Consider the following 125,820-nt stretch of genomic DNA (forward strand, 5'->3'; position numbering starts at 1 on the left):
TGACTGTCTCTCATTGGCCGAGTTGTGACTGCCTCTCATTGGCCGAGATGTGACTGCCTCTCATTGGCCAAGTTGTGACTGTCTCTCATTGGCCGAGTTGTGACCGCCTCTCATTGGCTGAGTTGTGACTGTCTCTCATTGGCTGGGCTGTTTCTGGGCAAGGAGAATATCTTGCTTCCTGCTGGTGGAGTAGCAAAGTATAGGTCTCTTCCCGCTCGGAATGCAAGGTACTGTCTCCTCCCCTTGGGGTCTGCAAGTGGTAGGGCCCCAGAGCTCTCCTTTCTGGCTTCCCAACTCCATTTTATTTTATTTTATCTTATTTTTAATTTTTTTAAGTTTTATTAATTTTAGAGAGAGAGCATGCGGGGGGAGGGGCAGAGGGTGCGGGAGAGAGAGAATCCCAAGCAGAGCCCCCAGCGAGGCCCTGTCTCTGGACCCTGAGATCACAACCTGAGCCAAAATCAAGAGTTGGTCGCTTAACTGTGCCATGCTGGTGTTCCCCCATCTCCATCTTAAATGAGGTTTCCCTTTCCTAGTTTTCACAGCACACTTGTCCATGATAAGCCTGGGACCCAGAAACATCCCACCTCTCTGTTCCCACAACCCACTTGTTCCCCCGCTGCTTTATGAGGGACAACGGATGAGCAGCTGGATCTTTCTTAACGTGGTCAAGAATGTGAGCCTGGGTGCATCTCCTGACATTCTCCTTTTTTTAGATTGGGCAAGCCACTTAACCTCCATGGACGTCAGATTCCTCATTTATAATGTGGAGGTAAACAGGACCTATGTCAGAAGCCCTTGTGAGAATTCAGTGAATTAACAGAGAAAGCACTTGTATCTGCGCTGGACCTGAGGAAAGCTCTATGCAAATTTTGTTAATTGTTGCTTAACTTCTCTCCACTTTCTTCGTGTCTGGAGTAGATCCTAGGCTTGCATGCATTTGTACTTTTATCCTCCTTTTGGGCTGAAAGAGTCTTGCCCTCCCTGCCTGCTTGGCATGACTCCTCTCCTCCCCAGGCTTGATACAGTTCCTTAGTACGTATCCAGCCAAACACTTTATTTATGTGACTGTCTTCCCTGGTAATCCTGAGCTCTGGCAAGAAAGGGTCTATGTCGTATTCCTCCTTTAAGCCACCAGCCAGGAGGGGCCTGGCGGGAGGGAGGGAAACTGAGGGGCAAAGACAGGTCCATCATTTTAGACCAAGCCTGCTGTCCACAAAAGACTTTGAATGCACCTCCAAATGTGTTATCCCATTTTGCAATGTTGTCTTAAAAAAGAAAAATCATACTGGGAACCTCAACAACAAATGGAAGTCCATAGCAGGGATTCACACTCTTTTTAGGTAACAGGACCAGATAGAAAATATTTTAAGCCTTGTGAGCCATACAGCCTCTGTTGCAGCTCCTGGGCCCTGCCCTCCTATCTCCAAAGCAGCTATCGAGAGCACATAAAGGAGTGGGTGTAATTGTGTTCCTATAAAACTTTATAGGCACCAAAATTTGAATTTCATATAATTTCCTGTGTCACAAAAATTCTACTTTTCATTTTCTTCCAGCCATTTAAAAACGTAGAACCCGGGCGCCTGGGTGTCTCAGTCAGTTAAGCGTCTGCTTTCGGCTCAGGTCATGATCCCAGGGTCCTGGGATTGAGCCCCACATCGGGTTCCCTGCTCAGTGGGGAGCCTGCTTCTCCCTCTGCCTGCCGCCCCCCCGCCTGTGCTCGCTCTGTCAAATAAATAAATAAAGTATTAAAAAAATAAAAAAAAAAAACAAAAACGTAGAACCCATTGCTCTAGCAAACATACGGTCATCTGAATCTGGCCTACAGAGATATAGCTGGAGGACCCCAATCCAAAAGTGGTTTTTTGGGGGGGGTGCCAGGGTGGCTCAGTTGGTTAAGTGTCTGCCTTTGGCTTAGGTCATGATCTTGGGGTCCTGGGATCGAGCCCCACATCTGGCTCCCTGCTCAGCAGGGAGTGTTCGTGCTCTCTCTCTCTCTCAAATAAGTAAATAAAATCTTAAAAAAAAAAAAAAATGCTTTTTTTTTTTTTTTTTTATTTCCTATTCCTAAGAGGACTTGGGGAAATGGTGTTTCCCAGGACTTATAAAATTAGGGTTGCCATATTTGGCAAATAAAAGATAGAACACCCAGTGGCATTTTAATTTCAGATCAACAAGGAGAAATAGTTTTTAGTGTACGTATGTGCCATGCAATATTTATGTATTTTATCTGGTACCCCTACTTCAGAGCGTATCAGTAGTGTTCACTGAGTATAAGGCTACCAATCCCACCCTCTACTCCTACCACCCACCACCTCCAACACCACTGTGCTAGTATCTATAGCAGTTGATTATGCATATTCTCTGGCAGAGACCCCTTTGAGTTCACAGTGTGTGGGGGTGGGTGGGGGGAAACAGACACTACCTGCCTTCTGGGCAGGAAGTAGGGCCTGAAAGGGAGCAGGGAGAAGCTTCTTTGCGCCGCCCAGGACCCCCTCCACACCAGTGCACGGGTACAAGATGGCAGTCACATAGGGCAAACATACTAGCTGGCAGGAGCCCTGCATAAAGATGGTGCCCGCCTTGTGGTGGCAAATCTGGCTGTGGGCTGGCAGAGCCCCAACCAAGGACTCTCTCCTTGGAGTCCCAGGGAAGAGGGACTATTCACTGATAGTAGTATAGAAATATATAAATAATTATTTCTTGTCATTTTATAGTTGCAGGTAGTTTTTTTTTTTAAGATTTTATTTATTTATTTAGAGGTGGGGGAAGGGCAGAGGGAGAGAGAGACTCTGAAGCCGACTCTGTACTGAGAGCAGAGCCCGACGCGGGACTTGATCCTATGACCCCGAGATCACGACCTGAGCTGAAATCAAGAGTCAGCCACAATGGACTGAGCCACCCAGGCGTCCCTGCAGGTAATTTTTAAATAATTTGTGCCAATAATTATAATGATTAGGGTTAGTCTAACCTAATCTTGGCATCAAATGCCATAGTCATCCTCCCTGTCTAGCTTCTTGACCCATCATTCTTCTGGGATTAGATGATTTTTTCTTTTTATAATGTATCTCTAAACCTTAGTATAGTTTTCTTCTATTTGTTGGGAAAGTGGAAACCTGACAAGGTCTTCTTTGGGGTGGGGGGGAAGCTTGCTAAAGCACATAATAACTGATATATGTGTCTACTAAAGGTTTCAATTTTTTTTTTTTAAGATTTTATTTATTTGAGAGAGAGAGAGAGTGAGCACGAGAGGGGGGACCGGGAGAGGGAGAAGCAGACTCCCTGCTGAGCAGGGAGCCCGATGCGGCACTCGATCCCGCGACTCCAGGATCATGACCTGAGCTGAAGGCAGTCGCCCAACCAACCGAGCCACCCAGGCGCCCAAGTTTCAATTTTTAAACTTTGAATCAGCCACAAAATATTCATTTTACTATTCTCAGTGCCTCTGCCTCCTGTGAAAGGCCTATGGTGAAAATCCAGGCATACTTACATTGTTATTTATTTGGCAGTATTAGCATTGTGAATCTATCTGTCTTCTTTTTATTTTGTTAGCAAACTGAGAAATCAGCAAGATAGTGGCTATTGAACCCAATGGGAGATGTATCTGAGCACCTTTGTTCATATACATTTTAACTTCCAATTCATTTGAAACTCTTAAATGAAATGTTATTTCAGGATTTGTGTTCACTGTTTCCTCTGGTCTTTTAAAACTATCACAGCAGAAGGCACAGGAAAACCTTGCAAGAGCCTCAATTTACCAGAACATTAGCTGTATGAGAAAGTACTTAAATAAATAGACAGTAATTTCAGGGGGATTGTTAAAATTAAAAAGTAGACACCTTTGTTTTTAAATGGTCAATTGAAAGAAGGCATTTGTAAGTTAAAACCTAAAATAGCAATTTGAATGTGTTTGCTCTTTACAAATCTCAAACATTAAAGGTATATTGTTATTCTTTCTCCACCAAATTAAACTTTGTAAAACAAATTTTTTTGAACCTAACATTTTACTTTTTTTAATAAGGTTTTTTTGTGGGTTTTTTGTTGTTGTTGTTGTTGTTACTGTTTTTGGTTTTCATTTAAATTCCGGTTAGTTAACACACAGTGTAATATTACCTTTGGGGGTAGAATTTAGTGATTCAGCAATTCTATACATTACTCTGTGCTCATCATGGTAAGTGTGCTCTTTAATCACCATCTAAAATACATATATTTTTTAAAGATTTATTTATTAGGATGCCTGGGTGGCTCAGTCCGTTAAGCATCTGCCTTCAGGGCTCAGGTCATGATCCCAAGGTCCTGGGGTAGAGTCCCACATCGGGCTCCTTGCTCAGCGGGAAGCCTGCTTCTCCCTCTGCCTGTCACTGCCCCTGCTTGTGCTCTTTATTTTTAAAAGATTTTATTTATTTATTCCAGAGAGAGAGAGAGCACGTGGGCGAGTGGGAGGAGGGGCAGAGGGAGAGACTGTCCAGCAGACTCCCCACTGAATGGGAGTCCAGGGAGGAGAGCCTCCACCCAAGGACCCTGAGATCATACCCTGAGCAGAAACCAAGAGTTCACACCTAAGCAACTGAGCCACCCAGGTGTCCCTAAAATAAATATTTTTAACCAAATTTCTTCTTGTAATTTTAAGCAATTGATCCCACAAGAAAAGCTTAAGATGGCAAGCCATTTCTTTTCCTTTAGGTTAATATAAAAGGGTCAGTATGCTGCTGACAATCTCAGAACAGCAGTTAATACTGAAAAGTCATCTACAGTTATCTTCAGAATACATTTTTTACTTTCTCTGGAGGCTGAGTGCATTTTCTGTGGATCACTTCGTTTAACTTTCAAGTTGAGTGATTCTTCTTTTTTCTAGATAACTTAAGCTTTCCCTTTAAATGTCATAACATTTACATTTTAACAATTCTTCCATGGGAAAAATTATAAAATATTTACATTCTTTTCTTAAAGGTAAGGAATAGAACATGATTTAAACTTCTGTTGCTAACTCACGGGGGCATTACTTGTGAAAATCAATCATTGCACAGTCTTAGAAAACAGGGATGCCCCGAGGCGGGTGGGGGGGTCCCCTGCAGGCAGTAAGCCTCAGCCCTGAGTAACACAGAGCCCTCCTCCCTGGGTGCTGACTCCTCCCTCCCATGGGCTCCCACCCATGCTCTTCGGCCTGCTTTTGATGTGCCACCTTGTTGCCTCCTTCAGTCTTAGGGCCTGAGACGGGCCCCAGATGCTCAGATAATGTGTGGACAGTGTGCTTTGTGACAGATGCTTGCTACTCAGAGTTTCTGCCCCTCATCTCCAAGTTCCAGGCTGGGCTCCTAATTACTGACCTTGTTGGGAACAGTTTACTCGGGAAGAACTAGCCAACTGCTCAGATCCTAGAAGCCGCCTCCTAGTTCCCCCCACCTTCTGCTGGTGGTTCAAGCTTCCTGCTGTGGTATTCTGAATCAACTGCTCACACTAAGATTGTGCCCAGTCTCTTGCACACATTGACCCAAGCCCTTTACATATGTTAGTCATTGCATTATGATAATTCTCAGGTCCTTTCCAATTTCCAGATGAAGAAAGGGAGGCTCGGAGAGGGTGAGGGACTTCCCTGGTAAGCGGCAAAGCCAGGACTCAAACACAGGCAGCCACGCTTTCCAGGACGCTCGCTGACTGCCATCCTCTATCCTCCGTCTGTGTGTGCCAGGCATGGTCCTGGGCATCTTGCAAATAACTCTGAACCCTCCGATATTGTCATCTCCTCATAGCGACCAGAGAGGTTAAGTGGCTTGTTCACATCACCCAGCAATTGGCAGACCGGCCACTTTTATTTCTCAAACACCTCAAGGACAAAAACCTTTATTCTTCTCCATTTGCCTATAGGATAGAAGCCAAATTCCTCACTGGCAGGCAAGGTGCCACCCTATCTTTCCACCCTTATCTCCTGCTGGGCTCCAGCTTGACTCCTCTGTTCCAGACTCGCATGCCTGGGCCCTCTCCCCCAACCCACAGGCTCACTCCCAGTGTCCAGCCTCCCATCCGTTGTTCCCATGACCTAGAAGGTCCTGTTTTCCGCTTGGTGCCTGCTCAGATCCTGCGGGACCACATCCCTGGGGCTGTCTTTCTCCCGCATGCAGTGCCTGGGGCTCTACCGTGCTCACTCCTGCCTAGATTCCTACTGCTCGTCCCGCGGGGCATTGCCCCCAAACAGCTGTACACCGAGTCCTTAGTTCAGGTCAGCGGACTCAGGGCTCCACACTCGACCCTCGAGCTGAATAATTTGACTCATATAGTATCTAGCTTCGTATATAGGGTCAGAAGCACCACAGAGAATTTTCCCTGTGACCTGTTGCACCAAGACCAGGGGCTAGGACTGCTTTCCATGGACAAAATGCAAAGTAGATGAAATTTATCATTGATGCTTTCTTTTTTTTTTTTTTTTAAAGATTTTATTTATTTATTTGAGAGAGAGAATGAGATAGAGAGAGCATGAGAGGGGGGAGGGTCAGAGGGAGAAGCAGACTCCCTGCCGAGCAGAGAGCCCGATGCGGGACTCGATCCTGAGACTCCAGGATCATGACCTGAGCCGAAGGCAGCCGCTCAACCAACTGAGCCACCCAGGCGCCCTCATTGATGCTTTCTAATACAGCTCCCCACTCCCCGCTAAATTATACTAACATGTGGAAGGTTATATGTATAAGTACCCTGCTTTCTCTCACCCTTTTTTTCTTTCCAATATGGAAATAATAATAATAACAACAACAACAACAACAACAGACTTATTACTGGGTGCTAGATACTTTTCTAAGCACTTCATGAGTATTCACTAATTTAACTTTCTAACAATCCTTTGAGGCAGATATTATTATTATCCTTCTACTGCAAATAAGCAGACTGAGTCACAGAGAGGTTAAGAAACTTGTCTAAGGTCACACAGCTGGGATTCAAAGCTAGGCATTTAAATATGATGCTATACTCCCTCACTAATAAATTAAGGTATTTGGTGTCTTTTGATGGTGAAAGTAATGCCTGCCGGGCACCTGGGTGGCTCAGTTGGTTAAGCAACTGCCTTCGGCTCAGGTCATGATCCCGGAGTCCTGGGATCGAGTCCCACATTGGGCTCTCGGCTCAGCGGGGAGCCTGCTTCTCCCTCTGACCCTCTCCTCTCTCATGCTGTTTCTCTGTCTCTCTCTCTCTTTCTCTCAAATAAATAAATAAAATCTTAAAAAAAAAAAAAAGAAAGTAATGCCTGCCAAGTGTTTTTAAAAATCAGATAGTAAAGTGTAAGCACCCCAGAACTATGATTACAAGAAAGCACAACATGTAATAATTTTTTGTGCAATGAGCTTGGTTTCCGAATTCTAATGCTAAGAATGCTGGCCAGCTGAGGTTGACCACAGGGCTGAGGCTGGGCCGACTCCGCCCCAACCCAGATGTCAGCCCTCACCACACAGCAATGGGGGGAGAGGCAGAATGGAGGGTGCCAGAACCTGGATCGACTTTGCAAAAACATAAAAACAAAACAAAGTATAAGGAGATTATCCCCCATAATCCGGTAACCCAGGGAGAGCTAAACAGCCTATCAAGCAGATATAAATTCACATTAGTTCTTATGTCAGAAATGGAACCACATTGTATATCATGGTGTTTTTTGCTTGTTTGTTGAGGCATAGTTTTTAAAAATTTTATTCATTAGAGAGAGAGAGAGAGAGCGTGAGCAGAGAGATGGGCAGAGGGAGAGGGAGAAGCAGGCTCCCCACTGAGCAGGGAGCCCAACACAAGGCTCAATCCCAGGACCCCGGGATCATGACCTGAGCCGAAGGCAGCTGCTTCACCAAGCTACCCAGGTGCCCCAAGGCATAATTTATATGCCATAAAATTCTCTTATTTTAGTCAGACCAATAATTTTAATAAATTTGCAGAATTTTGCAACCATGACCACAATACAATTTTAGACCATTGCATCACCCCCAGAAAGACCCCATATACCCATCTGCACTTCCTCTCCATTCCCAGCCAGCTCCTGGTGATCTTCTCTATATTGATCTGCCTCTTCTGGACATTTGATATAAATGGGAACATACAATATTTTGAATCTGGCTTCTTTTCCTTAGTGTACCATTTTCAAGTTTCATTCTTGCTATAGACTATAGCACTGCCTCATCCCTTATGATGACTAGATAATAGTCCATGGGATGTATATACCATATTTTGTTTATTCATTCAAGCATTGATGGATTTGGATTGTTTCAAGTGGGTGATGCTGCTATGGATATTCATGTCCAAGTGTTTGTGGGACATATGTTTTCATTTTTCTGCGGTAGGTATCTAGGAGTGAAATTATTTGGTTAAGTTTTCCAAGATGGCTGTGCTGTTTTTATATTCACACTGGCAATATCTGAGAATTCTAATCTCTCTACATCCTAGCCAATACTTGCTGCTTGTCTGTGTTTTCGATCATAGCCATCCTAGGGGGTGTGCAGTGATTCTTCACTGTTGTTTTTATTTGCATTTCCCTAATGATTGACGATATCAAGCATCTTTCCATGTGCTTATTGGCCATTCGAATATTTTCTTTGGTGAAATGTCCATTCAAAATGTTGCCCATTTTTTTGATTGGTTTGTCTATTTTTTATTAAATCACAAGAGGTTTAATATATTCTAGATACAAGTCCTTTATCAGATATATGATTTCCAAATATTTTTCTCCCAGTCTGTGGCTTTTCAGTTTCTTAGTGCTGTCTTTAGAAGTACAAAGGTTTTGAATTTTGGGTGCCTGGGTGGCTCGGTCGCTAAGCGCCTGCCTTCGGCTCAGCTCATGATCCCAGGGTCCTGGGATCGAGTCCCACGTCAGGCTCCCTGCTCGGCAGGATGCCTGCTTCTCCCTCTCCCACTCCCCCTGCTTGTGTTCCTGCTCTCGCTATCTCTCTCTCTCTGTCAAATAAATAAATAAAATCTTAAAAAAAAAAAGTTACACTTAAAAAAAAGGTTTTGAATTTTGATAAAGTCAGTTTTTTTTTTTTAAGATTTTATTTATTTATATGAGAGAGAGAGAGAGAGAGCCCATGAGAGGGGGGAGGGAAGAGGGAGAAGCAGACTCCCTGATAAGCAGGGAGCCTGATGCGGGACTCGATCCCGGGACTCCAGGATCATGACCTGAGCCGAAGGCAGTCGCTTAACCAACTGAACCACCCAGGCGCCCCTTGATAAAGTCAGTTTATAATTTTTTTTCTTTTTGCTCTTATCGCTTGTGCTTTGGTGTCATATCTAAGAGGTCTTTGCCTAACCCTAAGTTTTGGAAAGGACCCTCCCCACACACTCATCAGCATGTCTTGGCCTTCTGTCTACTTCAGTGCATACAGATCTGCATCATCAGCCTTCAAAGATCTGGTTTCTGGAAAGAGCAGAGGGAAGAAAGGAGACAACAGGGCCAGACCACTCAAAATATCCAGAACCACTCTGCTCATCCCTAAGGGCTCCCTACTTCTCTTTTGGATCATCTTGTGCCTGATACCTCCTCTGTGGTTTATGAATAAAAACTTTATTAGGCTACTAACTTCATCACATTCTACATTTTCATACCTTGGTCACACAGGTTCCTAGCCCCAAATTGTCTGTAGCCTTAAATCCCTCCATCACAGATTCTAGTGATAAGAGGCTCCTAAGAAACGCGTGCTCCCCTGTAATTTGGGACTCGACAGTCACTGTTTCCAGCATTTTCTTCATTCTCTTAAATTGGATTGGGTCTTGGGAATAATTCAGCACTAACTAATGTATTAAAGTATAAATATATGGAAAAGGATAAGTGGCAGCTAATCGCAATTGGCATGTGTGTTTTAATGGAAGATTTAGGAGTATTCCTCAACAAAATAATGGTTATCATTTGACAGGTTCCATTTCGAGATAAATTGTTGCATCCTGGTAGAGCTTCACTGGCTTGATGGTAAGGATATGAGGTATTGTGTAAAGCTAGAAGCTTCTTTAGGAAATAATTTTCAGCCAGAGAACACTAATGGAGAAAATGCAGGCTCAGGGAAAGAGCCTGTGAGGGGGGGCTTCAGAATAAGAATGGGAAAAGTAGGTTGGAGGATTTCAGAGCTCAGTGCTGAAAATGCTCATCTGCTAAGGGAGGGTAACCAGATAACCACCTTGATGAGAACCCAAGTGGGGTGGCCTCCATCCTTTGCAGACTGAACCCCCCTTGGATGGGGGCGTGGAATTTGGAACCTGAGAACCAATACTGGGGAAAAGCAAGGAGAGTGGGGGAGAGATGTTAGCGCAGCCCCCTGGCTGGACAAGGGCCATTGTGAGATTAGGGAAGTGGCACTGAGCAAAACAGATAAAGGGCCAACAATGACCTCTTCCAAGCTTGTTGGAAACTCTGTGAGGCTGAGAAAGGCAGAGAGAGATCACTGAAGTCCTTTAAAACACAGTCTTAGGTCTTTAACTTTTGCTTTTCACAAGGCAAACAATACCAAGCCACTGCAAGGGGCCAGCTGCTGTTTTTGTGGAATATACTGGAAGACTAAGAAATAGGGAATCCAGTTGGAAGCTACTGCAGATCCAGACAAGGGAAGGGCTGGTGTTGTAGGGACATTGTGGGTGTGTGGAAAGAAAAATGATCTGATCAGCAGGCCTTAGGGATGGATTTGCTGTGTAAGTGAACAGAGAGGAGGCACACAGGGGTGGGGTCGGGGTGTGGTCGGGGTGTGTGGGGGGAGGGTGGGGGGGGGAAGGCTATAAGACCACTCAGGGTTTTTAGAGGTATAATTACACACAATGAATGCACAGATCTTAAGTGTGGGATGAATTTTTGATAAATGTCTACATCTGTTAAGTACACCCCCTGTCCCACCCCAATGAGGTTTTTTAAAGGCTGAGTGTCACGTGCCTGCAGATTCTATGTGAAGCTGCCTCAAGACAAGAAACTTTATGTACCTGCAGCGAGAAGCAACAGGGGCTGGAACTATGCATTTGAGTTACCTGGAGCCAGCAGCAGAACTCTTGTGAACGAATGAACACAAAGGGCAGGAAGGAATAACTGGAGAACAGAGAGACCCAGTTTTTGGAGCGCTTGAGGGTCTTATTTGTGGATTAAGTGCGGAGATTTCTGTTTTCTCAGGCCTTCAGTGTCCTACTTAGGTGAGAAAGAGCCCGCTTTCCGAGTTGGCTTCTGCCAACCTCTGCCCTACCGAGCTAACGTGGAGTATGGGGGAAGGGAGCTAGAGGACCCCACAGGGTGGTCTGCACCTCTTCCAAGCAGCGTGCACCACTAGGATGCACAACTGCATTCCTGACCTGGGAGCTCAGCTCCCTCCGTGCGCCCTGGCGCCTGGGAGAGCGCGGAGATCGCACTAGCGCCGGCCGCTCTGCACCTCAAGGCGCGTCTGCAGCCCCCTGCAGCCACGCCCTCGGTGTTTGCAGCCAGCGCAAGCTGGCTCCCAGCGGGAACCCGGTGGCTGGAGTTGGGGGGCGTGGCTGCATTCCCTCGCGCCCTCTCCCGCCCAGGCAGTCCCGGGAACGTTCTGAAAAGTATCCAAAAGTTCTGCGCCGCGCGCGCCAAAAGAAAAAAAAAGGCACAACCCCCCACCAGTCTAGGCGTTGTGTGTCCAGACCTCGCCACTCGGGCTGCACCTCGGGTTGCAGCGCACACGCCTCCTGCGCCTTGCCCTCGGGAGCCTCGCGGTTGGCAGTGCTGGTCCCTTGCAGCCACTCCAGAGCCGAGAGCGCCCCGGAGGGTCCTCTCACTTCTCGCTGGGGCAGCATGCCCAACGACGACGCCTTCAGCAAGCCCTCTGCATCTTCGGAGGCCCCGCACGCCGCCGGGGCACCCCCGCAGGGCAAGGCCGGGGGCTTTGGCAAAGCGGCTGGGGCGCTGCTTGGGAATAGCGGTGGCGCGGGCGCCGGGGGCGGCGGCGGCGGCGGCGGCTCAGGCTCGGGGGCGTCGGGCATGGGCTCCGGGAGCAAGAAGTCCCCGCGGCTGCCCAAGTGCGCGCGATGCAGGAACCACGGCTACGCGTCGCCGCTCAAGGGCCACAAGCGCTTCTGCATGTGGCGGGACTGCCAGTGCAAGAAGTGCAACCTGATCGCTGAGAGACAGCGCGTGATGGCCGCGCAGGTGAGTGCGGGCGTCCGGACACCAACTTAAAGTCCCCCGGGCCGGGCGGGAGCCACGCGGTGCCGGGGTTCCGGGGAGAGGCGGTGGAGCTCGCCGACGGCCGCGGCGCGCGGGGCCCGGGGCTCCCAGATTCGCGCCACGCCGGGCTCGCAGAGCCGGCAGTCCTCCGGGATCCGGGCCGCGGGGCAGGGAGGTTGCGGGGTTTGCTCGGCCTCCGAGGGATCCCTGACCCCGACCTTGAGCAGAGTTGCGGGGTCGGCCCATTGGGTTTCCCCAGGACCTCCGATCCCTCTTTCAGAGCAGAGGGTTGCGGCGTTCGCTCCGTTGAGAGTCCCGGGATCCCTGACCCCGCCCTCCCCCAGAGTTAGGGGGTTCACCCCGTCGGAGGTCCCAAGGATCCATCCCCAGGGTCTCCGATCCTGCTCCGGGAACAGCAAGTTGCGGGGTTCGCTCTGTTCGGGAGTCCCTGATCCCGCCCTCCTGCAGAGTCGCGGGGTTCGCGCCCTCGGAGGTCCCCAGAATTCCTAGGATCTCCGCTCCTTTTCTCAGAGCACAGAGTCGCGGGGTTCGCGCCCTCGGAGCTCCCCAGGATCTCTGCTCCGGCTTTCCGAGCAGGGAGTTGCCGGGGTCGCCCCGCCGCGGGGCGGGGGGGGGGGGTCCCGCGGATCTCCGATCCCGCGGTCGGAGCAGAGAGTTGGGGAGCGCGCCCGCCTCGGGAGGCCCTAGGACCCCCGCCCCCGAGCAGGGACTAGCGTTCACCCTGCAGAGGGTGCGGAGGGCGCCCACTCGGGCGACTCTCGGGGACGGCGGCCGCCGCTCTTCCGGGTGCCGTGCGCGTCGCGTGGTTCTGGAAAAGTCGCGGCAGCGCGCGCCGGCGCCGCGTGGTCCCCGCCGAGCTCCGGGCGCCCTCTCCGAGCTCGCCGTCCGCGGGCCCGCGCCGCGCGCCCCAGCCATTTTGAGCGCCGCGGAGGTAGTGTTAGCTTTCGGCTTTGTCCCCTCGACCGGGCTCAGGTACGAGTTCCCCTGCGTCGGTTTTCAAACACACCCAAGAGTTTTTAGAAGGAAGCGCAGGGGGGGAAATGGCACGGCTTTGAGGGTTCGTCCGTCTGTAGTTCTTTTTAAAACGCCCGAAGCAGGGCAGGAGTTGAGCATCTTAACCCGAAGTTGTCCGCGTCGTTTGGTGTCCTTCTGAACGGATTTTTTAGGAGAGAGTAATACACGTTCTTTCCAGCTAAAATTTGTTTCCTCCTTTTAAGACAGTTGATTTAAGATGAAAAGATACCAAAAGAAATGTTTACTAACGATGCGCTACTTTTCACTGGGAACGTGTGAATATCCTCCGTGGAAAAGAATTCGTGTAGGAGTGTTTCACAAAGACTGTGTAAATGCCTAAAGATCATGGTTTTTATGGACATCTCGGTTTTTAAAAATGTGTTTTTAAGCTGGATATATGAAGTGCAATCATGGGCATACAGGTTTTCCTTAGCTGCTTTTTTATGGGTTTTTAGCGTCATCCATAGTGGGTGAAAAGATTATCCTGATGTAGCGTTAAAATGCATCACAGTGAGTTTACTGAAAAAGACTTAGGGACGTTGAAGTTGGATTTGTACGTAGAAAAATCGTCTCAACATGAGTTGTTGGCTTAAATATCGAGTGCGGAGAGTATGCTTGGGAGGAGGCTTGTCCTCAGAATGTAATAAAAACATGTATTTAAGTAGGGCCATTCGTGTTGAGTAAGTTTTATTAATAGGCGCACCAACTTGCAAAAAGGCTGTTTGCTATGTTAAAAAATAAAAGCGACCCAGGATTACTTCTATAATATGAAACTTCAACATTTTCCACCCTGGAAGGCTTGTGCTGTGCTAGATGAAATCCTGTGAAATTCCACCTACCAGCCATTCTTTTCGAAATAGTGTGAATTTGATCTTAAGTATGACCGTAAAATAATTGGATTTTAATCACTTGCCCCCCCCACCTTCCCTTATTAAATAGCTTTTCCTTAAAATCTTTGAGAGACCTTTATAAAAGTGTCCTTAGTTTATGGCATGTAAAATAAATACCCTGTGCATTTTGTGCACGGATGGGATTTGTGTAAATCGGGATATAAGCATGCATTGACATATTTCAGAGATTTGTAGGTATTTTTTTGTTGCTATTTTTTGGTCAAATCCTTAATATTCTGTTTCTAAACTTGGTTAATAACAGGAAAATTCAAGACTGAAGCTTAATCATGTAATGTTAATTGATTATTTAAGGATGTTTTTGTAAGCTGAAGACTCTTGTTATGAGTAAAATTATTTGTAAGTTTATCAGCTTGCTAAGTTTGGACTACCATTTTCCTAAAACAAATAGTAGTTGTGTTTCTGGTTTACCATTTTGATTTCAACTTTTGGCTTCTGTTTTGGCCTCTGAGGTACAGCTGTTTTACTTTCCCCGTTTCACTATCACCAATAGTCAAGTTTCAACAGAAAGTCTCTTTTTTTGTTACTTGTAGTAGGCAAAAGTACAATTTATTTTCTTTACACTTTTTTTTTTGCAAACTTTAACAATGTTATTTAAAAGCAGATAAGTTGAAGAGGGACCATGAGGAGTCTCTTAGGTAATTTAGGTCCCTTACATCCTCACTTCCCGCTCCTTCCATAGAGGATCTGTCCTCTGCCTTTCTTTCTACCTGCAGCCTCTTCCTTCTCCAGGGACTTCAACACCCTCTTCCAGCCCCTTTCTGCTATTACAGCTCTGTATGCGTCCTCCCTAGTGGGGGGGGGGGGGGTGCTCTGGGGTTTCCTAAGCAGCCCCTACCTTTCCTGCCCACCCTGCTTCCTTGCTTTGGATTGTTCTGTCCCTTCCTTCATTCTTGCCTGTGCAAGTGTTACTCATTCTGTTCTTCAAGGCCCTCTTCTAGTACCTCTTCCGGCAGATTCTTACCCTTAAAGCCATTTCTGCCACCAGAGTCCTGCTGTGGGCTTGATGTGTCCTTCTCCCGTGGTTTTTGCCACATTTGGTGTTGAGTTGCCTTTGCATGTTTGCCTGCCTCCTTTTTCTGCTTTTAAACAGTGAGTACCTTGGGATCTAATCTAATCTTACTGTATCTTGCTGGTCGCTGGCCCCAGTACAGTGGCCTTTTACAAATGTGTGGTGTGAAGGAGTGAGCGATCCCATTCTCCTTCCTTCCTAATCTATCAATGCTGACTTCTCTTCAGATGGAACTCCTCTGCTTGGCTGACTCTACAGTTTTTCCTGATCCTCCCTAGCCAACCTTAGTTTCTGCTCTACGTACTCATTTGTGTTAACAGACATTTTTTGACCTACTGTGGGCTAGACGCCATTTCTCAGCTCTGGCTGCACATCCTGGTTACCTGGGTAGCATTCAAAAAGAATGAGAGAATCTCAGCCTGTATAGTCCTGGAGCTCATGAATCATGATATCTGGGATGACCGGGGCTCCGGGGGGGTTTGGCAAAGCTGTGCAAGTGATTCTGGATCGCGGGAGGCTGACGGGCTGCCCTGTGCTTCCAGGTGGCCCTGAGAAGGCAGCAGGCCCAGGAGGAAGAACTGGGGATAAGCCACCCCATCCCGTTGCCCAGCGCTGCCGAGCTGCTTGTCAAGAGAGAGAGCAATGGCAGCAACCCGTGCCTGATGACCGAAAGCAGCAGCCCCTCGCAGCCCGCGCCGGCCAGCACCCCCACCACTGCAGCATCAGGTAAGGGGGTGCCTGGGGCTCACATGGTCGCTGACCAGGCCTTGGCTTCAGAAATCATCTCAGGACTGCCCTGAGCCATGCATCACATCCAGAACTTAGAGAGTTTTCTTAAAACATTCTCCCTCTATAGTCTGTTTTTGGCTGTTTCCCAGAGGAGATGGCCAGGAATTCTAGAATTGGAAGTTTGGTAGCTTCACTTTCCTGTTGGTTATTAGCTAAGTCTGAATCTGGACAGAGTCAGACTCATCGATTATCAGAGGGCTGAGATTTCAGATTTCATCTCCGTCCACCCTCCGTTTGGGGGTTCTCTTTGTGGGAGCTAACGATCCTTCTTTCCTAGAACTGAAAGTCCATTTCTCTGGCAAGGACTGCAATGCACTTGGGGAAAGTGTCTGAAAAGGTCAACTCCTAGGTGTCCAGTTTCGGTGGGCATTGGGAAAGGAGGGGAGGCATGCCCCATTGGCTTCGATTCTCCACCGTGTGCTAAGACTGTACCCTGGGGGCGGTATACATGCTGGTTCATTTTATTTCATTCTTAGATAAAGTAATCTGGTTGTACTAACTCTGTTTTACACATGTAAAGACTGCGGTGTGGGAAGTGTGACTGGCTAAGTCCACAGAACTAGAAAGTATCTGAATTGGTCCATCTGCCTCCAGAGCTCCTTGTGCTTACTGCCCTGGGTCTCCAAATTACCCCGGGAATCGCTGTGGTCTAGAGGTGCACTGTCCAGTGGGCAGCCCCGAGCCACATACGGCCACTTAAGTTTAATCTAATTACAATGAGATCAAATGAAAACATTGAACCAAAGAAGGTCTATAGTTAGCATTACTGATCACTAGGGAAATGCAAATCAAAACTACAGTGAAATACCGCTTCACACCCATTAGGATGGCTTCCATCAAAAAAACAAAAAACAAACCCACAGAAAATAACAGTATTGGCAAGGATGGGGAGAAATCAGAACGTTTGCGTATTCTTGGGGGAAATGTAAAATGGTGCAGCTGCTAGAGAAAACAGTATGGTGCTTCCTCAAAACTTAAATACAGAATTACCAGATGACTCAGCAGTCCCACTTCTGGTGTTTTCCGAAAAGAATTGAAAGCAGGGCCTCAGAGAGATCCTTGTATACCAGCGTTGATAGTAACATTCACGGTAGCTAAAATGTGGGAGCCCCCCGAGTGTCCATTGACTGCTGAATGGATAAGCAAAATGTGGTCTCTACACACAGTGGAATGTTAGTCAGTCTTCAAAAGGAAGGAAATCCTGCCACATGCTACAACTTGGGTCACCTTGAGGGTATTACGCTGAGCGAAATAAGCCGGTCACAAAGAGACAAATACTGTACGGTTGTACTTACTTAAAGTCATCAAAATCATGGGGACAGAAAGTAGAATGGTGATTGCCAGGGGCTGGGGGTGGGGGGATAGAGGGAATGGAGAGTTAACTGTTTCATGGGGATAGAGTCTCAGTTTACAAGATGAAAAGAGCTGTGGAGATGGATGGATGGTGTGGCGACGGTCACATGACATTGTGAATGTGTTCAATATCGCTGAAGTGTGCATTTAAAGATGGGTAAGATGGTAAATTTTATGTTATATGTATTTTACCACTGTAAAAAACGTTGAAAAACTTAAAACCTTCAGCTCCTCAGTTGCATGAGCCACATTTCAAGTGCCCTGTAGGCACATCTAGCTCAGGTTCTAATTACTTAAATTGTTGGGAAGTGTGCATTTCCTTTTTTCACAGAGTTCCATTTAATGGCACTGGTCTAGAACGCAGGATTTCTAAGAAATCCACCAAAGATCTGTGAAATCCTGTTGGCAAATAAATACGCATACCGTTAACCCTGAACAACACCCCCACCCTGCGCAGTCAGAAATGCACCTGTTAACTTCTGACTCTCCAAAAACTTAACTGCCAATAGCCTACTGTTGACTAGAAGCCTTAGGAATAACAGGAAATAGTCGATTAATGGATATTTTGTATGTTATATGTATTATACACTGTATTCTTATAACCAGGTAAGCTAGAGAGAAGAAAATACTATGAAGACAATCATAAGGGGGAGAAAATACATTAACACTACTGCCATATTTATTGAAAAAATCAGCATAGAAGTGGACCCTTGCAGTTCAGATCCTGTGTTGTTCAATAGTCCATTGTATTACACACTAAAAACATATGCTGAGATTCACAACATCTTCTGAGTCTGCTGAGGCTCCCTGAAATACAGCCTCGCAATGTGGTTTCTAACAGCTTTTCATGCGTTACTCAGTTTGCTGTGCCCACCAGCTGGACTAAAGTTACTCAGCTTTCTGCCACTTACTCGCTGTACAACTTTGAACAGGTCACTTAAGCTCTCTGGGCCTTTTGTTTTCTCTATCAAAAATGAGGGAAGAGGTCTTTGAAGACTGAGTCTTGACCATTATAATGAAGGTAAAGGTCAGCAGGCATCGAAGAAAGCCAGTGAGGGATGGAAAGCTCGAGTCTACGCAGCAAGTAGGTATGTCTGAGTACCTGTCACTCTGTGTCGCTGGGGATGTAGGTTCTGTAGTTATCAAGGAGAATCATATTTTCTTTTTTTGATTTGGTTGCTCATAACATATGTTTAACAGGCTTTCCAAACTTCCCCTTTGATAAAAAGGGTGGAGTATATCTATCAGAAATAGGATCTTTACACTTCGAGGTCAGGGCTGGTCTGGTGGAGTTAGCTGGAGGGCTGAAATGAGAAAGGGGTGTGTCAGAGGAATAAAGAGGAGAGTGACTCATTGGATTTTTACAAACAGGTAGGAACTATTCCCATTTGCTGATAAGGAAGCCAGTGGTAAGGAAGGTGCCCCAGAATAAAGCTGAGTTGAGCTGGGATTCATTCCAGAGCTGTCTGGTCCCAAAGCGCATGGATTTTCCATTTTACCTGCCTGTGAAGAGAGACTGTGGGAGCAGTTGCCATGTTTCCTTAGGAAATGGACAATTACAATCAGAGGCTGTGGTTTAATCCTCAGAAGGGATTTAGGGCTGCCCGGCAAATAAGAACAACATTAGGGGCAAAAGTCCCTGCCATTTACCGTTGTCATAGAAGGCTGTGGCCACTGAGCTTTATGGGATGAATACAGTGATGGATAAACGCCCAAGCTGGGCAGTTTCTGGGGCACCAGAAGTGAACCTGGTTTCACCTGCTGTCCTGCATTCCACCTCCGGGGCAGGGATGCCACAGTTGGATTGTCTACCCAAAGATAGGAGCTTTGGAGAAGGATCTCAGGCTAGATGGAGTTCAGCATGACAAAGGCTTCTCACAAGCAGAGTATTTCAGAGTGGCAACAGGGAAAGTTACAAAGAGAAGCAGCAGGGGAGCAAGATAGAAGGTTCAGGGTCAAGGAGGAGGTGACCAGATTCCCTTCTTTGCCTCTGGAGCTGGTAGACCTTGGAGTCATTTTGGAGTCTTAAATTGACCCTCAGAGGGAGGGGAACTCGCAAGCCAGCCGTGTGCTGTGCTTCTGGGCTCTGGAAGCATCGTTCTGGAGGCTCTGCCTGCCTTGGGCAGGGGGCTGTCCCCTTGCCAGCCCACTTCCACGGGGTAGGGGCCACAGATACGTGGTCTCACACCCAGGACTTGCACCAGGGCTCTTGAGTTGAGATCGAGAATTCCAGACTGGGCCAGTAGAAGTAAACTACATAAATAGAGAGAGGAAGAGGGAGGAAAAGAAAGGGAGGCGGGGAAGTGGAGGAGAGGGAGAAAAGACTGACTGACTGAAGAGTGTCCTTCAAGTTTCATGCAGCACATGGGGCCCAACTTCTGGAAATAGTTTGCTGCTAACAGGTGGAGCTTATATTACATTTCCAGAGAGTGGGATTTATTAAAAATAGTGCTTCGTGTAAGTGGGAAGCAGCGTAGAAAAGCATGTTCAGTGAAATGGGATTGTCCTTCCAATCCCAGCCTGCAGGTCACTTCTGTTTGGCATTTCAGGATTACTCGCTGCCCATACAGGCCCATGTGTCTGTAGCTTTCGTAGATATATCTATTATTTATGTATTTAACATAATGGCAGTGTATTATTCCCACTGGTGTGTAATTAGGGTTTTTCCCTTCACTTAACAACAGCTTGAAATTTTATAATGGGCTAGCAGCCCATTACGTGGATGTGAAAGGCTGGGACTTGAAGTTATTCAGGAGGGGTGAAAGCCTTCGGTGGGGTCAGACGGTGGGGGCCCTACTGACCTGGCTCACACGGGGGCGAGCTGTTCCCCTTCTCTTTCTAATCCCTAATGTTAAGTGTCTGCAAGGGCCGTAGCTTAGCGAAATTCAGTAGATTTTTGTGTCCTTGAAGTTCCTTAGTTATCTCCTTTTGGCTCCCAAAAGTGCCCAAATGAAAGTGGAGAACGCCCAAGAATTATTGCTGAGATTATTGGCTGAACTCAAAGGACACCGTGAAGGAAATTGGGTTTATTACCAAGCCGTCGTTGCATTTATTGGAGAACGGACTTCCTCTGAGTAGGGTCACGTACCTAAGGGCTCTACCATCCTTAACCAGAGATTGGCTAGAATCAGCCAAAACACTGACCAGAGATTCCTGGAACGATGGGTGTGAATGATTCTTACTGTTACTGTCATCTATGATGGTGGGTGTCAGCGTGGAAGAAAGAGCCTTCCGAAGCAGCGACCCGTTCGTTGCTATTTCTTATGCTAGCAGGAGCCAAAAAAAAAAAAAAGTGAGCATTTCTGATTATGAATAACAATGAATTAAAGCAATGTCAGCAGTATCTCCATGGCTTTACAGTTTGAATTTTAGCATAAAATCGATAGATCTTAATTTTCACAGGTGTCCGCTGACTTTAAACAGACCCCCACAGACATTCTCCCGCTTTGAAATCTGGGTTCGTCTCTGTGTTGTTTGCTCTATTCCCCTTCCCCTTCAGCCTGAGCAGCGGGCCGGAGGCTGTTTCACCCACTGCTCCCGCTGAGGGCGGTGTGGCTCCTGGCCTCTCCTTTTCTGTACGCCCCTGGCAGATGAAGGGTTGCATTGTAGAGCATTTGGTTCTGCCTGTGTGTCCTTTGTAAGTAAGGACCTGAATGTTATCGCCCTTGGGGCCCTCCCTTCTGGAGCACCCTGCACTTCCACACACACTCACATTCACACTCCCTCACATCAAACCACCTCCTACCGTCTCTGGCCTTCCCCCTGCAGCCCGGCCTCCTGGGGCCGCTGGCTGCTCTCCCTCGCCTGTCCCCTGTTGGAAGGGTCAGTCGGGCCTGTGCCTGATAGTGATGGGACCCTCCCGCCGCGCGTCTCCCCTTTGGTGGTAATTCCTGCTTCAGCACGCAGACAGAGAGAGCACATATGGTAGGCGAACACATATCGTTGTGTCTTCCACATGCTTAAGTGCTTTATAGGCGTGAACGGGGCAGTTTGAAAATTTATGGAGTCCTGTGCCCACGCAGTTTTTACCGGTAAGAAATGTGCCTAATGAACGAACAATTGAAGATCCTGAGTTCATAGATTTTTTTTAAAAAGATTTTATTTATTTATTTATTTGAGAGAAAGGGAAAGGGAGAGAGCACGAGGAGGGGGGCAGAGGGAGAGAGAGAAGCAGACTCCCTGCTGAGCAGAGAGCCTGATGAGGGGCTCGATCCCAGGACCCTGAGATCATGATCTGAGCTGAAGGCAGACGCTTAACTGACTGAGCCACCCAGGCGCTCTGAGTTTATAGATTTAAAAAAAATAAATAAACTTTATTCGGGGCGCCTGGGTGGCTCAGTCAGCTAAGTGTCTGACTCTTGATTTCGGCTCAGGTCATGATCTCGGGGGTGTGGGATCAAGCCCCACATGGGGCTCTGCGCTCAGCATGGAGTCTACTTGAGGATTCTCTCCTCTCTCCCTCTCCCTCTGCCCCCCCTCAAATAAATAAATAAATCTTTAAAAAAATAAACTTTATTCTTTAGAGTGGTTCTAGGTTCACATCAGAATGTAGAGGAGGGTACAGAGATTTCCCATATGCCCCCTCCCCCACACAGGTACAATTTCCCCTACTATCCACATCCCCCACCAGAGTGGGACGTCTGGTGCAGTTGAACCTGTGTTGACAGTCATCACCACCTGATGGCAGTCGTTCCCAGGACGGTGCGTTCTTTGGGTTTGGACAGATCTATGACAACATACATCCACTGTCATCATATTCTACAGAGTTGTTTCACTGACCTAAAAATCCTGGGTGGAGTTAGGTAAGTTTAAAATAATATTTCAGTTTTTATCTTTGCAGTTTTCCAATATTGTACAAAAAGAAGCACTTCATTTAAATGAACACCCAAAGAATTTTATCTAAATCGCTTTGAGAATTCACTTTTGAAGGATTCTGGCCACTTATATAGGATGAGCTCCATTGATTTTAGATAGCGCTTTAGATAGAAAATGTAGGTATTTGTTTTTAAGAAGACTTTTGATACAAGTATTCCCCAGTTTTACTTTGAGTCAAGGAAATTTCCAGGATGTCTTAACAAAGCAAAACTCCTTACACTGAAGCAACAGGTGGAGGCTTGAATTAAAAAGCAAACACTGAAGAGTCATGCTACTGATCATTTGATATCTGTTGTTTTAGATAGTATCTCAGTCAGTTTTATTGATTTTAAGGGCGGTCTTCACTTACATGTCAGATACGGCAATTAATTGGCGTAGAAATTCTCGGTAGACAGTATTTACGTACAGCAGTTAAAGCAACAGAATACACAGGAAGTAACCTTCTGGTCTAACTTCGGCTAAGAAGAAAATTTGGAAAACATCTAGAGCCACAAAGAGATAAATACAGGGGGCTCCTGGGTGGCTCAGTCAGTTAGGGGTCCGACTCTTGATTTAGGCTCAGGTCATGATCTCAGGGTCGTGGGATCAAGCCCCATGTTGGGCTCTGAGCTCAGTGTGGAGTCTGCCTGAGATTCTCTCTCCCTCTCCTGCCACTCCCCCTGCTCACATTTTCTTTCTCTTTCTCAAATTAAATAAATAAATAAAATCTTTAAAAAAAATAAATACAGGGTTTAAAATTTTTTTCTTAAGATTTTATTTATTTGCGAGAGAGACAATGAGAGACAGAGAACATGAGAGGGAGGAGGGTCAGAGGGAGAAGCAGACTCTCTGCCGAGCAGGGAGCCCGATGTGGGACTCGATCCCGGGACTCCAGGATCATGACCTGAGCCGAAGGCAGTCGCTTAACCAACTGAGCCACCCAGGCGCCCCTAAATACAGGGTTTAAACCACAAATTAGTTGGGTAACAGCATTTGCAAAAGACATGAAAACATTTGATAGGTTTACATCTGTATCTCCTTTGTGGAAATGTAATCTTAGGGACAGGGAGTGCATTTTGTTCATCACTGTTGATGTGCACAGCCCAGAACAGTACCTGGCTTTATGATAAATGGTCAATAAACCTTTGCTAAGTGAGTGAACAGTGATGGTTAATTGGAAGTTGTTTTAAAACGTTAGACCTGTGGTCATGAACCCATCTGCAGATGTCAGAGGGTAAGTTCATCGATGTTCAAGGTGCAGTTTTTAGTTTTGTCTTGTGATTTTTTTTTTAAATGTATTTTGGAATTTTTGAAATGCTAAGAACTCAAACATAACTGAATAGTTCAACGTGTAATCCGCGTGCTATACAATTCATCTATTCAAAATGGGCGGCTCATTGTTTTTTAATAAATTCACAGAGTTGTGCAACTATCATCAGGCTCTAATTGTAGAACATTTTTGTCTCCTCCTAGAGAGAAACTGTGCCCATTAGCAGTCACTCCCCACCTACTCCCCATACCAGCCCTAGGCAACCTCTAATATATTTTCTGTTGCCATAGATTTGCCTACTCTGGACGTTTCGTATATTTGGACCCCTCATATAAATGGAATCATATGTGTGACCTTTTGTGTCTGGCTTCTTTTGCTTCTTCTGATGTTAGTGAGGTTTATCCATGTTGTAATGTGCATTTATTACTCATTTTAAAAATTAATATTCAATAGAGGTATCTGGGTGGCTCAGTCAGTTGGCATCTGACTTCTGATTTTGGCTCAGGTCATGATCTCAGGTTCATGGGATCAAGCCCCCGAATAAGGCTCCATGCTCAGTGCAGAGTCTACTTGAGATTCTCTCTCTCCTTCTGCCCCCCGCCGCTCACATGCTCTCTCTCTCTTTCTCCTGCCCCGCTAAATAAATAAATAAATAAAATCTTTTAAAAATTAATATTCCATTATATGCAGGGGCTCCTAGGTGGCTCAGTTAGTTGAGTGTCCAACTCTTGATCTCATCTCAGGTCTTGATCTGGGGATCATGAGTTCAGGCCTTGCATTGGGCTCCACACTGGGAGTGGAGCCTACTTAAATTAAAAAAAGAAATTCATTATATGTATACATGCTATTTTTTTTTCTTCATCAGCTGATGGACATTTGGGTTGCTTACACTTTTTGACTGTTAAGAGTATCTATCACATTTTTGTACCTTTTTTTTTTTTAAGATTTTACTTATTTATTTTAGAGGGGAGGGAGGGGCAAAGGGAGAGGGAGAGTCTTTTTTTTTTTTTTTAAGATTTTTATTTATTTAAGAGAGAGAGAGCATGAGAGGAGAGAGGGTCAGAGGGAGAAGCAGACTCCCTGCTGAGCAGGGAGCCCGACGGGGGACTTGATCCTGGGACTCCAGGATCATGACCTGAGCTGAAGGCAGTCGCTTAACCAACTGAGCCACCCAGGCGCTCGGCAGAGGGAGAGTCTTAAGCAGACTCCACGCTGAGTGCAGAGCCTGACTCGGGGCTCGATCTCAAGACCCTGAGATCACAACCTGAACTGAAACTGAGTCAGATGCTCAACCAACAGCACCACCCAGGTGCCCCTGTACCCCTTCTTTGTATGAACATATGTTTCATTTTCTTGGGTATATTCCAAGGAGTCCCAATTGCTGAATCATATGGTAACTCTATGTTTTTTAACCTTTTGAGGAACTTTTGAGAATGTTTTCTAAAGAGGCTGCACTATTTACATTCCCATAAGCAAGGTATAAGGGTTCCAGAAAATTCAAACTTAAGTTTTTTTAAAATGAAAAGGTAAGATGCTTTCATCCTAGTAAACACTGCAGATACTAATACCCAGTGAGAGTCTCTTTGAAGTTCAGAAGTTTAGATCATGAAGTGTTTTTTAGGTTTGTATTTTGTTATCCCTGGAAATAAGTTAATATTCAGTCTTAGGGAGCCTGGGGGGCTCAGTTGGTTAAGCGTCTGCCTTCAGCTCAGGCCATGGTCCCAGGGTCTTGGGATCAAGTCCCGCATCGGGCTCCCTGCTCAGCGGGGAGTCTGCTTCTCCCTCTGCCCCTCCCCCCCCTCGTGCGTGCTCGTGCTCACTCTCAAATAAATCTTAAAAAAAAAAAGTAATCTCTTTTACCTCATGATCACATGCAGTTTTTAGTGAAAGGAACAATGAGGAGGCAAAGCATAGAGGGACCTGGTGATGGGCTTTCTTTGTTGTTTTTTGGCTAAAGCAACTCTTCAGACCTTGGGTGACAAGCATTTCTTCAGGACAAGGGAGGCAGAGTTCTATTGCCTTGAAACTTGGCAAGAGTAATTTTTATCACTGCGTTTCTGAAAATGAAAAACCACCATGGCTTTGGTGGAAAACAAAAGAGAGAAGCTGAGGGTTGGTGACCATGGACTTCTGTCGTCCACATGACCAGTGGGAAGACGGTGGTCCATCGACGGACTGTCTTAGAATCTCCTGCCAACAGCTGGCTGCAGCAGCAGGTACTGTCATAGTGCGACACGGCCTTGCATTTGCTGTCGTGGGAAACTCTTGCAGGGGCCAAAAGCTCATCTGTGTCACCTGTTTCACTTGCCTGCTCCGCAGCGTCCCCCTGGAGTCCTTGAACCACGGATTCCCGGTTATCTGCTGATTCAAGGATCCTGTCCATTGACCACCCCCTCACCACTCAGCTGTTCTTTGGGTCTTGCGGATGCCTTCCTGTCCCATCTGTTGTTTTATTAACTAACTAACTTTTTAAGATTTTTACTGCTTCAGGGCGCCTGGGTGGCTCATTCAGTTGAGCTTCTGGCTCTTGATCTCAGCTCAGGTCTTGATTTCAGGATCGTGAGCTCGAGCCCCATGCTGGGCTCCACGCTGGGCATGGAGCCTCCTAAAAAATAAATAAATAAATAAAATTTTTATTGTGTCAAAACATACATAACATAAAACTGGCCATTTTAACATTTGTTAGTATGCCGTCCCGTGGCATGAAACACGTTCATGCCATTGTGCATCCATCACCACTGTCCCACGCCAGAGCTGTTTTTCATCTTCCCCAGCGGAAAGCCTGTCCCCATCAAGTGGTAACTCCCCATTCTCTCCCTCTCGTTAACTGGCTTTGGACTCAGAACTCCCTGTTTTGCTAGCAGAACTTTCTTCAAAGCTTCTTGGCCTCTGAAGTCACCTGTTGACTCCCAGGAGATAAGATGATCCCTTTAATCTCCGTCAGCATCCTACTTTCCTCTCTTCTTCTCCCAGCCCCTAAAGTTCTGCCTTATTGCTGACTTCTGTGTTGTATATGCTGGCCTGATCTCTAGCTCTGGGGTAATGAGGACTGAAGTTTCTCAAAGGACTGAGGTTTATAGAGAAAGGGGCACAGGGGAGTGCCCGCTAACACCTCCTGCAGGACGCTGTCGGTTCTGTACCTCGGCCAGGTGATGCCAGGTGATCTCTGATCCTCGGAGTGCCGCTCCGTGTGGTGCCGCGATGCAAGGGAAGCAGGGTGGGGGTGCCTGTGGGAGCCGCGGCTCCAGCCACCGTCCTGTGGGGTCTTGACTTGTCATGGTCCTTTTTGTCATCGTCACACGCAACTACGTAAGTGCAGATCTGTGTTTCTGTCTCAGCCTCTGTCTCTTATTTTTCAGCTTAGACAAAATTCAGTGTGACAACCTTTTTGACTCCCCGAAGAAAATTCACATAAGTACTGATCCCTGTGGCTGAACCAAACTACATTTCAAACCCAGTTTAGTCTCTTACGTCTGCTGGCAGACTTCACAATCATGAATCTGGTCTTATTGTACAGTCCCACTGAACATGCTTTTCAGAAGAAAATGCACAAGAAACTCTTAAAGTACAGTATCAGTAGCTGGTTGTCAAAAGAAAATATCGATTCAGTATTATGGAAGATTCTTCTTTCATTTTTTTTTTTAAGATTTTACTTATTTATTTGAGAGAGTGAGTGAATGAGAGAGCACAAGCAGGGGGAGCGGCAGAGGGTGAGGCAGACTCCTCGTTGAGCAGGAAGCCCGACGTGGGGCTCGGTCCCAGGGCCCTGAGATCATGACCCGAGCCGAAGGCAGACGCTTAAAGACTGAGCCCCCCAGGGGCCCCTCAGTATTACAGCACATTTTTCTGATGTTTATTGGCAGTAAGAATTCTTCGGTATTGCTTCAACCATCCAATGTCAGTTCATTGTATAATAACAGATGACTCTCTGTTGATTTCAGCAGTTATAAAACTACTATTTTTACAATACCCCTTAACTCTGGTCCTGAGGTTTTGGAGTTTATCTTAAACATAGCGTACGAATACATTCAGGGAAGCAGATTGGGTTTATCAAACACCAGTGTTTGCTGAACTGAATTGAATTCATCTTGGTTAGGGAGTCTGCCTTCTGAACGAGATTCCCTTCCTCCCTTCTTGCCTTTCTTCCTTCTGCATTTCTATCTTATTTTCGTTCATTCAGCAAATGTTCATCATGGGACTGCATTGAGTCAGACCCTTTTCCAGGCCTGGGGTGTACAGTGGCACATAAAACATGTGCCTCGTGGGTCTTACGAATCCAGCAGGGGAGACCATTGATTAACAGGTATACCAGCGAATACAAGATATTTTCAGAATGTGGTCAGAGCTATGAGGAAAGACAGAATGATAAGATGGATGTGTCCAAAGGGTCAGCGGCTGTTTGATAGGATAGGTAAGGAAAGGGAGCCTCTCTGAGCAGAGTCCTGAGTGATAGTGAGCCCTCGCGGTCAAGGTCTGGGGCTTCCAGGCCGAATGCACAGTGGAGGGAGACCTCGCCTGGAATAGGGAGGAGGCCAGTGTGCTGAGGGCAGGGGCTGACATCACTGGCGATGCATCTCAGGGGGCCTTGTAGGACGGGAGAGAGTTGGGGTTTTAATGTGAGCACAATGGGAAGTCAGTGGAGTGTTGAAGCAGTGAATGGCGTGATCTGATTTACTTTCTCGAAAGGTCTCTCTGCTGCGGCCTGGAGTGTAGACTGAAGGCGAGGAGTGGGTGAGAGATGGAAGGGAAGACTGCAGGGGCCCAGGCAGAGGGAGTGCTGCTTGCCCTGGGGTGCTGGGAGTGGAGCTGGAAAGAAATGGTGGGACAGGAGGTCTCTCTGGGACGTAAATTTACGTGTCACTTTGGGGAATCTCGTCGATGGCACTCCCTGCAGAGAGCGCCTGCCACAGCATTGCCAGGATGAGGCTGTCATTGGCGCCTCCTGGCTTGAAAGGTGAAGCGTTGTATGTTGGGGTGGTCATTAGAATAACGGCCCCCCAAGAGATGTCCACACCCCAGTCCCTGGGACCTGCGAAGATGTCCCCATCCATGGCACATGTGATGAAGCATCAAGGACCTTGAGATGGGGAGGCGGTCCTGGGTTTTCCAGGTGGGTCTTTTCTTACGGCGTGAATCCGTAAAACTGAAGAACCCTTCCTGGCTACCCCCAGAGATGCCAAGTGGAAGGAGCCGCAGGAGGGTTTTGAGGCAGGAGCCTTGACCCGTTGCTGCTGGCTTTGAAGGTAGAGGAAGGGGCCCCGAGCCAAAGAGTGAGGGAGGCCTCGAGGAGCTTGGGACAGCCCCCTGCTGACAGCCAGCAGGGACACAGGACCTCGGTCCTTCGATTGCAAGAAACTGAACTCTGCCTGCACCCAGACTGAGCAAGGACTGGGACGCTCCCCCAGAGCCCCCAGAAAGGAATGCAGCCCTGTTGGCGCCTTGCCTTTTAGAGACTTGTATTAGACTTTAGGCCCACAGAGCTGTAAGATAATAAATTTGTGTTTTTTTAAGCTGCTAACTTTGTAGTAATTGTTATATAACAGTAGAAAATAAATACGGTTTGGAATCACTTTTTTTTGTTGTTAGTGAAATTTAACATCTTTTCATATGTTTGAGGGCCGTTTGTAATTTTTTCTCTATTGAATCCCCCAACCCTCATTTATAATGGAGATGGTCCGATGTGCTATGAGGTGCAGCCCCCACCTCCCCGTCTGCGTGGGGTTTCGAGCCATGAGAGGAGGGGACAGACGAGTGGGGGACAGGCGGCAGAGAGGAGAGGCCCGAGGACTGAGCCCTGGTCACTGCACTCTCTGGAGCTCAGGCCGAGGAATGGAAGCCTGTGGCTCTTCTGGTTTCCCATTAGCAGACCGTTAGCCAAGTGAAAACGGCCATGGCAGAGAGCTAAATCTGCTGTGTTCTTCCTATTCTCCCAGCTTCTACTCCTCATTTCAGTTTAACTTTGGGCAGATCTCGAGCTAAGCCAGTGGCCCCAGTGGATTAAACCATTTCACAGTCCTGTCCAGTGTTGTGGGCTGGCAGGTTCAGTATGACTGTTTGGTGGGTAATAAACTGGTATGGCCATGACTGGGGAATGGGATTGTACCGTCTAGTCAGATATTCTGCTTACTGGAGACTAATCTTATTCTTACCAGCGTTACTTATGTGAAATTACAATGCACGTTACCCATCACATACTTACTGCTTTCTCTGATTGGTGCGGAACATGCCCAGGGTCCTGCTTTCCCCGGGGTGAGTTGTTACCACCACATGGCAATGCTGGGTTCCTCCCTAGGACAGGGGTATGTGGCAGCAGAAGCTCGATCAGAGGTCTCAGAGATTGAAGACATCTGGGAAAAGAGTTTTGCTGGTATGTCCTAACTTCATACCTGGGGAGGAAGCTCCATGTCCTCGAAAGAACCTAAGACCCAGAGTCCAAGGTCTGGCTCGGGTACCTGCCACATGTCTGATGTTGAGCTGTTCACTTGGCTTTGTTTGCTCATTTATGAAATGGAGAAAGTAGTAATGCTTGCCCAATTTACAGTGCTTGACTAGAAACATATGTGAAAGGTCTTTGTCAACCCTGAGGAAGGCAGAAACATGCTTAGCACTCAAGGCTCAGGTACTGATGTCAGGGCAGAGGGGTGAGCCTGGGTACCATCCGCCCTAGAGCCGTGAGCTGGTTTCTTGTGCACATGAAGCCATGTGGACGGACAGGACAAGGATTATGTCTCTGGGTGAAGATTATGTAGCCCCTTACCTTTCCCTCCACCCCACCTGTACCCCAGATGCCAGGAATCTCAGGAGTACATCTTTAAGAAAAGTTATTTTTAATGTTTATGCAAGTGTAATTAATATAGAATGTTATATTAGTCTCAGGTATAGAGTATAATGATTCAGCAATTCTGTATATTACTCAGTGTTCATCACCCTGAGTGTACTCTTCATCCCCTTTACCTATTTCTCCCATCCCCCCACCCACCTTCCCTCTGGCAACCACCAGTGTGTTCTCTATAGTTAAGAGTCTGTTTCTTGGTTTGCCTCTCTCTTCCCCCCCCCCCTTTGCTCCTTTTTTTTCTTAAATTACACATATGAGTGAGACTGTCTGACTGACTTATTTCACTTAGCATTATACTTTCTAGATGCATCCATGTTGTTGCAGGTGGCAAGATTTCATTCTTTTTTATGGCTGAGTAATATATACACACACATGCACAATAGAATATTACTCATGGCATATATATATACACACATACCATGTCTTCTTTATCCATTTATCTATAAATAGACACTTGGGTTTTTTCCAGATCTTGGCTACTGTAAATAATGCTGCTATAAACAAAGGGGTGCATATATCTTTTTGAATTAGTGTATTTGTTTTGGGGGGTAAATATCCAGGAGTGGAATTACTGGATCATATGGTAATTCTATTTTTAATTTTTTTTGGAACCTCCATACTGTTTTCCAGAGTGGCTGCACCAGTTTGCATTCCCACCAACAGTGCACAAGGCTTCATGTTTCTGCATATCCTCGCCAACACTTGTGTATTGGGTTGTTGATTTTAGCCATTTTGACAGGTGTGAGGTGATATCTCATGTGAGTTTGATTTACATTTCCCTCATGATGAGTGATGTTGAGTATAAATTTCATGTGTGTGTTGTCATCTGGATGTCTTCTTTGGAAAAAATGTCTATTGAAGTCTTCCACCCATTCTTTTTTTTTTTTTTAATGTTTTATTTATTTATTCATGAGAGTCAGAGAGACAGAGAGAGAGAGAGAGAGGCAGAGGCAGAGGGAGAAGCAGGCTCCCCGCCTAGCAGGGAGTCTGATGCGGGACTCGATCCCAGGACCCTGGGATCATGACCTGAGCCGAAGGCAGATGCTTAACCATCTGAGCCACCCAGGCGCCCTTCCACCCATTCTTAAATAAGATTATTTGGGTTTTTTGGTGTTGAGCTGTGTATGTTCTTTATATAGTTTGAATATCAACCCCTTAAGGATAATATCATTTGCAAATATTTTCTCCCATTCAGTGGGTTGGGTTTTTGTTTTGTTGATGGTTTCTTTTGCTGTGCGTAATTTTTTATTTTGGTGTGGTGCCAATAGTTTATTTTTGCTTTTGTTTCCCTTGTCTAAGAAGACATCTCCATAAATATATTGCTATAAGGCTGAGTTCAGGAAGATTACTGCCATGATTTTTATGGTTTCAGGTCTCACATTTAGATCTTTAATCCATTTTGAGTTTTTGTGTATGGTGTAAGGAAGTGGTCCAGTTTTCCCAGCACCATTTTTTGAAGGCACTGTCTTTTCCCATTGCATATTCTTTCCTGCTCTGTTGAAGATTGACAGTATAATCATGGGTATATTTCTGGGTTCTCTATTCTGTTCCATTGATCTGTGTCCATTTTTGTGCCAGTACCATGCTGTTTTGATTACTGCAGCTTTGTAGTATATCTTTTTTTTTTTTTTAAGATTTTATTTATTTATTTGAGAGAGAATGAGAGGCAGAGAGCACGAGAGGGAAGAGGGTCAGAGGGAGAAGCAGACTCCCTGCTGAGCAGGGAGCCCGATGTGGGACTCAGTCGTGGGACTCCAGGATCATGACCTGAGCCGAAGGCAGTCGCTTAACCAACTGAGCCACCCAGGCGCCCCCAGCTTTGTAGTATATCTTGAAGTTTGGGATTGCGATACCTCCAGTTATGTTCTTTTTTTTTTTTTTTTTTTCCAAGATTGTTTTGGCTATTTGGGGTCTTCTGTGGTTCCACAAATTTTAGGATTATTCTAGTTATGTGAAAAATGCTGTTGGTATTCTGAGAGGGATTACATTGAATTTGTAGATTTCTTTAGGTAGTATGGACATCTTAACAATATTGGTTCTTCCAATTGAGGGGTACATCTTAATGCTCACACACAGTAAATATATTGTGTCTTCACATTAAAATATGAGTAAGCTGCCACCTTCTTTTCTTGGCCTTACTTTTCTTTGTTTTATTACTTTTACTGATCTAGGTCTTTAGTGTTAGCCTCTCTTACCCTTCCTAAGGGTGTGGGAATGTTGTGTAGCCACGTAAATACTCAGGAGTCAGAGACAAGGAACTTACTGCCAGCGAAATAGGGAAAGCTCCATCAGTATCTTGCTGCCCTTCATGGTTTGGACAGAAGGCACACATTTTTGAAATCTTCGGCTATGCGTTGTGCGTGTTGGCATAAGAAGCAGAGGGTAAGGGCGCCTGGGTGGCTCAGTCAGTTAAGCATTTCGGCTCAGGTCATGATCTCAGGGTCTTGGGACAGAGCCCCACCTCGGGCTCTGCGCTGAGCTTGGGAGTCTGCTTATCCCTCTCCCTCTGCTCCTCCCCCTACCAGGTGCACTCTCTCTCTCTGTAAAATAAATAAATAATTTTTTAAAAGCAAACTGCATTACAATATATAAGGAATATTTTTTTTAAAACACACATTATAGGGCGCCTGGGTGGCTCAGTTGGTTAAGCGACTGCCTTCGGCTCAGGTCATGATCCTGGAGTCCCGGGATCGAGCCCCGCATCGGGCTCCCTGCTCAGCGGGGAGCCTGCTTCTCCCTCTCCCACTCCCCCTGCTTGTGTTCCCTCTCTCGCTGTCTCTCTCTCTCTGTCAAATAAAATCTTTAAAAAAAAAAAAAAAGAAGCAGAGGGTACCAGCACAAGCCTGCTGGGGGCAGGGGGAGGACACTCTGATGTCACCACCATTGTCCAGGCAAAGTGTGAGAAAGCTGAGCTAGGCTGAGTCTCAGTTACCCACCGAAGTGGAGTCTACCTGGTGATGAGGATAGTATTTATGTTCAGTTCTAGAAGTTTTTATTATTTTATTATTTTTTTAAAGATTTTGTTTATTTTATTACTTTAAAGAGAGAGAGCACATGTGCACGAGTGAGCAGGTGGGGCGGGGGAGGGGGGCAGAGGGAGAGGCAGAGAATCTCAGGCAGACTTGGTGCTCAGCACAAAGCCCCACACAGGGTTCAAGCTCACGACCCTGAGACCATGACCTGAGCAGAAACCAAGAGTCGGATGCTCAGCCGACTGAGCCACCCTAGTCACCCTTAGAAATTTTCAGTTTTAAAAACACTCCTAAACTTGTGTTGAACATAAACAGTTTTTGAGAACAAAATAAACTGTTTGGAAGTACCCAGTGTCAGATGGTTTTGTTAGGGGTAGAACAAAGAAAGCCTCGAGGGAGCCTCAAGGACACTGTTCTGATGCACGCGTGTGGAAGGCAGTGGATGGGGCAGCGTGAGCGAGTAGAAGCAGAAGCACACAGTCCCTCATTAGTGAGTTTGAGCCTGGCTGAGACGGCCCCTCGGCATCCCAGCCCGGGAGCTGCTACCTCTTAGAGCCCCAGCCACCCTCTTGATGAGGGTGGTGGTCATTTCCCTTATCACGCGGTGCCTCGGTTTTTATCTGAAAGATGGAGTTATGAGTTATAGGAGAAAAGGAGTAAGAAGCACATCAAAGAATTTTCTTGTGGCTTTGGAAGAAGAGGCCTTACTGGTTTAGGGCTGTTCGCTGTGGGTGTGCTATTTTCATCATGGAGCACCTGGCGTTTGTTTTTCTCTAAAAGATGTAGATAAACTCGAGAGAATCCAGGGGAAGGACAACAAAAATGATGTATGGCTTGGAGAGGAGGAGAATAACAGTCTATAAATATTTGAAAGGTAATACAAAAGCGGGAGAGAGATTATTTGCTGCAGTGGGGAGGAGTTTGACAGGGACACACACTTGCATCTAGGAGCAGGGGGAATCGGGTAGACCCGAAAAGACCACGCGTTACTAGGGTGATTAAGCAAAGAAATGTCATTCTCCCATTAGTCCGTGTTGCCAGGAGCCCGAATGGCAGGAATAAGTGAGGTTTCTGAAACGGAGAATCCACGCACGACCGTGAATAATGTTTTTCTGATTCTTCCATGAGAAGGGAGGACATTGCTTTTGTTCTTTGCCTTCTGGCACGTGGTTTAATTCCCAGCTCTTTGGCTTTGTGTGTTCAGAGGTGGTGATAATCCTTACAGTACCGCTAGCTCTCAATTACCCTGATCAGCTCACGCTGGGTGTGGTCCGGGCTGCTTTGTTACTTATCTTCTCATTTAATCTCTACGGTAGCTCTGTAAAATAGGAACTGTTTTTCCACTTAGAGGGAAACTGAGTCCAATAATGTGCTCAGGATCACACGTGTATTAAGTGGTAGGGTCGGGATTCCCTCCCAGGTCTGGGACTCACAGCCCAGGCTCGTTGTGCTTGGTGGTGACAGGCGTCATTTGAGACCCACTGGGGAGCTAGGGTGCTCAGCCAGGTAAACAGGTTGTATCCAGGTGTGGGGTGAATAAAGGAATTGATGTCCAGAACTCTCTTTTCTCTTTTTCTTCTCTCCTTGTTTTCTTGAGCTATATTTTCTCTTATTTTACATTTTCTCATATTATGAATTCAGTTATACATGAGCTTTTAGTCATCCTCATAGTTCTACAGTGACCTGTACAATTCCACGTAAGAAAGAAATTTTATAAGACAGGTGTTATGCTCGATCTTATGTGCTTACTGTCCTGGGGATTCCTAGGCCGTATTCTGTGCTTCCTTTGGCTTTCTGGCTCTGATACTTCGTAGTATCCGGTGTATTGATGGAACAAGGGTGAAGAACTGGGTGTCGGGATTTTTCCTGTCATCTTGGGGGTGTGGGGGTCGAAACCTAGAATCAGAAGGCCCGTGTTGCATCCGGACTCCAGGTGCTCCTGTATTCCCTGGTGTACAGGACACCTGCTAAGCCACGGCCGGCTCCTCTCCCAGGGGGCATCCTCGTTCCTGCTCTCTCAGCGCTCCCAGAGTCCTTGCAGAGCTCTTGCGGGTAGCAACTGCAAGATTGTATGTAAATTAGTAAATTGGAGGGTATTCCAGAAATGAAAGCTGATATTAAAGTTAAAAGTTAGCATCATTCATATTAGTGGCTCTTTTCTTAGTTCTGCTTCTCTAGTTAAAGTCTAGGAGAGTTAGTAAGGGTTGAGACTTTTCCAGGCAATTGACATTATTCAAAGGGGGCAGTGTCAGGTTTTATTGGGGGGGACACAGCAAGTGTCAGATGAGTTTCAAGGATGCTCCCCTGCGGAGACTACAGCATTGCCTCTTCCCTTTGTTCGGGCAGGCAGGTGGTGAAGACCGCACCCAAGTTCCTCGCCAGATGTCGATGCTATAGAAACCCAAAATGTGGCTCATGGCCCGGACATTTTTTATTCCTACTTTCCGTGTTGCCCATCCTATCTGTTGTTCTACAGAGGAAGTACCTTCCCTCTGGAGTCCTGTGCCTTTTTAAAATAAAGAGCTTGTTGATTCTGTCCCCATGCTGTTCACACTGTAGTGGTCTCCAGTGAATTTCTCTCTGAAGTCCTCCCTAGATTACTTTCACTGTAAACTGTATTGATTTTACCCTGGTCATATTTCTCCCAAGGTCTCCTATCGCGGTTACTTGTAAGGCTACTCCTCCTCTCTCATGTTCTCTTTGATCTTTTATAATTGGCTTAAAACTCACCGTATTTAATCTGCAGTGACTTTGTTTCTCCTCCCTACTTTCGCTTTTCCAGTCCCTGAGAATTTAATAATCTGTTGCTTATTACTCTCTTAGTTTTACTTTTACCTGAGGCGTCATATTTTCTGTCACACTGTTTAATCGTCTCTGCTCCTGGTCTACAACGCTTGTTTCAGGGGTTAAGGCAGGTCTGCACTGTCTGTGTTTTGGCTTGCAGTAAACGAAGCCCTACACCTTCTGTGGAGTTGGTGGGCTCCCTAGTTTCTGGCTGAACCTGAAAGCACCTGCAGGTTACATATGGTAATGTCATGATTAAGTGACCCTTCCTACGTTGGAGATAAGCAGGTGAGCGCCTAGCTGGTAATGAATGAGTGAATTTGAGTTGTGTTTTTCTTTTTAAGAGAGAATGCAGGGGTGGGCGGAGGGGAGGGGCTGGGGCAGAGGGAGAGAGAATCCCAAACAGGCTCCACACCCAGTGCGGAGCCCAACACGGAGCTCGGTCTCACAACCCTGAGATCATGACTTGAGCTGAAATCAAGAGTCAGACGCCTAACTGACTGAGCCACTCAGGCGCCCCAAATGAATTTGAGTTTTGAGAGCTTTTTCTCACAAGTTGACTTTTGTGGGGCAGATGGCCGGGACTGCTCAGCTCGTACGAAAGAACAGTTCTTACGGCCTCTGTGGCCGACTTCTTGGCGAATCCTTCCTGTGACAGCATCCGGTCCCAGCACTGCAGTCTCTACTCATGAGAACAGCCTTCCCGCTGCTCTTCTGGTCTGTGTCTAGTCCAGGATGAAGGAGCACCCCCGTGGGGCTCGAGGCTCTCTGCCTGTTCCGTCGTTTCTTTCCTGGGGCGGGGGGACAACTTACTCTTACAACGTGTGTGTTTCTAGGAGTGTGTGCTTTTCTGTTCAGATACTTACCCTTGTCTCGTTGAATTCAACAACAACAACATCTTCTCTTGGCAGGCCAGTATTGTTTCTGTGTCAGAATAAACTGGAGAAGCCCGGTGAGGCGGGTGGGTGACGCGGCCACAGGTGACAGCTGGTGTGGCCCACAGAGTCTGCCGACTCCTTTGCCTCACACACGGCTCCCTGTCTGCAGGCCCCTGGGCTAGAGTTGGTGCTCCCCTCGCGCTGTGCCACGGGCCGTACCCCCTACAGACACGTCCCTGGGGCTAAGTGTGCTCTGTGCTGTCCAGCACCTCTGCATAGCGGAGACCTTTCTGTGAAGCGGAATTTCTGGAAGCACGTTCGATTTCCAGTGCTCCAGATGTGCGCACGTCCATACAACACGGGTCACCAGGCGAGGAAGGTCCGGGGGGATGGGACGCGGCTGTGCCCGTGGGCGCGCAAAGCTGGCCGTTGCGCAGCTCCCGTCCCGCTCGTCTTAGCTGCCGGAGAGCACTCTAGCTGACTCTGGGGAAGGATTTCTCGCAGCTAAGATTTGCCTTTCTTTGCTGTTAGGATGCTGATTGATACCTAGATACAGATGCAGGTATGGGTATAGATCTGTGTGTGCGCTTGCGTGTGTCTGAATACACGTGTCCATATCCCAGGTGGTCAGAGTCTTAAGGGCTTTGCAGATGCTGTGTCTGCCATTATTACTAAAAGCCAGAAACCTCTGGCTCCAGCCAGAAAGAAAGAAGGAAAGAAAGGGCACTGTCACAGTGGGAGTCTCACTGGGGCGAGGTGACTGGCTGAGCTCGCTTCCTGTGTGTGCCGAGGCCCGGACCGCACCGAGGCTGGGGAGGGGGTCCTGGCCCCCACACTGGAGAGGCGGGCGTCGCCACAACTACGCCACCTTTCACCGTGCCCGCCTGTCCCTGTGGTTCGGGACACGTTTGGCGGAGCACCTAGCTGCGGGGAGCCCACTCAGGGTCTGGGGGGCTGGTGGGCACACGTGGAGAACAGCTGGGAAAGGAGGCTGGAGAGCCGTCTCAGGGCTGAGTCAGAAGAGCCACAAGTGAGGGGCTTCGGGCTGGTGTGGCGCCCTCGGCCGGTCTTCCCCAGCATGGTAAGATGAGGTTCGGACAGCCAGGCCTCTGTCTTTGGAATCCGAGACCTCTCTCGACTCCGTGTCTGATGACCGCTGAGCCAGCATTTAAACCCTTAGCAGTCATTTACATGCTTCCCTGGGCAGTCGTCAGGCTTGACTCCGTCAGTAGCGACAGATGTTTCTTAGACTCAGCACGTTCGTTGGCCATGTTTGCACAGCTTCCTTCTCTAGAAATGACACGGCCCATGGCCAAGCACGGGAGCCCCAGCCTTGTCCGCTGCCATTGCGCACATGTGCTCGGACTCAGCCCTCTTACCTCTCCAGACATCAAAACAAGGGGCAGAAGGACGTCGTAGGCCTTCCCTGGCGTCGGACTCCGTGAAAAGCCGTTAGGCTTCATTCTGTCCAGCCTTGGTAAAGGTGACCGTTGAAAGGATGCGCCGGGGTTTGTACTTGGAACTGACTTCCGTTAATTGTAGAGGAGCTTTGTTGAAAAGGAAGGAAAGACCGAAGGAAAATAAAGATGGCAAACGCCAATAGGCCGTGCATCCTGGAGATGCGGTGGACTGCGTGAGGGCAGTGGCAGCGAGTGGCCACGCGACAGTTGAGTGGTCTCAGTCCTGACAGTGCATGCTCTTTCAGACCTTGATGTGAACCGGATGTGTGTTTAGCGGCGTGTCTCACACCGTCAGGCCAGCGCTGCGCAGTGGGGCTCTGGAAGGGGGCCGTAGTGGGGACGCCGCGGAAGTGCCAGGGGATGGCCAAGCCCCCCGGCATCCACACCATGTGCAGCCAGCATCCTGTCCCTTCCGCCCATCCCTGCTAACGCTGAAAAGTGGGATGGCTGTAGAGTGACTCGCCTCGGGGACCGAATGTCAGTTCTAGAATTAATATCGTAAGTGCACATGGAATCCCCAAATTCCATTTTCATCACTGATTGGAACATAGCACCTCTTCCCACTCGATAAAAACAACAACAACAACAACAACAACAAAAAAAACACTAAATGTGGGAGCGTATATATTGAATTTAAGATTTAAAATTTCACCCTCCCTTACCTCCATCTTCTCCCAGTAGCAATATTTAAAAAGCGTGATACAATTAAATAGTCAAATTCAAAGAAAAGGGAGTACAAAGGGCTGCAGATAATTCCCAGTTTGGGTTACCAGCTCCCACACAATGGAGAGTTGATTATGCTTTGTTTTCCTGTTGTTTGGGGGGAGGGAAGACTCCATGGAGGTGGGAAAGGTACATCGGGAAGAAATGTGAAATGTCGCTGATTTGAGGTAAGTGCGCCTGCAGAAGCTTCTGGTGTCGGCTCCGGAACAGCCCCTTGCAAGTGCTAAAGGTCAGAAGCCCTTCCTTCACAAATTTGGTAAGACGGAGCAGTTAGCTGTTACAGTGTGCAACCCTGGAGGTCACAGACCAGGCTAGGAGAAATAATTATGCATGGTAATGGGCAATTACAGATAATGGGCTTCTGGGGGTGGCAGAAAATGCACAGCCCCACAGTCTTGCCTGGAATGAACACTGACTAGCACATTAACTTTATAGCAAGCTAAAAGTTCAGCCCTGGAACAGTAGCGGTCCCCCCAAATAAATAAAATCCCTGACTGACATAAGGGAAGCAGCACCATAATAACTATGCTTCTCAGAAGTAGAACTGAGTACCCGAGGCAGTGGGGCTGGAGGGGAGAGAGTTTGGGGAGAGGAAGCAGGGGTCAGCTCTTCTCCCCTCTCCCCGCCCCCCGCTGTATTTGCCTCACTAAGTCGGGATGGGTTCAGGCCCGCGGCAGGCACGCAGGGAAGAGGTCGTTTGCTTTCCTGGCTCTGGGTTCGTGTTTGACGTTTAAAATAGCCCTGTCATGATTGCCTTGTGGGAGAAACAGATTGTTCCCGCATTTCCTGATTATGACTTTAGGGAGTGATATCACACCGACTGTACTCAAGGCTACTGTCTGACCTCAGAGAAGGCCAGGCGCGGAGGATTCTGTTCCTTTCCAAGTTCAGTTGCGCTCGGGAAGCCTCTGCCAGGTGCAGCCCAGCCCTCCTGCGGTACCCCAAAGATGAGCATGTGGAGCAGGGATTTTTTTTCAGAATTATTTGGTGGCTCTCTTGCTCGATGCAGAGAAGGCCACCACTCTGTTGTGACAGTGATGAGAATAATAGCTAACCTCTCTCGAGCATTTACCGTGCGTCGGAGCCTGCTGCACCCTCTGTGGTGTCCGTAGCATCATCATCCCCACGTTACCTGGAGATGCTGGGGCGCAGAACACGAAGTCCCTGGATCCAGGGTCGTGGGGCACTAGATCCCAATCTGATGGAGCAGCTCAGCGTTGGGAGCTAATGTTCTCACCCGGAAGTTCTGTGCACTGGTTGGCGTCTGTCCCACTGAAAGAAATGTTTCCGGCTTAAGCTCAGAGCCAGGGTGCCCAGCTGGGACTTTGCTGCTGACTGCTAACCACCTATGCGGCGAGCTCAGGATGACACCCTGGACTCCAGTTGCTCTGAAATCGGTCCTCCTGGAAAGAAGCGCTCATAGGACAGGTTTGCAAACTTTTCAGTGGCCAGGATCCCTTTATGCTCTTAAAAATCATCAAGGACCTCAAGGAGCTTGTATGTTGTATATATGTGGATTCTGTCAACATTTATTGAATTAAAGCCCCAAACTGAGAAATTAAAAACATATTTGTTAATTCCTTTAATAAATGTGTCACTTGTTAGCAGAAGTAACGTATTTTAATGAAAAATAAAAAAAGGTATATTTTTCCAAAACAAAACTTAGTGAGGAGAGTGGCTTGTTTTAACGTTTTTGCAAACTTGTAAGTCTGACTTAGACTGAGTTCCCATTATTTACTTCTTTAGTCTGTTGTTTTGATTGAAATACATGAAAATTCAGTTTTACATAGATAAATTTTTGGAAAAGGGAGAGAAGTATTTGAATAGCCTCTTGAGACCCTTGTGCCTGTTTTCTGATACTGGACCAAAACTTGAAAGGTGATTTATTTGTTTATTTATTTGTTTATTTTTAAAGATCTTACATATTTATTTGAGAGAGAGAGGGCAAGAGGGCATGAGCGAGAGGGAGAGAGAACCTGAAGCTGACTCTGCCCTGAGCTCAGAGCTCGATGCGGGGCTGAATCTCACAACCCAAGATCATGACCTGAGCTAAAACCAGGAGTCTGAGCCAACTGAGCCAGCCAGGTGCCCCAATGATAATTTCTTAAAAGATTAGTTGCAGGGTGGAGTCTGAAACCGTGTTAATGAGCTTTTTGTTCTCTGCCAAATTAAAATCCACTGGTCTGTCTTGCACTTTATTTATTTATTTTAAGATTTATTTATTTTGAGAGAGAGCACGCATGCGGGCAGGTTAGGGGAGGGGCAGAGGAAGAGGGACAGAAGAGAGAGAAAATCCCAAGCAGACTCCCCGCTGAACAAGGAGCCCAACCCAGGACTCCTCCTCATGACCCTGAGATCATGACCTGAGCCGAAATCAAGGGTCGGATGCTGAACAGACTGAGCCACCTAGGCACCTGCCATCATGCACTTTAAATGGACCTTTCACCCGTGCATTATTTTATAACGTCATTCATTTGTTATTTGGAAAATATTAACTCCCTGAGTTGTGTAGATCTTCCAAAGGTCCTATTTCATGGCAAAATATCAGAAAAACCCCATTTGTTATATCACTACTGATCTTGTCAAAACAGTCTTCAATTTGAGCAGCTGTCAAGTGCATGGTGGCAGATGTAAATTTCCAAAAATTCTGATTCGAATTTTGGGCAATAAATACCGTCAGTTGTTTTCCTTGAAATGACTGGCTCGCTTTGTTCCTTTTCAAGATAATGCCAAGTGCCCAAGTCCCAGTAGCCAGAGTTTGTCATCATTCTTTCAAGTATATGTGGTATTCCATAAAAAAAGCCGAGCATATAGCTCTTTATTCAGACATTTGCAGGAAGCCCCTCATTGGAGGAAACCATTGCCCTCGGGGTGCAGCAGAGAACTGCTTTATGCGTCCCTCCCACTTTGTCTTGGGATATTAAAAAGGCGCGGGCAAAGGTAGAGAGTTAATCAAGCTTTTTTTTTTTTTTTCCCTTGCTTCCTCAAGGGCATCTTAAGCAAGATTGACATAAAAATTTTTAAATTCTTTAATATTTTATGAAGTATAATATTACAAATGAGGACTGCAGTGAGGAATCCAGTGAGCACCGGCGCGGTTTGGTGGGACTGCCTCGCTGTCCCCACCACGGCTTCCGCGTCACCATTGCACCCGGCAGAAGGCGACTAACATCCTTGTGTTACTGTGGAAACCCGTTGGACTTCGTGGACCCTTGTGGGGTGGAGCCGTGGGTGGGGGCCTCCACCACATTTGGAACTGCTGCAGTCAGATGTAAGGTGTGACTTCTCGCCAGTCTGGTGGGTTTAAAGCTGGCCTCAGACGGCTGGTCCTGGCGTCACCCCAGGTCCCCGGGATGGGTCCTCTCGCTGGAGGCTGCTGTGTGCAGTGGCTGGGGTGTGGCCTGGCCCCGAGGCACTCTCCCCCCAGGCCACCCCCTGCAGCCAAGGGTGACCGCTGGCTGAGAGTCAGGCTGTTGGGGGTGGCCCAGGCCCACTCAGCGACCATTCCTGAAGACCTGAGGCACACTGCAGGACAGATAACTCACGGAAATGACACCTGAACCAGGTCGAATCTCAAGCTGAGCAAAAGCCATGTGAAACGATATGATGAGATGTAATTTGGTTTTTTATTTCTTCACGTTTACTTAAGCATCCATGCGCAAACTTCCCATCACCACCTGAGACCTGCAGGAGCAAAGACAAACACCTGTGATCTCATTTTTCTTTCTTTTTTTCCGTAATTTTTTAAATTTAAATCCTAGTTAACATACAGCGCAACACGGGTTTCTGGAGTAGATTCCAGCATTTCATCACTTCCGTACGACACCCAGTGCTCATCACAACAAGTACCCTCTTTAGGACCCGTCATCCGTCCCACCCATCCCTCACCCACCTCCCTCTGCGATCTTATTTTTATTTTTATTTTAAGATTTTATTTATTTATTTGACAGAGAGACCACGAGAGAGGGAACACGAGCAGGGGGAGTGGGAGAGGGAGAAGCAGGCTTCCTGCTGAGCGGGGAGCCGGATGTGAGGCTCCATCCCAGGACCTTGGGATCATGACCTGAGGCGAAGGCAGATGCTTAACGACTGAGATACCCAGGCGCCCCGCGATCGTATTTTTAAAAGAAAGTTATGGAAGAATCTAGATCCCAGCTCTGAAGGATGCTAGCCAGGAGCAGACTTGCAAACGCACCCCCCTGTGCCCAGCGCCATTCGTGGCCCGAGCAGAAGAGCCTGAGGAGGCCTCTGCGTTTGAAGTCATCTGAACACGATCCGGAGCAGACACACATCTGTGTTCACAGTCTGTCACAGGTGCTCCTAACTTGAAGTTTTCCCAGTGCAAGGGATACGAGAAAGCGTGGGGAAGGGATTCCCCGTAAGGTCTCTTTGGGAACAGAGCACCGAACGTCCGCCTCTCTTCCCCATCCCCTCCCAAACCCGGGCCCGGCTGCTGGCCTGTTGGTGGCACTGCCATTCGTCCCATCCGCTCATGGTGTCGACAGAGTTGCACACTGTCTCTGGCGTCTTGCCAGTAATAGGCAATTCTGAGCTGGCCTAAAGCGAGAAAACTTCCGTGGCCATGAGACATTTTCTAGCAAAGTCAGAGAAATGGCATCTTCTTCATATCCGCCACCCTCTGCAGGCCAGCAGTTCTGCTGGGTGGCCCCGGGGAGTTCTGAGGCACACACGGAGGGGATGTGGAAGGGGGAACACGCAGGGAGCAGGGAACGGAGAGCAGAAACCCAGGAATAGGCATGCAGGTAGGTGCACGCGTGTGGGAGGGGAGGGTTGTGCAATGCCGTCAGCTGCTCTCTGGGACCACACGGTGAGGTCTGCACTGTGGGTGCCAGTCTTCAGATCCACTTACGATTTTCTCCTTGGAGGAGAGCCTGATCTCCATCCTTCTGTGCCGACAGCAGCCTCATTCTCCTCCTGCTGGGGGGAGATCTATATATGTGTATGTGTATATGTGTGTGTGTATTTTGAAAGACTCTTTTATGGAACCCTTTTATGATCCCTTAATTTCTCCTTGGTGCTCTTTGTCACCACAGAGAGAAGCTCCTTGAGGGCAGGGGTTGACTGGCCAGCACTTGGGCTTGTAGCCAGGGCAGGGGGTGCAGGAGCACCCAGCTCCGGGGGCCCCAAACAGACCAGCTGCAACCACTTGTTGCTGTCAAAAGTCCTAAGGCAGAGAGACGAGCGGAAGGGAGACAAGAAAGGGATTTATTTCAGTGAGGCCAGCACCTGGAAGACAGCAGACGAACGTCTCAAAGACTGTCTCTGAAGTGCCGAAAATGCTTCCAGGGTTAAATAAGGAAGATGCGGGGCATCGGTAGATGGGTCCACGCAGGTGGGTGGTGAAGGTCAAGTCGAGCATTGTCTTGCGGTCCGGCCCGCGGGGTCTGCTGGCTCAGGGCAGTCCTGGTTGCTTGAGGGGCAGCTTCAGTTCCCATCCCGGGGAAGCTTTGCCCACAGGGTCTTTTGCCTGAGTTAAGAGGTCAGCTAGAAGAAAGTTTGAGGTCAGCATGGAGGTCAGTGAAGCCCAAGTTCAGGGATTGCCGCACACAATGGATGTGTTACTCCTGGGGCTTTTCAGTGGCCCCGGGGTGGCCTGTTTCACATCGTGGCCAGCTCCCTTGGAAGGCTTTTCCACTCTTCATGTTTCTCCATTTCCCCTGAAGTTCTTGCTTGGTTTCTTTGATGGGGTCATGCTCAACAATCAGGATCTTCCTTTCTCTGTCTCTCCCTTTCTCTGTCTCTCCCTCTCTCTGTCCTCTCTGTCCCTCCCTCTCTCTGTCCTTCTCTCTCTCTCTCTCCCTCCCTCAGTCTCTCTCTCCAGACCCCTTTGCATCCCACATTGATATTTTACACACTTTGAATCAGACCTGCTCCTGGCTTGAAAGACCAACTTCAAATTCGTTTTGTTTTGAAAAGCCTTCAGAACCCTAAGAACACTGAACTTGGCAAATTCCTCCAGGACCAGATTACATTAAAAAAAAAAAAAAAAAACCCTTGGGAAAAAGGAGATATTGGCTCAAACACATTCCCTGCTTTGTGTACAGGAGTGACGTGAGCGAGCCAGCGGCAGCAGAACGTGTACTTGGAAGGCTGGACTTCATCTCGCCCTCCCGTCGCACAGGTTTTTTGTTTTCCCACAGCCTTGGCCAGTCTCTCCTGGGCTTGTCTCGGACTGTCCCTGTGAGTCCTGCAGCAACAAGGACTGCAGCCTTTGTGCCCTGAGGTCCCAGACGGGTTGCCTTGTGCACAGTAGGTTCTTGTGTGGAACAGGATGTGTCTTCCCCAGGGGAAGGTACCAGTGCAGGTGATGGTCCCTCATTCGTCATCACGGACACCAGTTAGGGGACAGCAGGCACATGCCCCCTCCGTGATCAGGCCTCTCGCTGGACCAGCTCTGCTCTCCCTCTGGAGACCCATGCATTCCCTTGTTAGGGCGGCAAGCTCGTCTCAGAATTGTGTGCGTGCTTAGGGGCTCCAGCGGTCAGCTCACAGGACATCTGTTCTCCCCATGTCTCTCTCCAGGTTCTCCCCCTTGGAGGGGGGAGACTTGAAGCTTCTCTCTGGGTCACTCCGTTATTACTAAGTCTAGAAAATGCCAGGAGCTGTTAATCTGGACATAAGAGTTGCCCTGCAGAAAGAAAGCTAAAAAAAAAAAAAAAGCCAAGTTGCTGAGCAAGACTTCTTGTTCCAGGCAGGTACCCCTGTCATCCTCCTGATTCTCTGACAGGTCATCATTGAACACAGTCTTAAGACCTTAATTTTCCTTAAAAAATAAAAAGAAATAGAGAAAATGACACTCTTTCTGTATCCTCCTAATACTCAGCACAACATGTTAGATAGGTAATTAGAGATCTCAGACTTAGCAAGTGAACAATTGTGCCTGGTGGGTAACTCTTAAAACCAGAAGCTAAGTAGGACAGGGACCATGCAAGGCATGGGATCACAAAGAAAAATAAAACCTGCTATATGTAAATTAACCATTCACCTGAGATCACTGAATGATAAGTAGTCTTTACTGTTTGTAAACTGTTAATTCTGGTTTTCTGTGCAATCTTTCGTATAGGAGACTGGGGTTTGGTTTTGTCATTGAAAATGGGAGTCCGGCTCTTGGTTTAAATGTAAAGGACTCAAAGTGCAACAACTCTGGGAATCTTGACACTAGAGAAGAGTAGGGAAAAAAGCCTTCACATACCTTAAAATGAATTACTGGTTAACTACCATTAATATGCCATGGGCCCGGAGACCAGCATATAACACTGCAAGATCAATACGGGTATTTATCATGTGTGGGTATTGATCTCTCATGAAGGAGTGAATCATATTTCACGCTGCATATGTTAGTGCAAAAAGAAGTAGCAGAAGGATTGGGAAGCCTTATTAAAGAACTGGGTGTGTGGAAGGTAAATGTACTGAGCCACAAATAAGAGCACTGGAATAAAAAGAGATCAAGTCTGTAGACAATATCTCTGCCCACGTCTCTGCCAGACGAATGCTGTGGGTCATTTTTCCAGATACATGCTCCTCTGGTCCTCCTTGCTTTCTTAGTTGTGGAGTCCAGCCCTGCTGACCTTTTCTTCCTTCTGGCACAAATTAATCCTGTACCAGTAATAAATACCAGCACTGAAAACGTCTGACTTCATTCTTCCATTGGCATCTTGAGGACCTAGAGGTTGATAATTTTTACGAGGGACTGCTGGTTAAGAAAACTGCCACATTCTCTTGGGAAAGCACAAGCTGTTGTGTTTTCTGTTATTTCTAATATCATTTTTAAGTCATCTTGGCCTGTATTTATTCTAGAAAAATAAACAGTGAGATCCAGCTTAAGAATTTTTAGCAAACTCATTAAGGTGTTTCTACTTTTGGGGCACCTGGGTGGCTCAGTCGTTAAGTATCTGCCTTCGGCTCAGGTCATGATCCCAGGGTCCTGGGATCGAGCCCCGCATCGGGCTCCCTGCTCTGCGGGAAGCCTGCTTCTCCCTCTCCCACTCCCCCTGCTTGTGTTCCCTTTCTTGCTGTCTCTCTGTCAAATAAGTAAATAAAATCTTTTAAAAAAAAAAAGTGTTTCCACTCTCTTTGTGCTTCCTCACCCTGGCCGTACAGTTACAATGTCCCCGTCACAGTGCGTGTCAGGCACGGGGGGCAGGAAGTAGATCCAGCTGTCAGTATTTACTTTTTCCCCCCCCCATGACTCAGAAAAGGGTTAGGAATAGCCTATTAAGACTTTGTTCATGAGGAACCACTTTTTGAATACATACATACATGTACATTTCAAATTGTATATCCTTATATATTTTGTGGTTTCTGAGTTTTAAGTCTGCCTTTGGGTTTATTGCCAATCAGTAGTGACACTTGGCTCGACGGGCCATCCTTGGCGATGTCCCAGCGTTCAAGAGAACGTCTCTAGTTACCCTTTTGGGGATTAGGCTGGAGCAGAGGTTGGGGAGGTGGCATGTTCTGCTTCTGTTCTTTCTTCCTTGGTCTGGCTGAGAGCTGTGTTCTTCACAGGCTGGAGTGTCGCATGATCACTCAGCAGGGGAACAAGGGTCTGATCGGGGAGCTGGAGGGCTTCCCTGGGTGCCAGGTGTCAGCAGCGGAACTTGGTTGTTTGGAGGAAATGTCCACAGCACAGACGTGCCCCGGATTTCCGTGCATTGCTGCAGCCTCGCTGTCCAGGCCCATCATTACATCTGCAGGCCTGGAGTATTTAAAGAGCCTTGTATAGACTAACTTAGAGACCATATATGCGTATACAGAATAAACTGTTTCAGTGTAGTCTATTCTCCTGCCTCCTTATTCTCCTAGATCTATCTTTTGTGCTTGGATCACTTTTCCTAAGACATTTTTATTTTACTCCCTCACTCTGAAAACCTTCACTAACTCCCTGTAGCTTGAGAAAAAAACCGCAGGTCCTTGGCTGGCCTCCACATTCAAGGCCTTCCACAGTTTGAGCCAACGCAGCGTCCCAGAAATTCTCATCACCGGTGGGCCCTTGACCTGAACTCTGGACTCCCTCCAGGCTCATTGGCTCACTGTCCTGCAGCACTGCTGTGCTTCCCTCCTCATGACCCTGTTGCTGTCATTCTCTTTTGAGTGTGTCTCCACGCCATCATGTCTAAATCCCCTCCATCCTCGCTCCCGTCTCGTCCTTTTGCTGAGGGGGACATCTGCCTATACCGTCCTTGTGGCAGTGAGTTGAATGCTTTGTAGGTTTCTCTGTGCCTGTTTTCCCACATAGATGGCATGCTCTTTTTTTTTTTTTTAAGATTTTATTTATTTATTTGAGAGACAGAGCGCAAGAGTGAGAGAGAGAGCGTGAGCAGGGGGAGGGAGGAGCAGAGGGGGAGGGAGAAGCAGACTCCCCGCCGAGCAGGGAGCCCAATCCCAGGCTCCATCCCAGGACCCTGGGATCCTGACCTGAGCTGAAGGCACTTAACCGACTGAGCCACCCAGGAATCCCTAGATGGCAGACTCTTAAGAAGAAATGAAACGTTTTGAATATTTCTTTATGCCTTTTACAGCTAAAGCAAAGCTTTGGACATAGTTGTTCTAGGGTAACCAATGAATGAATCAAATATAAATACAAAAATACAATTTAAGGTTAAGAATAAATGATTTTTATATTACCTGCTCCTCTTGATTTTCCAGAAGCCCTATGTAGAATAGTAAAATTTTTCAAAGGGAATAGGTGCTCAAACAGTTGAATTAAGCTTTTGTGGTTAGAATACATGAAGAAAGCCTGGGTGTAGGCCGCGAGGATCGGAACCATTTGGCAGCAGGAAACACACAGCTTGCGATTGGAGCTCTGCAGAGATTTTGGTTGAAGTGGTATTGATTTGCGTGCTCTTATTTGGTAGCCATTGAGGAGTGTCACATTAATGCAGTCGGGGGTCACATTTTTAGGGATAACATACGGAACGGTTGCTTTGAATCTTTAAAGTAGACCAGTGATTCTCGATCTTTGAGTGCATCGGAGCCTTCTGAGGGCTTTGTTAAAACTCAAGACTGCTGGGCCCAACCCTCAGAGTTTCTGATTCAGTGGGTCTGTGATGGGGTCCGAGAGTGTGCTTTTCTGCAAGTTGCCTGGTGGTGCTGATGCTAGTGATGCAAGGACCACATTCTGAGCACCACTGGATGAGACACCTGCCGTTTGATGGATGTTTATTTCAACCTTAGGAAATTTCCATGTACTAGTAGCATGCACATAGAGGCTGAGAGTCATAAAGCTGTTTTTAACATTGACCAAGAGTTTTGATGTCAACTTGAAAATGAAATTTGTGATTTATAAGATATTTTGGTAGTTCCACATGTCCCTAGACCTTTTTAAAATGTCACTTTTTCTTTTTTCCTTTAAGAGAGGGAGAGAGAGAGTGGTGGGTGAGGGGCAGAGAGAGAGGAAGAGAGAGAATCCTAAGCAGTCTCCATGCCCAGCTCTCTCACAACCCTGAGATCATGACCTGAGCTGCAGTTAAGAGTTGGACGCTTAACCAGTTGAGCCACCCAGGTACCCTTAAAATGTCATTTAAGAGTGCTTAAACATTTTAGGATTAGAAAATATTTAGGTATCTATTCTTAAAGAGCTCAAATGATTTTTATTATTTAAATACTGGTATGAAATGAAACTTTCCCAACATGTATCTTTATTTATTCTTAAACATCAATATAATTTGAAAGAAGAAATTAAATATGGCTAAGTGGGAAAGTTATGGCATCATTAGCTAATTGCAGTCTGCTGTAGCAAAACAAATCCCTGCTCTGACCTGACACAGCATTTCATTTGAGGTTCACTGTGGAGTTTGTTCAAGCCATCCTCTTGTTACCTTGAGAATTATTACGGACATCATTTTGTTGCTGGATAAAGCTGAGACCTGATAAAAGGTTCTGACTAAGGTTGTGATGCAGAAATTCATGAACCTGTGTCCTAATCTTAGAATGCCTGTGTTCTTGGGGTTCTATTTAACTCTTAAGTAATGTATTTTTTTTTTTTTTTTTTTTACTGAGAACCTTGCTTTTGAAGGGCAGGTCGTAGGGGGTATCCAGTTTTTCCCACTGCAGGGACATGGATAAACATCTAAAATGCCTTCCTAAATGTCTGTGGGATTGTATATGGATGTCCCACCAATGCTTGTGACTGAGTGGTTAAGAATATGTCATTCATGGGACGCCTGAGTGGCTCAGTCGTTAAGCGTCTGCCTTCGGCTCAGGTCATGATCCCAGGGTCCTGGGATCGAGTCCCGCATCGGGCTCCCTGCTCCACGGGAAGCCTGCTTCTCCCTCTCCCACTCCCCCTGCTTGTGTTCCCTCTCTCGCTGTGTCTCTTTCTGTCAAATAAATAAATAAATAAATCTTTAAAAGAAATGTATCATTCATGATATATCAGATAAAGGGCTAATATCCAAAATCTGTATAGAACTTATCAAACTCAACACCCCAAAAGCAAAAATCCAGTCAAGAAATGGGTAGAAGACATGAATAGACATTTTTCCAAAGAAGACATCCAAATGGCCAACAGATGCATGAAAAAATGCTCAACATCACTCGGCATCAGGGAAATACATATCAAAGCCACAATGAGACATCATCTCACATCAATCAGAATGGCTAAAATGAACAACTCAGGAAACAACAGATGTTGGTGAGGATGAGGAGAAAGGAGAACCCTCCTACACTGTTGGTGGGAATGCAAGCTGGTGCAGCCACTCTGGAAAACAGTGTGGAGGTTCCTCAGAAAGTTAAAAATAAAACTACCCTAGGATCCAGCCATTGCACTACTAGGTATTTACCTAAAGGATACAAACATAGTGATTCAGAGGGGCACCTACATCCCAATGTTTATGGCAACAATGTCCACAAGAGGCAAACTATGGAAAGAGCCCAGATGTCCCATCCACAGATGAATGGATAAAGAAGATGTGGTACATATATACAATGGAATATTACTCAGCAGTCAGAAAGAATGAAATCTTGCCATTTGTAAAAACGTGGATGGAACTACTACAGGGTATTATGCTACACAAAATAAGTCAGCAGAGAAAGACCTACTGTATGATTAAACTCATGTGGAATTTAATAAACAAAACAGATGAACATGGGGAAGGGAAGGAAAAATAAAATAAGATAAAAACAGAAGGAGGCGAACTATAAGAGACTCCTAACTCTAGGAAACACACTGAGGGTTGCTGGAGGGGAGGTAGGTAGGGGGGTGGGGTACCTGGGTGATGGGCATTAAGGGCACGTGATGTAATGTGCATTGGGTGTTATATGCAACTGATGAATCGCTAAGTTCTACCTCTGAAACTAACAATACACTGTATGCTAACTAAATTGAATTTAAATAAAAAATTTTAAAAAGCATATGTCATTCCTTCTCTGATTTATATATCCATATAATTTGTCATTTTTGCAAAATTTATATTGCTTATGTAATCTGGAAAACATGAAGACATGACATTAAACACAAAAGAATCAGCTACTGAAAACCACCTGTTAGGCCATGAAATTGGTGTTTAAAATAAGAAAAAGTAGGGCAGTTCAGGAGGAGGGAATGGGCATGTGCCTTCTCCGAATGCAGTGTAGAATAACAAAATTGGAATTTCTCATCTCATTAGTTGGGAAGAGAAGAGAAGAAAAAGAAGTATAATAAAATAGTGGCTTGATGGAACACTGGCAGGAGGTTAAGGTGGGTGGATTTGGTGTTCTTTCAGAGAAAAGAGACTTCAGCACTGACTTTAAAATGAGATTGTAAAGATACCTTCCAGAGCTTGCACCTTTTTTATATTTTCTCTTTCTCCTTCCACATACAGCCAGTGGACAGTCTGAGTACCTGCTCTGGGCCATGCGTTGGCTGGGGAATTTCTGTCCACTGGCTTCTCTCCACTTACCTGTGGTTTTAAAATGAAATAACATCTTATTATTCCTTGGAGCTTCTATGTCTTCCTCACATTTATTTTGATGTCTGGCTACTTGGAAAACCATTACACATTGATCCCTCCTGCAAATACTGACCACTGCATGTCCCGCACTGAGCTAGGTATGGGGATGCACAGGTGAGCCCGGAGGCGTGCTGCCTGCCTGCTGGACTGACTTTCTGGTGAAGAGAAAGCTCTTGGCTGTGCTCATCTGGTCTGTTTCCTCATTGCTTACTTGCTCCTCCATCTCTTGCAAGCTTCCACTCCTTCCATTGTGCAAGAACCACAGGGCCCTGAAGACCTGGCCCTCAGTTGGTCTTTCCCAGAACCGATTTGCCTGATCTCTTGGCATCAGTTGACAAGGCATCCTGGTCCCTCCAGGATCCACATCAACTTTGGCCTGCGTGACAGTGTGTTCTCTCCTCCGTTCTCCCGGTTCCACCACCGGCTCCCTTTGCTTTTCCCAGAACATACTCTTGTAGCAGTGACTCCCTCCTCCTCTCCTCAGAGGCAGCCAGCACCTCCTGGGCTCCTGGCTCTCAGAGCCTCTGCTCTGCCCACCCTCATTGGTAGCCTGCGTGGGCCTCCGGGGTCGCCTCCATTCAGCAGAGCACCCTGCCTCCCTCTCCCCTACCACACCAGCTTCCCCTCTCCCCCTCGTCTGTCCAGCCAAGCCCTCCAGGTCTGCTGAGTTGTCTCCCGGCGCATGGAACAGGCCCCTCACTTCTGTTTGCACACTTCAGGTCTCTCTTCCCTTCGGTTGTCGTAAGATTGCCATCAGGTCAAGCACTCCAGAACACAGATCTGACCATCTGCTCCTGGCTCAGAGATCCTCCCAGGTCCTGCCACACCCTGCAGGGTCCAGAGGGCTGGGTGGAGGCTTCCCCACCCCTTGCTGCAGCTCCATCTCTCCTTCCCTTTCCCGCCACCCAGTTCTTCGACCCCACTGCCCTGTCCAGCACTCCAAACCCTCCCACTTTCCTGCTCCCATTCCTTTGTCTCAGGACGCTTGTTCTCATTTTCCACCTCCACCTCGTTCTGCTCCTCCATTAAAGTGCAGCTGGGATGCAGTTTTTTTCCCCCCAAGAGCTCTGTAATCCTTTCTAGGCTACAAGTCATCTTTCCAGCCTTTAGATTTCCCATAAAAGCTTATGGTTCTTCCTGTGTGATAATCCTTGCTGTTATTTGTAATCCCATCACATTTTGCCCGAGACTGTAGACTCCCTAGGGAGGGGCATCCTGACACCTTGCAGCCCTTTCAGGCACGTGGACCCACTCGTTGAACATTGTTTAATGGACGTCCATTGGAGAGATGACTTAGAAGTCTGCTTGTCACAGTTTAAAATCTAGAGCCAGGGTTGAGAAACTACAGCCCTTGGGCTGCTTCGGCCCGCTGCCTGCGCTTGTGAATAAAGTTTTACTGCAACACAACCACTCAGCAACCTGGACATTCTTCAGTTGAATGGCTCACAAAGCCTGAAATAGTTACTGACCTTTTACAGAAGTTTGTCTACCCCTGGTATATACCATTGTCCAGACTCCTGAAGGATACAGTATCAGCCGTGGAAGGAAGTGAAGGAAACAATGTTTGCTTCAACTCTTAGCCTTTCACTTTGGCTCTTTGACATAACTACGTGACTACCATAGTTACGGCACTGGGATTTTTCTATTTATTTAAAGTGAAGTACAGTTAATTTTGTTGTAAAAATGATGCAGACAGCCAAGTTAACTAGATTTGATCTCTAATTTCTTAACATTAGGATAGGATTATCTGGGTAGAAGTTAGACCTGGTCAAGCTTAATGTTACTAAAATGTTTTGGGTATTCTCAGTAAAAAGAACTAACCAGCAGGGGTTGACCAGCTGTGTCACTAGTTGGGCCAGCCTTACAGACTTGTCCTTCGTTTCGGCCCCAGGAGGAAGCAGCATGTCCCAGAGCCTTGCTCTGCCCCTTTGCAGATGAGGAAGGCCGTAGGTCGCCAGGGTTTCGAGCGAAAGCTTTGTGGACCCCCACATTAATACCATGTGGTCTTTCTTTCTTTCTAGAGGGACGCATGGTCATCCAGGATATTCCTGCTGTCACCAGCAGAGGGCACGTGGAGAACACACCTGACCTGGTGTCTGACCCCACCTACTACAGTAGCTTTTACCAGCCGTCTCTGTTTCCGTACTACAACAATCTGTACAACTACCCGCAGTACTCCATGGCCTTGGCTGCTGATTCCTCTTCTGGGGACGTGGGAAGCCCCCTCGGGGGGTCCCCCGTGAAGAACAGCCTCCGGAGCCTCCCCGCACCTTATGTGCCTGGGCAGGCAGGAAACCAGTGGCAGGTAAGGCGTTACCCAGAGCGGCTGGATCTGCCGAGAGCACACAGTACGCGCACAGGACCAGCTCAGCACACGTGTGTGCACTTCGTGCCAACGGCGCAAAAAGGCGTTCACGCTCCCGTGACGTCATGTGACCCCGAGGTTGGCCGCAGGGATTGTAAACGAGTATGCATGTATTCGCTTGCGTTCTGAGGTTTTACTGTTCTCCTTTTTCACTGTCATTTTGCATAAAGACCCTGTTGGCTGGAGTCAGCATCACAAGGGGCTCACGGTGTGAGGTCTCACCTCCTCCAGGCTCATCCCCACTTCCTTTGAGCGGCTTAGAACGTGCTGGGTGCAGCCTTCTGGTTGGCAGTAATGCTAGTGATGCATTTGCACCCAGGGAGGGAGAAGTGTTATCATCTGTATGTCTGCGTGGAAGCAAGGCAAGAAAAGGAATTAAGTCACTGTCATTCTGGGCCAAATTGGGTTTTTTTTAGCTGAAAATGAAGGGCATCATTCATACTCTTAGTGTACAACCAGTAACTTTTAAATTAACATCTGGGGTAAAACAAAGCATTTTGCACTGTCAGGGAAGGAGTGTTGTTCTAGAGCTGTCGTGCTCCCTCAGCTTTAACCATTTCGGTCCTGGAGTGTGTGAGCGGCAGATGGAGGCGGGGAAAGCGTTCCCAGGCTGGGTCCCCATGCTGCGGGAGTGCAGACACACAAGTGCTGACTCTCATCACTGCCAAGCCCCCTCCGACCATCAGTGTTACGATTCTGGGACAACTGTTCGTATTTTGGGTACGTTTACCATGCTCAGGCTTTGTCAGCTGGGCATTGATTCCAACACAATGGGACAGACATATTTGGGAGTTTAGGGCAAATCTTTGACCTTCTTATGCCCACTTCTAGAAAAATGTGAGTTGAAAATTGTCCTCCGAGCAAGTCTATTCCATTTTGCATTTTTTAGGTGTGGGGAAGTTCTTAATATTCACACTACCCCACTTTTTGGATTTTCTCACTACCCTTCGGGATCAGACTTCTTCAGCCCATTAGTATGTCCACTGTAATCCACTGGGCTACGCAGTTTTGTAAGTTTTCCACACAATTTATTTTGAGAATCTTACTTTTTTTTTTTGAAAGATTTTATTTATTTATTTGAGAGAGAAAGCACGAGCAGGGGGAGAAGCAGGCTCCCGCTGAGCAGGGAGCCCCGATGTGGGAGTCCATCCCAGGACCCTGGGATCATGACCTGAGCCGAAAGCAGACGCTTAACCGACTGAGCCACCCGGGTGCCCGAGAATCATCCTTTTTAAAAGAGACCTTAAAGCGTATATGTGTGAGAACTCAGAATAATATGAGTGTAAAGAAAATGCAGTGGTTTACGGATCTTCTCCCTGGACCCCTACAAGCGTCTCAAAGTGCCATTTGGATTTTATTATTGGGGGCAGGTTTTAGGTTGATTTCTATCAGAGACTCTCTTCTCTGAAAGGAGAAAGAAGTATTTGTAATTCTGAAAAAAATCAGCTCATCCTGTAGATTCCCAGGAAGCAGGGACTACTATTGAAGTGTCCTGGTTTTCTGGCTACTTCCAGGCTTTAAGGATAAAGTAGGAAGGCGAACCTGTTGGCTTATGAGAAAAGGGGTGAGAAAAAACATCTTAAGTGTTTGCTGAGAGAAAGCCAGCGAGCTCATGATCAGCTTTACAGCAAAGTCAAACATCTGCTTTGTCAGACTCTTTCAGCGGGCGTATGATGCTTGACACACTGATGTTTTCCACACATAAGTTTTCCACACAATTTATTGAGAATCTTACTTTTTTTTGGAAGGTTTTATTTATTTATTTGAGAGTGAGAGAGAAAGCATGAGCAGGGGGAGGGGCAGGGGGAGAAGCAAGCTCCCCGCTGAGCAGGGAGCCCGATGTGGGAGTCCACCTGGAAAACCCGGGAAGGGCATGGTAGAGGTCTTGGGTTTCCTTGGAGGACTCTTGCCAAGTCCTCCCTCCCAGGGACAACCAGGAGGAGACGGGCTCGCTCAGCCATCCTCCTTGCCTTGTCTTGGAGAGACGTCTCAGGTGCTATGTGCAAGGAGAGAGTCCCCTGAGGGCAAGTTCCTGCACCTTGGCTGGCAAAGCGGGGAGGAAGAACCTTGCCCAGACTTCCTTCGTCCTGTGGGGACAGGCAGCTTTGATGCTGTTCGTGCTTTCTCTAGCACCACCACCTATGGAGCGAGGTGTCCCTGGTTAGCCGCCCAGGAGAGATGCCAAGATACCATTTAACATATGAGTTTGTTTTCCCAGGAGGCTGGCCTTAAGACTTTTTCTTTCTTAGCTGGTCACCGTTGGTAATCTATTTTCATATAACAAATTCTTTTGCAGAAATAGGTCCCTCTCTGCTACTGTAGTTGATGCCCATTCCTCTTAGTAAGTAACAGCACCAGTAATGACAGCTAGCATTTGCTGAGCAGTGAGTCCTCCTCGTAGCCTCAGGGAGCAGATTGTGTTGTCTCCTCCTCACAGGGGAGGGCACTGAGACTCCGAGGGCTGACTTAGCCAAGGTCACACAGCCACCAGACAGGAGAGCTGGAGTTCTGGCTCCACAGTGTTGCTCAGCACTGGTTATCTCTGGGTCTGCTGTAAACTCAGGGCCATGGCAACCACTAGCAATTAGTATGAACACTAAGGCCACCCTCTTTAGTTCTTTAGGGCTTAGAATTTCTACCTAAGTGTTTTGCTTTTCATTGGAGATCTTCTTGGAACCTTCTTCTGATTGTCTTTCTTCACTTGTGGAGGTTGGAATTAGGCAGAAACTTCTAGGACAGTGCTGATGTGTGGTTACTTCAGATGGCTGAGAATGGGGCCTCTGAAGCTTTCCTGAAATATGCCATCTCAGCATTTAGTGTTTAAAATATACTGAATTCCCTGCTGTTTAAAAGTTGCTTTTGGAATCTGCCTACAACTTTCCTGTGAATGTGATTATCAGTAAAAGCATATTTAGGCACACCTGCCATGTGTCTGTAATCTAGAAAATGATCCTAACGATGGAGATGAGGGGACTTGGCCATATGGTCTTTCCATCCCTTCTAAGTCTGACGCTGTATGAGTCTGTGGTTTAACCTTATAACCAGATACAAACACAAGCTTGACTTACAACCTTGTTGTTATGTCCACAAAAAGTAGTTCTCTTGGAAATACACTCCTAACATTAAAAATGCAAGAGCCTGCATAGGTGTAAGCCGTCAGTTTGCAAAATGGCAGGTGACCACCAGTCCAGTCATGATCAGAGCTGCAGCGGGTCCTGGTCACCCCATCCTGGTGCAGAGAAGACTGAGGTCTGGAGCTGAAGGGACTCACTCAGCAGCCACAGTCAGTTGATGGCAGAGGCCGCACTGAAACCTAGGTCCTATTGGATTAGAGGAACGTGGGCTCTGGTGCTGGAAGATCCATATTCATTTCTAATTTGTGATCCAACTGTTCTTGAGGCCTTGAGCAAAATACAAAATAGCCTTTGAATCTCTGTGTTTTGGTCTGTGAAGGTGAGACTATGCCCACTTCCCAGACTTGTTGGCTGGATGCGCAGCAGTGGACACCTAAAGGGATGTGGTTACCGCACGTGGAAGCCTCCGTGCGCACCAGGGGCCATGCCGGTGTTAACTGCCATGGCTTATTTTCATTAAGCATTATTATTATTTTTATTTATTTATTTATTTATTTATTTATTTAAAGATTTTATTTATTTTTTGACAGAGAGAGAGACAGCGAGAGAGGGAACACAAGCAGGGGGAGTGGGAGAGGGAGAAGCAGGCCTCCCGCTGAGCAAGGAGCCCGATGTGGGGCTCGATCCCAGGACCCTGGGATCAAGTCCCGCATTGGGCTCCCCCTGCTCAGTGGGGACCCAGCTTCTCCCTCTGCCTCTGCCTGCCACTCCCCCTGCTTGTGCTCTCTCTCTCTCTCTCTGTCAAATAAATAAATAAAATCTTTAAAAAAAATCTAATTTTCAGCCTTCTTTTCATATGTATTTTAGTTAGTTATCTCAGATCCCCTTTGTAACAAGATGCAGTATACATAAAGCACGTTTTCGTTACTATTAAAAGACTGTGACATGTGAGAAGGGGCCGAGTATGAATGTATGTGGAGTAATTTCTATCTGGGTTGGGGAAGAAAGAATGTGTTCCACTTAGTAAATAGGAAACCGAAAACAGACAAAGGTTATAATGATGCACCATATCTTTAAGATGTGTATGTTATAGAGGAGTATTAATTAAATAGTGAACACCTGGAAATATTACTTCTAACTGGTAAGTGTTACTGCTGTTAATAAGGAACTGGACGACTCCCTTCTTAAACCAAGCTGTTAGGGCAGGAGCATAGGGAACAGCCATCGAGCTCTGGCCCTGTTTCGGGAAGGTGTCCTGGCTCTGTTCTTTGGGCCATGCCTATGCCCTCCTGGTGGAAGCTTCCCGGGGGAGGACAGCATGGGGAGCTCCCTTGCTTGTGGTCATGTTTTGCATCTCCTTTGTGGAAGGTGTCCCACAGCTGCACCCAGAGAGCTTTGTGCTCGCTTCTCCTGACTGCGTCTTCTCTTGGTCAGACCCTGGCGCTGCCTGAAGGGCCCGAATCTTTGGCAGCATCTCCTCCATCTACTTTCTTGGCTCTGCTGCTGGGAGCTGACTTCCTTGCTCACTTCTCTGGCCAGAGCGAGTCACCATTCTGTTCGTTATCTTCCTCCCCTTGCTGCTCGGTGTATCAGTGTGTGCTGAGGGAGCAGGATGCATGTTTCTCAACAAAGAGCTCCTTTCTGACTCCTGGAAAAAAACCGACAGAAGTGCAGATCATCATAATTTTTTAAAGCTAGTCTTCTGAGAGATCAGTAGGGAGGGCGTTGAATTATTTGCAGAAAGAAACCATTGACTTTTTATTGGAAAGATGAGGCTTCCGATAAATGTCCCTATAAAATCAAGCAAGCCACGAATAATTATTGAGCACCTACTAAGTGCAAAACCTACTAAAAGAAATAGAGCAGTGTACTAGGTCAGCATCCCAGCGTCTCACAACTCTTTCGTGTAAATGCCCTGCATGCTGAGAGCTGCTGTAATCGCTTGGGTCTGCCTCCAGTCTCTGGAGATTTGTGGCCCAATCACAGATTCCTGTCCTGTTGTGAAACAGGAATAACATTTGGGACCCTGGAACAGACTCACGATGAATGGCTGGTTCCTCTGACCAGCAGCTCAATTTCACTTCTGCATTTAATTGCCTGCAAAAGCTGTTTATTGCCTTGTGCATTCCTCCACGGCAACATTATCTCCTAAATAAACATGTTGTACCAGGTTGACAAGGGAGAGGCACGTATCAAGTGAGCAGAAATAAATACAGGAGGGCTCAGAGCTGTACCTGGGATCTCCTTTCTCTGTCCCTCTGTCAGGCAGCCTCTGGATTGCTTTTCAGAAGCTGGGACCACCAGATGTGTAGACTTGCAGGTAGACTCCTGTTCGGACCACAGTTTGGGTGTGGTCATAGTGGCAACACAGGTGATTTCATTCCTTCCGGTGGTTATTTTGGGCTCAGTCTGAAGTGTCTTAGAATACCGGTTGCTCATGTATGATGATGCACCTTACTGGATGCATTCGTTTATTAAATAAGCATGCACGGAGATCCTGCTGTGTGTTAGGGATCTGCCACTGAACCAAACAGACAACAATGTGAAAGCAGGTCTTGGGGGGACAAAGGGATGGGAACTTGGGGGTCATCTAAGTGGCCCTGAGTTTGAAACTGAGCTACAGGCAAGAAGGAAAGCAGATTTTGGTATCTGGGGCTTGAGCACAGAGAAGGTGCCCCCTTGTGAGCATTCCTGGGATGGCCCTCTAGCACCTTTGATGGGTGGGGGCTGGGGGGGGCAGCAGGCAGTGGGCCAGGCAGCGCCTTATAGAAGCCCCTGCCCTTTGATGTTCTCAGTCCTACAACAAGCAGCCTGATGGGGCCCTTTTCACACTGCCTCCTCTTTTCATTAGCGTTGCTCAGGATCAGAACAAACTGTTAGCTAAAAAGATTGAGAGGAAGTGACTTCTTAAGCATGTGCTGGGTGGGGGCAGCAGGGGCCCCTCCCTGTCTCCTGGAAGTCCCATAGGAGAGCCCAGCGGGGATGCAGGTGGCTTAAACCTGGCTCTTGTTCGCAGGACGACAGTTCTCGTTAACAGCGTTTTAAGATATTCCTAAACTTGAAAAACAATATGTCAGAGAAAAGCAAGTAGAATGCAAAATCCACGTCAGGTTTTAAGGTGAAGCAGACTTGAGATACACTTTTGTGTTGGCCCCAGACCGCCAAGCTGTACCGTCAGGGACCCCAGGATGATGTGCCTGCGGCCACCTCAGATTCCTGGATAAGTCTGAGCTGAGAAAGTTGAAGTGATCTGTGGAACACAGCTGGTTACAGGGGAGCCAGGCCCCAGCCCTGGGCCCTCTACCCTTGGTCAGGGGCTCTCTCCACAAACAGTCCTGTGATCGCCGGGGCTGCGCGCTCCAAACTATCACCACCCCAGCAGGTAAAACTAGCCTAGCCGAGGCTTCTTTTAGAGCAAGCTGGGTATTGGCCACTTTCTGTTGGCGGATGGAGGCTGCCTTTTTTCTCAAGAAAGAAAACCTGACAAAGTTTGCCAGCAGACACAAGGAGAGTTTATGAGAACAGATTCCTTTTAGAACATTCCAAGCAGTTTCTTTCCTTAGGAAAAAGTCATTAAAATAGATGTGGTATTTGCTTTGGACTGTTAGCGCTAACAACCTTTATTTGGTTTCTTGAAGGGGAGTTAGAGGGACACAAGTTTATGTTGATTGAAAGTGTTACGGGTTCTGTTGAGATGATGGGGTATATTTATTTTGTATTTGGCCACTTCCATGGACTCTGTAGTTCTGATCATTTTCTAGTTGCTTATTTGGGGTATCTAAGTTAGACGCAGAAAAATGTTGGTGCTGCCATTTTCCCCCAAATACCCCCAGTTCTCTTATATGTTCTTGGTGCATTGTTCAGTTTCGATACCTGCAGTGGATGTTGGTGTCCTCTTATTTTACTGGGAATGTGTCTAGTGGTTCACTGTCCTTCATGCGGGTTGTGTTACCTGTGCTGGTTTTTACAGAGAAATGAGAAAATAAGGACAAGGGAGTTTTTCGTAGAGCTCAATTATTCAATTCAAAAAATTGCTTTTAGGGGCGCCTGGCTGGCTCAGCCAGTAGAGCATGCAACTCTTGATCTCGGGGTCGTGAGTTCAAGTCCCATGCTGGGTGTAGAGCTTACTTTAAAAATTTTTTTAAAATTGTTTTTACTGAGACTATGCCCTTCCAACATTTTGTGGAAATAAAATGATCCTGTTAGGTGGCAGGATTTCTTTTTGTATAAATGCCCTCACTCAGCAGCACCATCCCTGCCCCTCCCCGTCTCTTTTTCTTCTCTGTCTTACTAGCCTGCGGTCTAGAGTCTGGAAAGCTCTGTGTCAGTCACCGTGTCACCATGACAACAGCAGAGTTCCCTGGGTCTTCCTCTGCTGCTTTCAGCGATTGTGTCCACTTAACGCTCAGCTTAACTCTTCGCAGGCAGAGTGCTTTGGTCTTTCCCTTCCTTTTTACGGCAGCCCTGTGAATGCCCAGCATTTTGTGGGACTCCTTCCCATGCACCCCCAGGAGGCCCTGCTATCTGGTTCAGTGAGGACTCAGGACTCGCTGGGTCAGAGGGCCGGTGTCGGAGAATCTTCTATTTAAGGAAACCCGGAGTCCCCACAGACCTCGGAGAGTTTAAAGCTAGTGCAGGGAAGGTGTGCAGCTTCTCCCCGTTCGGGGCCACCCTGCCTCTACTGTGAACTTTCTCTTCAGCGGCCTGTCCAATCTTAGCTGCATTTATACCTTTCTGAAGCATACCTCCTCCTGAGGTCCTTCTCTTTGAAGGAGAAATGATACCTCCAGTTCTCTGGGGCCTTCACAACACACTCCTGCTCCTGCAGGGAGCAGGCTTCTGTTGGCCATGGAGCTCTGCGGCCTGGACCAGTGCAGTCCCCACTCCCTGCCTCTGAGCTGCCCCCTTGTCTGGTTTCAGATGGTGACAAGCGATGGTCATGACGGCCAGCATCGGGCGTTTATTACGTCCTTCTTGAGGGACTTGCTGTTTTGTCTCACAGATTATGAAGGCTTTGTGCCCTGCGCGCTCTGAGCCTGCAGTGAGGGCGGTTGTGGGTAGGACCCAGGGCCGCTGGGGGCTCTGGGCCTGCAACAGAGCTGAGGGAGGCGGTGGGCATTTCGGAAGCTGACCCCAGACAGATGGTGGGAGGTGGGCTGAGGGATCTCTCCTAGCGGCGGCAGGGCACAGGGCGGGCATTTGCGCAGAGTATTTGGGTGGAAAACATGCGCATGACAGAAGAAAGCCGAAGTGGCCTCTGGAAACTCGGCCCGGGGGGGCAAGCGGTGCTGACGGAGAGCATCCAGGCCAGGGACTGGGCCCTGAACATCCTGAGCGGCTGTTTGTCAGCCTGCCTGGAGTGGTCTGGTAACATCCAGGCATTCCCAGTGGAGTGTAAGCTCAGGTTTTTAGGAACCTGGGAAGACTCTGGTACGTGTTCAGTGTGATCTGGACCGAGCTGGAAAACCCTGCAAAGGGCTGGTGTACCCTGGGGACTGCTCCATATTCAGTCGGGGGCAGAAATAAATACGTTATCAGTCTGTTGTGAGATTGTTACACAACCTGATCTCTGACACAGGAGCATCAGGTCGGTAAATAATACAGTCATTTGGGGATTCTGTAATCTACTTGAAAACCAGATAATTAGATCACAGTTCTTGAAAGCTTTCAGATTTGATTTGGTTGGACTGGTGGACAAAATCTTACCTGTTTATGTTTGACCTTTTAGCTTACGTTTTTTTCCTAAGCAGATGTGAATATGATACAAAATTAGTTGCTTTTCAGAATGTTTAAGTACATGGCTGGGTGAGGCTCAAATTTCTTGGGAGCCCATTTTGTATGGCTTGCTAAGTGTCCCTCATTACCTGAATAAAGACCAAAATCAAGGGAATGTGTAGGAGAGGCTGGTTGGCCCTATTTTTAGAAAACTATATTAGGAATATGAAAGTAGAAAGGTAAAACAGGGTTACAAAAATCTCCGGGGCACCTGGTTGGCCGGCTCAGTTGGTAGAACGTGTTACTCTTGATCTTGAGGTTGTTAAGTGTGAGCCGCATGTTGTTGGATATACAGATTACTTAAAAATAAAATCTTAAAAAAAAAAACCATACTATCGAAAAATCTCCATCATATTACAGAGTGTGTATAAGAAATTCATTCACGCATTCATCATTACCATTCATTTACCGAGTCCCAGCTCTGCCCCCGGCACGGTGCTCACCTCGCTCATCCCCCCAGGGGTAACTCTCAGGGAAGTGGATGACAGGAGAAACTTAAATGAGTTTTACTACCTTTTTTTTTTTTTTTTTTTTTTCAATTTTACTTAGTTATTTTAGAGTGAGAGAGCATGCAGGGAGCGGGAGCAGGGAGAGAGGGAGATCATGACCTGAGCCCAAATCAAGAGTTGGATGCTTAACCAACTGAGCCACCCAGGCACTCCATGAGTTTTATTAATTTTTAACCATTCTCTGCAGAGAGTAGACCCCCTTACTGACCACCCCCAAGACAGATTGCTCCCAGGGCCCTGTGGGCATCACCCTGGCCGTGCACAGCCTCCAGGGAGGGGGTTCATAAGAAGATGGAGAAACCGGGAAAAAAGGGGTTACGTCCTCATTTTGGTTTTCACATCTTTTCATCTCATTCTTTCTCGTGAACATTCTTTTTGGCAGTTAGTCATTCTTATCCCGGGAGAATGAAGGAAGACAAAATCATCCCGTCTTGAGTAATGGTATGAGCTCCAAAAACGTGAAGGCACATTCTTCTCTCTCTCTCTCTCTCATACTCTGCACGTAACAGTGGCAAGGTAGGATCTGGAGTTGGGTTTTCAGCTTTTTAAGATTTGAAAAGTAGAAAAAGTTCAGAGAATGGGGTTTTCTTTCACATACCGAGCAAAAGGTTTATGTATTTAACATACGTATGTAATGTGAAGCGTTGTCTGTCTCCCTCTTTGTTAACAGACCGTGGCATACCTGGGAAAGGGCACCCAAAAGAGGGGTCCTGGAGTGTGACCACCACCGTCCCGCTGGTGTACCCACAGAGGGAGGCCCCCATGGGGGGATGGGACAGGGAAGGTGCAGCAGGACAGGTGTTGAATAGCCTTACGGTCTGAGCACTTCATATCTGCCATTCCGCTCACCCCCTACAGGCAGCCCTCAGGGATTGTTACCGCCTCTGTGGGGGAGGAAACAGACACTCAGACACTTGGGGAGATGAAGCAACTTGCCGGGATCACAGAGCTGCTGAGCAGGGGGGTTGCATTTGAGCTGGGGTTTACCTGACTGCGGAGGGCACGCCCGTTCCCATTCTTTCTCCCTGCCTTCCTAGAACAGCACACATTCTTGGTTTTCCTTGTAAGAAGCCTTAACAGGTGTTACACGATGTTTTCTTATATTTTATATGTCTTATCAGATCTTAGAGATGTAACGTATCTTACCTGTTTTCCGAGACTTGGTATGTTAGAGACAGTGGAGACTCCTGTGTCTTCATAGGATTAACCAAATTTAAATCGCTGAGCTTATGGTCCTTAAGCACGGTTCTGTGGCTCCCCATCATGTCCCCTCTCCTGCCGCCCCCTCTTCTATGCACTTTAGGGAAACAGATTTCTGGTCATTGTTGTGTCATTTTGGTTACTTAGAGGTGGGCTGTCCGTCCTAGTCTTGGTGTGGCCTTTCCATGACGCTAACCCAGCGTGAGTTGGGCGTGCCTCGGCAGCCTGCATTCGAATTTTTAATACCAGCTCGGGTGAAGTGTGTGAGTTTGTGCGTGTGCTCACGTGTAGAAGCTGGCCCTAGACAGTCTCACCTTGCCCTCCGAGCAGTCCGTCATGTTCAGTCCTCATAAGATACCCTTCACACTGCTGATTTATGCTAAAAGTATCCTAATGTTTCTGACAGCTCATGTGTGACATGAATATAATCCATATTTCTTAGAGCAGCTAATCCAAGTGGCTTATTTCCCGATACTGCTGATGGGGTTATATCTCTTGATGTCACAGCCGTTGAGATTCTGATGGCAACATATTGTTTGTGGGTCACTAGTTTTGTCTAAAACAGTAGGTTGGAACAGAGTAGCAAAGGTTAATTAAGTTTGTCCATCAAGATGGGAACAGATATGGATGCGTCTAATGCTTCTGGTCCTAAAATCAAAGTTCCTGAATGCGTGATTACAGGCCTGTTTTCTTCTCATTTTCAGACTCCCCCCCCCCCCAAAGTTTCTTATTTGATCTTGAAGCAGTGAAAACAGGAAGAACTGGTAAAAGCCACAGGTAGTGAGGAGGTCTTTATAATCAGCAGACATCTTAATTTAAAATGGGAAAGGCTGCGAGGTTTAGTAGAGAGGCTTCCGAGGCCGACTTGCTTTGTTTGCATCCTGCTTCTCCGCTTAATCCCTTTATGAGTGGAAGCCAGTTACTTGATCCCCCTGAGCAGTTAGTTCTTCTTTATGTTAATGATTACTACACTGAGGACTCCATGAGAACACAGGACAGGTCTCTGTAGTATCTCTCAATGAATTTACTCATTTTTACTTTACTTCCCTCCTCTGAAAGTCCATTCGTCCTGTGGTCAAGAACCAACATTTTCTCAAGAAAGTTACTTTAAGAAAGTCACCATCACAAGCCCCCACCGCCTTTCTGAAGAGTGTTATTAGGCTTTCAGAAACTTGCCATGTTAGTGGAAACGGGGAGTCCTGTGTCTGGATAGTTATCAGCCCAAATATAAAAATGCAGACTTTCCATGCCCTTTTCCACCAGCTACTGAACTGAAGCTGTGTTTTCTGTTGGCTTTCAAGTAAATGATGCTTGCGGTTCTGTCTAGCTCTGCGTGACTTTAGGTGGAAAGTGGGGGTTTGTGGTTTACGTTTGTGAATCAGCTCACAGATGTAAGTACTGACACAGGAGCTGGATAATCCTGCATAGATGTGTGGTTTGGGAAAACGAAGGGGGCGCTGGGCTAACTGCAGCCGAGACTCTCGGCCAATAGACCACCCCTCCCTCTCTCTGTGAGCCCCCTGAAGTGCATCTGAATCTTTCCAGGGTCCAGGAAAAGGAACCATTTTATAAAATGGGCTTTTTCTTGTGTGTACCTGTTTTTGAAAGTCCTTGCTTTTACCAGATTTATATACCGGTGCCTTTCAGATATTTTCGACAGAGATCCACAGTAAGAAATGTTTAATATTGTCATAGGGCTTATGTTTATGCATACATATAAACGCAAAATGAAACATTTCATACAACAGTTCTTTCCCATACCATATACAATGAATTTTCAGATTTCTCTTCTATTTTATCCTATTCGGTTTCATTCTGTCCATTTCTGTACTGTTATTTATTTATTTATTTTTAATGCTGATCACAGCCTGCTGAATTAGGTCACTCACAGTCATAGCACTGCATTTTGGAAAACACTGTGTAAGGGTAGACCCTGTTCTCAGATGCAGATGGTGAAAACAACCAATTGAGCAGCACAAGTTAAACAAAAATTAATTTGGGTTTTTAAAAATGTGGAAATACTCCTATCTTAATTGTTCTGTACAAGAAGGAGAAGCATAACAGATCACTGATAAATGCGCTTGTTACCCTGATCCCTGTGGGGTGTCCACCCCTTAAAGAGTGTGCCAGGGTGGTGCGACTCTTCGTGCCCTCTCTGGGACTTCTGGGAGTCGAGGGAGGCTTGCTTTTATGTTCTCACCGTCAGTGTTGCTTCTGTATTTCCAAACGACTTGCCTATTTTTCCATGGTGCCTCTTGTGGCTGTTTTTCACGTGTTTTGTATCTACTCTGGTGTTAATCCAGACCTGATATTGAGCTCCTTTCCTTCCATTCTTTTTGAGAAGGCCCCACTCACACACGTTTTATTTTGCATCTGCGTGTGTCACAGACTTTCTGGAGCTTTGGGAATTGTGGGGTTCGCAGCTTCAAGCGTCTTAGATGTATCATTTCTGAATTGATTGTCCTCTCTGCTGTACTGCATGGCCATCCTTTTCTTCCCATTTTCTGTCCCACCTCCCCTCTGAGGAGCCTCCCTTCCGTTTTGGGGCATATAGCTCTTAGCTTCTTCAGCTGACCCTCAAACCTCCATGGTTCACTGAAGGGGTCCACCAGGCTTTGGGGGAATCTCTTGCAAGGGCCCGGGTTGGCACAAGGCCAGTCTCCACCTGCTGTCCCCGTGGCTTCCTGCCACTGCGAAGGGGCGTGGAGGGCATTCCGTAACGTGAGTCCTGCAGAGAAAGCAAGGTGAGCCCAGCAGAGGAAGTTAAGGAAGCTAGGTGAGAGGACCCGAGGGACAAGGAAGAAAGAGGTGTCCCAGCAGTCAGCATATGCCTTGTTAATGTTACAGTCCCATCTCTGAAATTTGCTCTTAATAGCCATCATTTTTAGCTCGTATATTAAGAAGAATTCTTTCCAGCTGTGACCTGTGGCATCCCAGAGGATGAGTGAGATGTGTATTTCAGGAGGTGAATGGGCACTTGCCTTTTGGGTAAAGCACCTGCACAGGCAAAATCTGTGGACGAGGAGGGCTCACAGCGTGTGATTAGGTAAGCGTGGGAACAGGCATCCCATCCGGAGGGTTTGAAAAGAAGCTTCTGTTAAAGCTAAAGAAATCCTTTAATGAGGGCGAAAGTAAGCCCCCAGCCTTCACTCTTCACGTCACCAGGAGACCTGGAATTCCACAGTGTGAAGAGCCTGCCTTTTTTCAGAAAAATATTTCTCTTCATAAAATCAAAGGTTCATCCCAAATGTAACTTTTGCAACTTAAAGGGCTGTAAACCACACAACATTGCCAAGGGCATCTTCTCACTGTTCGTTTAAATATTGGGGTTTGCACTTGGGAGTTTTATCCCATATGGTTCTCGAGAAGTCTGTCCCCTTTCCTGGCCAGCCCTGTTTCTTTGCAGCTGAGCCAGCCTCCGCGAACAGCTAGACCATGGTCTGGTCTTCACGAACTCCTCTCAGCCTGGATGGAGCGTGCAGTTCACTTCGAGACCATGCTCTTCCCGGCTGATATACTCCCAGACAACCAGTGAACAGAATTTAGGAATTTTTTTTTTTTTTTTTTAAGGAAGTAGGGTCTAATCTTTTTATGTTTTGGGGGATTTTATTGTAACTATAAAAAAGAATGACTAAGGTATATAAAAAGGAAACCCATGGTTCAGATTTATTGTGCTGTATGTCCTCAACAGTTTAATAAAATAAAACCCAAAGCTCTTAGGTGTTCCTCCGGTGTTAATACTAACACCATGCACGTTCCCCACCAGCCCAGTTCCTATCTGTAGGTCACACTCTGGTTCAGACTTGAGGTGGGTAATAAGATTATAAAACATGCCTATTGCTTGCCAGCTACCACATGCTAATAGTAATGGGAGTCATAATTCACTGGAATACTGGGTTTTTAGGTTTTACTTGGTTCTTTGGTTTGAAGGAACAAAAAATAAAATCTTGAGAAGAAACAAGACCGCCCTGCATAAAGGAAAAATCATATCCTTTTAGCAGAACTGATTGCTGCCTCTAATTTGTGTGCAACTTCTATCCCTCAGTAGAACTTTGCCCTTTGAGCTGGAGGTGAGGGGCTGAGCACAAGCAGGGACTAGGGTAGTTTAAAGCAAGTTTTCTCAACCTTGGCACTCTTGAAATGCTGGGCTGGATAATTCTTGTTGTGCAGGAGCCGTCCTGTGCATTGCAGCCCCCCTGGCCTCTCCTCACTAGAGGCCCACAGCATACTCTTCTCCTCCCCACCCCCAGCTGTGACTGGGAGAAGGGTCTCCCAAAGTCACCAGATGTCCCCCAGGGGACGGATTGCCCCCAGTTAAGTACTACTGGTTTCAAGTAAAGCAAGTTTCAAACGTTTCCTTGTTTACCCATTTGTCTAATCCAAAAGCAGCCAGGACTGTGATTTTTTTTTTGAGTTGGAAGGGAACTAGAAGGGACCTAGTGTTTGAAATCTCATTCTGCCACGCCTTTTTCTAGACGAGTCACAATTTGATTTTAGCTTCACATTTCAGAGATTTACACACGCGCTTTGAAATGCTATGGTCAACCCTTGAACGGCGCAGGTATGAACTGCACGAGTCCACTTATGTGTGATTTTTTTTTTTCTGGTCAATACAATACAGTCCTGTAAATGTGCTTTTTTTTTTTTTTTGAAGTTTTATTTATTTATTTTTAAATTTTATTATGTTTGTTAATCACCATACATTATATCATTAGTTTTTGATGTAGTGTTCCGTGATTCATTGTTTGCATATAACACCCAGTGCTCCATGCAGTACGTGCCCTCCTTAATACCCATCACCAGGCTAACCCATCCTTACGCTCTCTTAATAGCATTTTATCCCCCTAGCTTATTACTTCATTCTAAGAGTACTATTGGTATGTGTTAATTTACTATGTTATCGGTAAGACTTTGGTCAACAGGAGGTTATTTAGTAGTTAAATTTTGGGAGGGTCAGAAGTTATATGTGGATTTTCAACTGCCTGGGGAGGTTGAAGCCTCTAACCTCCTGTGTTGTTCAAGAGTCAGCTGTACATACAACCATCCTTATGTCCAGGTGAACACATGGATGGTTGTTTGTAGATTATTCTTCAAGTTGAATGTGGCTGATGTGATAAATGGCTTCAGCAAATTCAGATTTAATAACCTCAAATGGAGTCTGACCCTTTGTATCTTTTTCTTTTCCTCGAAGTCCCAGTGATCTTGGGATTCATTAGGGAAATTCAGTGTTTGAGTTCAAATCCCTCAATTCCTACTTCTAGATAATCCTTATTATCTGATGCTTTCTAGAAACATAAGAGGAATTAAAGGAAAAAATTAACATGCAAGGATTTGAAATTGTTTATTTTTTTGGTAAGCTTTAGTTAAAAAAAGAAGTCTACAGTTTATTTAAATCTTTTTGCAAATACTATACAATTTGAGATTGGCAGCAGTTGACCAGTCTATCAGACTTAACCTTTTGCATTTTTTAGTTAACACTGGGGATCTTGGTGTTTCATACTTCTTGGGGGTGTGGGAAATATGTCAGTATATCTAGGGCTGTGGTTCTCAATCTTAACATCACATTAGAATTACCTGGGGAATGGATAAAGATGTGGTTAATATATACAATGGAATATTACTCAGCCTTCAGAAAAGATGAATACCTACCATTTACATCCACATGGATGGAACTGGAGGGGATTATGCTAAGTGAAGTAAGTCGGGCAGAGAAAGACCATTATCATATGGTTTCACTCATATGCGGAACATAAGGAATAATACAGAGGACCACAGGGGAAGGGAGGGAAAACAGAATGGGGAAGAAATCAGAGAGAGAGAGACAAACCATGAGAGGCTCTGGACTCTGGGAAGCAAACTGAGGGTTATTGAAGGGAGGAGGGTGGGGGATGGGGTAACCAGGTGATGGGTGTTAAGGAGGGCACGTGTTGTGATGAGCACTGGGTGTTGTTATATGCAACTAATGAATCGTTGAACACTACATCTGAAACTAATGATGTACTATACAGTGGCTAACTGAACATAAAAAAAAAAAAAAAAAAAGAATTGCCTTGGGAGCTTTGAAATAGCCCGGGGCCAGGCCACCTCCCGGACCACTGAAATCAGACACTCCAGTGATGGAGCCCAGCATCAGCGCTGGGTGAGCTCCTCTTCCGCCAGTGGGAGTGAAGGTTGTGAACCAGTGTACCTTTTTATAAATAAAGTTTTACTGGAACGTAGCCATGCCCATTCATTTGCCAGTTGTGGAGAGACCCTGTGGGTTGCAAAGCCTAAATGATGGCTGTTTGCCAAAAAGGTTTGCTGATCCCTGCTCTAGACTCACAGTGAACATTTTTCAACATTTTGAAAAGAGGCTTTATACAAATTCCGAATAAAAGGGAAAAAAAGATCAGCATTTTGCAGAGCCTGCAGGTCTCAAATCGTGTCGCTTGTACGTGGGGAAAATTGAAAAACATTTTTCTTGAAGAACTGACTTGCAGATGTTGTCAAACCAGAAGGAGGTGTGACCAGCTCGGCACCTGCCGTGGGCGGGGGGAGGCTTCACCCTTTGTGTTGTGGCTCTCTGCGCGTGTTAAAGCTGACGACTGGGCCTCTCGCTCAGAGTTCATCACGTAGACTGTGTAATGGTCTTGAGGGAGGTCTGGAGAGGCAGAAATGGCTCTTTGATTTGAAGAGAGTTTGAGTTTGGTCTTACCACTGCAGCAATTCTAGCTGGCGGCAGACCCCTGAAAAAGTTCCTTTAGCTCTGAGGAATCTCGTGTATAAAACAAAAAATCATGAAAAGTCATAGTATTATTTACATGATTTCCATCCTCCCTCCGTTCAGGTGGGAAGTTGGCGGTCATAAACAATGGATCAAAAGAGTTTTTTAGAAGGTCCTTTTTTGGTCATGGGCCCCTGAAGGTGTGAAGTATGAGAGAAAGGATCATTTACTCTAGTCCCTTGTCACCAGTGTGAGGGTTTTGAGCCAGCAGAATCAGCATCTCCTGGGACTGTGCCGGACTGAGGCCCCACCGCACACTTACTGGATCAGGATCTGCTTAGCCCCAGGCCATTTGCATACACATTAAGAGAGCCCTGGGATGCACTGGTCTAACTGATAATGGGTTCTGTGCAGTTAAGTGACCACTGAGTGTCACTGCCTTCCTCAGTGATTTCATGGCCCCTTAATGGCTCTCCTGACCTGGGCTCGCTCGATAAGGGCAGCCAGTTTTTCCCCTTTGGCTACTTCCAAGCATAGCTTGCTTGCCCTCTTATTTAGTAAGATTTATGTGATGGTAGGAGATGAAAATTGTCTGATTGGGCTAGGAGGGGTACCATTTCGTATGCTTCAGAGAAACAGAGTAGGAAAGATAAAGGGAATTTGCCAGATAAACTTCAAGGGAAAGAAAATAATTGGAATAGCCTTCCTTGCTTCTCTAAGAAGCAGTAATCCACCCATCAGAGCATTCATTTGTGCCGGGGAGCTCTTGGGAGGGTCGAAAGTGAGTCTCTCGAGCTTCTCACATTAGCCCACAGAAGTCAGGGGCTCAGGCCTTTGCAGTAAGCAGTGCTAAATATTCAAAGTACACATAGGCCTTCAGTCACTGGAAAACTGTCCAAAACTTAATGTCCATAGATAATCTTGAGGAAGCCCAGTACGTAAGTTTACCCTGCCAGCCCGTCATGTTAGTATGATTTTCTTAATCAAGTAGCATCATTTGATTGAAAAATGTAATTTTGAACTTACTCTTTAATTCTTGGGCAGAATTGATTTTTCCTGAACATTCCCTTAAATTGACTTTTTAGATAAAGTTAATGCCATCTGAATTTAATTTTTTAAATGCAGTATAAATAATTGAAGTCTAGCTGTTCTTGCTGGGACGATAGCATCAGCCCTGTAATATTCAGTGTCTGTACCAGGGGCCGTGCGGGAAACAGAGCAGTTCTGCATATTTGCGGAAGGTCGGGGGGCTTCCAAGTCTTCAGGTCACATCACCTTGGCTTTGAATGAGAGGTCGGGAAGCAGTGGAGAGCTGCTCCTTACACGAGAGCTGCCCCAGTGTCCCAAAGGCAGTCTGATTACCAGAAAGACACATGACCGCAGAGTCTGCCTTCCACATCTCCCTTCGTGTCCTATTTGCAGAATCCACGTCCCCTCCAGGACCCTGGTGACAGGAGGGTGTGGGAAGTGGAGATTCCAGACTTGGGTTTTTGCTACAGACGTGAGGACAGTATGGGGTGCGTCATTGCGCGAATGACAACAGTTTACACTTACACACGCGTTGCGTGTTGTCTTTTTAAAAATACTCTTTTTATATGAACACAGTGAGGTAACTAAGGTGAGACGCCTGTTCTACACATGAGGGAAAGTGAGGAAGCAGATAACTTGCTTATGGCTAAATAATGAGTTACAGCGACATGTTGGCTTCTAGGCAGTGCTGTCCCCTCTCTATTGCTCTCTTTTCCTTAGTGCTTGTTAATTGAGTATCATGTGACCAAATGCAGCTTCACAGAGGCTCTAGTAGGGACCCCGAGATAGAAAAGGCACCTTAAGGATGCAGTTAGAATTTCTAGGGTCATTGCACTGGGGAGGCGTATTCATGGTCGAGGGTACTTCCAACAACAATGGGCTATTCTCTTAAAGAATCAGGCAGTTCTTGTAATCATTGTACAATGCAACTTTGGGCTCAGTGTATTCCTTCTTTTTTTTTTCTCAAGCAGATGAAAAACTCGGAGAACCGCCACGCAGTGAGTTCCCAGTACAGGATGCATTCTTACTACCCGCCTCCCTCCTACCTGGGCCAGAGCATGTCCCAAATCTTCACTTTCGAGGATGGCCCCTCTTACTCAGAAGCCAAAGCCAGTGGTAGGTGTCCGGATGCACAGCCGGGATTGGGGTGGATGGAGGATGAGTAGCCATCACTGGGTCTCTAGACCTCTCCAAGGTCTTGCAAGTCAGGAGCTCTTGGGAGGTTGCCATGTGACTCCTTTGTGAGTATCCTTTACAGTATTCCGTTATGGAATGCTTTTGCTTTAATATCACGTTTTTCTTTTCTGACTACCTGGAGTGACAAGAATAAAATGAGAGGCTCCCATCAAAAGCTAAAAAAAATGTATTTTCAGGAGGAGCACTACGAAGTACAAGTTGAAAGGAAAATGCGGCTCAAATCCTGATATTTTTGGTAAAGTGAATTTCTCTGTATTGAATACTTGATTGAAGGCGTATTCATCTTTTGGGGAGGAAATAAAATAACTTAATAAAACATTTTTGAATACAGTAGATTTCAGACTTTATGCAGTAGCAATGCAAATAACTCTGTTATAATAGCTTTAAAATAAAAAAATGCCTGTTTAATGAACCAAAGTGCTTTGAAATACGCAATTCCTCAACTTCAATTTTAACCTCCCCAGCATTTACACTGTGGTGATGGGCAGGTCTTTTATGACTGCTGTGTTTTTAGGCCCTGTTTTTAAGTTCTTTATATTTAAGCTTTATCTTTTGATCTAGGAAAGTGAGAAGCATATACAGTCGAGACTGTACGTAGAAATCAGGGCAATAGTGTGTGACTTGGTAGTAAACCCGGCTGTTGGAACTCACCCTCCACTAAATAAAAAGAGAGGTTTGTTCTCTGAATAACTTGACACTCTACAGAGAACTTGTTTCTACTGTAAAGCAAGTGTTTAGAGAACAAGAATCAGAACCATCCTTTGATTTCCAAACTCAGGACAAGGAAGTCTAAAAAAGCTGGGCAAGTTATGCCTTATTTGCCATACTGAAATAAAATAGAGGATTTCATTAATGCGTAATATAGAGGACAAGGGAACGGATCTGTTTGAACTGTAGAGGAACTGAAGTACATGTTATTGATTGCACTTTGACTTTCATTAATGACCATTTTTTTTGTCAGGAGTGGACAAGCTTAACTCTGTATTATAAATATCCATATTATGGAATGTATGCCCATATGGTCCTTCTTTCATACTGTCTTTGATTCTACGTATTTATCTGGCTTTTAAGCTCTTTAGGGACAGAGAACACATCTTACATATCTTTTTACCTGCTATGATGCCTTTTATTTGTTATTTATTGGTTAAGCAAGTGAATTAATGAATGAATGAGGTATTATTTTTTAAGTGAGCTTGCTACTCTGTAAAGAAACATCAGCCTAGAAGGTCAGGATCCTAACTCATGGTCTGTGGAATCAGTGCAGAATTTAGTGATGAAGCAGTTAAGGAAACGTTTGTTCATACAGAAAATTAGGAGTTAACCTACTTTCAGGAAGAAATTGCTTGAGCCTCTTGCTCGAGGAATAATGGAATATTCCCAGAAGCACTCGCACTCTTGAGAGAAAGGTGTAAATTCAGAGCAGGGCAGTAAGATGAAAAGATAAGAGGAAATTTATTAGAGCAGAGAGGGACGGGTATGAAGAGGAGCAGGAAGCATTTGAATTTATGGCAGAAAAGGAAAAGGCTCAGAAGGAAAGAGGTTACAGTCCAGGACAGAAAGGACCTGAGCACCAGCACTCACTGGGCAAGACAGGGTGGCTAGCAGTGAGGTTTTCTCACATTTTTGCTGGTGAGACGTGTTTGAAGGCGTGAGGAGGCCTCAGGCTTACCCTTCTGGTGCCCCTCTCCCTCACTACTAGCCTCACACCTGAGCGAGTTAGTTAGGATGAGCTACAGTGAAACTCCGTAATACCTACTTTCGAACAGCCATGGAGAAGGAGAATATGAATCCATAGAAACTCCAGATCTCAGCTAATTGCACAAAGAAATGTGGCTTTATGACTTCCAAATGCATGGTATTTGGGGCTTCTGCGTTGCTTGGAATGCTTACAGAGCAAGTGGGAAGGGAAGAGGGAGGAGGAAGTTGTGTTTGGGGGCCAAAAGGACACCCCAGGGGTCCTCTCTTGGAGCACCGGGTCCTCAGTTTTATCATCAGCATTGGTACAAGTAGGCACTCGGGGACAGCTTAGGCCCTTCCGCTGAGTGGGGCTGAGGCTGGTGGCCGGGTGTGTGTGTGTGGGGGGGACAGCAGTGTATTCACTTCTGACAAGGTGACAGAGGCTGGCCGGTAACCTGTTGCCTTCATCACGCCCATCAGGTATGGGCTGAGATCTTTTGGTTGGCCGTGTTAATAAGTAAGTTATGTTTGGAAGATCTAAGTGGGGACTTGCTGTAAGGAATTTGAAAAACAGTGTTTTTCAGTAGGTTTAATGTTTTCTTTAAAGTATAAATTTGTCATTAAATCAGTTTTTCTTCACCTTCTTTAAAGAGAAACTTAACCTCTCTTTACCATGTAAAGAAAGGAGTCCCGGTTCAAAGTCTTCCTCTGCATTTGCTGGAGATTGCAACATGCAAATAGAATGTGGTGGGGATTCCAGGGAAAGTTCCTTTTGCTGTGTTGCTACTGTTTAATGTTTTTCTTGGTAAAGAGGCTAGGAGGCGTTTCTTCCCCCTTCTATATCCTGAGAAGTGTCAGGAGGTAGACCAGAGAGGCAGTGAGGCCCAGTCATGTAGGACTTTGTAGAGCATTGCAAGCACTTTGGCTTTTATTTCAAGTGAGATGAGAAGCCCATTGCAGGCTTTCTAGCAAAAGCACGGCATGGGAGACATGTCTGTCCTGGGTTTTGGAAGATCACTCTGGCTGTGGTCTAAGAACAGACTGTAGGAGTGCAGGGGGGAGGCACGGAGTCCAGTGGAAGGCATTGCAGTAGTCGTTGAGAAAGGTGGCAGTGAGCTAGTCGGGGGTGGGGGGGAGCGTGCTGGTGATGACAGGTGGTTTAATTCTAGATCTGTTTTGAAGATAGAACCAACACGATTTGCTGATGGATTTGGGATGTGCCAGGAAGGGAGAAGGGGGGGTGACTCTATAATTTTTTATCTGACCAAGTAGGAAATCAGAGTTTCTGTTCATTGAGGTAAAGAAGACCGGGGTGGTGGGGGGAACAGGTTTGTGAGAATTAGGAGTTTAATTTTGCACATGAAGTTTGAGATGTTCATGAGTCATCCAAGTGGATCGTCAAGTAGGAATTGGATGTATGAAGTCTCAATCTCAAGTTGAGAGGAGACATCCTTGCTGGAAATAAAAGCTTAAGAGTCCAGTGCATAGATGTTACTTGAAGTCAATCTGACGAGAGCCCCTAGAGAAGTGAGTGTAGATGGAGCAGAATGAAGGACTGAAGATTGAGCCCCAGGGCCCTCCAGGGTCTGGAGGTGTGTTGCAGATGAAGAAGTCCAGCAAAGGAGAAAGTGAGGAGGAGAACTAACAGGGCATGCCGTCTTGCAAGCTGAGCAAAGAAAACATTTCAGTGAACAGAGCCAAAGAAGCTGATAGGTCAGCTAAGAGGGCTGGAATCAACCATGATCGGCTGTTGTATGGTGGGAATGAGGGAGGACCTGGACAAGTGGCCATTCGGGTGGGGAGGCGGGAACGAAAGCCTGACTACATTTGGGAATGTGTAGGAGAGAAGATGGGGGCAGGGGCACAGACACTTCTTCAAGGCGTTTTGCTGTAAGGGGAGTCATGGAATGGGGCAGCAACTGGAGGGGAGCGGAGTTCAAGGAAGATCTTCTCTTTTTCAAAGAAAGAGATAGCACAGTAGGTTTGTGTGGTCCAGTAGAGGGAAGGTTTGCCCTGCAGGCTGTGTGGGGTGGGGGCCACCATCGTCAGGGACACTGGTGGGGTGCTGAGTAAGTAAGACAGGGTGGGGTCCAGGGCAGCAGGCCCCACTGTGGGGGCCTGTGGGGGCCTCTTTACTGGTCTAAGAGGAGGTGAGTAAAGTAACTAAAAGTAAAAACTTCGTAACAGTTTGGCACCATGATTTTATGTCTTTTGAATATAGTTTGAAACTTGGGACTTATTTTTTGTCTTTCATTTTTCTAGGAATTCATTTTTTTATTAAGGTAAAATCCACCTATCACAAAATGAACTGTTAACCATTTTGAAGTATACAATTCAGCCTTTAGGACTTTTGCAGTGTTGGGCAACCATGACCTTTATCTAGTTTGAAGGCATTTTTATCACCGCAAAAGGAAACTGGGTACCTGCTAAGTGGCCATTCCCTACTCTCCCTTCCCCCAGCCCCTGACAACCACTAATTTGCTTTCTGTCTAATGGACTTGCCTATTCTGGATGTTTCGTGTAAATGGAATCGACAATACGTGGCCTTTTGTGACTGCCTTCTTTCACTGAGCGTAACATTATCGAGGTTCCTCCACACTGTAGCAGGTATTAGTACTGAACTCCTTTTTATGGCCAAGATGCCCTCGTTGTGGATAAACCACATCTTGCTTTTCTGTTCTTCAGCTGATGGACATTTGCGTTGTTTGTACCTTTTTTGGCTGTTGGGCAGAGCTGTGCTGTGGATCTTCGTGTTCTTTGTTTGGAGACCTGTGTTCACGTCTTCGTGTACATACCCAGCAGCAAAACTGTAGGATCGTATGGTAATTCTGGGTTTAACTTTTTACGGAAGCTGCCAGACTTCTGTGTGGTGGCAGCACCATTATACCTTCCCGCCAGCATATGAGGGTTCCGATTTCCCTAGCCTGCTCGTGTTACTTTCCATTTTTTAAATTATGATTCTAGTAATTCATTTTTGTTGTATCTTAGGAAAGTATCAGACCATGGCGGATTGGAAACAAAAACATTTTAGGAGCGCCAGGCTGGCTCAGTTTGGTAGAGTGTTGCAACTCTTGGTCTTGGGGTTGTAGGTTCGAGGTCCACGTTGGATGTAGAGATTACTTAAACATAAAGTCTTAAAAAAGTTTTAAACAAAGCAAAACAGGTCCCTCCCCACAGATAGCTTGAGAAACACGGATCCTAGTACCCACACGGAAGGTTGGCTAACGCATGAATGTGGCCTCTTCAGAGCAACGGATGCAAGTGGTTCACGAAGTGGTGGTCGGAACACCCTGGAAATCACACTTCTTCAACTCAGGATAAAGAGGTGATCTCCACAGCCATGCCTCTGTGTTAGTAGATACACTCATGTTAACGGGTGTAAACAGGCATCTTTGTCTACATGTTGAAGTCTTGCGTGTAAGTTCCTAGAGTATACTTGGCTGGCCAACACCTGGGAGAAAGTTTCCATTTCAAGTGAGAAAGACGAACATACTTTGATCTTTTTGTCTACTTCTTCTGCAGTCTCAATGTGAACGTCAGAGCTGGTGCATTCGGTTTCTTCGGCATCCTTGGATCCTTTACATTCAACCTCTGCTCTTTCAGAAGAAAGAAAAGCACTCATTTGAGGTGCTCATTATGTATTATGAGCTGTTCTTGTATTATTCATTTAGAACACATAGGATGTCAGCAGATCCATGAAGCAGGATATAGAGCGTTTCCCCAAAGGTCAGATGGCCCAAGTCAGTGGAAGGGCCTCTCTGAGTTGAAGGCCTCGTGCTCCTTCTGTTACGTCTGTGTTCCCAAACATGACTTTTTGAATCCATTCAACATTAGCAGTTTTGTAGCCCAGTGAATCTAGAAGTGCCTGATTTCACCGATGGCTTATGCTACCCCCCCCCCCAAAGTTGTCACGACTAAATGGTTAAGCTTTCACTTCCATGGAATGGATTTGCTTCATGCTGCATGTTGGATTTTAGCGAAAGATCATCCATCTAGTTTTGCAGGTGAGAACAGCAAGGGGGGTGCTCCCTCTTGGAAGCACCCTCAGGTCTCCCCTGCTCAAGATCCCAGGATGTCAGAACTGCCCTTTGGTGAGGTGAGGTGACGTTCTGCCACTGCTCCTGGGTGGGGTGGTAGAAGCAGTCTGTGCTTAGCATCTGAATGGAGGCACCACTCACCAGCTGTGTAGCCTTGGGAGTATCAGACTCTTCTCCAAGACCCTTACTTTCCTCACCCCTTAATAGAGGGTGAGGAGGTAGGTGTTGTGAGGATGAAATCATGTCCCATATGGAAGTAAGCTCTATAAATCACCAAATGCAGCAAGAGATGGCAAAATACTGTACATACTTCCACCATTCCTTTCTGTAAGGGGTGTGTTGACATTTCAGGCAGTTCTTCTTGTCAGGGAGAAAGATGTTCTGGCAATGTTTTAGAGTCCTGCTCAGACAGGAAGGAGAGCAGGCCAAAGAATCTGAGGGCTCGCTTTTTTGTGTATATTCTCTGAAGCGTATGGCAAGCCTGCAGGGGAGAAAAACACTGACCCTTTTCTTCCTCTTCTTTAAAGAAAGCTGAATATGTTTTATGCAATATTTATAGAATGTTGAGTTTAAACTTGACTCTTTAGGAAATGACTTGATTGTTTAGGAAATGATTTGAGGGAGGTCAGACTCTTCAGGAAATGTGCTAAATTTCAAAGAAAAGCACTTGACTGGTAAACTGTTTTCCTTATGTGACTTTGTTATTTTCAGGTCTAGCTTTTTTTTTTTTTTAATTTTTTATATTTTTGAGAGAGAACGCGCACACGCATGCGTACGAGTTGGTGGGGGGAGAAGCAGACTCCCCGCGGAGCAGGGAGCCTGACAGGGGACTCGATCCCAGGGCCCTGGGATCATGACCTGAGCTGAAGGCAGACACTTAACTGACTGAGCCACCCAGGCGCCCTCAGCTCTAGCTTTGAACAGAGAGGTAAGTGGGGCATTTGTCGGCAATGACCATGGAGGTCAGTTCTTGCAAGGCGATGGGTCCCACCCCAGGAGAGGAGATTGGGCTGAGGTCCCCTGCTCTGGACCTGACTGTAACATGCTTGCTTCATCTCTTCCAACCTCACTTCCCTCATCTGGAAAGCTGAAAAAAAATAACAACAGCCTTACCTATTACACATGGGTCAAAAAATTTTTACAAAAAATTATGTAAAAAAGGCGTGGCAGAAGTTGTCAACTCCCTTATCTCCATATGAAGACCTGCCACCATGTCTTACACATCTTTCTGTGCCTGCAAATGCCTGGCAGGGGGCTGTACAAATAAAGTCCTCACAATAATTAAGGTGGGCCTATTTTTAGACCTACAGGGGCCCTGTTTGAAACTAACCATATGTGTATTGGGATTCTTGAAATCAGCTAGACATTGTGGTCTTCTGAGCGAGGAAGATGAAGCATGATCACTTTAAGCATATAATAAACAGCAGGCAGCTTTGGGGGCTTATTTTTGATATATTACATGTGGTATGTTTGCTAAGTAAAGCAGAGGGAACGAGGGAAAAGGAGTGTGGAAGGACACCAGAAGGTCCCTTTGTAGCTGAAGAATAGCACTGAAGGTGAGCTGAAATGCCGTTTGATGAGGACACACAGATTTCCGTTGTTTCTTAAAACCTCTTTCTCTTCCTCCATGAGAGGAGCACCCTACAAGGCAAACTGGGAAGGTTGAGAACGGATGGGTCCCTAGCATGCCTTCTGCGTAAAACACTGCCCTCCGACAAGGCCACCAGCAATCTAGAGAGAGCAGGCACTTCCCAGAGTCCCACGTGAGGGAGGTCAGACTCACGTAAGGAAGAAGTTCACGCACACAGCCTTTCTGCAAGAGTCATCGGGCTGTGGTCTCACACACGTGGGGCAGGAATCATGTTCATTCAGCTTTGCGCTTCGCCGGGTGCACGCATCCTGCTGTGTTCTCGGAGGGCTCCTGGGATGGTCCATGGGTTCTTGAATGAATAAGAAACCTTGGACCCTTCCTGCTGGTGCCTCACTGGCTTGGAGTCTGGCATTCTGGTAAAACAGTCATGGAAATAAAGCAGACATGGGCAAAAGTAGGGTACGGCCTCCAGACTACAACATATCCTGCATTCATATCATGTAGAATATTTCCTGTATTCCCTTTGGAAAACTCAAATTTTAAAGACTTCCTCCTTTGCATAGACTGGTTTTCGATGAATAACACAGCCCTGGGAGCAAGGTCAAGCCCTGGGAGCAAGGTCAAGCTTCCTCACCAAGCACACTAAGCAGAGAGGCTGGGGCAGGGTGGGGAGGTTGCAGGCAGAGCGCTGTGACATCTCTGAGCCTTGTTGCTAGTGTCGGGGAACAGGTCTGCGAGCCGCTCCCCTGGGCATTCTCTGTGCTGGTGTATCCTGTGGTTTCTCTTCCTCCTGTCCTCTTCCTCTCCTCACAAACAGGTAGCTCTTACAGTAAGGTTCTGTGCACTCAGTGGGGATAGCTCATTTAATTCTTACTAGTTGTATAATTATCCCCATTTTATAGATGAGGACACTGAGGTATAGAGACAATGAGAGAAGGGACCTCATTTCCGAGTGGCAAGTAGAGAAACTGAGGCACAGTGATGCTTTACTTAGCTTGTCTGAGGCCTCACTGGGCAACAGTCTGTCATTCTCCTGTGTGAAATATTTTTAAGGAAATGATGGCTGTGATTGGGGGTTGGAAACATTCTATCTGCTGAGTCTAAAGATATGCATGCAAAAGCAACTCTTCTTCTGTAATGATAAAATTCTAGAGCCTACTTCTTCAGCATATGCATCATGCAGAAATACCCCTTTTAGGGGTGCCTTTCTATAGCATGTTGGTGTCACAGAAAAACAAAAACAAAAAACCCTGAAAAGCAGCCTCGGAAAAAACCCACCAGCATATCAGGTGTAGTATTTACATTGGTCTTCCCAAAACTAAATATAAACTTTGGAACACCTTTATGACTTAACACAGTAAAGTTTTAATTTTGTGGCTATATGTGCATTTTCTTTGTATTTAACAGGAGAGAGTTGTTAATATTTGATGAAGGCAGACATTAAAACATTAAATAACTAGTTATCAGCTTTGAAATTATAAGTGTAAATAGAAACACAATCAACCACTTTCCTATAGTTGTTTTTATTTTCTCTGGCTATTCTGTGTTATTTTAAGAATAGGGTGAGGGGCGCCTGGGTGGCTCATTCGGTTAAGTGTCCCAACTCGTGATTTCAGCTCAGGTCATGATCCCAGGGTCGTGAGATTGAGCCTGGTGTTGGGCCCGTGCTCAGCGGAGAGTCTGCTTGAGGATTCTCTCTCCCTCTGCCCCTCTCCCTCTGCCCCTCCTCCCTCCCTCTCTCTCTCTCAAATCCTTAAAAACGAAAAAAAAAAAAAATGAAATTAGGATGAAGAAAAGGCCTATCTGTTTTCCCGAGATAATTTTTGAGGCAGTATTTTATGCTCTACCTGGTCTGTCAGTGGCTTATTATGAGGTTGCTTTTACATCTTTAATTTATTCCCGAAAAACTCAGGGCCTCTGTAGGGGTTTTCCTTTGGGCTAAAGAAGACCATCTAGAGCGGGACACAGAGTCTGAGCTCTGGAAACCACAACTGTGGGAATTCCTACATGTCCTTGATGTAACTGGGTTGCACACAGTTACTAGAAGTCAGTGCTTGCCCAGGGTGCCTGTGCTGATTCTGTCTCGATGGAGTTTCTGGGGTGAGGTCAGGTCCCCTCCTTGCCTGATCAGTGCAGGGAACCCAGCCTTTTGTGGGCACGGCACACATCGAGTTTGCCAATCCCGTTACTCACTCAGGGACCATTTCTCTTGAAAATTCCTGAAGAGGCAGCGTCCACGCGGGCAGTAACTTGGATGCAACAGTAGCCAGTCTGGTTGGGGCATCGCACATCCTCACACAGGAGATTTCTTCATTCCGGTCCGGAACTGCTGGGCCTCGGTGATGCTTTTCGGGCGCGGAGTGGAGTAACTCAGCAGTTTATTTTCCCTCCTCGGCTCCTCGGAGGCACGGCCCAGGCCAAGTACAACTTGAATAACCTTCAGGAGAACTGTGCTGTCCTTCTGTCGGCCGCTGTCTTTGGAAATTGCCTCCAGAGTTAGTGAGCAGGAACAGTTAAGATTTACAAACAATGATGAAGCTTGTCATGCATCTTTCACCATCCATCATCCGGGTGCCGTGCCTGGGCGGTGAAGTGTTCTTCATAAAAACCAGCTCAGTGTGAAATACACCTCGCTGCAATGTTTACTGCTCTGAGGCTCGTCCGCGGCCCTTTATAGTAAATCCAGATTGCACTGTGACATTACAGTATATCATTGCCCGGCGCCGTGGGGTTTACACTGGGAATGAGTGCACTGCACACCAGATGAGGTGTCCAAATTGAGTTATGTCAGAATTTGGCTGTTATATGGGGATAGCTTTTGTTTTCCGAACACTGAAAGTTAGCTTTATATGTATTTATATACAGGCCTATACTTCCCACCTTGCACATACACACGGGGTACACAGTATATGCTGAGGTCAGCTTCCAGCCGGGCTTCTGCTGTGAACAATGGTGACGGGCGTTTATGGACCTTCCAGCGGTGGTTCATTGAAATTGGCCTAACTGGCGTCTTCGGGGGGAACCAGAGTAGATGGCTATTTCGTTGGAGGAGTGGGCTTGCTTCTGTGTGCGGTGGTCATTTTTACCATCCTCTCTTACAAAGCCCAGGAAGCCCCTCTCCTGGGATTGTTGTGTGTGCAGGAACGATCCCTGTGATATAGGGCAAAGCGAAATATAGGGCAAAGAAACCCCACAGGACAGTTCCTCGAGTGCCTCGCCTGTCGGCCAAGCACATGCACTTGGGGAGGTCTCCGAAGTCAGTTGCTTATTTATTGCATTCTTAGTGGGTATCAAAATCCGGGTGCTGCCTCTGCTATCTTGAAAGATGCTGCTTCCAAGAAAAGATTTACGGTGTTTTAGCTGAAATCTGCAAAATAAAAGCGCACACTGAATTTATGGCGTGATCAGGTTTATTTACATTCACCCTAAAAGTGCTGATATTAAAAATGAGCTCCATAAAAAAATAATATTCAGGCCCTGCAGCCCCACAATCATCTTCTCACCACATATTTTTAAATCCTCTCTTCAGTGTAGCAGGGAAATTGGGAGAACCATTTTGTGGCCTTTTCCTATCTGGTGCTACAATGAATACAGGGTTTCTCCCCCATTTACACCAAGTCTAGGGCAGGGCTTCCCCCCACTTGAAACTCGGTGGCAGACAGCCCTCCCACCGTTGCCCTCTGCGCTTTTCCTCTTAGTTGCAGTGTCTTCTCACTGGGGATTGATTAACGATGCCACTTCCCAGCTTCCTGGAGCAGGGTGGGACACCGCTGCGGGCATATGGTGCTGGCCTCTAGAGGTGGGACAGGGGCCAGGAGCCTTCCGTGGGCTCTGTCGCCAGGGGAGCGAGAGAAGAGCCCCGAGTCAGCCTGACGCGCCCATTCCTTCAGGTCTGCATGCTCAGACACAGAGTGGCCAGTAAGAGATTTCAGATAAACCCTGAACAACTATTTTCATGTAACTATGTCGACAGTATTTTATTATGCTAAAAATTACTTATTTTTTCTGAAATTTAAATTGTAGCGTCCTGTGTTTTTATTTGCTAAATCTGGCGATCTTATGCTCCATTCAAGTCTCTCAACGACCGTTTTAAGGCCCTGGGGTAAAAGGCAAAAAAAAAATGTGGACACAGGACAGCAGTACTTTCTGGAAGCATACTCAGCAGTTTTAAGAGTTGCTTCATTTTTTTTTTTTTTTTTTAAAGATTTTTTTATTTATTTGGCAGAGAGAGAGAAGAGCAGGGGGAGAGGGAGAAACAGGGCCTCTGCAGAGCAGAGAGCCCGATACGGGACTCGATTCCAGGACCCTGAGATTATGACCCAAGCCAAAGGCAGACACTTAACTGACTGAGCCACCCAGGCGTCCCAAGAGTTGCTTCATTTGTGTTTCTATCAAAATCGTACAAGAGGCAGGTCTGATCATGCATGGAGTGGTTTCCTACTTTGGTTAAAGCTATTCATGGCTTTCTCAGTGAAGAGTTTCTGGATTATAAGTTATCCTTGTCCACATTAACTGTAGTGTTTCTTCCTCCGTTTGGGTAATTCATGGGTCCACACATTTCTTTTTTCATGTTTTATGGTTTAGATCCATTAATACAGCAGCAAATACAATTTAACCCACTGCCGCTCAGAATCAGAATGGAAATTTATACTCTCTGTGCGTTTGGTTCAGTTGTGTTCTCGTACAACTTTACCAGGCATAACAGTGACTCAAAACTCTCAGCAGGACCAGGTCCTCTCTGTCCCCTTCCCAAACCCCCACCAGGACGTAAGCTGATGGCTCGGTCAGTACACAGGTAGTAACCTGGAGAGCCTGCTGTCTGTGGACCTGGCATCCTACCTAGGATGTGAACATGGCAGAGAGTGTGGGACGGTCACCCTTAAATGTCAGCAGATCCTGGGGACTCATGCCCTTCCCTTCGTGTCCACAGGAAACCAGCCTTAACTCTGCGGGCTGTGGAAGGGCATAGCCATGTGCCCAGCCGTCTTGCTCTTGTTCGGGACTTGGTTGAGGTCTCTCTGTAACCCAAGGGGAGGAGAGAATCTCAAGCAGACTCCCCACTGAGTACAGTTAGAGAAACCAGGGTTACAACCAACCTTTGTGGGCAGATGTTCCAAATATGCAGCCCTGTCCGGGCATGTTTTGCCTTTGTTACTTACGTGGTTAGAGAGGTGGCATGGGGCTTGATTTATTTATTTGTTTGCTTATAACAGCTTTATTGATACATAGTTCACACACCATAAAATTCATCTCCTTTAACATACAGTTCAGTGGTTTTTAGTATATTGACAAAATTGTGCAGTCATCACCGCAACCTAATCCCAGAAATGTTTCCATCGTCCCAAAAGGATTCCCCATATGCAGTCACTCCTCCTTGCGCCTCCCTCCCAGCCCCTGGAAGCTGCTGTCCTATTTTCTTGTCTCTCTGGATTTGCCTATTGTAGGCATTTTGTAGAAATGGAATCCTACGAGACCTTTTATGTCCAGCTTTTTTCCCTTAGTATTATGTCTTTGAGGTTCGTCCACATTGTACCACGCAACAGTGCTTCATTCCTTTTTATGGCAAAATAATATTCCGTCATGTGGAAGGGCTGGGTTTATTTTGAGTTCAAAAACTATTGCAGGGCCCCACAAAAGCTATGAAACCACAAGATTCTCGAGGTGAAATACATGTGTAATCTCGTTTTAGTAAACCTCCAGCTCTTCCAACTCGGCACATGAATGCCTGGAATGAGTAGAACCTACTGTGTGAAAGGAGAGGAACTGATGTTTACGGACATTGAACAGGCGGGGCTGTGTGGTTTCCCTGTTTCATGCTGACACTGTTGACGTTGTTCTGCTAGGGCTCCCGTAGCAGGAGAGCACAGACTGGGCGGCTTAAATTACACACTTACTTTCTCACACTTCCGGAGGTTAGAAGTCCCGGGTCGAGGTGCAGTTGGGGTTTGGCTGCTGCCTCGCTGTGACCACACACGGCCTTGTCTCTCTGTGTCAGAGTCAGAAAGAGGAAGAGCTTTCATCTCCCTCGCTCTTCTTCTTTTTTTTTTTAAGATTTATTTATTTGAGAAAGAACGAGTGCATGAGAGCGTGGAGGGGCAGAGGGAGAGAATCTCAAGCAGACTCCCCACTGAGCGTAGAAGCCTACATGGGGCTCAACCCTGAGGTCATGACCTGAGCCAAAATCCAGAGATGCTCAACTGACTGAGCCCCCTGGGTGCCGCCTGTCTTGCTCTTTTTGGAAGAACGCTAGTCCTGTCCAACCAGGTTCCACCCTTACGACCGTGTTGAAATTCCCTTAATCTCCCTAAAGGCCCAGTTTCCAGTGCAGTCTCCTTGGGGGGCTAGGGCTGCAACATAGGAATTTGGGGAGACACAATGAAACCTGTAACACTGTTGAAGAGTTTAGTGTTTCTAAATGTCTCCTCCTCTTGCTGAGGTTCTTGGACACAGGAGAAGGACACTGAGACCTGGTGAGCCAGTGTGTTTCCTGGTCCCATGCCGAATATCTGGAATTTGCTGACCACTCACTCACCTTCCACACTCTCTGACATGCCACGCCCAGCCCATGGCAGGCCCTCATCTGACAGTCAGATCCCTAAAACCGGGGTGTTTTGCAGAAATGGAGAGTTCCACGGTCACACACACCCCATTCACCCAGAGCACTTCTTTTCCAGATTGTGCTCTTCTTTCCCACATTTTCCCCCCTAGAATTTGGTTACTTCCTTTTTTTCTCCTATTTCTGATTTTGGGAAAAGGATTTCCAATTCCTTGTCCTCTTTGCCCTTGTAGTGCCCTGCATGACCTTTACCACCAGGGTGATTGCTACAAATTAAATTAGTCTTTGCTTATTTTCCCAGCAAATGAGATTTTGGGGCCTTCACACACAGGATCACTGATGTAATATAAAGGATGTGACTCAGTAATAACCAAGTGGAAGAGATGTATAGGGCAAAGAATGGGGAGAGGGTGGAGAGATTCCTTGCTCTTTTTAGGGGCACCAATCCCCCAGAACTTTGATGTGTTCACTAACCCAGAAGCTCTCTGAAACCTTGTCATTATGGAGGCTTCATCATTAGGCATGATTGATTAGATGATTGGCCATTGGCACCTCTCCCTGGATGTTGATGGGGTATAGCTAGAATTTCCTTGTTTCTAAGGCTGGGTCTTTCTGGTGCTCAGCCCCCATCCTAAAGCTATCTAGGGGCCCACCAAGTGCCACCTTATCAGAATCAAAGAGGCTTCTGTCACTTTTACCACTCAGGAAATTCCAGGGGTTTTAGGAGCCCTGTGCCAGGAACCAGGGACAAAGACCGAGTATCCTTCTGTGAATCCACAGGCAGGTAGAGCAAAAATCATTGACCTTATTTTAGAGCAGAGCAAGCTGCTCAGTAGAGAATAAGTGATGCAGCTTGGCCTGTCTCCTGACTCCACGTCTGTCTGTCTGTCCAACCTCAGACGGTCAGCATTGCAGCTCCTGTCTTCGGCCTGCTCTCTGAGGCCTTACCATCTAATACAGAAGCTTCTAGGTACATAGGGATATTTTAACGTCAGCAAACTAAAATCCAAAATCAAGTTCTGTCACACTAGCCACATTCTAGGGCAACCATGTGTGGGTGACGGCTGCATATTGGATAATGCAGAAATAAGACCCGCCCGTCACCACAGCTGTTCTCTTGGACAGTAGTTCCATCCGGGACAGGTGGGGCCTCTTTTGTTACGGAAGGGGCAGCGTGGTGTTTAAACCTGAAACAAAGGAGTAGCACAAGTTCAACAAACACCATTTTAAAGGTAACTTTTGGGGTGCCTGGAGGGCTCAGTCAGAAGAGAGTGTGACTCTTGATCCCAGGGTCCTGAGTTTGAGCCCCACATTGAGTGTAGAGATTACTAAAATAAATAAATAAATAATATATATATATATACACACATTCAGCAAATGTAATCGAAGTCTAACTCTTGTGGCAACCTCAGCCTTTCTTCAAATAACCTGTGGGGTTGAGGAGGACTAATTGGGGGAGGAATAACTGAATACTGGTTAACATTAGCTGATCTTTGCACCTGACTTGTGCTGCATACTTTTAAATTTAAATAGCAGATGGAAGTGAGTGAGTATTAGAACTTGGTTGATCTCAGTCCATGAATGGGTAGAAAACTTGTCTTCTGGCCACGGGGCGGCATGTGAGCATGTGAGTCCTTAGGGACTTGCCAAGGATTGCTTGCATTAAAACCAGGAGGGGGGGCACCTGGGTGGCTCAGTCGTTAAGCGTCTGCCTTCAGCTCAGGTGATGATCCCAGGGTCCTGGGATCAAGTCCCACATCGGGCTCCCTGCTCGGCAAGAAGCCTGCTTCTCCCTCTCCCACTTCCCCTGCTTGTGTTCCTGCTCTCGCTGTCTCTCTGTCAAATAAATAAAATCTTAAAAAATTAAAAAAAAAAAACCAGGAGGGGAAAAGTGGCTTGGATCCCCGATCAGAGATACCATTTACAAATATGATTTCCGCTTCTGTGAGTTTCACTCCGGGTTGTGTTTTATCCTTTGATACAAAGACATATTTAATCATGATGAAATCCAATTTGTCTGTTTTTGCTTCTGTTGCGTATGCTTTTGGGGTCGTATCCAAGAAGCCATCGCCAAAACTAACGTCGGGAAGCTCACCATCCCCCATGTTTTCTTCTAAGAGTTCTGTACTTTTAGCTGTAACATTTAGGTCTTTGATCGATCTTGAGTTCATTTTTGTATAAGGTAAAGAAGGGTCCAACTTCACTCTTTTGCATGTGGATATCCAGTTTTCCCTTATTGAAGACTCCTTTCCCCTTTGAATGGTCTTGGCACCAAGGGGGAAGAGTGTCAGATGGGTTAACGCTCGACACTTGCCTGTGGCCTTTTTTGATGATCATCAGAGAACATTAGGCATTGCATGTCGATTCCACAGAACAAGCCTGTCACGTTGCCAGTTGATGATTCACCAGGATATCAGTGGTGAACAGATCTTCTTGCTTATTTTTTTTTTACTTTTGTTTACTTGTCTCTCTCTGCTGTCTCACTATACCTTTTATCCACCTACCTTACAGTTGTGAAATAAAGGAGAAGAGGATAAGAAGGGAAGGGAATCCTTCCAAAATCAGGATCATAGTAGAGCAGTGAGAATAGTAGTGTGGGAAAAAGACTGGCTGCTTTTCCATTTTCGTAACTGGAAGTGCGTAGAGCTTTCCTAAAAGACAACAACAAATATTACATTTTAAATGCCCAGTTTTTATAAGGTCATCTGAAGCTGGTCACATGTAAGAGATGGTAGACCCTCCTTAGGTGAGCCCCCGGGGGGAAAGCCCTGAAACCCTTCGGCGTTCCGTGGGAATCTTGCTAAGGAGACAGTCTACGCAGCGGGGAGCAGAGAAGCAAGAAGGGGCGGATGATAATGCCTGGCTGGCAGCAGCTGAAGTTGTCAATCACTCCTTAATGTTTACAGAAGCAAAAAGTCAATGTGTAGTTGTTTTAATTTGACACACTCCTGGATTGAGAGAGTGTAATCGCTGGAGGGGACAGTTAAGTGGCTGTCTGGGTCTGACTCCGGTGCTAAGCGCTTTTCTGATGAGCAATAGATTGCGTTAAATACCGGCGTAATTGCTCGCTTCCTCATCCCAGCCTCCAGTGCCTTGTACTACATTTCTGTTGCCCGAGGCTGTCGGGGTTTATGCTGCAGAGAGTCCGTATGTTCATTTTCATGAATCAATGTTGGTTTTTGAAAAGCAGTTGTTACAGCGCTAAGTGGACTGAAATGAATGACACCCCGTCCAGAGCCCGTGGAGTAAATCAGAACTGTTTCTATCCATGCGAGTGGTCTTTTGAGTATAAATGACTTTTTGTTTACTTATCAAACCTAATGTCTGTCTCCAGGAAATGGAGGCAAATGATTTGCTCATTTTTTAATCCTGTGAATAGCACTTAGCTGCTGTAAACCAGAGAGGTTTATCGGGTATTGTTCTGTGCACTGATAGGAAAGGGTCCCCGCGCAGCAAGCGCAATTATCCCCAAATCATTCTCGAGGCTGGGAACACTTGATGGTAATCGTACCCACTGTGGGTGTCAGCCTTGCCTCACACGGGCGCCTCGCCTGAGCCGGTGGGGCCCGGGGCCGGGGGAGAGGGCGTGCCGTCTCGCCCCAGACCTTTCTGGGCGAAGGAACCACGCTTTGGAAAACGCATTTCTCTGGTTGGGTTGTTGGGCGCTACTTCTGTATGAAAGGCGTGTGCTACCTGGTTCTCCTTCACCTTGGGTGTTGACAGAGACTGTTCAGAGGGCTGCGTTCGTTCCTTTTGCAGATTCAGGGGCTTGGAGGTCCGGCCCTTCGTGGTGGGGCTGCGCACTCGGCTGGTGTGATGGAGCTGGTTCCAGCGCCGTGAGCCATGCTCTCCGTCCGCACCGGCTGAAAGGACCGTCTCCGTGTCTCCTTCTCTTGTCTTCCTTCTCTTCTCTTTTCCTTTCGGTTGGGCCACTGTCTTCCTCCACTTACCTGTTCCATAAGGCTTGCTGGGCCGCGTCCGCAACGCCTCTCTCAGTGAAGCACTAATAATCGTTGATTTGTGATTATGCTTTTTCTCTCACATACATATGTGTGTGTGTATGCGTATATATATATACATAAAACATAAAATTGGCCATTTTTGCCATTTTAACGTGTATAGTTCAGTGGCATTAAATACATTCACAGGATTGGGGTGCCTGGGTGGCTCAGTAACTTGGGCAGCTGACCCTTGGTTTTGGCTCAGGTCATGATCTCGGGGTCCTGGTTCCTGCCCTGTGTCGGGCTCCATGCACCTCAGGGTGTCTACCTCAGGATTCTCTCTCTCTCCCTCTGCACTTCTCCCATTCACACACACACTCTCTCTCTCTCTAAAAAAATAGATAAATCTTTAAAAAAAAAAAATATATATATATATATATGGGGACGCCTGGGTGGCTCAGTCGTTAAGCATCTGCTTTCAGCTCAGGTCATGATCCCAGGGTCCTGGGATGGAGCCCCACATCGGGCTCCCTGTTACGCAGGAAGCCTGCTTCTCCCTCTTCCACTCCTCCTGCTTGTGTTCCCTCTCTTGCTGTCACTCTCTCTGTGTCAAATAAATAAAATCTTAAAATATATGTATGTGTGTATATATATTTTACAGGGCTGTGTAACAGTCTAAGTTTATGCCAAGGTCTGAGGCAATCCTTGATCCGGGAGAGGAGGGGTGGTGGGGTTGTCAGCTCCAGGGTGGCCTTCTAACTGCCCCCCGGCCCCTCCCTGGTTGAGCTGCCTCAGCCCCAGTGTTCTAGGGATGCCCCCAGGGCACCAGTGACACCACAGTCATCCCTCATGGACCCTTTCCCCTAAAGAGCCTTCCTGTTTTCCATAACTGCTGCATCCTGACCTCACTCCTGCTCATCTGTGTGTCCTGGATGGTCCAAGATCTGTCTTTTTGAGGTGACCCTGGTATCCACCCTCTGCTCCGGGAGCCACTCACCAGGCTATTAAGGACTTTTAACTGCTTGTTGCTGTGGAACTCCCTCCCAGTTGTCCCATGTACGGGAACAATCTGTACTCCCTCCCTGGTGCTCCCAGCACCCTCATCGGCTGCGTCCTCTTCTTGAAGTAGCCGGCTCTAGAACTCGTAGATCATGAGTTGTTCCAAAATGAACTACAACAGGGTTAGTTCTCCCTGGTCCTGCTGGAGAAGGAAATTTCTCCACACATACTAAAAATAGTTGTTCCTATTTTCTGTTAATATCCTTTTTTTTAAAGATGTATTTATTTATTTGTCAGAGAGAGAGCGAGCACGAGCTGGGGGAGGCGGCAGAAGGAGAAGGAGACTCCCCACTGAGCAGGGAGCCCGATGCAGGGCTCCATCCCATGACCCTGGGATCATGACCTGAGCTGAAGGCAGATGCTTAGCGGACTGAGCCACCCAAGCGTCCCTTTCTGTTAATACTCCTCATTTCTCCTCATTTGTTCTTTGAACTTTATTACTTCTTTATTGGCACTTACTACAGACCACAACTGCCTGGAGATGGCTTTGGGTGGTTCTCTGCCTAACTCCTAGTTCAAGGCTTCATGCCAGGCCATTGCTATTGTTATTTTTACAAAAAGCAGTACAAGATCATTGGGGAAAAAAATCAACTAATACAGAAATCAGAAAATACAGAAATACAGAAAAGCAGGTTTCAGAGTGAGGTTTTTATCGTTTCTGACATATAGATTGATGTACTTGGTGTTCCCTCGCTCTCCAGTGTGTGTTACGGTAATACCATGAATATCTACAGGAGTGGGCCCTACCTTTATATCACATGTCTTTCTGGCATCCATTAAAATAGCCATGTGATTTTTTTCTCTTTTTAACGTAGTAAATCACATTAATGGATTTCCTAATGTAGAATTATCCTTATATTCCTAGAATAAATCTTACTTGGTCATGAGGCACTATCTTTTTAATACATTGTTGGGTTCACTTTACCTCTCTTTATTAGGACTTCTGTACTTACCACCATAAGTGAGCTCAACCTACTTTCCTTTTTTTTTTAAGCTTTTATTTATTTGAGACAGAGCGAGCACAAGCAGGGAGAGCGGCAGGCACAGGGAGAGGGAGAAGCAGGCTCCCTGCTGAGCAGGGAGCCCGATGCGGGGCTCGATCCCAGGACCCTGGGATTATGACCTGAGCCGAAGGCAGACGCTTAAGGACTGAGCCACCCAGGCACCCCTTTTTTGGTATTCTTATCATGTTCCTTGCGTCACGGTTGTCATAAGCTCATAGGATGAAACAGAATGATATGAAATTACAACAGTCTCTTAAATTTTTAAAAACACTACGCCTGTGCCTACATCTACTGTCTTGTGTTTAATGCTTTTCTCTTTATATGTTTCTTGTGTTCATGTTCAGATTTTCCAAAGGTTCATTGGTTTTATTGGTCATTTCTAGCACCATCAGATGAATTTATTTGTTTATGCATAGATTTTGATTGACCTAAAGCGAGTTGTTCTTAAAGAGATTTTTGAAATTATTTCCAGATTTTTCTTTCAATCCCAACCGAAAAGGTGTATGCGTATTTGTGTTAATAAAGCCAACAGGCTTCAGTAAGTCAGTTTCCCAAAGAAGGGGCCGGTGGGGGCGCCTGGGTGGCTCAGTCAGTTAAACGCCTGCCTTCGGCTCAGGTCATGATCCCAGGGTCCTGGGATGGAGTCCCGTGTCATGCTCCCTGCTCAGCAGGGAGTCTGCTTCTCCCTTTCCCTCTACCCCCTCTCCATTTTGCTGTCTCTCTCTCGCTCTCAAATAAATAAAAATCTTAAAAAAAAAAATAATAATGGGGCCAATGAATGGCATAGCCAGGATTTGAACTCACATCTGTCTTTCCTGTCTGTGCTCCGCACCCCACCCCCGTGACCACTATACTATGCTACCTGGTGGGGTATAAAGGATGTCTGTCTCAACTTGGGTTCTACTGAAGAGCAGGACTCGAAACAACAAGGACTGGTGTGCTGTGATGTGTCGGGTGGTAGTTCCAAGGAGGAGGAGTGAGGAAAGGATGAAAAGCCAACATAAAGCTGTGTGGATGTAAGTCAGGCACCAGAGGCCTTTAGTTCTGTTTGTTCGTAGGAATCTCATTTCAAGTCACATAGGACAACGAATGAATCCAGCTCTGGTTTCCATGAAAGTAGCACAGAGCTGCCCAACCCTTATGTCCTGGATTTTGGGTAATGTGAATTATTTTTATTTCCTTAGAGTCCAGAAGTTTTTGGGATGGTGGCATCTATGGCCCATGGCCAAACAGCCTTCCTTTCTATCTGGGAACATCAGCCAGGGAAAGGGACGGGAAGGACCGGTTGAGATTAACATGCTGAAGATTCACCAGAAGCTTCCAGTTACTGATGAATTTCCGCATTCTAGAGATGATTTACTGTGGTAAGAAAGGCAGGAAAGGCATCCTGGGAAAGCAGCTCTTTTTACCTTTCTTAACCAAAATACATGTATTTAAAGAAAGATTAAAAGTATGAGTGACCATTCAGAGAATGTGGTTGGTTTGGGGGCTTCAGCAGTGATTCGTGGTCAAATTACTTTCTTTTCCTTTGTAATTTTTTTTTGGGGGGGGGGATGAGGCACCATTGAATAATGGAACATTGAGTTTGGTGTCAGCCAGACCTGGGTTGTCACTTAGTGCCACATGACCCTGGACAGGTGTCTTCCTCCGTCTGAACTTTAGTTTTTACACCCATAAGTTGAAGGTGAGAATGCATCTCATTAAGTTTTTTTAGGGTGAATCGAGCGAAGTAATGTGTGACAAAGGATTACTATTGCATATAGCATGTGGTCAGTGTTCAGTAAGTTGTAGTTACTATCATTGTTTTTTTTTAGGAATTGCATGATCTTAATTGTATGTTCCCGATGGAGTTTTTGCCTGCCAAAATTCTTAGAAAGATTACAGTTGACTGTGTTTTAGGCAGGGCCAATTCCAGGAAAGAAATGGAGGGATTGATAGGGTTGGCTTTCAGTATCCTATCCAGCTTTCTCACAGAGTCAGGGCACACACACATCTAGGCCTTGTTCTTTTTTTTTTTTTTTTTTTAATGTTTTATTTATTTATTCATGAGAGTCAGAGAGAGAGAGAGAGAGGCAGAGGCAGAGGGAGAAGCAGGCTCCTCGCCTAGCAGGGAGCCCGATGCGGGACTCGATCCCAGGACCCCGGGATCATGACCTGAGCCGAAGGCAGACGCTTAACCATCTGAGCCACCCAGGTGCCCCTCTAGGCCTTGTTCTTACTCTCTGGAGCCCGCTCCCCTGTGGCCCCCCTCTTTTAAGAGAATGATAAATAACATGGTAAAATAAGACTGGCTTTATGTCATAGTTCTCCTGATTATTTGCATTTTCAAAGGACATCAGTGTTTATTCTGAAGAAATGAATCTTTAATGGTGGCATCTCAGATATTTTGGTCTGTGGGTAGCAGGTGTCTTTTGAGGCCAGAATCTCTTGTCCCCTGAATCTCATATCTCTTATTTGTAAGTAACCACATCTTTTGTGTCCATGGAGCCAAGCTTGATTCAAGCATCTGGATTTTGACATGCTTTAAATTTGACTTTATTCCAAACATTTTATTTGTGCCTGTATTATAATATCACACTTATAATAATAGGGAATGTGTCATAAAGTATTACTGTTCTACATATAGACATCATGGTATATATTTTTTTTATTCTTATGTTAATCCCCATACATTACATCATTAGTTTTAGATGAAGTGTTCCATGATTCATTGTTTGTGCATAACACCCAGTGCTCCATGCCCTCCTCAATACCCACCACCAGGCTAACCCATCCTCCCACCCCCCTCCCCTCTAGAACCCTCAGTTTGTTTTTCAGAGTCCATCGTCTCTCATGGTTTGTCTACCCCTCCGATTTCCCCCCCTTCATTCTTCCCCTCCTGCTATCTTTTTCTTCTTCTTTTTTTTTTCCCTTAACATATATTGCATTATTTGTTTCAGAGGTACAGATCTGAGAGTCAACAGTCTTGCACAATTCACAGCACTTACCAGAGCACATACCCTCCCCAGTGTCTATCACCCAGTCACCCCATCCCTCCCACCCCACCCCCATCCCCCACTCCACATCATGGTATATTTTTTAGTCTAGTCCCTTGTATGCTTTGGGAGGTGTGTAAAGTTGTATTTTAGAAGGTTATTAAGTTAACAAGATAATTTAGTAGATCTAGTTGCCTAAAGCACACATCCCAAAATGACCAGCTAGACAAAGGAATTGTCTAGAATTGTTCACTGAAGACCTGCTGTATTACAACAAATTGGTGGTAAAAATGCACTGCAAATTTAACCGCATATTAGACCATCTGTAAAGTAGCGTTTCCAAAAATCAAAATAGCTTCAAGTGGCTCATAAGAACAATATCACTAGACTCTCTATATTTTTTCTTTCAAAGTAGTTTGCAATCAGGCATTTCATTCTTCCATCAAGATGAAACTTGCCATATAGCTATCTTTCATGCTTTATTCATCTAAAAAACTACCTTTTTAAGTCAGATTTAAAAGAGAGCAGTTAAAAGTAACTTGGAAAACTGTGGTTTCTCAGAACGTGTTTCTGAGTGAATTAAAATAACTTTATTTTTTTCCTAAATGAACAAAACACTGCTATTTTTATTTTGTCTATAATTCTTGACAGTTGTCTTTTTTTTTTTTTTTTAATTTGAGTGTGAGAGAGAGAGAGAGCACAAGATGGGGGAGTGGGAGAGGGAGAAGCAGACTCCCTGCCGAGCAGGGAGCCCGATGCGGGACTCGATCCCGGGACTCCAGGATCATGACCCGAGCCGAAGGCAGTCTTTTAACCAACAGAGCCACCCAGGCGCCCGTCTTTTTTTTTTAAATACACATATTTTGTAACCTGTTGTAATCTCAGTGCACATGTGTACTGTGTTGTGGTCTTTTTCCTTGGTTGCCTCAAAAGCTAAATTCTTCCTGTACGTCATTCCAGACTTTTTGCTGCGAAGTCACATGCAGATACGGGTTTCTGTAGAAATACTGCTTGACTTTTTAACATAAGTGGGGTTGTAGCAAACACATTGTTGCTCCCATCTACTTTTTGCATTCAACAGTTGGTCTTAGAAATCTTTCATGTTGGTTCATGTAAGTCTGCTTTATTTTTTTTAAAAAGATTTATTTATTTAGAGAGAGCATGCGTGTGAGCAAGGGCAGGGGTAAGGGAGAAGGAGAGAGAGAAGTCGTAAGCAGGCTCCATGTCCAGCACGGAGCCCGACTCGGGGCTCGATCCCACGACCCTGAGATCATGACCTGAGCCGAAACCAAGAGTTGGGTGCTTAACAGACTGACCACCCAGGAGTCCCTGCTTTGTATTTTTTTTAACTGGTGCATACTGTTCTGCAGTTTGGATGGACCGCAGTTTACCGGTTAATTTCTCTGTTGATTGACAGTCATGTTGTTTTATACAAATGCTGCAGAACCTTACACACGCTGGGGAGATGCTAAGAAGGGGCATTTCAAAGAAAGCCTGCATCTCAGGTTGTATTAAATGTTGTCCCCTTAACCTCCACACTGAGCAGCACTGTATGAAGACGCTGCTTCCCCCAAGCTTTTGCTAGCATGAGACTATTAACATCTGTATTCTGGTCAGTCCGGTGGGTGGAAGATGAAGTCTGGTGATGGCTTTCATTTCCATCAGAGAGCCAGAGCCCCTCTCGAGTGGCCTGGCAGGAAGGGAGGTGCTCTTGTCTAGCATCTGGGCAGTGCCTGCAGGGGGAGGACAAGAGCAGGTGACAGATCCCAGGCCAAGACCCCGGCCTGGTCCATCTACAGCCAGCTTGCACTGAATCCCAGTCCGTGCCCACATAAGAACACCAGCTCTGGGACAAGCAAAGGTGCTTGTAAAGACCCCAGGCATTCTCGTCTCTGTGGCTGCTTTCCTGTCACGAGAGGACCGAGTCTACTAGGCAGCCCAAAATACAGGAAGGAGGAGGTGATCCACCTGCTTTCTTGCTGACGCAGTGTAGAGACAACTGTGTTTCCAGTGCAGCTGAAAATGCACTGTCTCCTTTGTAGGAGAGGCTGGGGATGCATCCTCTCTGTGCTAAGGGGTGTGTGTCCACGTCCAGGAGGTCATGTGGACAACGGCGGAGATCCTCACAAAAGCAGTAATTAACACTCCTCAAGAACTGGATTCGTAGACTGAGCCCATCAAGAACCAGTAATGTTAGGAGACTGGTTGTCTAACTAATGTGGTTTCCGTCGAGTCATCATAACATGATCAGTGCTTGATTCTGAGGCAGAAACTGTCACCTGTCACCTGAAGCCACTTTCTTCAGCAGCACAAAGATGGAGAGATTGAACGTCCCTTTTAGTGGCCAAATCCCAGTGATTGGAAAGAACTTACTTAATCCATTATTGACAGAAAACATTCATGTGTCTATTAGGGAAGCAAAAGGTCTTAATTCCTTGCTTCAGAAGTAATCACTTGATGTGGAACTCCCCAGCTCTGTTTCATACTCAGGTAACTGACTTTGAGCAGGCACTTAACCCTTTAGAGCCTAAAGGAAACGGAGATTTGAGAAACTGTAACACGGTGGGAATCGTAACACAGAATTTTCGTTCAGGGAGAGAAGGTCCAAGGCATTGAGCCCAACCTCCGAGCTTTGAAGATACAGAAACCGAGGCCCCAAAGATGACCTGCCCTTAAAGACAGTTGCTGCGTGAATCCAGGAGTTAATTATTGTACCGTGAACCGTTTCCTGACGCTCTGGTTTCCGATCTGAGCAGGATGCGGACTCTGTGTTAGTTTCACTGATGGATGGGTTTTTCCCGCTGGTGGCCCCGGTCAGGCGCCATGGCACTTCTGTTAGATGTATCAGGAGCCCTTGATATGCTGACCGTGAGGTGCTGGAGCCTGCTGGGGTGAATTGGTTCATTTTTCATTGTCTCCACCCTGACTTCATGAAAGGTCACAAGAGGTGGAACTGGGTAATTACTTATCTACTCTGAAAACTCACCTATATGGATCTGCCCAGAATTGGGCTGTCTTGTACCTCTCTGTGCTTGGGGAGCATGCTAAGAGCGTGAGGTCTGTGGGGTGCGTCCTGCCTTGGTGCCAACCTGCCCCTGCTCGGTCAGATGTGTGCTTTGCGGAACAGTCATCATGCTCTTAGATTGGATGAGGGGGAAAGCAAGCGTTTACATTAGGAAGGGTCTGCTGTCCCCCTTTCCTCTCCCGAGGCACATGCAACTTGGGAAAGATAAGATCCTTTGAATGCTCTTTGGACATGTTAGGGTCTGGCAGCTCTTAGGTGCCCAGATCTTACGGTTCTCTGTCAGACTGTCCTACCAGGTGCCCGGGGTCCTGGTAGAAGGCAGCACCCCACGGCCCCTGGCAGCCTCCCTGCTGGCCCAGACACACTGTCCCTGCTCCGCACTCTGCTGCTTTGGGGCTCACAAGGCTTTTATTTTCTGAAACACCCAGGACCTGACCATCAGCTGCAAACAGGTAAGTTGCCCCCAACCCTTCACTCCACCGAATCGCATGATGGGTCCCTGAAATCTCTTTTGCCTGGAAAATAGATTTAAAAGATGTGGAAATTGGGGTCCCCGGGGTAGCTGCCTCTTCCTGGATTCATTTTCAGAAGGTGAACCTCCAGTTCAGGTGATGCTTGGACGTCTGAGCCATCTCTTTCGGCAGAACTGTGGCTTTCTGGGGAAGAACTCGGGCAGCAACTTTGTGAATGTGCGGAAGAGGAGGGCTAGTGGGCAGAGGGCTCCCTGGGTGCAGTCTGCAGTAGGTAGGCAGAGACAGCAAGCCCACAAACCGCTCATTAGGTTCTGCGGCCTTGCGGTGGTCAGTCCCGGCTCAGGGCCTAAGGACATTCTGGCTCTGACTCGCTGCGCTTGTGTGACCTTGGATGTTAATCACCATCTCCGGGCCTCAGTTTGTAAAATCTGTCAAATGAGGTTATTACTACCCACCTCCCCAAAGGGTTTTTTGTGGAGATTTGATAAGCAAAGTACAGCCTGGAACACGATAGGGCCTCAGTGAATGATAACGATTATTATTAATAATTATGCTAATAAATAATGTGGGCTGAAGCTCATTTCACAAGCCTGCTTACCTAGGTCAGCACTCAGCTCGTGCCTGAGGCCGGGGGTCCAGCCTTCCTCAGAATCCCTGTTTCATCTCCCAGCGGCCACGGCCTGCACTCATTAAAGAGCTCCCTCCTACAGTTTACGCAGGGGGGCTGGGTTTCCAGCATGGCCTCTGGCTTCTTTCGTTTCCTTTTATCCTTCCTTTCTGCCTTTTTCTATCACTTTTTATTACTACAAAAATAATACATGTTTATTAAACACAGGTAGCAAACTTAAGTCCTTTGGTATTTGATAGTTTAGTTTGACACAGAAGCTTCTAGGTGCTTTTACATAAATGGATGACCTTGGTTTAGCATGATAAATTTCCCCCCTACCAAGCACACGGTTAGCTAATGCTAATATTTGTGTCTTCTCCTTTTCTGTCAGTTTTACCTGGTTTAGTGTGAAAACTAACACCACTTCCTAACAAAAATAATTAGAAGTTCATTTTATTCAGCACTCCAACAAACACTTCATTAGGATTCTGGAGCTTCTGTGAAATGCTAGAAAACAGTTACTCAGAGTGGAAAGCAATTGTCTTGTAACTTCGTTTCTTAAAATACCAGTGGTTTTTGGGTTCGCCCTGGGACTGCATTCTCATTAAGCTCCAGGAAGGGAAGCTGATTATCAGCGGGAGATTCTCTTACCAGTAGTTGCTCTAAAGGCTGTGACTCCGTGCTGGGGAGGGGGCCACAGGCTCTGCGTGGACCAGAACCTCACTCAGCAAGAATGTCTTTGCTGTACATTATGAAACCCTGACCTAGTCAAAGTGACACTCAGGATGTACCCACTTGATAACAGTACGTCCTGTGTACTGAGCGGGACAGGCAGCACTTTAGAAATTTGCCCTGCCTCCAGATGACATCCCTCCAGTGTCAAGAAAATGAAAACATTGACAAGAGGGTCAAAGCATGAAGCCTTCATTTACCTCGTGAATTAGTTTAATTGGGCGCTTTTCATCAGGAGCTCCAAGTGGTTCCTGAATAGATAGAACTGTTTCTGGAGCGGGTTGAGGGGAAGGGGAAGGGGTGATTTGGCAGAGGGGAGACCAGGGAAGAGGGCCAGGGCCCACAGATTCCTAACAGCAGAGAAGACGTGCAAACAGGTGAGAAAGACGCAAAGGATCAAACAGGATGGAGAAGAAAACACCACCTTCCTCCTGACTTTGCTTCGCATGGCCCCTGGTGTACATTTGAAGCATGTACTGATTATCTGCTCTCTTACTGTGGAAAGGAACAAGGGGAGGAAGGACACTAGTGTCGGCCGAATACTCGGTATGTCTTATTTTTAAGTGCAACAGCCTTTAACATTATTGTTTTCCATGAATACATGATGAGGAGTCGAGGTTCAGAGCTGTGACATTATTCCCACGGTCACATCCCCAGTAAGTGACCCAGCCGGAATCCAGTCCCAGGTGTCTCTGGTTACAAGTGTGCCCAGCGTTTTCCTTATGAGAACAGAGACTCATTTTATTCACGGCCCTATTCCCTGTGGCTACAGCCACGCAGGGCACAGAGCAGATGCTTACTAAATACTCTTAAGAATTAGGTAACTCGTTTGCACTACACTGCCTTTCCTTATGCTGAAAAAGAGTTTTAGCAAGTTCTGGAGGTGGATGAGAAAGTAAAAAGGACCAGGAGTCGTCACAATCCTGAGAACACCCAGCTCCCTGACAGGCTTCTTTCTTCTTTACCCCTTGGACACGAAATAAAGCATAAAGCATAAATTCTGAAATTTATGCTTTAAAAATGATGGTGTCATCAAAAGGCCAGTCAGCACATAAACTTGACAGTTTTTGCAATTTAGATAACGTTTCTGATTCCCAGCGGGCTGCCCAGGTATCTGCGGAAAGCACCTCCACAAGTAAATTGGTCACTTTTGATATGAGCCGGTACCTTCTGAAATTAGCAGATTACTTGAGCTTGAAGGAGCTGAGGTCACCATTTGTTATTTGATTGCTCTTTGCTCTAAGCTCCGAGGGCAGCCGATAATGCAGAGTGCTGGACTTTCACTCTTGTTTTCAAATTAAAGATTTAATTACAGTCTTCACTGAAGATGAACCAAGTGTGAAAATACCTGATCTACTTAGAATGGGGGATCGAGGAAGAGTGTGTGGGTTGGAGTCCGTGCTGGGGCATTTAAATACTTTCAACAGTAGCATTAAGGGCGAAATCAATTATATTGTGACCAAACACTACCCTGTGGGTTAGTCGGAGTCAGTGAAATTTATATGCTTCTTGTTGATCTTTTTTTTTTTATTTAAGCTGGAAAGTTTTTTTCTTAGTAGTTATTCTGATAGACTACAGACTTGAATCTCCAAAACTTCAGGGTTTGGAAGATAGCATCCCTGAGATTAGCTGAGACTCGCTCTGCACACTAACCCCTGACCACTGTGGATGCGTGTGTCAGGGGCTCCGTGAGGACTGTTGAGGCAGGAGTTCTCTGCACGTCTGTGGATTGAAGCCTGTTTATTGTGATGTTCGCATCTTCGGTCAGTCAGTAATAAAAGCTGTCTTTCCAAAACCTGTCTGATGACACCACATTACCTACTTGTTGAAGGTAGTAGTTTTGTAAAGTTCTTTCACTGCGGAGAAAACAAGTGCCTTTCGGTCCTCCAGTTTCACTTGTTCTCATATCTTGGTTAGTGTCCAGAGCGAAGTTGCGGTGTCCAGGGACTGCGGTTAAGAGTAGATTCAGGGGGCGCCCGGGTGGCTCAGTCAGTTGAGGGTCTGACTCTTGATTTCGGCTCAGGTCGTGGTCTCAGGGTCATGCGATCGAGCCCCGGATTGGGCTGGGCCTGCTTAAGGTTCTCTCTCCCTCTCCCTCCCTCTGCCTCGCCCCCACCCTCCCGCCAAAAAAAAAAAAAAAAAAAAAGTTGATTCATGATGCCTCATTAACTCTCCGTCATTGAGAAGTTAGCTGTTTCCCAGAAATGAATTTCCTAAATGACTGATCATTTCTCCTGCTGTTGCCAGAGTTCCCTGCCTCCCACCCTCTGACCACAGGGAGGTTTATAAGTGGATCCTCCTCTCTCTTGCCTTCAAGATGCTGAACCTTTCTTAAGGGTTCAGGTTCACTGTCACATCTCTTCTTGTACTTGCGGCTCTCCTGGCACCTTCCCTTTCCTGGACGTGGGGCTGGCCATCCCTTTGCCCTTGTCCTGACAGCTGCCTCCTGGCCGTCTTCCTGTACTGGTCATGACTGCGTGGGGTCCAGGAGACAGCTCAGCTGGCTTTGACCAGTGAGTTACTCATTCTCTCATTTATTCATCAATGACCACTTGTCAAGTGCTTACCAGGTATATGGCTTTTAACGGATGGCCACCAAGGGGCCCCAGAGACAAATATAACGTGGATCCTACCCTGTTCTTTTTTTTAAGTAGGCTCCATGCCCAGCACAGAGCCCAACGCAAGACTCAAACTCACAACCCTGAGGTCAAGACTTGAGCTGAGATCAAGAGTTGGATGCTCAACCCACTGAGCCAGCCAGGCACCCCCTTCCCTGTTCTTCGGGGAGAGTTGTTAGGTCAGCGATGGAAGGGGAAGAGGGTAGGGAGTTGGGAGTGGCAGAACCACAAGAAAGGCCACAAGCATTGTTTCTGCTGAGAGAGACCAGGGAAGTGGCTTGGAGCTGGGTTTTGACCTGTGGAGATTGGGGGACAGTGGGACCAGCACAAGCTCATATCAAAGGCAGGGATCCTGGGTCTGCGCCGGGGTGGAGAGTGGTAGGAGTCTGCCACAGGATTCCAGTGCAGGAGAGATGTAGGGAATCAGCTTGCTCCTCAGATGCCAGGCCAGCGGGTTTGGATGTTTCCACATGCCATGAGAGGTGTTGATTGAGGAAAGGAGACAGGCCTCTGGAAGCACAGTGGCCATCCAGGGTAAAGTGCAGGAGAGAGGGAGGACTGAGCAGGACAGCCAGAGGCTAGGCCAGCAGATCAGGTACAAGGTAATGAGGGCGGGGTCCAGTCTGGGGTGTGGAGGGATGGGGTCACGGTAAGGGAGAGATAGCGTTCCGTGGGGTTCCCATGAGCGGGACTTTGCCAGTGCTTGGAGGTGGGAGGGAGGTGACGGGAGAAATTTCCTAAGATAATCCTGAGGCTTGGACCCTGAGCAAGGTGAAGTGGGCGTGCTCAGGACCCAAGAGAAGAGGGTCGGGTTTACTCTGTGGGGACAGATGGTGGGTTTAATTTTGAACACTATGAATTTACATTGCAGGGAGCTCATCCAGATGGAGATGTCCAGCAGATATTGAAAATACAGAAATAGTCCTCAGTGAGAAATCAGGGCAAGAGATATAAATTGTGAAGTAGTCATTTGCAAGGAGGGGATATTTAAAGCTTGTGTGGCAAGGGGGGACCAAGTCACGCAGTTTGGAGAAAGTCTGTAGGGCAGAGGCTAGAGAAGAGAGGAAGGCAGAGAAAGCTGGGAGAGCCACAGCAGAAGGTGGAGGGAGAAGGGCAAGGTCAAGTGTCTAGTGCCCCTGAGGGGAGTAGGAAAGACCGGAGCAGCCATGGGCTGTGATGATCAGTACGTCATGGGTGACCTGGAGAAAACTTGCCTGGGAATAAGACAGCCACCAGTTTGCCGGGGGTAACCCAGCGAGTGGGCGGTGAGGCCAACTCTTCAGTTAAATTTGTTGGTAATACAGTGCAGACAGGACAGTAAGTCAGCATTAAGAAGTGTGGGGAGAAATCGAGGGAAGGGATTAATAGAAAAAGATCAGGGGCACCTGGGTGGCACAGTGGGTTAAATGGCTGACTCTTGGTTTTGGCTCAGGTTGTGATCTCAGGGTCGTGAGATTGAGCCCCATATCGGGCTCCACGTTCAGCAGGGAATCTGCTTGAGATTCTCTCTCCCTCTCCCTCTATGCCTACTGCTCATGCTCGCTCTCTCTCTAATAAATAAATCTTAAAAAAAAAAAAAAAAGACCAAGTACCCCTTAGGATGGCCATTATTCAAACAAAATAGTGGTAGCAAGGATGCAGACAAATTGGAACCCCTGTGCATTGCTGGTGGGAATATCAGTATAGTTGCTGTGGAAACCCGTCTCGCAATTCCTCAAAAACCTAAATACAGAATTACTGTATAATCCAGCAATCCCACTTCTGGGGATGTGCCTGAAAGAACTGCAAACAGGGACACGAACAGAAACACCACCGAGCATACCAGCATTATTCACGATAGCCAGAGGCAGACACAACCTGCACATCCATTGATAAATGAATGGGTAAACAAAGTGTGGTGTCTACACACCATGGGATATTACTCAGCCTTCAAAAGGAAGGAAATCCAGGGGCGCCTGGGTGGCTCAGTCGTTAAGCGTCTGCCTTCAGCTCAGGCCATGATCCCAGGGTCCTGGGATCGAGCCCCGCATCGGGCTCCCTGCTCGCCGGGAAGCCTGCTTCTCCCTCTTCCACTCCCCCTGCTTATGTTCCCTCTCTCGCTGTCTCTCTCTGTCAGATAAATAAATAAAATCTTTAAAAAAAAAAAAAAAAAGGAAGGAAATCCTGCCATACACTATGACATGGATGAACCTCGAGGGCACGATGTGCACTGAAATAAGCCAGTCGCAAAAGGACAAATACTGCATGACCCCACTGATGGGAGGTTCCTGGAGTTGTCCCATTCACAGAGACAGAGGGTAGAAGAAGGATGGTTCCCCGGGGTCGAGGGAGGAGGGAGCGGACAGTTCCTGGATGGAGTTTCCGTTTGGGAAGACGAAAAAGTTCTGGAGACGGCAGGTGCGTAACAGAGTGTCTAGACATAATACCCCCCAACTGCACACGTAAAAATGGTTAAAATGATAGGTTTTGTGTTATGTGTGTTTCACCACAATAAAAAAAAAAAAATTCAAAACTGAAAACTAAATCCTGAAAGGGAAACCATCCTGTTGACCAGAGGAAGGAAGAGTGAAGTAACAGTTTGTCTCCTGCTTTGCTAAATACCTGCCAGGGTTGGTTTCCTTCAGTCCAGCAGCTGCCATCCCTGTGCAGGAGCTTCTCACCCCGGGAGGCCGGTGGGGGTCATTCTGCGGAGCCCCCAAGCACAGGTTCCTGTCAACTTTGGCTTCAGACGGGATGCATTGAGGAGAAAAAGGAAACCATTTTTTTTTTTTTTTTTTTTAAGATTTTATTTGAGAGAGAGAGCACGAGTTGGGGGGCAGAGGGAGAGGGAGACGCAGACTCCCTTGAGCAGGGAGCCCCATGCAGGGCTCGATCCCAGGATCCCGGGATCATGACCTGAGCCGAAGGCAGACGCTTAGCCGACTGAGCCGCCCAGGCGCCCCAGGAAACCGTTTTCTTGAAGGCAAACTAAAATGCTTTTCCAAACATGAGCTCTTCTCTCTTGAAACGGTTAAAAAATATCATAGACGCCTGGAGGGGAGAAGGCGCCATCACATTCCCCGAATGCCTTCTATCACCCACAGGTTAACTGGACCCACGGAAAGGGTGGAAGTCCTTTCTTGGGGGCTAAATGAAAAGGTGGCACTTTACGTAAAAATGATTTCAGAAATACATATATTGAATATCTTTTTTTTTTTTTAGCTTTTGGGGTCTTAGAAAACGTGTAAAAACTGTCTTTTGGAAAAATGTGCACTTTGTGCTATTATTTTGTTATTTCTCTTCACCCTTAACGTGAACCATTCCAAAATAGTGTATTCTTGCTCCTGTAACCTGAACTTACCTTGTCCATCCACGAGTGCGTGTTGTATTTAGGCGGTAAAATAGCTTGTGTGGCTGTGAGTAGGCATGTATCCTCCTGTCCGGAAATGCCTGGAATTTTCTATCCTGATTGATTTCATCTGGTGTATGTTTTTTTAGATGTGTCCTGGCATCTGCTTGCTTATTCTGTACCAGAGGAAAATATTAATAATAACTGGTCTTAGATTTCCTGTAACGCTAGCTAGGAAGGAGAATGAAAAGTTGGCGTAGAATGATAGGCCGTACTGAGGAGTCCTATATTTGCTTTTGAAAGAAGACTGATTCCCCGGTAGTAAGGATGAAATAATTTACCTGACACCATCCTCTGCCTGCTTCTAGCATGTCATTTGGGGCACAATATTTACTTTTGAATTACAAGCTACAAAATTTATACGAGTTCTATTTGAGAAATTGCTCACGAACTTTCTTTTATAACCATTTCTGTGGCAGAGTGTCAGGATATCTCTAAATGAAAAACTTCTTTAAAACCATGTGGCTAGGGGTGCCAGGTGGCTCAGGCAGTTCAACGTCTGCCTTCGGCTCAGGTCATGATCTCAGGGTCCTGGGATCCAGTGCTGCATCCAGCTCCCTGCTCAGCGGGGAGCCTGCTTCTCCCTCTGCCCCTCCCCCCTGCTCATGCACTCTCTCTCTCTCTCTCTCTCTCTCTCTCAAGTGAGTAAAATAAAATTTAAAAAATTAAAAAAAATAATACCATGCAGCCAAAACTACATATCTTAAATGTTGTGTTAAAGAGCGTGTTTCATGGAAGATGATAGGATTCCAAAGTGAAAGGCAGGCTGGTGGATTAGCCAGAAACCAAGCTCCTCCAGGGCGCTAGGTTCAAAGGCAGTGCTCTGTGTCCTTGTGACCCGCCCTCCTGGCAGTGGTGTCTAAAACTTGCATGCTTTTTCTCCGCCTTCACAGGATGCCCATCATGTTACCCTTTAAGGCTGAAACATCTGTGACCCTTCCTCCTTCTCAGGGTGCAGAAAACTGCAGGGCTCCTTGAAATTTTTCTCTTGTTGCAGAGTATCTGGACAGGGCCAGGCCGGTTTTTTGGCATGGCAGATGCCACACGCAGCCTCTTTCCTGGGTTTGATTCCTTCCGTTTTCTCGGGTCCCAGGATCAAATGGGACGTCGACTCCAGAGATGACTTGTGCGCATCCAGCTTGCCTGGTCCGCTTTAGTTTCTGAGATTCCGTCACGGGCGTGTTTGAACTGTGTTTGCAGTGGCACATGTCACCACCCCATCGGGGCACAGCCCCTGGACCCGAGCCCTTGTTGGCATTGCAGAGTCCCCGACGAGCGGGGTCCCATGTGCTCCCCGGGAGCCAGGCTCTTCGGCCCTGGCCCGGGCTGAGGTCCCAGGGCCACTGCCTGTCCCGGGGTGTGTTTGGTGAGGCTCCTCTCTGCCTGTGTGCCCCGGCTTTGCTTGGAGTCTGTGCAGGACTGACAGACAGAAGCAAATAAAACCCGCGCACGCTCTAGTCCCTAAAACTGGCGTTAGGCTGGAGACTCTCCTGCCAGTGTGTGTGTGAGCCCTGTCCTGGGAAGACTAACTCCTGTGGCCTCTCCCACACATTCATCCATTATTAAATACCCGCTGTGTGCGCTGCACTGTGTGGTAGATGTCTTGAGCCTATTTCAGTTTACCAGATGTCTTGTCTTCCACCCTGTAGGCTGACTTCCTGTTTCTGGTGGAGGCTCTGGGGGTTCCCCTTGCTCAGCCCTGGCTCTGGCCTGCGGGCCCAGCCTCAGGAAATGTCATGTGTAACTCTGGTGCTCAAGAAGGCACAAACCAACAGGCTCGGAATTTAACTGTTAGGCTTTGGATGTATAAAAGAGGATGAATAAAGGGACGCCTGGGTGGCTCAGTCCGTTAAGTATCTGCCTTCGGCTCAGGTCATGATCTCAGGGTCCTGAGGTATCGAGCCCTGTGTGGGGCTCGCTGCTCAGCGGGGAGCCTGCTTCTCCCTCTCCCTCTGCTACTCGCTCTCTCTCTCTTGCTCTTTCAAATAAATAAATGAAAGTAAAAAAAAAGAAGAAGAAGAAGGATGAATAAAGTAAAAGTCCCCTTTCCTTGAACATCAGAATTGAACCTCATCTGAGAACGTTCAGGGATGTTTGAACTGTGTTGTCACTGATTCTTTTTTTTTTTTTTTCCCCTTTCTCAAAGAGTGTTACTACACATCTTACTAATTTCTTGGTTCTGTATAGACAGTGGGGTACATAGACTCACTTCGCTTCTTCTGAAGTTTGCGGACTCATTGGGGGGGACTCAGAATGACTGACAAGTGTGTGGAGTCATCACGTCTGCAAACTGCTTTGTCATATCCCATCTCAATCCTCAGAGCAGCTTTGTGAGACACGTAATTATTCTCCTCCTTTGACAATTAAAGAAACCGAGACTCCAGTGTTTATTGAGATGCTGGTGTCTGTTGTCAGAGCCCACAGGCTTTCAGAACGGACTCTCAGAGGCCGCTGAGGGCAGCGGGGATGAGGATGGAGGCCAGGAAGTGGTGCTAGGGACAGGGCTCAGACTGCCGAGGTGCTGCTGTGACCAGGCCCGTGTGTGGGTCACCAAATGGTGAAGCGTTATGTGATTTCAACGTGGGCTTTTCAGCTGCATCGGGCTTTACAGGGCCCCACCAGTTTGTGTAGAACCATCCATCCTAAGTGCTCTCCTCTGTCCCCATTTTACAGACAAGGACACCGAGGCATGCGGAGGGTGTGGAACTGACCAAAGCCTGCACACCTCACCCTGGCTCTGCCTTGTTGCCTTTGACTGAGGATCGGCTTCTGCTGCCCCAGCAGGTCTCCATTCTCAGGGCTCCAGGTACCCAGTCGCTGTAGACTGGGAACTGGGGAGACCCCTACTTCTGGAACATGGACGCCTCTGTCCACTACTTCCCAGAGTTCCTACCTTTTAGGACAAACTTAGGCTCAAACTTAAGAGATTCTTCCTGCTTCCAGATACTGCTGTCTGAAGGAACGGTTTGCTTGATCGTTGGATGATAACACTATTTTTTGTATGGTTTATAAAGCATGTCCACAGACGTTCTGCTATTTGATTTTGATTTGACACCGGCCATCCTGTTACACGCCCCCAAAGATGAAAAAAGCAGAGCTTGTGCCACAAGGGACCTATTGTCTGAGTGACGATTAGGTTGATTGGGACACCCCGGCTGGGCTCTGGGCCCGGTGAAGTACAAGTGTGTTCCTCATTCCCCGCTCTCAGGAAGGCGCATGCATGTGTGAGCAGACCTTGTACTAAATCCTCATTGACTTCCTGCACCTTCAGAAGCAAGAACCTAACTTTAAGATATTGAGAGGTAGACTGCAGACCAGTGGAATAAGGAAACTAAAAATTACTGTTACTCGCTGATTATCACAGTGGCCTGTGGTTAGCCTCATGTCACAATGGGGAAACTGGGGCTCAGAATGCTTATGTTCAAAGTCGGCCTCATGTCTGGTTCTGAAGGGCAAAGTAGAGCAGAGTCAGCCATTGTGAGGATTCATCCCGGGAGGTTGTTACCTAAGAGAAGTGAAAGCCACACTATGTGCAGGTTTTAAGCCTGAGTATGTTTTGGTGAAAACACAGTGAGGCAGTGTGAATGTTGTGTTTTTTTGTTTAAGATTTTATTTATTTATTTGAGAGAGAGAGACACACACAGCGAGAGAGGGAACACAGCAGGGGGAGAGGGAGAAGCAGGCTTCCCGCCGAGCAGGGAGCCCGATGCGGGGCTTGATCCCAGGACGCTGGGACCGTGACCTGAGCCGAAGGCAGACGCTTAACGACTGAGCCCGCCAGGCGCCCCCAGTGTGAATGTTTGGATTGTGTGTATCACCAAATGCCGCCTCCCTGGGTGAGAGAAGTCCGTGGGGCCAGTGACAATGAGTTAACCCCTCCTGGGCACACTTGCTTCCTTCAGAGAGAGTTCAGGAATGAAGGAGTCAGAGAGACGTCTCTATGACTGATGGTGACAGTTTGGGGTCAGGGAGCCACCAGCAGTGTCCCCACCGCTGATGGGCAGGGGGTTTTGGGGAGGTGAGCAGTGAGGTCCTCGGGGGTGCTGAGCACCCATCAGGATGGGGTTGGTGTCGGGGCACTTTGCTTATTCATGGGCCTGCTTGGACGCTCCAGTCGGTTTTCTGACCCCCTCTAAGAAATAAGCAAGGAATGGGGGTCCCCAGGAGCTGCCATGCCTTAGTTCAGGAGTGTCTGTCATGCAGGGCGGGGGGTGGGGGTCGAGGAGGGCGTCTGGCCTGAGATGGTGTTGCCCAGGTCCCAGGTTGCGGGGGGAGGGCTGAATGCTGTCCCTTCTTGCTTTTCCTTTGTTGTGCACTACATTAAAACGATGGAGAAAGGGTTCTTTGTGTTGGACTCTGTAGGTGGGTAGGGGAGTGGGTTTGGTGTGTTGTCCCATAGTTCCCTGAGCAGTAGGCCAGGCTGGGAGCCCAGGCCGCCCGCCCCCCAGGCCGGAGGTCTCTGCAGCTACTTCTGCAGGCTGCCTGATAGGCTTCTGCTGATTTCCAGAACGAAAGAGTTGTTCTGGTGTTATTTTGTGAGTTGTGTATCCACGTCCTACAGGAAGAGGTACTGTTAATACTGCATAAATAGTTACTTTCTCTTACGAGTTCACTTTGTTTTTAGCATTGGCCGTTCCTGCCTGCACAGGTCATGCTGTTGTTGAGGGGGGAGGGAGGACTGCTGTGTGCCTGCTTCCCACCACAGGGACCCCCATTTGCCGGGGCTCGGCCACTTCTCTCCACAACACGCAGAGCACAGAGCTGGCCCCTCTCAAAATGGATGTTAGATTTTAGAGCTGCTCCTGAAGATGTGTTTGTAGGGAGAGGCGTAATCCTCAACAGCCCTCTCTTTGTCACTGCCCTTTCATTACATGTAGGTGGAAAAAAAAAAATTTAATTGTTTCAGAGATTATATATATTTTTTAAGCAAATATATAATAAATGGGGGGAGATTAATAAAGGGCTATTTTTCTCAGCTTGTGGTTTCTAATTACATCAGTTACAGCTTAGCCCTGCCCTTAACTAGAGTGCAGGCATGAACTGGAAAAGAATGAGCTAATCCGTGATAGATCGGGTTGAATAAAGATCTCCATTCATATCTTTACCTTTTATCCCTTGTTCCGAGTGCCAAGAATTAATGCTGTTTGAAAGTACAAACTGAACCTGCCAAGCTTCGGACGGCTCCGATAATCCTAATTATTTTAGATGTGAGTGAGAAGGGCAGCAGTACCACTCTGGAAAAGAGTCCCATTGTGAAACATTAAATATCTGCTAAGTGCTGTTGGTTGGACGTGATTTTATTTCCAAACACGACAGTTATCACGGAGCGGAAGAATTTGTTGTTTGAGAAATTTTCATTAGCTTTTCATCAGACTCTGAGGCCTGCGAACTCGGGAAACCAGAGGCCAGCACTTTTGTTTTCTTCCTGTCCACTTCGAGGTGTGGAGCTGCTAATAATTGAGGAATGCCACTTATATTCTTATTTTCAAATGGTTTCTTAGTGGGCGTTTAACAGCATTTAACATAGAGAGGAAGAAAGTTTTTCTCAAGCATGAATATCCTGTTTTCTCACATCCCTGGAGGAGAATTATTCGTTCCAGCCCACTGACTTCCAACAGATCATTCGAGTTAAAAGTCAGGGGTCTTTGCAATGTTGAAAGATTTAGCAGTTAGAGTGGTTTTTGTTTGTTTTTTAGTGAGTTGGAGTTTTGGGGGGGGGGGTGCAGCAAGATGGTTAGATAGTATCACTAGAATCATCTTAAAAATTTTTTTTTCCCAGCACTGGTAAGAGTGATTATGTGTAAAGTTTTTTTGTTTGTTTTTAAATAATAGTAAAAGAAAGCCCCTTTAGCTTCTGTAGACAAATAGGCTACTTGAGAGAAAACAGATACTGGGCTTGCTGGTTCAATCGACGGTGAGGCCTGGAGGAGGTTTGTCCACCTTTCATTGGAACACACAAAAAAATCAGACGGACAGGTTTTTCTGTTCTTACTTTTTAGTCTCTACTTCGGTCTCCAGAAATCATATCTTCCATTTCCAAAAATGCTGGGAGCCTGTCCATGACCAAGGGGTAGCAGAATCTGGAATTGTTTGTTGCCTGTGAATGCTTGCTGTCCACTGCCCCCCCACCAAGCCCAGCTGCCCCCCTCCCCACCCCCAGCACCAGAGCAAAGCATTAACATCTTCAGTGATGCAAATAGTCGTGCGTTGAGCATCTCTGGGCCAATTATTCTCTCTTTCTTTGGGCTTATTCCCCAGAGGGGAATTACCAGGTCAGAGGGTATGAACAGTTCCACAGTTCTTATTACATGTCACTGGATTGCCGTCTAGAAGGACTGAACCCATTTCTAGTGCTGCCAGCGGTGTACCTTTTCTTACAGTCCCACAGACACAAGGCATTAGCAGTTTCACAAAATAATTAAGAGGAACCTTCTGAGTTGAAATTAGCCTGGTGTCAGGCTCATTAGAATCCGCTTGAAAGGCAGAAAGGATAACTCCGACTTTTGAATTTTTAATTGGTATAAAATGATTTACAGTGATCAATGATTACTCTTCCCCCCAACAAAATTTAATGAAGCTGCATTAAAATGGAGAGGGTCCCTTTGAGGACTGTAGTAAAATAGGTTTTGGACATTAGTCTCCGAGAAGACACTGAGGAAATCTTTACTGTAACTGCTATTAGGACGGGCCGGGCCACGCAAAGGCCAACAAACACCATCCCTAAAACTTCAGCAGGCCCCTTTGCGAAGACAACGCTAAGCCTTGAACAAAAGTAAAAACAACGTAGATTTAAATTGAGTGTAGAGACACTGAAAACTAGTGGTATTTTTCAAAACGGGCTGAGTTTATTTATTTGCATCTTCTCTGGAGTGCAGCCATGCGTGAAGGATTCGTGGAGCCCCCGTCGGTGCAGGTGACAGACATGTGTGTGTCCCTGGAGTTGGAGTCACAGGAATACTTCCCAAGAAAACACCCACAAGGCAACTGAGGGCAAAAGGGGGCTCTCCCCCATTTCTTCCTTTTGCAGAATTCCTGCCCCTCCACCTTTGGGTCACAGATCAGTTAACTGGGGGTGGGAGGTGCATGGCTGGGGTGTAATGGGGAGGAGGGGCGTCCCCTAGATCGGCTGCTAACTGAAGGCAGGAGGCAGGCTGGGGGCTCAGGACATGTCTAGAGCACTGACTCGCTCCTTCCTAGCTGCTACGTTAGTCTGACAAGGGTCAGGTGTTTTACCTCCTTAAACTCAGAGACTAGGAAGGTTCCATGGCCAGTGACTAACCGTGGCGCCCAAGGGTGGGACAGCGTAGGGAGAGCGAGACCGCGGGGGGTGCCACACTGCCCTCTGGCTTCCACAAGGTCCCCCGTGTCACCCGGTGAGAATAATTCTTCCAGTGAATGGTTGGAGCGCTACCCACTTCGTTAAGGTATGTGGCATACAGGAAGTAGGCAGTAAATGCTCCCTCCTGTCCCCATGGCTCCTGACAGAGGACCTGCTCTCATTGGTTTGAGGTTGGGTTGGGGCGGGGGGCAGATCAGCTCATGGACTCTGCGGCTGGCTCTTAGTTGGCTAGAGTACCAAGATGTCAGCAGAGTTTGCTGCCTTTGGAAAACATTTCTTTGTATCTACAACATCCTGGGCATGCAGTGCCATTCATAAATCATCTTGGATTTGCAGGGAATTTTGCATCCGTAGGACAATTCGAATTTAGCCTTTATAAACTGCAATAAGATGAAGGCTTCAGATTTCATAGGTTCCCAGGGTTTTTTTGGTTGCCATTATGTATTCATATACGCATGTGTATGCTTTTTGGTGTCTGTAACGTACATTTAACAGCGTTCTACTTAAAAAATTAAAAAAAAAGCTTATACACTTTTACCCTTGCTTTTTAGGTAAGTTACTAAACAAATACTATCAATATCAAAGGTAATTGCTGGTCAGGAAATTGCCTAAATTGTTTCTCAGATTTACTAAGCTTTCAGATCATGCCTTTCCTTACTGGAGGTATTAGGGGTAGCCATACAAAACTCTCCATCGTTCTGTCTGTCCGTCTGTATGTCACGTGAGAAGAAAGGGGCTTTCTGAAATAATTTGGTCCAGTGGCGTGGTTCAAGGTCCGCCTCTTAGATCCCAGCTCTGTTCTTTTAGTTCTGAGTGGTTCCACTAGCTGCAGCAAACCTTTTCCAAACCCATAACAAGCGCAAATAGTGTTCCCTTGTAAAAAGGTCTCTTTTCAGCATGGTAATATACCTTATTAAATCCGAAACATAATAAGTATTGATGGCAAACACATCAGGACCCGGTACAGCTCCTACTATGATTTAGTTCTCTACAAATGACTTCAGCACTCAGCTCCCAGTGCATTTGGCTAATTACATCATAGATGTCCCTATTGATGAACACAAGCTGAATTAACACAGGGCACTAATGTACCCTTTCACCATTATTGTTGTACAAGAAGCCGTGGCGGATGCTGGCAGTTAGTTACACAAACATTAGTATTAACGATTGGCCGTTTGGAATTGGTGACAAACTACTGCCCGGCAGAATCCTGAGGCTGAAACCAATCAGGAAGTTAATGAGGAGAGAAATTACCACTGCAGCTTCCCCTTAATTACATTCACACTAGGCAGGAAGGGAGTTCTGGGGGTGGATCTGAACTCGGCTAAGGTTAAGAAGGTCAGAGACCCTTTTGCTTAAATTTTGTATCTACTGTGGCTTGTAAGGTTGCAAAAATTGTTCAGCACATTAGCATCCTTCATATTTAATGTCAGGTCCTAGTAGAGTTTTATGTTCACGGATTTACTTTTAAAATCTTTACCTGACTTCTCTTTTAGTGAAGGTATTCCTTCAAATTTTTGTATTTTTGAAAAAGTTTTTAGTTTTCGAAAGTTATGTAAACAGCAAGTGTTTGGTCCTGTAAAAGTCCAAGAGAAATAACAGGAATATCAGTAAGCTATCACCTTTGCTGGTTGTATGTTGAAAAACTTAGGGTTACCTGTCAAATGGTAGAAACACATGGGTGGAGTCTTGCTTTGGGTAATTTGTCAGGTGGATCATTTGACAAGACAAGTTCTATTAGCATCCTTTACATAAAGGGGAGGGGTTCAGGGAAGGGTGGATATAGTTTCCCCAGAGGGGGGAGGGGTAGCAGACTGGGGTTTGTTTTTTTTTTCCTTTATGCACATAAATCCAGAACTCTGCTACCTAACTTTCCCCTTCAACTCAGATAACTGAATAGATATTGTGCAGAAATACTGTTTTTTTTTTAATTCTAAAGAAACACTGGGGTTTTTAATGAGTGCCTAGAACAACACTTTCAACTCAGAATAGAAATGCAGAGTGTGCCTCTATCTTTGTTGGAACCTAATTGAATACTGAATGCAGAAAGACTAGCCACTTTTAACATACTCTTCTCCCTCCCTGTCTCTCCCCACGTCCCAGTATTCTCGCCGCCCAGCAGTCAAGATTCTGGCTTGGTTTCCCTCTCCAGCAGCTCTCCTATTAGTAACGAGAGCACAAAGGGAGTGCTCGAATGTGAGTCTGCCTCCGAGCCCAGCAGCTTCACCGTCCCTCCCGTCATCGAAGAGGACGAGTAAATGATGCCCGGTGCCTTTGGCCGTTTGTTTCACTTGGAATAGCAGGCTTATTCCATTTAGACACGGGGTTTGTTGTTAATATTTTGCCTTGACTCATGTCGACTTAACTGTTGAGAGCGTGTTTGGTTTATACTCCTTAGAGCTTAGCCTCTGGGCTAAAATACATTTGGAATAGTTTAGGATCCATGACTACCATCTGCAAGAATTAAGTGCTTTGCTCACGGAGGTAAATAGTAGTGTTCCCCCCTCCCTTTTTTTATGATACTGGTTTACATGTAGTTTTCAAGAAATACAGTAATTCACTAAAGTCAAGCAGTACATTTGCATCTAATTGTGTCATAATTAGATACTACTTCTGGTTTTAAAATGAAATCTTAGGTGCTTCAGACGTTTCTATTTTAGTATTTTAATAAAACTGCAAAAATATAAATTTAGCCAAATACCTGACCGGTGAGAAGAGAGCAGACAAACTTAGTGATTGTTTTAGAAACCTGCAGAAGGTCAGAGTGATTGGAAATACTGTGTTTGTGTTGCTGTTGGAAAAGCCAAGCCCTCCTCCATTCCCCCCACTGGAAAACATGATTGAAATACAGTCAGAAAAAGAAATTAAAGCCCTAAAGAGCCACTACATTTTCTGTGTAAAGGGTGTAATTTCAAAACAACGCAATTTAAAGTAACTTCAGCAATGTAGAATTCCTGGGTTTGTTTCTAGAATAATAGGAGAGTTTATCCTATACATTCTTTCTACTACAGGGGGAAAAAAATGGATGCAGTCTAGACTATTTTGTAACCTTAGGTTGTAATCTGATTTGAAAATAAGTACATCTTTAAAAGTTACTACAGATTTCTGAGTTCATTATTTTGTTAAAAATTGCTTGTGGAGTACTTCCTTATGTAACAGAAGCCATCCTGAAATGAAACTAGTCTGAAAAAAATTCATTGTTCTGTGTAGTTGCAGCTGTACCTGAAATAAAAATGTTATTGATGACTGAATTTCCTTGCGTGTATATTTGGTGAGCGGTATTAAACAGGAAAAAAAGAAATTACTTGTATTTTCTTCGCTCTGTGCTTTGAAAACATCTATTTGATTTCACCCCCATCTGTTGTAATCAATAACCTGACCATCTTGTTTTTTATTAAATGCACTTACTCTTAATTTCATCCACCAGTGGTTTTAGAGAGAATAATGTGGAGTTACCTATATAGGTTTGACATTATAAATCACTTCTTGGGGCTGAATTGTATAGTGGTATCGATTGATCCTGATATATCACAGAAATTTACTGTCACTTCTGTTTTCAATTAAAGATACAATCAGTCAGATAATGACTTAATTGGATTTTACAGAAGATTGAGTTTTATTGCCCAGTGCTTTACGAGTTTAGTTAAGGAAGATCATTTTATCACACTTGTCAGGCCGCTGCTCCTGCGGCCGGGTGCCCTTGGGGGCAGCTTGTAGATATTGTGAGGCGTCGCCTGGAGGCTGCGGGGCGCGCCAGGAAGGGACCTGGGGGCGCAGGCGGCCACCTCCAAGGCGTTCATGGTGGCTTTTCCGAAGATGAAGATACCTCTTGCACTTGCTGCCCACGGCCCAGGCCCCCTACTTTTTTTGAATAATCTTGGCTTCTGCGGATCCAGGACTCTTCCAGTTCCCGCCGTTCTAGAGAAGACCCCAACACACGATTTTTGCGGGGTGGTTTTGTTGGAGAAGCTGGACACGCCCCCTCAGTGGCGGAGGGGGTGCCCCTTAAGGGCCCTTGTGTTTCTGAAAAGTCAGCGGAGCCCCGGTAGACATAACAGCGCCTGTCAAAGACTTGGCCGAGCTCATTCTGGGCCCCTGGTGCCCAACCCCACGCCCCCAACCCAGGGCCGGGCTCCGGTTTCGCAGGCCGTGCGCTTCCAGCCTCGTTCTGCAGCCTGAGTTCGACTCCCAGCTGCCGGAGCCCCGGGATCAGGTCGGGTGGGCGGCTCCTGTCCTTTAGAGAGCCCCCTCCGGCCTCCCAATGCCGAGTTTGGCTTTGAACCCCGCCTCCCCGCTCCCCGCCAGGCGGGCCACTCCCGGCGCGAAGGCCCGGCCCCAGGGCCACTACTGCCCGGGTGTTTATTTCTCACTGCTAGGGAGGGAGTCAGGGCTGGCCCAGCCGAGCAGGTGCTCGACCTTAGGAACTTGGCAAATTCTGAACACAAGGTAGAGCAAAGACAGGAAGGCTTGGTTGCTGGGTTTTCACCCTATTTTAGTCCTCTTAGGCTTTGCCCCCCTCCTACGGAGACCTGTAACCGCAAGGCCCTTCCTCCTGCGGGTGATATCCATGGAGTGTGTGCAAAGTGTGGGCGTGTCGGGCACCCCCTGCGCGTCTGGCGGTCGCCCGGGACAGCCCGGAGCCCTTACAGGCGTTTCTGCTGCTCCATCGCGGGGAAACCGAGGCAGGCTCGCCGAGCCTTCCCGTCCTGGGCGCTGCGCAAGCTGCCGCCACGGGACGTGGGGCCGCGGACAAATGAAACGCGTGCCTTTCCTCAAGGCCGCCTCGGGCTCCTGCAGGGACTTCGGGCGAGGGCGACCGTCCCCCCACTACCTGCGGACGCTGTCCCGGCCGGGCGCCCCACTCGGGTGCCCCTTGCGCTCATCCTAAGGAGCTGCGGCCCTAGCGCATCAGGGAAAGCTGCCTGAGAGGCCCGGGGCGACGCCGGTGACACGGCTTCCTCGCTGCCACAGCCACTGCCACTGCCATAGCCGTAGCGGGGGCTGCCCCCGAAACCCACGCACGAACCCGCAATTCGGGGCAGCGGCGTGAGCCAGACCCGCGGAGCCATCACCGGCGTCTCCCTCGCACCTCGTGGAAACCAGACTGCTGCGCTCGCATGAACACCGAGCCCCTCCCCGCCTCGCGGGAACTTCGGTGCCGAGCCGGTTTCACACGTACACGCACCCTGCACCGCATTTTGACGTTTTGCATCAAGTGGTATTAAAAGCGCTTTGTGGAAAGGGCCACGCGTCTCAAAAAACGCCTGAAGGCAGCGGGTGGAAGGAGAGGGGTTTTCCCCGGCCCTGTCCGCCGGCTGCCCGAGCGGGAAGTTTGCCCGGGCAGCGGCGCGGGGCCCTCGCCCTCCTCCCTCTCCGCGCGCACGCACGCGGACGAGGCCGGAGGACTGCGCTGCACGCTCAGCCCCCGCCAGCCGTTCTCGCCTGGGGAAGAGCCCCCGCCCCGCCCCTTCACAGAAACGCGAGGGGCCCTCGCTCAGCCGCTACTTCCTCCACTTCCCTCCCCCTCCCCCCGCAAAAAACGCTCGGCTGACTGTCCGCGGGTTCCGAGAGGCGGCCCCGCGGGCAGGCGAGGGCCCGGGGCGGGGCGAACAGGGCTGGGGGCGGGGCGCTGGTGGGTGGGCGGAGCCCCAAGTGCTCCGGAAGTCGCCCCGCCCAGGAGGCTCCCGAGCAGGCCGTGAGAGCGCGGGCCCTGGGCCTAGGTCCCTCGGCGTGGGGCGCTGGCCCCGGCCTTCCAGCGTTATTCTCCCGCCTCTGGTCGGGCTTCCGTGCGTGGAGTTCGCAGCCAGGTCCCTGGGGTGCGGGCGGCGCCCGCCGTTTCCCGTTATCCCCGCCCCCCCCCACAGCCGAACTGGGGCGTCTTTCGCCGAATCCCGCACAGCCTCCCGCTTCCCCCGCAGCGGGACTTGGTTCCGGGGCCGCGGGGCGAGAGGGGAGGCGGAGGGACAAGGGCGTTCTGGAAGAGCGGCTGGTCCTGGGGAAGAACTGAACGCCCCGAGAGCGAGCACCGGAGAAAAACTTTCCTTGCCCCTTCAGTGTTGCTCGGAGTACCTAGAAAGATTTCCTTGGCCTTTTTGTTTTGTTTTGAATGCTAACGTCGCAGGGGAAACATCTTTAAAATGCTCTCGGTCCGCGCTGCTCTCACTTTCCTTTGGGGAGGACATGTTCTTTTTTTCCCCTTTGCTCAGAAGGCGGACACGGTTTGCAGGCCGCCTACTGCGAGCCTCTAACAAAGTGCAGTAGGGGCGGCACCGGCGCCCCCAGTGCACCCCGGGGCGGGGCGGGCCCGGGAGCCCCAAACCCTGCGCGCGCGGGGAGAGCGAGCGGCCGCGCCAGGGGCCTCCTGCGGCAGAGGCAGCGGGCGGGGTCCTGGCCCCGTGGGGAGCGCCGCGAGGACGCGCTTTTGCACTTGCCCCTGCGAAGCGCGGGCAGAGGTCGGCGCTCAGTGGGCCCCTCGGATGAAGCCAGGCTAGAGCGACACCCCGCACCCCACCCCCAAAGGATGGCGGCGGGCACGGCCTCGGGGGTTAGGACTGGGTCTGAGGCATCTGCACGAGCGGGAGCGCTCGCGCCCAGGCATGAGCCCCTGCTGGTTTCGAAAGTTCGAGAACGTGAAGCGCGGAGCAGGCAGCAGCATCCGCAGTCTGCACAGGGCCTGCGGGCTGGTCTACGCCCCGTTTACTGAAGAAGGCCTCGGCCCTTAAGGATCCTCAGGCCGCCCACTGCCAAGATGGTGTGGGGACAGGCCCGTCCTGAACCTTCCTTCCGCTGAGCCCGCCAGACACGTTCGTTCGCGTCCCCCCCCCCAACCCCGACCCAGGCCGCACGCGCGGCCTCTGCCCTCGACCCCGCGCCCTAGAGGGTGGCTACGGGGATATTGTGGGAGGGGCGCAGGAGTCTCTCCCCATTTAACTGAGGGAGAACAAGGGCATTATTGTCACCTCAAGAAATCAATTGCTGGTTGCCCCACCGCCTCACCGGACACTCGTTCCCCACTTTCAATCTGAAGCTGGCCAAAGAGCAATGCCTAGGGGCGCGGACGGGATGAGAGCCGAGAAGTTCACGCGCGGACAGAGGGGGCTCATTTTCCTGCATTCACAGGGCTTTCTGCACGCCCCGGCCTCCAGCGTCACCGTGGTCGCGATTAAAACGGAAAATAGGAACCCTGACCTCCCCCTCCATGAGAATCCAGCAAAGCAGAAAATTTCCTGCTGCATTCTACATCTGGGACAATGTGAAACTGTCCTTTTGATTAAGTGGGGGTTTTTTGGTTTTGGTTTTGGTTCTCGCTGGGGAACATCCACCAGGACTCCTGGACTTGGAGTCAGAACATCTTCGGCTTCTCAGCTAGGGCATCTGCATTCCCAGCTTTTAAATACACACACGCCACGAGATTGTGCGCCGAGAGAAAGACGACGACATACGCGCATTCTCTTTGACCCTTCCGCTGTTAATACCTGTCACAATTCTACCTAGTTAATAACTGTGGTTGGAGCGCTCGCACCACCCAGAGCAGAACATGAGTGGATCCAATCGAGTGAGGTTACATTACTTGTAATCCTCCTTCCTCCCTTCCCAATTTCTTTGATGATTTTTCCCATAAGTGCATAAGTGGCGGGGACTTTATTAGAACAGGCCGCTCCTAAACGTGATTCGGACCATATGCTTTCTACATTCATTCCCGCTTGGGCTTTTCTTCTCCGCACTAACTGCTAACACGTTATAGTCACCTTGAAATTTCCTCTGCTATTTTCCAATTAAAAGCTTAATAGCCCTGGAAACGGAGTTCATGTGGTGAAGTTTACCATAGGCCCTTGTTCTGAAAGGCTTTCTGCTGGGATCCCATTATGTGCTTGAATAAACCCTTTCTGCAAACAGAAATGGGACTCGGGGTTGTCAGGTGTTGGGTTACAATAGACTTTGAGGCAGGGGACATTTTACCAACATAAATACAAACCTGTTCCTATAGGGAGATGTTGTCAAATACTGGGATATGGAAAACATTCCCATCAAATATGAGAAAAGGATTATTGCGCTATATCAAATGAGTATTTAGGTCTCAGCCCCCGATGTGCACTGGAGTGAAACGGGGCCCTGACCAAATAATGCCAGACTGTTCCAGTGGCAAAGGGATAGGGTGGCTAGGTGATCGAAAGAGGGAAGGAGGTCGCCTTGGTAGTGGGAATGCCCCCCAAACCTGTTTTGAGAGCTGTTTTCCTTAAAAAAAAAAAAAAAAATCCTTTACTCCCAATTACTTATACTCCCCAGTTTCCCTGATCATTTGGAGAAAATTGGGAGACGTGTCTGAAAAAAGTCCATGGTCTTTGCATTCCTAAGAGACCCAGAGATTTCTGCCCGAAAGTTCCCAGATTCAGTGTCATTCTAGACCCTCGTTGTCTCTCTTTATGTGAAGGGACTCGTCAACATCCCACTTCCCAGCCTCTTGCCCCCTGGGGTTCCGGTGACCTCTGCCTCCCGCCCCGAGAGTTTATGAAGTTCCTTCCAGCTGTAGTGCTTTAGGGTTTGTTTTCCTAGCGAACACTGGGAGCAGAGGGATTGAGGTGGGGGGATGGAGGGTGAGAGGCGCCCGAGGGGTCTATGCTGACGCAGCTTTGGGGGGAGGCCTCCTAGGGGTAGCACTCTAGCCTCAGGGTTTCCTGCCCACGCCCCACCAGCAAGCCAGCATCCAGCGATCCCCAACTCCAGGACTAGCCTGAAAAGGGGGGCGGCTAAGGGCTTCAAGGGAAACGCACACAACCGGGTTCCCTTTATAATCCTCCTCTCTTCCCAGAATCACCCTTCGGGGCGGAGGGTTGGCCGCCAGGAGGCCTGGCGGCGCTTTACTTGAATTCACAGCAAACACAGAGGGACGTTTTCCTGTGGCTTGTTTGCTTTCAGGACAGTGCAGAGAAAAACGGCCTCCCCGAGGGGACGAGGGGCGCTGTGCAGCCGAAGGGTTGGCCATCGCCGCGGACTCGTCTCGAATTCGACTGGCCCCGACCTCCAAGAGATGAACTCAGTGTCCTCTCAGGAGCCTGCAGAACGAAGCCTCGGGGAATGCCGCCTCCCCAGCTTTGCACTGAACCCTTGTGCTCGCCTGCACCGCTTCACCCGCCTGTTTTTGTTTCTTTGTCTTCTTGCGGGTGTGTGTGTGTGTGTGTGTGTGTGCGCGCGCGCGCGCTTAGGCTTCCCTGTGCATTGCTCGCGGTAGTCTGTATTAGGCCAAACTGGTACTCGTACATTAGAGACACGCCGGTAACAGTTTAAACAAAGTGTGATGCTGTCCTCGTGTGCAAAGACGCTGGGGTGCGGGGAGGGGAGACTGCCCCACCCCTTCTCCGCAACTCAATCACTAAGTCTGTGGGGATTTGAATTAGGCGACTCCAGAGCTCGGTTTGATGGCGCGATGGCTGTTGGGCAGAGCAGAGCGTGGATCATCACATCCGGTAACTTGTGGGGCGCTAACGCGGCTCCCCCATCGGCTCTCGGAAAGTTTAGACCCCGCACTCAAGCAAGTCTTCCACAAGAGCGCCTCCGGACCCTTCAGGACAGAAACTGTTTTTTACTAAAACATGGGTAGAGAAACAAAAGTCAATGCCAGACAGGGAGGACTGTTCTTCTCTTTGAAATAGCCTGCAAAATGGGTTGTCATCTTTGGGCCCGCAGGTTTTCATAAACATTCATTCTATCCTGCAGCAGCAAAAGAAAAAGAAATGTTGCAAAAGGAAACGAAGAGAATCAAAATTTCCTGGACCAATTCCACTGCCCTAATCCAGCTCCACCCGCCAGTGGCCGCAGGGCTGGCTCGCCCCAATTTAAAACTCTCCCGGCTCCTGCCGAGTCCCGGGTGCACCCGCACGCAGCGCTCCGACAGGCTCCGGATCTCCGGCGTTCTCCCTGCGGCCAAGTGTGGGGATGAAAGCGGCCTCCGGCTCGGTGCTGCCAGAGCAGGCCTGCGGGGGGGGTGTGTGGGGAGGGGAGCGCTGGGGTGCGGCCACCTCACTGGCCTGCAGGCACCCCCACCCTCACCCCCGCGGGTCCACCTCTTCCCCGCCCCGAGGGCACGGCCGCGTCCCGGGCGCCGCAGTCCGGCAAAGCGTAGGGAGCTTGGAGTAGGGGGCCGTGAGCGCCCCCGCCAGAGTGGCCCGGCTGCAGGTGGCAAGGAAGGTGAAGTGCAGGGACTCTGGGGGCGCGAGCGGGGAGGAAGGAGGAAGGCGTGGAGTGGGCTGGAGAGTGGGGAGCGCAAGGAGATCGGGACCCCGGGGGTGGGGGTGGCAGTGGGAGGGGGGAGGGGTGGGGGGAGGGCGGCGGAGGAGGTGCAGGGGCCGGCCAGCGCGCGCGGGAGCTGCAGACGAGCTGCCTCAGACCTTACCCAGAGCTCTCGCCGGCTCCTCGCAGCCGCCGCAGCGCCTCGGCGAGGGAGGACGTGCGGGTCGAGGCAGCCGCCGGCGGAGGCGCGACGCGCGGGGGATTGCCGAGCACCCGAGGGAGGCCGAGGCTGCGGGCGCTGCGGGATCCGTGAAGACGGCGGCTGCACCCCCCGCCATCCCGGAGCGCACGCGGCCGCCGGGGCTGCGGGACCAGGGACCGCTCCGCCCGCGGGCCGCCCCGGAGCGGGCCTCCCGGCCCCGCCGTGCGGCGCCCCCCGGCCCGCTGCCGCCGCCAGCCCGCCTGCTCTCCCTGGAGCCCGGGACATGAACGGCTACGGGTCCCCCTACCTGTACATGGGCGGCCCGGTGTCACAGCCGCCGCGGGCGCCCTTGCAGCGCACGCCCAAGTGCGCGCGCTGCCGCAACCACGGCGTGCTGTCCTGGCTCAAGGGCCACAAGCGCTACTGTCGCTTCAAGGACTGCACCTGCGAGAAGTGCATCCTCATCATCGAGCGGCAGCGGGTCATGGCCGCGCAGGTGGCGCTGCGCCGGCAGCAGGCCAACGAGAGCCTCGAGAGCCTCATCCCGGACTCGCTGCGCGCCCTGCCCGGCCCCCC

The 125,820-nt window shown here is 47.4% G+C and overlaps 2 protein-coding genes across 2 annotated transcripts in view; both read left to right on the plus strand.

Moving 5' to 3' along the window:
* Positions 1 to 11,746: 11,746 nt before the first annotated feature.
* Positions 11,747 to 118,120, plus strand: DMRT1 (doublesex and mab-3 related transcription factor 1). Its single transcript, XM_035029122.1, has 5 exons — positions 11,747 to 12,100; positions 15,616 to 15,799; positions 53,963 to 54,246; positions 73,568 to 73,712; positions 116,919 to 118,120. Exons 1-5 carry the CDS (start codon positions 11,747 to 11,749, stop codon positions 117,071 to 117,073), a joined length of 1,122 nt encoding a protein of 373 aa, XP_034885013.1. The 3' UTR covers positions 117,074 to 118,120.
* A 7,407-nt stretch (positions 118,121 to 125,527) lies between these two features.
* DMRT3 (doublesex and mab-3 related transcription factor 3) overlaps positions 125,528 to 125,820 on the plus strand; it is a 13,745-nt gene continuing 13,452 nt past the window's right edge. The window contains exon 1 of the mRNA XM_035028989.1: positions 125,528 to 125,820. Within this exon, the coding sequence (XP_034884880.1) occupies positions 125,528 to 125,820 (293 nt within the window).

The sequence above is a fragment of the Mirounga leonina genome, unplaced genomic scaffold (assembly GCF_011800145.1).
Source record: "Mirounga leonina isolate KUSES-001 unplaced genomic scaffold, KU_Mleo_1.0 Mir_224, whole genome shotgun sequence".
Lineage (NCBI taxonomy): Eukaryota > Metazoa > Chordata > Mammalia > Carnivora > Phocidae > Mirounga > Mirounga leonina.

Coding starts and splice junctions, on each gene's coding strand:
- DMRT1 (XM_035029122.1), top strand. CDS start 11,747: ATGCCCAACGACGACGCCTTCAGCAAGCCCTCTGCATCTTCGGAGGCC. Junction 54,247..73,567: donor AGGCAGGAAACCAGTGGCAG/GTAAGGCGTTAC, acceptor TTTCTCAAGCAG/ATGAAAAACTCGGAGAACCG. Junction 73,713..116,918: donor CTCAGAAGCCAAAGCCAGTG/GTAGGTGTCCGG, acceptor CCCACGTCCCAG/TATTCTCGCCGCCCAGCAGT.